Source organism: Brienomyrus brachyistius, chromosome 11 (genome assembly GCF_023856365.1).
Source record: "Brienomyrus brachyistius isolate T26 chromosome 11, BBRACH_0.4, whole genome shotgun sequence".
Lineage (NCBI taxonomy): Eukaryota > Metazoa > Chordata > Actinopteri > Osteoglossiformes > Mormyridae > Brienomyrus > Brienomyrus brachyistius.
In genome coordinates this window covers 26649652-26793830 of record NC_064543.1, presented here as the reverse complement: position 1 = coordinate 26793830, position 144179 = coordinate 26649652, and the positions used below count along the sequence as shown (strand labels likewise).

General features: G+C 43.0%; 2 protein-coding genes, 1 long non-coding RNA gene and 1 pseudogene across 5 annotated transcripts; 2 read left to right on the top strand and 2 right to left on the bottom strand.

Moving 5' to 3' along the window:
• Positions 1–44185: 44185 nt before the first annotated feature.
• On the top strand, positions 44186–46642 carry LOC125751688 (uncharacterized). Its single transcript, XM_049030844.1, has 2 exons — positions 44186–46010; positions 46216–46642. The coding sequence occupies exon 1, from the start codon at positions 44485–44487 to the stop codon at positions 45766–45768; it is 1284 nt and encodes a 427-aa protein (XP_048886801.1). The 5' UTR covers positions 44186–44484; the 3' UTR covers positions 45769–46010; positions 46216–46642.
• A 19283-nt stretch (positions 46643–65925) lies between these two features.
• Positions 65926–78926, bottom strand: LOC125751693 (uncharacterized). The gene is made up of 4 exons (XR_007400729.1): positions 78813–78926; positions 72353–72995; positions 70950–71003; positions 65926–66965 (listed from the first exon to the last, which is right to left on the bottom strand). It is a non-coding gene; the product is annotated as an uncharacterized LOC125751693 (long non-coding RNA).
• A 12511-nt stretch (positions 78927–91437) lies between these two features.
• On the bottom strand, positions 91438–98036 carry LOC125751692 (calcitonin-1-like). 3 transcript variants are annotated; one of them, XM_049030853.1, is made up of 5 exons: positions 95581–95655; positions 94956–95047; positions 94144–94278; positions 92304–92490; positions 91438–91942 (listed from the first exon to the last, which is right to left on the bottom strand). In XM_049030853.1, exons 2-4 carry the CDS (start codon positions 95039–95041, stop codon positions 92352–92354), a joined length of 360 nt encoding a protein of 119 aa, XP_048886810.1. In that variant the 5' UTR covers positions 95042–95047; positions 95581–95655; the 3' UTR covers positions 91438–91942; positions 92304–92351. The 3 variants fall into 3 exon arrangements, with proteins under 3 accessions (XP_048886810.1, XP_048886809.1, XP_048886808.1); XM_049030852.1 differs by lacking the exons at positions 91438–91942; positions 92304–92490; positions 95581–95655 and adding exons at positions 92539–93396; positions 97982–98036; XM_049030851.1 differs by lacking the exons at positions 91438–91942; positions 92304–92490 and adding an exon at positions 92539–93396.
• A 3367-nt stretch (positions 98037–101403) lies between these two features.
• LOC125751686 (vitamin D 25-hydroxylase-like) lies at positions 101404–113953 on the top strand (annotated as a pseudogene).
• Positions 113954–144179: the final 30226 nt, after the last annotated feature.

The window sequence follows — 144179 nt, the reverse complement described above, 5'->3', positions numbered from 1 at the left end:
CTCAGAATCCCCTTGCATTGTGTCAAGCTGTGTCAAAATACACAGAGGGTGTCATAACAGCCTGGAAAAGGACAGACAGGAAATCCAATGAGGTAGAGCCCTGACTCCAAAGTCATCTACTGGGGATCCGTAATTATGAATGCTGTCTCATATATGATATACAGGCGTTAATGCAGGACCTCATGCCTTGAGGTGGGGAAGGTGTAGAATATCACTCCCCAGCCTGCCACTGCCAATTAGCACAGCAAGATGGCCTGGCTTATCACTTAATGGGGAAAGTACTTACGACAGCAGATTTAACACGTGCTGAATACGCCTGGCTGCTAATGCAATGTGTTCATCTGTGAAAATATTTAACTTGTATTACGATGCTGCATTTGCCGCAAAAGCAGATGTGTGTAGCTGTGTCCACAGTGGGCTGCCTACATGTTAGAGTATCAGTAACGGCTGAAAAGCTCACGCGTCAGTCAGAAAGCTGCGCTCCTAACTTTCCCAGCTCTGGATTAAACACACCACTGAGAGAAGGAAAATTAATTAAGGACTTACTCAAGACACTGAGCAGCCAAGAATAACAACTGATACTTATACATATATATAACCATATATATACAGGCACTCACAGGGCACTTTTATAATGCTGGGTAGGTCCATCCATCCATCCATCCATCCATTTTCCAAACCGCTTATCCTACTGGGTCGTGGGGGGTCCGGAGCCTATCCCAGAAGCAATGGGCACGAGGAAGGGAACAACCCAGGATGGGGGGCCAGCCCATCGCAGGGCACACTCACACACCATTCACACACACATGCACAACTACGGGCAAATTAGCAACTGCAATTAGTCTCAGCATGTTTTTGTACTGTGGGAGTACCCGGACGCACCCCACGACAACATGGGGACAACATGCAAACACGTGACTCAGGCGGAGAATCCAACCCGGAGGTGTGAGGCAACGGTGCTAACCACTGCACCACCATACCGCCCCCGCTGGGTAGGTCCATCCTATATATATATATATATATTATATATATGTTAATTACAATATATATAACTTATAAATAAATTATTAATTTTTATTTACAGACATCAATATAGTATGTGTGTGAATGGTGTGTGAGTGTGCCCTGCGATGGGCTGGCCCCCCATCCTGGGTTGTTCCCTGCCTTGTGCCCATTGCTTCCGGGATAGGCTCCGAACCCCCCACGACCCAGTAGGATAAGCGGTTTGTAAAATGGATGGATGGATCAATATAGTAATTGATAACACTAGTCGTATTTCTTTTCATTAGATCTTATTGGATGTCGACCATTTAATAATCCATACGGCTGCTTGGATTGAGTTCATGGGGCATCGATGTCTTCAGACAAGACATTCTAAAAACGATGAATTAACTTCTTTTTTATGTGTTAAAATGAACATTGCCACTTTGTGACATCTGTTGTTTATGGCGATTGTGAATATGTGAAGAATTGTAAAGAATATTCATTCCATACAAATGTCAAAAAAATTTACACTTGAGTGCAAATATTTCTACAGTTTACATTATTCACTTTTGCAACTCATTGTTTAATCCTCTTAATTTTGTTTAATGAAGGATCACTTTTGATATTCTGTAGATGATGTATGTAGTATTCAAAGTTGTAAAACAAATTTCTCCCTTCATCCATTTTATAGCCTCATGTAGAAATCATGCAGTTTAATGCTTCTTTGTCAGTCGTTGAGAGTTTAAAGCTTTCAGTAACTGTAGAGCTCATCTTAAAAATTACTTAAAGGTCATGAATATTCATTTGCATACATTATGCATGTCATTCTTTAAATACCACATAAAATACCTTTCTTGTGGCTTAAATCTTTTTTTTATAGTTGTAATCTAAATTGTGCATATGCTTTTAAGTGGCAAGCATTAAATAATAATTACCATAAAACAAACTAGTGGAAATGCACAATTTTCAAATTGAGTTGCAGGAATCCTTGTGTAACATCTGTCAGGTGGACTCAGTTTGGTTTGTGGTGAGACAGGGGTCAGGAGGCTTATCTAAACCAGAGGAGTCTCACTAAAACATTAGTGTCCCTAGATACGTAATGATAATATTAATGAGGGGAGCCATGTTTAAAGTAGCTTTTAAACAAATTATCTAAATTATCATTAGAGGAGTATTGGATCTGTGTAATGGAAAAGTCATGGTTGTTTTGAAGAAGTATAAAAGTGTTTTATTCTTTCTTAAACTGGCAAGGACTGATCGCAGCACGATATGAGACATGGTTGAAAACAATATTCAGAAATGTATTTATGGGAACAAGCTACTAATCAGACAGGATAGAACGTGCCTCCTGCAGAAGGGAAATGAGCACAATGACAAACGTAGAGGGTAACGCAGCATAGCCAGGAGTGCGGCAGCAGCCGTGCTTCCTGATGAAGCCCAACTCCTCAGTTCACCCAGAAGTGCTCAGAGCCTTCCCAGCTGTCTCATAACCCAAGCTACCATCACCGATGAGGAAGCGAAAGGGACTCGAAGTGCCGCGGTGATTTTCAGACATGTAAATCTGCAGGAAACGTCTTTGATGTGAGCGATCTGCGCTGGCTAATTATACAAGCCAGCTAGAAACAATAGATTGTAGAGACAGCCTGCATATTTACCCTCCCCGTGTTTACATCACAAGAGGCATCCTAGAGCTATTCTCTCACGCAGGCTCCCAATTCTCAACTGCACCCAACAGAGGCACTTGCAGTGATCACAACAAACAATATATGCCCTCACATCACTGAATAACAAAAAAAACTTTATCTGAAGTAATCAGCCACTAAATCCCATGTGTTTGGGAGGGGATAACTTTTTGGTGTTTACTGCTAAACATTTTTTATTCAGTTTCATTGAACTGGAGATAATTGGAGATGAGTATATCAACATATATAATAATAATAATATGACATGAATTCCCTTTGCTAGGGTGAAGTGAACACTGTTATGAGCAGAGATAAGCTGCATCTTCTGAAATCATTCTGAACACACATGACTTTTATCACAGCACAACAATACAATATTGTAATAGGATCAAGAGCTAAATTAGCTGATTTTTGTTCAACTTTCTGAACCTGCAACCTGGAAGAGGACATTTATTTCAGCATCATCAAGCATCTTAATCACCATGGCTCTGTTTACACTTGATTTTAAAATGCGTCTTGGGCAGTCGGATCACAAGTGGACAGCCAAGACACATCACCGTTTACACCTGTGTCTCTCATGCGTCTCCAAGGATCTTTCATGCATCTCTAAGGTGTCCAGCTGACCACTTGTGTTCAGATTTAGTTACGGCCTACATCACTTCCACATCACTTGACAAGAAGGTCAAATGGCCCTGTGCACAGTTATTGCAATGTCCAACACATATTGGTGCATTAATGTTTATACTACGAAAGATATGTGGTCGAATGCATCCCAGATGACGTTGACAAGTGGTTGCGATCGGATCACAATGCATCTTTACATTTGTATTTAGCGCTGTTCATTTGTGATCCAATTGCCCAAGATGCATTTTACAACCAATTGTAAACAGTGCCTGTTTTACCCACAGCAGGCTTTGTGAATTCAGAAGTTCCCAGCACCTTCAAGACCTCTGAGTGCAGCACATGCTAGCTCATTTGATTAGTGTTAGTAAAAATAAACACTGTCAGTCTCTTGGGATGTTCTTGAAGTTGAAATGTAAGTTTTTAAACTGTGTTAGCCACATGACTGGAGTAGTTTAAGGTCTTTCCTTAGCCTGCCACATAGAGGGTCTTAATTTATGTTAACCACATATAGTTCCCCTGGCCCCATTAATTTCCCATTAAGTTCTGCTATTGCCTATTTCTGTTTTTTCAACCACAGTCCTTTCCAGGACCATAATCCCCTATATCTGAGGGAGTAATTATCATATTTCATTATTAATATTATCAAATAGAAGTGATTCTTTTTTTTTCATTCCTCTTAAAACTATAAATCCCAGCTCTAATGTTGTTCAGTCAGCAATCCATATACAGTATAACAGCATATACATTTTAGCATATGACCCATTTGCTGAAGATTATTAGATTAATTGTAAGTGAAAGAGAAGTGAGCATGATGGGAGAGACCCCCTTTTCAGTGACTGTGTGTGGCACTGGCTGTGAGATAGTGGGCAGGGTTAGGGTCATGTGCAATTGCCATGTTTGTGAATAATATTGGTGATTGCTGTTTACAATAATGTTGATGATTTAATTTTAACTATTCAATTATGTAGTTATTTCTGGGTTATTCCCTGCCTTGCACCTGTAGCTTCTGGGATAGGCTCTGGACCCCCCCAACACTGCATTGGACAAGAGGGTATATAAAATGGATAGATGAATGGATTCAATTATGTTTATTGAGTATGGGAAGACGATATTAATTATATCCTTAAGTCTAAGTATATTCATCCATTCATCATTTCTTAAGAACAATTATGGTTAACTGTGTTGGAATGAGGGATGTATCCAAATATAACTGCTTAGTTTAATTTTAAGAGTTTACAGCTTTAGAAAGTTCTGGGAGAGCACAGTAAGGGCTGTGTTCTCTTAAGAGAGCTTCCCTGTGTGTTCAAGTCCAGCGAATTTCCCGCTCATTGTTGCCTGTTGCTCTGACCTACTCAGCCAGCTCATGACAGGGATAAAATGCACGGATGCCTGACTTCACAGGCCTCCTTCTCTGCTCCCAGCTGCCACATCCTGCCCCTGGACCTGTTTCCCTTCTGCTCTGTGTGGAGTAACCCAAGGTGCACTACACCTGCACCTGTCTCCCCCCATATGTTCTTCAGATCGCCCACATTTACCACAACATGCCAAATACAATATGTGGGTTATCTTACAACTTTGTCATCAGTTCTTTTGTATGTATAAGACTAATACCTATAATTAATGTCAAATCTAACCTGTGACCTATGAACATGCTCTGTCATATCTTTCTGTCCTGGATAGATTTGCCGTCTGTGGCCCTTTCAAATCTTGCCTCCTATTCATCCCCTGTACCTAACTGGTTGAATTCTCTCCTGCCCCTTCACCACCTAAGCTACTATGTGGTGAGCGTACTGGTGCAGAATGGCTGCCGTTGCATCATCCGGGTGGGGGCTACACGGGAGTGCTATTTGAAGTGGTTCCCCGTTGGTTCCATAAAGTATTTTTGGAGTCTTGAAAAGCACCATATAAATGTAACATTCATTCATTCATTGGTCCATTCATCTACTTTTTATGCATCTGACAGCCATGTAGTCTGTAGGGTCTGGAATATCTGTCCTGAAGTGTAAATGTAAGTAATTCCTTGAATTTTCGTCTTTGCTCACTGATCCCAAATAGTCAAATTCCTCAAGCACATTTTGTCTTCTTCCTTTATCCTAGGATGTTACCAGCCATTTATCATTTACAAGTGCAGAGATAAACCTGCTTTATGGTGAAACTTGGTGTAAAAAAAGCAGTTATGGAGCAGAGGGCGTATTAGTTTGGCTTGGTACTGCATTATTATTGATAACAGGCAAATAGTGTTTTGAGTGCTGAGCTCAGCCAGATCTGTGGGAGAGATGAGTGACAGGGACTCAAACAGAATGTTTAGCAGGAGGACCTTTAATGTTCGCCTCATTATCACCATGGCGATGCCACTGTGACGGCAGTGCCCATGCCAGGGCCTCACCAAGAGCTGACTGCAGGAAATCTCACTGCCCAGCAAGCTGCCCGTCCAGAACTGGTGGGAGGGGGCGTACCCTGTGGCCAAGGCCCAATCCCCAAAGCAACCCCCCTCCGTGTCCCCCCACCCACCCAAATCACTGATCTCTCCAGCATATTCACATGATCATTATATCAAGGGGACAGCGGCACCAAGAGCCGCGGTGCGGTGTGGGGTCCAGAGCCCGGTGGACAGAATGTGGTGGGGGGGACAGGGAATTCTGCTCTTTTGTCGACCTTCCGGTTTCCTGTAATAATAAAAGAAGGGGGAGGGATTTGGAGGGTCCGGGGGGGAGGGCGTGGGGAGGAGGAAGAGTCTGTTGTTATGTGCCTTGGCAGAGTCGCCTTCCTGGGTGCTGTGAAATCTCCAGCCTGACTCACCAGCACAATGTCAGCAATAACTCTCAGTGACATCCACATGAAAGAGACAGGAAAATTACTTCTCAAGAATGTCCCTATGCAGCCTGTCCTTCTATAGCCTTTATGATCTGAGTGTGTTGGGCCCTTTTTCAGTGCATCAGAATTTCTGCTCAAGACCACATTAATTCTATGTGCAACCAAATCTACAAAATGTGCTTTGAAAAGGCTGGTGGTTTGACATATTCTGCCTATTTAGAGTTGAGGAGCACTGTGGATTCACAGTGCAGACTGCGGTGTTACAGTGGTCTTGTTTTAATAATAACCATCAACCATGAACATGTCCTTGGGAAGCGCTACCTATAAGATTACCAGAAGGTAACATTGACAGCACATAATAATAATAAAAATAATAATAATAATAATAATAATAATAATAATAATGGATTACCTCCTACCACGTGGTCTTTGCGTGCCTCAGTGACCCTGGGGGCCATGTTGTCAGGGGCGATTGCCTTTGGTAGGGTCTCCGAAGGCAAAAAAGTCCCTGGTGAGGGACCAGACAAACAGCAATCCAAAAAACTCCTGACTAAATAATATTATAGCAAGGTCTCGTTAGCCTCGCCCGGACTAGGGTCACCGGGGCCCCACCCTGGAGCTAGGCCTGGGTGAATGGCCCGCTGGACAGTGCCTGGTGCCGGAGCTTTGGCCCGTGGGGCCCGGCCAGGCCCAGTCCGAAAGAGTCACACGGGACCACCGGCAAGGGGAATGTTAGGGGTTCGGTGCTATGTGGATCGGGTGGCAGCCAAGGGAGGCCCTGACGGACCCATTCTCTAAATTGAAGTGTTCTGTGATGGACTGGCATCTATCCGTAATGTATCCCTGCTTTGTGCCTGGGATTGACTCCATGGCACAAACTAGAACACTTGGAGACAGGAATTCTGTGTAGTGTTTTTAATGACATATCCCATCCATGCATAATTTCCTGGGTGGTTTTTCAAATTTGGCCCCAAAGCCGCTTTTTATGAATACTTTATTGGTTTCAATAGCACATGAGGGAAGTCTGCCAAAATGTATATGACATAGTAAAAAATATACGAGATCAGTGATGACTAAACAGTGTTGGGCAGGGTTTCGCTAATATTCTAACCGCTAATTAGCAAAACTAACTTTTTAATTGCTGTATTAGCGTTTCCGCTAACTTTGTAAACCACTAGCGGACCAATTAAATTTCACTAACCTTAGATCCACTAACTATAAATCTGCAGATAACGTGAACAAAGTTTAACAGTAATACATTTTTGTAAACCCTAAAACATACATATTTCTTCCTGTAGTGAGCATGTCTGCAGTGGTCTATCTGGCACGCCGTTGACTGACTGAAGACAACAACAGGTGAGCAGTGTAGTGCATTTCTGCAGTTCAGTTGACTTACAGTGTTACAGTCTTAAAGGCTGATTTATACTTCTGTTTTAAGTTGATGCCGTAGGTATGGCGAAAAATGTAGCTATGTGTAGCGGCAGCACAGACTACAAAAATTGTGATTACTCTGTCTAGATTTGCATCGGTGCATTGCATGAAGGTTTTATGTGATTAGCCCAGTTTAAAAAGTGTTAAAATATGTCTCGATACAGTTTGGGATGGACTTCGGATGCATTGATTCTAACATCTTTGCATCAGTAAAATCCGATATTAATACAGCAGATTATTACTGTATAATATTGCTTACTGGGCTGCAGTACTAGAGGCACAAATACGTGAAGTAAAAACACTTTTTAGTTTGCTATCTGCTGAGAACCAAATAAAATCAAAACTATCTGTACCATACTAAGCATAGCATCATATTATTTTGTAATTTTTTATTGCATTGAATCACATTGTGTTGAATGAAATTGTGCCGAAATAGTACACAAGTATAAATGCAATGGCATAGGCCATTTGCCTAGGCTATGGTGTCAGCCTGGGGTGTCAGACTCCAGTCCTGGGGGGCCGGAGCCCTGCACATTTTTGGGTTTCCCCTCATTTAACACACCTGATTTAACTCCTTGTGCTAATTACCACACAACTCTTAAGCTGAATCATTTTTGTGGGTACAAAGATGGAGCTAAACTACACAGGGCTGCGGCCCCCCAGGACTGGAGTTTGACACCCCTGGTTTAAGCTCTGCCTAGGCTCGATGCAGAGGTATAAAATAACATTAACAGTGTTAGAGGCAGTGTGTTTTATTGTAAACATATTTTTGTCAGTTTACCGATTCTACAAATTTACTTTTTACTAATGTTTAGTTAATAAACATTGTGTTGATTGTTGACTGTAAAGTTCTGTTTAATTTCTTTTTTTAATTTCATTATCTTTGTAAACCTTGATCATCATTTGATCTTGACACGCTGCACCTTTTAGCTCTATGTCTAAGCTAAAATTTCAGCTATTTATGTAAGTTTTTACGGGTTTGAGAGTCAAAAACCAAACTGAAGGTAATTCATATAATAAAAAGTAGCAGTTAGCGGTTATCATTAGCTTTCACAATTTTTTTTTTGCGGTTTATTAGTTATCGAAGCTAACTTTTCAGTTAGCTGTGCGTAACACTGTAGCTAAACAACATACATCATCCGAAGAAGGTCAGCCTAACATGTCTGTTCCATTTCAACAGCAGCCTGGTGTCACAGTGCATGTAGCATGGTGGGGGTACGCAGGCGAGGCATGCGACAACAAAGGCATGCGGGGTGGATCCCCAGTGGCACTTCACAAACAGAACCGGTCCAAAACAAAGGCGCTGATGCTATTGGGATTGAAATTAGTCGACGTGAAAAGGTGTTTTGTGCAAGATCGACATACCTCCACTAAATAGAGAATCAGAGCGACTGGGGGAGACATGAGTATCGCCTCCATGTGGATAATTTAGTCCTTTCATTCACATCCTCCTTTGACAGAACAGCAGGAATCACATCCCAGGCGGCGGGGTGGGTGGGCTATCTAAAAAATGTTATTGCACTCAAATTTTTTTTTTTTTTGCAATTGCAAGCTATCATTCTGCAGTTATCGTTACAGCTGCCACCTCTCATTAATGCGCGTCGCAGATTGCGGTACAGCGCAGAGGCTGCGCGTCATTCATTTATGCAGCCCTTCACACGGGAGCTGCGCAGGTGCACAGCCAGGCTCTTGAATGTGACTGCAGATTCAGAGAATGAGATTTAAACTCTGTGTTGTGGGTCACAGGCAGGTACAGAGGAATGACGAGCTCATTCATCCTACAATGATGTCAGGAGGCCTCAAAACTTCCAATGAATTTGGGCAAAGGGTTTAAGTTTTTTTAATTGGGCAAAAGTCTTTATAGTCAAAGAAAATGTGCAAGGATATTTATATCTGGGTGATATCTAACATTTGAATATATGAAAATTAACAGCAACACAATAATACACATGACAAGAATTTATTCTATTCTCCAAAAAGTCACAGGTATTGATTAGCCAAACCAGGTGGAGTAGTGGTCAAAAAATGCATGGTTGTATTCTATGGTTGCTGTAAACACTGAGGTGACTTTAGGAGAAGTTCTGAAATGACTGAGACACTTTGACAGACTGCCGTGTCCCATGTGCACATGCAGCTCAACAAGCAGACCTAATTAGTGAATATCCCTGCCCCCTACCCATGTAAGCCTACCGGCCTGAGCACTCTGTGTCAGCTATTCCTTGTGACATAGAGAGTGCTTTCTCTCCCTTTATCTTCTGCTGCTCTCCAGCTCCTGACCTCCTTCGCCCAAGCAACCCTGGCACTTCCCATGTGTCTTTACTTTCTCTTCTCTGTGTGTTCATAGGACTGACCCCCCCCCCCTTGACATCTCTGCCTTCATGACACTGGCCAAGAGCCCCTTCCCAAATCCCTACCTGCTACATTTGGGTCCCCAACTTTCTATCCTTACACAGACTTAATATCATCAGTTTTATGGCAACATGAACATCATTTAGACACTTTCTCTTTGACTGGCTAAGAATTTCGCACAGGTGATACAAGATGTAGAGTAATATATTGACTACTAACGGTTTTGTAGCTATTCATAACCACCTGTTTTGTTCCGATGCTGGTTGTAATGGCACTACATTGCACACATGAATGAAGTGTATCTCTGCCACTGTAGGCAAGACATACAGCGTCATGCATGTGTACAGAATATAATTTAATGATCTGTTCTTGAAATCTCAACCGTGTACTGGCTGGGAGACATGCAAGGTTTTCACTGTATAAACCATAAACAGAAAGATGAGATTCCGTAAATGAATTGCAGATATACCTCACATTCAGCCAATCTGCAAGGAAACAGATACGTACAAACACATTCAGCCACATGGGCGATTGTCTTGAATGACTTCAGGTATGAATGTAAATAACAGGAGGCAAGGTGTCAAAACCTTTTTCTTTCTGCAAACACAAAGCCTCGTGACTCGGCTCTGGGTTGCTGCTGGAGCCGTTAAGCCAGGGGACCCATCAGACAGCAGGATTCAGCTGCAACTTGAACGACTTCATTCCTACACTTATAACAAAATCCCTTTTCTGGGAATGTTAAATAAGCGCCGCAAACAGGATGAAAGGGATGTTTTCAGCTGACATCGTGCTGCTAATGATTTTAATGAGAGCAGCATCTTGATTCATTTTTTTCCCCGCAAAACAAAATCAATGAGCACCATTAATCAGAGAGCATTTAGACGGCGCCATTTCTTTTTGTTTTTTTTTTTTAATTATTTTATTTTTGTTAACAGAGGGGCACCAGATGAGGGATGCTGTGCCACATTTAAACAAAGTTACCTGACATTTAGATGTAAGGGGGTAAAAGGGAAGGGAAACGGTAACAAACACGGCCATCGTTTTTGACGGCTCTTTGTCACGCAGGCGAGAAGAAAGGCGATCACTGTGCCGGGGCACTTTGAAGCCCTGGAAATTTGTAATGAAAAATTTAAGCTACAAGAGAGAAAAAAGACGAGCCATTCATTTGGCTCTGCATACATTAGCGCGTATAATTCAAAGGTTTTGCTATGTGTTTTCATAATTCTTACTCTAATAAATATCTTAGAGAATTGCTTTGATATTCTAAGATTGTCTCTGCGGCTTGCATTTATTAAGAGGAATAGGGACATAATCAGCAGCCTCCGGGCTCTAATGAGAAGGTCACTGCACTCTAATTATGCCAGTCAGTTCTGTCTCAGTCCTGCATGAGGCCTGTAGGAACAGGCAGGCTACAGACAATGGTATCCAACACGGGCCTCTACCTGCATGCATGTGCAGGACTTGGGTGGAACATATCTCCATTTTACTGTGTTATTATCATCATCATCATCATCATCATCATCATCAGTGTTGTTGTTTAATGAATTATATTTAATATCTTAGATCACATAGTTATTGAAAACAATAATAATTTTTAACTTAAGCAGCTTTAATAATCAGCAATTTAATTTCAGAATGATCTGCTTAGTGCTGCTCTAAACATTTTTTGAGCTCTAAAGAATTTTGTCTGGAAGAAAGTAGTAGATACACTATACAGTGTTGACAAAAGTATTGGGACACCTACCTTTACAAACACATGAACTTTAATGACATCCCATTCTTAATACATAGGCTTTAATATGGAGTTGGCCCACCCTTTGCAGCTATAACAGCTTCAACTCTTCTGCGAAGGCTGCCCACAAGGTTTAGGAGTGTGTTTATGGGAATTTTTAACCATTCTTCCAGGAGAGCATTTGTGAGGCCAGGCACAGATGTTGGATGAGAAGGCCTGGCTCACAGTCTCCACTCTAATTCATCCCTAAGGTGTTCTGTCAGGTTGAGAGCAGGAAATTGTCCAAAATGGCTTTGAATGCTGCAGCATTAAGAGTTCCTTTCACTGGAACTAAGGGGCCAAGCCCAACCCCTGAAAAACAGCCCCACACCATAATCCCCCCTCCACCAAATTTTACGTTTAGCTCAATGCAGTCAAGCAAGTACCGTTATCCTGGCAACTGCCAAACTCAGACTCATCTATTGGATTGCCAGACAGAGAAGCGTGATTTGTCACTCCAGAGAACACGTCTCCACTGCTCTACAGTCCAGTAGTGGCGTGCTTTACACCACTGCATCCGGTGCTTTGCATTGCACTTGGTGATGTAAGGCTTGGATGCAGCTGCTCAGCCATGGAAACCCTTCCCATGAAGTTCTCTACACACTGTTCTTGAACTAATCTGAAGGCCACACGAAGTTTGGAGGCATGTAGCTATTGATCCTGCAGACAGTTGGCGACTTCTGCACACTGTGCAGCTCAGCATGCGTTGTCCCCGCTCTGTGATTTTACATGGCCTATCACTTTGTGGCTGAGTTGCTGTTGCTCCCAATTGCTTCCATTTTGTTATAATACCACTAACAGTTGACTGTGGAAGATTTAGTAGCAAGGAAATTTCACAAATGGATTTATTGCACAGGTGGCATCATATCCACACTTGAATTCACTGAGCTCCTGAAAGCAACCCATTCTTTCATAAATGTTTGTAGAAGCAATCTGCATGCCTAGGTGCTTGATTTTATACACCTGTGGCTATGGAAGTGATTGGAACACCTGAAATCGATGATTTGGAGGGGTGTCCCAATACTTTTGGCAATATAGTGTATTTAGGGCAAAACGTTTATACATACATTTTATATATATACACACATACACTGTCATGACAAGGCGAGCTCGGACTGGAGAAGTATGAGCCGGAGACGTCGGGTCGGGGAAATAGGGATTTAATGGGTGAATGGAGGGGCATACAGGGTAAAGCAAGAAACGACTTTGCCATCAGACGTCAAACTCACACAATAGACTGCAATAGACTATATTGGGGAAGCAATAAAAAAGGCCAATAGGATGTTGGGTTACATCTCTAGGTGTGTGGAGTTTAAGACAAGGGAGGTGGTGCTACAATTATATAATTCCTTGGTAAGACCTCACCTAGAATATTGTGTGCAAGTTTTATTCACCATACCTTAAGAAGGACATTGCTGCCTTAAAAAGGGTGCAACGTAGGGCTATGAGAATGATTCCTGGTCTTAGAGGAATGTCTTATGAGGAGAGATTAGCTGAGCTGAATCTGTTTAGCCTCGAGAAAAGGAGACTAAGGGGGGACATGATCCAGGTATATAAGATTCTAACAGGTCTGGATGCTGTTCAGCCAAATGGCTATTTTAATATTAGTTTAAATACTAGAACTCGTGGCCATAAGAGGGAATTAGCAGGAGAACATTTTAAACTTAATTTGAGAAAGCACTTCTTTACACAGCATGTAGTTAGAGTATGAAATAGTCTTGCTGCTAGTATAGCACTGGCTAAAACCCTGGGTTCCTTTAAATCAGAGCTAGATAAGATTTTAAGAACTCTGAGCTGTTAGTTAAGTTCTCCCCAAACGAGCTTGATGGGCCAAATGGCCTCCTCCCATTTGTAAATTTCTTATGTTCTTATGTTCAATGATAGGCCAGAAATAACACAAAACAGCTGGTAAATGTGGGGATTCCACAAGAGGTTAACGAAGGGGCGTGGCGCACAGGAGGGTCGGACGAACAGGGCATGACATACACACACACACAGACAACAATGCTTCATTTCTCCTGAAAAGTGAAAGAATTAAAAGTAATTGTCTAATGTACACCTGCATGCCTTTAGTATATAATAGAGTTAACCAATAAAATTGTGAAAAGAAATAATTTGTTGCTTATAAAGATTTGCTAAAATAGTATGGACAGATTTGTTGGTTCCCCTAAAGAGACTATCCTTGCATTATAGTCATGTTTCAACCTAAGTGTTTAACCTTAATTAGTATCACAGGTGCCTTCAAGCTTTACATCAGTCATTAAACCTATTTAAAGGGGAAGAACATGCTACTGTGTTGTTTGGAATCATTGTGTGCACCACGCTGAACATGGAATGGAAAGAGCTGTCTGAGGAGCTCGAGAAGAAGATTATAGATATTACAGGTAAAGGCTATATGACCATCTCCAAGCAGCTTCATGTTCCTCTGACCACAGTTGCCAATATTATTATGACGTTCACTTCTTATCCACTTACGGGTATATCGTTATTCCTTCAACTGGGGTTCGTTATGGCGTCGTTGTTTATTATACATGAGGAAGAAGATGTATTTACTCCCTGTCTTAATGTAAAATAGAAATACAAGCTCCCGGTTCGGTACTACAAATTCACTACTGCTCCCCGCTCCCGTGCCAACTCCACTCAACACTCCTCCTGTCCCATCTCACCCTCGCGCTCCATCCGCAAACCCAGAGAAGTAGACCCTCTTCCTCATCATCACATCATAGTCAAATTGAATTCTTACATATATTCTCCTTCCCAAAAAGAAATGTCCTCATTAAAAATAAATAAAATCAAAGGAGAATACTAACATTGCCAAAAATGCAGTCACACAAGGGGGAACAAGAGCGACAAAGTGGCAACACAGTACAGCAATTTCGGTGCCGGCAGTCCTAAGAACAACAGCCCAATAGGATTCAGCCAGAACAAGGGCTGTGGTGTCGTTCTCCTGTGGCAAACCAAGGGTAAAGAACATCCACCCCATTGAGCAGAACCCCAACATAATTCCAAAGCAGTCATAGATAAAACAGTTCGAAGTGTTGAGTTCCATCAACAAAGCTGGAAATCATGAAGATGGCTCGGCAGGCGGGTCTTCTGGCGAGGAAGAGTCAACGAGGACTGCAACGCAGGCATCAGATCCCTGGCCTCCAATGACACTTCTGTCGCAAGGTGCGAAAAACTCAGGTACAGGGTCCAAACCTGGGGCAAGTGGCGGCCCTGTGGGGTGTACTGGCGGCTTCAGGCAGAGAGGTGGCGGCACAGGTGACAGGCCAGGGCCACTTGTATCTAGTGTAGTAATGGGGGGAGAGTTTTGGGTTGTAGTACCATCTGTTAGTGGATGGGTTGTAGGCAATTGAGGTGACTGGGGGGTAGGGCACAAGCCACAAAGGGCAATGTAGGCCTGAATCAACAAGCTGACTGGGTGGCGTAAATGTAGTGAGGGGGTCAGCAGATGGAACAGAGTTGGGGTCGGTGTGATAATGTTTGAGATGGTTGCAATGTAAAACTTTTGGTTTGCTGTTCGGCTGGGAGTGATTACGGATTTGTAAATTAACACGGGGGAGTCCATCCCTGACTGGTATGGCGCATAACATCACATAGGGCCCAACCCAGCGGGGCACAAGCTTATTGCAATAATGAGCCGGATCATGAACCAACATCAGATCGCCCAACTTGTATGGGGTGTACCTCTGGTGTCGGTGATAGTGCTGCTGTTGAGAGGCCTGAGCCTTATCCCTAAATGCCGAAGCTGCACGATAAGCCTGGTCTAAGCGGCGATGAAGAGAGGACATATATGTTGCAGGGGTGCCGGGATCTGTAACGGTACTTCCATAGTTTGTCCTTCAGCACATGGTTTTGGAGCTCCACCGGCCCATCACACTGCTCGTGATAAGGGGATGTCTGAAGGTTAGTGGTAAACATTAAGCTACAGAGGTGCTTCATAAGGTCTGATTTGAACTGACAATCCTGGTCTGAATGTAAAGCTTCTAGAACCCCATGCTGAGGGAGGTAGTGGTCGAATATGCAATGAGCCATGGAGACTGCTATTTGATCTTTCAGGGCATACAGGCTGACAAACTTCGTGTAGAGATCAAGCATGACTAACATGTAATGGTACCCTTTAGAGGATACTGGTAGCTCTGTTATAACGGCGGTGACAATCTGAAACGGGTGGGTTGGAGAAATGGAGACGAGGGGGGCCTGCAAGCGAGGGACTGGGGAATGCCAGGACTGATGGCAGACAACAGGCCTAGCTGAGCGATAAAAATGCCTACATTAAATTCCATCACACAGAGAAAGACGTGGAAACTGCGACCACAGCTTCCACAATGTTGGCAAAGCAGCCCACAGACACCACGGGGGGGTCTTATGCCCTTTTTCAACCAAGCAACCGCAAGCACCAGGTCAGGTTCATGTCGTTGTTACGGGGAGGTCGTCCCCGGCCAGAGGAGTGATGTTGTAGACTGTCCTCATCGGCAAAGTCACATCAATGGTCCTCCCATGACGGCTGGTGTCTGTTAGGATAGGCACGCTCAAACAAAGACAATGGTTAGAAACACACAAAAGGCTGGCAATGCCTTGTTGGAGATCAGCAACCTGCTGTGAGAGTCTGTCCACAGCGCTATGCCTCTGGCTCATGTAAAATTGACTCAGATCTCGAAGCTCTGTTCTGAGATCAGCAAGAACACCAGGCAAGTCCGAAGCCGGGACAGTCACAGAACCAACATGTAGCTGTAGGTCCGCTGGAAGTACAGGGGCCAGTGAGGTTATATTAAGAACCATATGCGCACGTTCACACTGCGTGGTCACTTTAAATGCACCATCTAACGTTAAGGCACCATTTTTAACTGCAGTGCTGGTTCCAAACCGAAAACAGAACGGAGGAAAACCTCACAGCTCTGGGCCTTGTGGCCATATTAAGGAAAAGCTTCCCCTACCAAGTTAGTTAAATGAGCAACGCAGACCTCCAACGGTTCCTGTGGTTTACGGGGCCTTGCGTTAATATTCGTCAGGAAAGGCACGCGTCCAAAAACTCAGCTAAACTGGTTTTTGCTAGCTTATAGATGTCCTTGACATCAGGCAGCAAACTGTGCCAGTATGAAAAGGCAGAGCCACTGAACTTAGCACTGAGCAGCTTGGGCCCTATCGAAATTGGTAAAAGAAACTTCAAGCACTACCTCAAATCGGCGAATCCAGGCACTGAAGGGCTCTGTCCCATCTCCCGTGAAAGGAGAAAGAAGGTTGATTCAAAACGATACTTGTGAGCGGTAGTCTTTGCCGACTTGTTTCTGAAGCAACTGGGGATGGTGCAGCGCTGTGGGAACCGCCGCCTCATTATCCGTCCTCTTGCATCTCATTAAGGCGACCGGAGAGAAAACACATACCTGAGCAGCATGTAGTTTTTCTTTGCGAACTCGTGGGAATAGACAGGTACAGGCGGATCCACAAAATGGCGAAAATAAAATAAAACTTAAAGGTATACCTTTATACCTTCGACTGGGGTTCGTTATGGCTTCGATGTATATTTTAAATAAGAGCCCAGAGAAGTAGACCATCTTCCCCATCATCACAACATAGGCAAATTGAACTCCTACATTATTAAAAAGTATTTTCATGGGACTGTAGTCAACCTCCCAGGATGTGGACACAAGAGGAGATTCAACCCCAGGTTGATCAGGATAGCGGGGATGGTAGAAAAAGAGCCAAGGAAACATCCAAAATCATTCAAGCTGAGGTCCAAGGTCAAGGTACATCACTGTCTGATCACACCATCCATCTCATTATGAACAATAATGGGCTCCACTGTTTACATAAAAACATTAAAAAGCCAGAATGGAATTTGCCAAAATGCATGTTGACAAGCCCCAAAGTTTCTGGGAGAAAATGACAGAATGTCCTTTGATCTGATGAGACAAAACTGGAGCTTTTTGACCAGGCACATCAGCTCTCTGATTACAGAAGGAAAATGAAGCTTTAAAAGAAAAGAACACAAACCTACTGTGAAACACGGAGGGGGCTCCGGTTTGTCTTGGGGCTGCTTTGCTGCATCTGGTACCTTTAATCTGTGCAGGACACAATGAAGTCTCAAGACTACCAAGGCGTCCTGGAGTTAAACATACTGTCCAGCATTAGAAAGCTCAGCCTCAGTCGCAGGTCATGGGTCCTCAAACAGGATAATGAACCAAATTCACAGCTAAAAGTACATAGGAATGACTGAGAAAAAAACATTGGGCTATTCTTAAATGGCTCTCCATGAACCCAGATCTTAATCGTATTGAACATCTATGGAATGATCTGAAAATTGTAGCATGGAGACGCCAGCCTTCAAACCGGAGACAGCTTGAGCAGTTTGCTCAGGCAGAGTGGGCCAAACTACCTGCTGGCAAAAGCAGACGCCTCATTGTGAAGTACAGAGATCGCTTATTGGCAGTGATTGCTGCAAAAAGTGGCACCACAAAATATCAAATTAAGGGTACCATCTTTTTTGCCCATACCATTTTCATTTGTTTAATTATATAAAATATTTAACTAAATCAATCAAAAGCAAAGTCTGGAATAACCAATAAGGGATAGCATTAAACTTTTGTCAGTTTCAAGTTATTTCAGAGATAGTTATGTGCTGAAAGTTTGTCAGTGAAAGTGGTAGAAAATCATGGGCAGAGATTCAAGCAAAGCTGTGCAGTTCAGTGACCTGGAAGCGTGGAGGAGAGCGAGAGTCTCCAGCTTTGCATAATTGTGGAGTAGCTCCGTAGTCATGTGATGCCCGGTTGTCCCATACTTTGGTCCTGAGGTTTATACAGGTGACCACAGAACCGCATCCTGCAGGTAGCTGACGGCCACTTGTCCACCTGTGGGAGTCTGAAGGTAAAGATCTCTAAAGACAAATCTTTTTGATTAACATTCATAATTTAGGATTGCTACAACTGATCAGCTTTCTATGCAAGCAAGAGGAACAAAGTGAGGTTACGGGGAGCATTGTGGGTGCCAGGACTGCATTCTGGGGGATCAGCATTCATTTTAGTGAAGGTCATGTATTCCATATGTTACCCAGCTAAAACAAGCCTCTGTTCCTTAATTTTATCTGGAATCCAAAGTCAGTTTTAATGATCGCATGGCAGATGCAGAATTTGTCACGGCTGTTCGCATGGGGGGGAGCAACAACTCGACGAATCCCCTGATTGCTGGGGATTGTTTTCAGAATGGCAGTCCAAATTAGTCTGCTTTATCTAACGGCGACGATGTCTCCGAAGCGCTAATCCTTCACAGGTCGTTGGACACCAGCCGTGCTTAGCAGCCATCTCATAGTAAGCTTAGCCTGTCCCTCTCCAGCCGGGCCTACAGATGTTGTGGGGGGTGTGGAGGGGGGTGTCACATGGCATTTTTATTTCAAAATAATTAAAATGGGAGAAAAGCGTTACCAGCCTTTTTGTGACGATGGGAAACCAATGATCATTAATTTACAAGGAGGAAACAGGATTAATAAAACAGCATATTGTTTTATTATTGATTGCATTCTCATTTATATAGTGCTATCTTCTGAAATGGGGCTATAAATGAAAGGAAAATATTTGTGTTCAGCTTTGATTGCCAGAAAGATGGAGCCGGCTATTACCCACTAGAAAAGGTGCAATGATTTGTAGATGGCTTGTCCTGGCCTTGAAATTGTCCATTTAGAAGCATTCTTAGATGTATTCGACATTACAGGCCCTTTTGTATATTTGAGTCAGGTTGTGACTAATAACTGGGTGGCAAAATTAATTTTCAGTTGTCGTTCCAATCGTTATTAGGGAAATTCTCTTGTATCCTTGAGAAACGTATTTCACCAGCCTCAATGCATGCTCGCTATAGATACTGGTGGATTTGCAACAATCTGGGTCAGTTTGGATGGCATCAAGTGATTGAATTTTGCATCAGCAATATAAAATACCAGAGATGTCAGCTAGCATTTGTTCAAGAATCCCTGGTATACAAGAAATTTTTTTTTTAAAAAAGTGGAGTCCATGTACGTGAGTAAAATTCACTTTTCAATTTAAGATCTGAAAATACAAAACCAAAAAATGTGTTTTATTAATATTACCGTATATAAAATATGTGGACCAATGTTTTTATCAAGGCTTGTTTTTAATAAATATTTTAGAAAATCATTCACATTTCCCTTGATAGTATGTCTGACGTGTTTCACTATATTATTCATGTATATCGAGCTCCAAAGCTGAAACAATTAAGCGTTTACATTAATAAAGTACACTTACAAATATTTCGAAAAAGGTTTGTCTGAATTACATGTAATATAGTTAGGTCTGCAATTATAAATGCATGCCTTCAAACCAAAATCCTTCATACTATCGATTTATCAAGGTAATAATTGTTAAAATCATGCCAGTTAGCAAACATGTCACTATACAAACATGTAACTATACAAATGGGGAGGGGGTGGCAGCTTCATGACGGTGACGCCACAATGTAAACAAACATTTATTTCTTAAAAACTAAAGCAACGGAGACAATAGCATCAATGTAATAATCCGGCACAAACGCCACACAAACGACTGAGACCGGGTTGGTTAAAATCTGAAATATATAACATGTGGGGGCAACTTCATGCAGGTCTGATACCTATCAGTTGGTACGCGTGGCAGCCAGACCACGTGAATCCTTAATTTAGGCTTAGAGTGTGTAAAGTATTATTTAAAAGCACATTTAAAATTACTGCTTAAAGTACCTTTGTAATGGATAAACAGTGTTTATCTTTAATTGGATGCCCTGTGGTGGTTCAAGCTTCTTGATCCAGCAACCTAGCTCTAAAAACTTGAAGGAAAAATAATACCTTTTAATTAAACCCTTAAAAGGACTAACACAGGTACCAAACAACCACCAAATCACACATGACAGGGAAATGCTGGAAGGTCAAGTACACACGGTAGGTCATTTATACAATGGCTAAAGACACGCGAGGATCATACAGGGTTCACATATGACACAACCGAGGGCACACATGACAATCAGGAACAAAACACGTAAGAAAAATACACCGGGGCTATTTACAGTTTTCCCAGCATGCTGCTGAGCTGTTACTGGGCTCCGTTATGCGGTGCCATCTCGCCGGCGGTACAATACTTTATATGAGAAAAATGCTAAATCAAATGAAACGTTTTATGGTGAAAGGCTAAGACAAACTTTGAAGTATGACTAAAACGTCATCTTGGTTCAGATTGTTCCCATTCATAAATAATTTACAGCTTTCAATTGCAGCTCTAACAGAAACTCACACGTGCCTCTGCAGTCAGGGGAAACCCGAAACTCTTATTCCGTAGCGATCAGATGGGAGGCGTGGTCTTTGCGATATAGCTGGCCAATAACAAATGGCACTCCTGTAATCCAATTAGAGTTCATTGTTTTTTTTTTTAATTGCTAAATACAGTGGTGTGCAGGAACTGAGTAATTGTAGTACTGTACATGAGTATTATTTTGGTAACGTATTAATAATATTGGCAACTTTTACTTTTTACTCAACTACAGTTATAAAAAAATTATACTTTCCACTGAAATATATTTCTATTGACAATGAGCATTACTTATTACATTTTGTACTGGCAACCTAATTTTTCTGCAGAGGCAAAGTAAAATCACAACTAACAGGGAATACATATGGCTTTCGGACTGGTCCTTTGTCGCTTTCGTTAGCACGATAACTTAAAAAGTATGGTTGAAAATCTCGAACTGTTCAAATATGGAGACAAGTCGCACCAAAACTGAAGCAGTGAGCCATAACAGTACATAACAGTGGTAACATAAAGAAGGGCAGCCTCAGGACCCAACCGTACAGAGGTCTGTAGAGGACATGCATAAACTTTTTTTTCCTTTTCGTTATCTGGAGATCACGACTTATTTTACTAGTGATCTCGGCATAACCAAAGTCGTTTTCTTGAGATCACGACTTATTTTTTCAAGCCGACATCTTTCAAACATCACCCGGTAACCATGGAGACGTCCCGGATTCTCCAGTTGGTTGGTCATGAAACTGACTACTCGTTCAGGCTTACTATAATTTCTCCGACGGTATAGCAGCAAATTTCTGATCCTCCTTCTCAAATGACGAACACTAATATTACAATTTTCTAGCACCGACAGATTTATTTATTTCCTCGTATACATGATTCGGTGCATAAATATACCTCGATATTTCCCACAGTTTCATCATCATCATTCATCATCATCATCATCATTTTGAAGTCTTGAAGTCTAATTTGGTTTTACAAACAAGTGCATCATAGTCACTTTTGATATTGTTGCAATATACTTTTACTTTACTGTGCAATATACACTTTTACCTTTTCTGTAACTTTTGGACAAAGGTACTTTAGATTTCTGTACAGAGATTTTCTATCTTATTTTATTTATAAAACAAATAATTTATTTATTAGAATACTTAACAGTGCCGTAATTTGTTTTACACTTCATTCCTATTTTTATACTTATATTGTATATTGTTGTCTTCGTGTTTATATGTGATTGTGCAGTCGCAACGTGAGCAATTTTTTCACAATTTTTCTTCCGATTTAGCTTTCTGTCCGTATTACCACGGATCTTTTTTCCCAGAAACAGAGATAAATGTCACCTCTCTGACAACTAATCTTTCTGTAAAAGCATTGGTGCAGAATCTCAAAAATGTAAATATTTTGTTACGCCTACGTCAGTGAACTCTGATTGGTTCGTGCTTAGTTTGTCGCTCTTTCCCGATTAGCTCTCTTTGTTTCGATGTCTCTTTTTCTGAATAGTTATTCTTCATGGAAAGAAGAATGCTTTTCCTTTGTTTTCACGGAAGTTAGCCACATGTGAACATGGAGGATGTACAGGACTACCTGGTATATTTTAATTTGCTTAATTGTGTGCGGCTAAATCGTGTTTTGGGTAAATTGTTTGCTGTTTACAACTATTGTGGAGCTCAAAACTAGACGATACCCAAGCCAAGCTTATGTGCAGCTCTAGCTTGTGATAAAGACATCCAGCCATCGAACATCTGAACTTTATTAACAAAGTCAAAATTAATTATTCAAAATATATACTTTGCCAATTCTAGAATTATAAAAAATATTTGGTTGGACAAAAAACATGCATATGACACGTTGTGCTCAAACTACAACAAATAAATAAAATATAAAGTGCACTACTGGTAAAAATATATTATGAAAAGCTTTGGCTAAATGTGCAAATGAAAAATGACAGAAATACATTCATTAACGACCACTCTTATTGCTATGTCATTTGCCTTTTGCTCGGAGCAGTGCTACTAATTGTATAAAGAGAGGGCGGCATGGTGGTGCAGTGGTTAGCACTGTTACTTCATACCTCTGGGATCCGGGTTCGAGTCTCCGCAGTGGATGGTGTGTGAGTGTCCATCCATGGATGGATGGATTTCATAAGGAGCAATCCAAGGCCTAATTGGGCTGTCCAGGGAATATATTATCGTCATTTCAACAGCATCTAGCTTTTCTCCTGGAAAGTGATACAGATTTCACCAAACTGTCTAACTCTTACCACTATTTTACTTAAGCCTACTACTTCAAGACATTTACTGAGGTGGTATTTTATTGGGTGATTTTTAACTTTTACCAGAGTAATTTTCCTATTATAATACATCTGTCCTTTCACTGAAGTATGGTTTTCAGGTACTCTAACCACCACTGCTAAAATTACCTTCCATTGAATACAGTAGTGTTGCCAAATTATCCATAGGCGTAAATTGTTTGTGCCCTGCAATGAGTTAGCCCATTGCTTCCAGGATAGGCTCTGTATACCACGTGACCCTACATAGGACACGTGGGTATGGAAAACAAATGGCTGCATGAAAACAGTAGCATTCCATACGGGGCTGTGTACGGATTCTACTCATCCTCTTTGACCCTGCACTGTAGTACTACAGGTGAACTACTCTGCCCCCTATAGTGCCATTCAGCATAAAATATCAGCTCCCTCCCCACTGGCAAAGAGAAGGGAGCGGGTGCCTGGAACATTTAACGTGTTTGAATGGAGCCGGTGACATTATTTACGCAAGAATGACTCCCGATTAAAGGGCGAGTTTTAATGGAAACTAATTAGCCAACCTCTTTAGCCCGTCCCTAACGATCAAGCAAGCTGTCACCGACGTATTTGTAACGCGACACAATGATCAGTGTGCACTTGATACTATATTTTACTCCTAAACATATGCGTATTGCGGGCGCACCACGTGTGCGCGTATTGCCCCGAGCACACGCGTCATATTAAAAAGCACCCCGGGCGCCTGCTATTTAATCACCGCCGGGACAAGCGATCTGCTCCGCCGGTAAAACGAGCGCCGCTGTCGTCGAGCAGCGAAAAACACACCCGTGATTCAGGCACGAGGACTTTCCCGGAGTGATAACACTTAAAAGCTTCGCCTTATTCACCGTGCCAGGTGTGCAGTAACAGAGAGGCAACGTGATCATCAAACAGCTGTGACTCCAGACACGAAAATTCTGTTTAACAGGAAACCCTGTTATATCGCGATGTGACGTCTCGTTATCTCATTATCCAAAATACTCACCAATGCACAGATGTGTATTTTTTTCCCCAATCACAATCACAACTTCTTAAATATTGCAGGCATTTAAGATGTTTTGTAGACTGAATGTGGTTTCTGGTCCCTGTTCAAACTTATGGCTGCATCAAGTGTAATTCTTATAATTCATTAAAACATTATGATTTTTATTTGATTTCTTTAACTGCATGCTGTCAAAAAACATTTAGGTGTGTGAAATGCCTCCTATGCCCCATGGGCAAAGCAGCGGCTTTAACTCCTCTCTGTCTTCCAACTGCAGACTCCACAGGGGATTGAAACGGCACACCTTTGCCAACAGGGCCACCCACTAAGTCACCAGTGTTTGCTGTTTATTCCTAAAGCCCTTTAATATCGAAAGTCATCATAGACTGCCCATTTAGACTGTCCTACTTAGTTTCTGCTGACCTTGGTCAGTCATACATTACATTTATGGTGTATGTTTACTGATATGCCCACTGGCTCTGGCTGGCATGCATGGCTCTGCTAGCGAACATGGCTGAGCCTGTGTTTATGAATCGCCCAGCCTGCCAGCTGGACTCTTATCCGGCCCTGACTCTGCTGGCTCCTGCTGCTGTGGAGACTGAGGAGTTGGTGTGTTACAGCACACACCCCCCCCCCCCCCCAACTGTCAGCATGAATATCAAAGAGGGTCATAAAGAACATGACTGTAACAAAGAATTGGCCAGTGACGGCCTGCCGCCTCCCCCGTCGCCCCCCGCCCCCCCCCCCCCCACTACTCGCACCAGGACCCTCGTGCTGCATGGTTGCACTTTGATGCAAAGTGACAGCCCCCCCGCTTACTCTTAAGTGGCGAGAGGTAATTTGACACAGTGATACATGAAGCACGACTGGCTGGGCCGCTTTCGGGGGTCCTGGTCAGAGGCTGAGGATGCTGCCCCCCATAGTCCTGTGAAGCCATCAGGGCTCCACTGCTGTGGGTGACACATACAACAAGCTCCAACACTGATGCTACACCTTTGGGTAAGGAATTAAAGTTTCCTGTGTAAGGACACAGTGGCTGTCTGCTTTCCATGCTGTACATAGTTCACACCTATATCACTTATATATATATATATATATATATATATATATATATATATATATATATATATATACACACACACACACACACACACATGCACACACACACACACACTGTATGTATGGGGGGAGGGGGGGCTGTGTGTTTGCCCTGCGATGGACTGGCATTCCATCCAGTTCTCCTGCCCTGTGCCCTGTGCTGTCTGCTTCCCTAGACCCTCTACCTGAAAAACAGATGGCAGATGAATTGATTTAATTTCATAATTACAAAACAGAAAGAAGAAAAAAGTACCGCGTCAGTTTCAGAGAACAATTCGTTTGCGAATGGCAGAGTCTCACGCGCATCATAAGGGTGAAGTGACTGCCAGATGTCTGTAAGCGGCTCGAGCAAAGACAATTTGGTCGGAGGTCTGGGCGCAGCCGGGGGCGTCAGACAGGCTAACACGCGCGCGGGTCATACCGGTAAAGACCGAGCACCATTTTTCTGTTCCCTAAATCCACAGTGGAGCTTAGTTCGTGGTTCCAGTAAATAGAATATACTTGTTTCAAGCGAAAGAAGATGAAAAATGGCAATGACTCCAATTTTAAGAATTTGTTCATGTCCTACTACCTTTTAGAAATGTCTTAGAACATAATGTTTTAGCAGTATATTGGGAAAATGCACATTAATCCATCCATCCATTTTCTAAACCGTTTATCCGACTGGGTCGCTGGGGGTCCGGAGCCTATCCCGGAAGCAATGGGCACGAGGCAGGGAACAACCCAGGATGGGGGGCTTGCCCATCGCAGGGCACACTCACACACGCACTCCAATTAGCCTCAGCATGTCTTTGGACTGCGGGGGGAAACCGGAGTACCTGGACATGGGGAGAACATGCAAACTCCGTACATATGTGACCCAGGCGGAGACTCGAACCCGTGTCCCAGAGGTGTGAGGTAACAGTGCTAACCACTGCACCACCATGCCGCCCCAAATGCACATTATTTTTTGCTATATATAAAAATAAAAAAAAACTAATAAGTTGTTATCAATGTCACGGATTAATCTCCTGATAAATGTGCACCGGCAACGCAGTGTGTGCATGCTGCAGCGAAGAGAAATGATAGTATGGAGAAGCACCTGTACAGTAAAAGCTGAAACATGTGATGCCAGCGGAAGGCGGATCGCCAGTGCCCCAGATGCCGATATAACACAGATGTCACAGCCGCGCTCCAAAACCACAATCACAACATATGGTAATTGCTACAAAACGATTTCTCTGGCCCGCTTCGATATAAAAACACACACACACACACACGGAGGAGCGAAGTCAGCTACTGACGCTTCCCAGAATATGAGTCTGCCAGCTTTGACTATGGGAAATGTCAGTTACATGACCAGGTAAAGCCATTAACGGCGCTGATAGCCGCGGCAATCTGTACGGCGGTGAATTATTTCACAGATGTTGCTCTCGGAGATGCTGGTTTCCACACAAAGTGGCTTGTTTGCGATTCTCCGGCAGCATGACCTGAACAAGGGTGTGCGATGCACAGGGAATTTTAATATGCAGCAGATATAATGCCTCTATCTAAAACGGTTTTCGCAGCAGCTGTCAAAAGGATGCTTGTTGAGGTGGAAGTAAAAGGTATTTATTGTTGTAAACATATAACGATTTATTCAAGCACTAACATTTAGTTAGACTATTATGTGAAGTAAGTGTTTAGTCTAAAAAGAAAACGAATTATATTCTACTATTCATTTGTAGGCATTCTACTGCATTATTTCAGTCCATCGTGACACACGTACGTGTAGATTTCGGGCTGAGCTGATTATTTATTTTATTTAAAAGTTAATTGCTTTTTATTAATTTTTGATCTAATAACGTGCTGTTACCGAGTAGCCAACGGAATCCTTGACAATTAAAAATTTTAGTCTCACAGAGTAATTCGAATTTAATGTGAATTCATGTGGAAAAATTCAACTTAAAGCCGAAGTGTGCATTTTTTTAAGATTTGGGTGACGTTGGCTCAAACCAGACAAAAGTCGGGAACTCCGATTTTTAAGGAACATATTAAATTAGCCAGAAAAAAGTCAATATATGGTAAGATTGAATGCTGAAGAATTGCGTCCTCATTGGTATCCATTTATTGGTGGTGTTCTGCGTATATTTCTGCCAGGGTTTTATTTACTCTGTGTGCAGAGTCCGTTTTACAGTTTGTGCAAGATCGTGCGTAATTCTTAGGCCTGTTTATTCAGTAATCCGTTTTCATATTTTACTTTTATTACTTACGACACTTTTCATGTTGTTTGAAAAGCGGAAACAAGTTTAGCTTCACGATATCAATAAAATTGAGAAAAAAATATTTGAGGAAAGATGCCTGGTCTCGCTGATCTCAGCTGATTTTCTGGCGCCACCATCTGTTCATTACGGAGAAGCAATCTGGGACTTCTGTCGGGTGTTATTCAAATTACGGCAAACAAACCTCATCTAATGTTTGTCTGCCTTCAAGAATAAGAAATTCTCTGTAATATCAATTATCTCTTGTATCGCACATATTTCAATGTCTAAATAATATTTCATATTGACCACAAGCATATCCAGTGGCCCAATAACTATCTCTCAACATATCTCTCAAATTGTCAACGGCAGATTCATGAAAGGTACGGCAGAACAAATTTTATTTTTTAAACTCAACAAAGTCAGTACTGTGATTACAATTGTAATTTACAGTGAACAAAATATAACATTAGTTTAAGTTCCCGTGATCCCATCTCTTGAATAAAATTATTAGTGGTTTTACTTGTGTAGAGTAATTGCGTTAGAGGTGTTATTGATTTGAAGGGCATGAAAACGATTTGTAAATGTTAGCTGTCATTGATTCTGTAGCGATTCCTTCAGATAATTTCCCTACTTGAACATTGTCCAGTAAAGAAAATGGTAAATAACAAAAAGGTTAAAAATGGTAACCGACAGCAGAGGAATCTGTGGCAGTCTGTTGAAAGCATGAAACAAATTAGTATTATGGTCTGGCTCAGAAATGTCCCTTTCTCAAATACATATAAATAAAAAATTTTGTATAACCCTGTCTTTTTACCACCATGTTACCATCCTAACACATAGACACACACACACACAGGTTCGTTATTATATCTGTGTGGGCAATCTTAATTAATTTCTAGGGAGACAACATGACAACCTTAACCCTACCCAGGCCTAACCCCTAACCCTAACCCTTAAACATAAGTACCCAAACGAAATAGGAGACTTTGGCCATTTTTAGTTTTTTGATTGCATTCATAGATCTTTGGGGGACCTGAAATGGTCCCCAAAATGACAGGCTTTTATTACATTGTGGGGAATATTTGGTCCCCACAGTGTAACATAAACATAACCCACACAAACACACACACACACACACACACACACACACACACACACACACATTGTGTTGATTTTTCTCCTTGCTCATGTAGTCTATTCACAGAGGGTCTCTTTCTCACCTTTGCACACAACCTTTGTAAATTGTCATTAGGCCCAGTCCAGGATGTTTGTGACACACCAGAATCCATTGGAGAGTGTCCCCTACCTCATGCTCCAAGCTTCTGGGAATAGGGTCCAGGCTCACTGAGATACTCTGCTGGATGACTAACTGTGGAAAATGGATTCATCGGCTCACTTTCCCGAGGTTACCGTTGCTGCAGTTGTGACCAAAAACAACACTTAACCCAACTGCCATTATATTTGCCAGTGACTAATGCCCCGTTTACATCTGGTGTTAACATTAGTCCTGGGTGATTTGTTCACACAGCACAGCACTAAATACAGGTGTGAAGGCACCCAAAACGGATTGAAAACGAATCGAGATCCAATTGTTCAACCCACATCCTGAGGTGGTGTGGGACACATATGGCCAACAGTCTTATAGCAGTGTGAACGCGAATGGGTCCCGGTGTTCTAACGAATTGAGCTACCTATCGAGACATGCTATCAAGCCTTTCTGCACAATTGCAGTTCCACCGTCTTGGGATTAGGTTTAAGTTTTAAGGTTAGGGTTAGGGTTTTTTTTTTGAGGTTAGATTTAGAGATATCGATTAGCACTACGGTAGCCTACCTCAACAAAGTAGCTCAACTCGACAGAACATCGGGTCACACTGAAGGATCGGCTACTCACTGACGTCCTGGTATGGGCACAAGTAGACTCATGAGCGGTATTTGACGTATGATTTATGTTAGAACATATGTCAGTGCAGACAGGACCACTGTGTAGTAAATTGTATTGTGAACAATAGCTATTGTTTCCCCTATAACAACAAAAAGTAGGTTGGAATCTACTGTGAAGTTGAATGAATATCCGACCCATTCGCATGGTCAAAGTGCGCATCATTAATGTTCCACACAAATTTGGGACAAATAAATTATGTAAGTGATTTATAATTTTGTTTTGTAATTTGCATAGATTTTTTCTGTTTAATGCGCACTTCGATGAAGCTTATTCATATCAAAGCTGCTCCATGCTTTTGGTGAAATGTTTCGGTAAAAATACACAAATGCAACATTAAAGGGTGTAGGTACGATTTTGTGTTCAATAGCCTAGATAATGGCTATGTTAACAGAAACATATAAAAATAGTGTAATTGTGTATAAAGTTTTATATTGGGCTTTCCGGGGACTTGAACTCTCCCAGTCAGAAATTCAGTCCAACTTCGTTCCTGACTACTTCAGTTCTTTTGCCTAATTTGCTCAAAGTCAAACATAAAGTTCAACATATCAGACAAAACCACGAACTCCAATTTTCACAAATTGTGAGTTTCATTGGTTATGATTGAAAACCGAAATATTATCATATGGCAACCAACAATGCATTACAGACTGATCCCTTTGCCCTTGAATAAAAAAGTATTAAGCCAAGTACTGAAAGACAATTTAACACATACATTTGTATTGTGTTGACAGGGTATAAAAAATCTATGCTTACAATGTGAAAAGTTTATTGTGAAATATAGTTTGAATTATTTAAGAAATCACACTTACATTATGAGAAATAATATTTTATAATAATGATTGTCAAAGCACAAAGTTTTTACGAAATATAGAGATGATAGATAGAAAATAAACATTATTAAGAAATATAATACATTTTATGGAATTATTTACAAATAAACATTGATTATTGAAATGTTAATTTATTCATTTATATATATATTGATATATTTATTTCATTTTGAGTATTATGGCGTTCATTACATACGTTCTAGGTGGTTTGGTTATCCTGGAATGTGCCAGTAGCTTTTGATTTAATCTTCTTTCAGTGTTCGGAAGACTCTGAATATGGTACTGATTTACGTGCTTATTTAAATTTGCGGAAAGTGAGATCGGATTACGAGCGGTGAGTCGAGACGCATGCGACGACGCGTGTTAATACTAGGTGTGAACAAGGCCCAAGATGCCATAATTTAAACTACTGTGCTTCCAAGGTTTCTGTTGCTATGCCATGACTCAAATCCAGGTGTAGACATGATCATGCCTGCATTGATGTTCAAGAGAAGATTTTTCATGCATTAAGTTGTCTATAAAGTGTGTGTGATACCCCAAAGAAAATAGTACACATTTAAATTAGCTAAAATGTATAACAATCTTACCTGAACAACCTGATCACAAAGACACTGTTAGAGACCCTTAAACATTACCCTGCAATATTTGCTTCCTATAAATGACTCATCTGGTCGAAGAAAGCATGCGCATGACCATCTGGCCTAGGTTAGAACTGTGCTAGGTGCAGGGTGTTGCGCTGGATTGTAGAGAACAGAGAATGGGGAGCATGTGGGGAGGAGGGGAGCTTCAGAAGGAAATCCCACTTGAAATCTTGTGCTTCATATGGGGCATCATCTTCTAACAACTGCAGAGGCCTCTTTAATACACAGACAAGCGGAACATGTCCGACCCCAATTTTAAATGTCATGTTCTTTAATCTCATTTAAATTTAAGGTCTAAATAGCAATGGACAGACATCCCATCCAGGCTATTCCCCTGCTGTGCATTCCGGCTGTTACGGTGATGGGGCATGGGGCAGGCAGGGAAAAGGTGCATCATGAGACAAAAGGGGTTTATTAAACAAAACAGAACACAAAGGTAAACCACAAAATAAAAAGGATCACGAGGAGTCAGAACTAATCTAGAGGGAAAAAAACTAATTAAAAGAAAACCAATAAGCTAACATGCAAAGGGAAATGGAAAACTCCAGGACCAACAGCACAACAGATAGTAAGAAAGCACAGAACTAAGAAACCTACAAGACTTAAAACTGAGGTGTGTAGAGACACTACACAAGACAGCAAGCACAAGGAAGACAAACCTAGAACAAGAAAATTCAAAAAGGAAAACAGAAAACTAGGGAGCGAAACAATAAATACAAAATAATAATGCACAAAGGCAGGATGACCAGTAGTGCCTGCTGGCCAAAGGGGAAACAACACAGGAGGAGGGATCAGAGGACACAGACTCTAACAGTACCCCTCCCCAAACACATGACACCGGGCACATGAAGGTACTGCCAGGGCCACAAAGACACACAGGCGAAATCACGAGGGCAGACTACAGATACATGACTAATGGGAACTAAAAATCTAGGCACACGAAACCAGGACATTGGACATGTGGGGGAATAAAGATGGACAAGGTAAACAAAAGAAGCTGAGAGAGGACCACCAGGTGAGGAAACAAGGTAAGGAACAGGCCTAGGGGACAAGAGGCAAACAGATTTGCGGCTGGATGCTAGGACTGAGGAAAAAAACCAGGGACAAGGACCAAGAAGAAGTAGAGGAACTGGAAGGTAAGGGAACAAAAGTTGCTCAATGGGGAAACAGGGACAGGGCTCAAAAATTGAGGAACAGATAGGGTAGACCAGTTGGGAAAGGAATGTTAGGGCTGGGGAACAGGGCTAGGGGTAGACAACTTAGAACCAGGAGACAAGGACTGCTTGGCTGAACCAGGGGCGAAAGGTGGGGACCAAGAAGGAGAAGGTAAACTGGAAAGAAAGGGCAAAAAAATGGAACTTGTTGGGGTAGCAGTCTAGGAAACAGAGGGGGAAGGAACCTTAGGGAGGCAGGACCAGTCTGGGATTGACAGGACATAAGGGTATTAGCAGACAAGTCACGGGACACAGAAGTGTAAGAAGAGTGGACTTCATTGGACCTAGAAAAACACTTGCCTGGGCTAAGCAGCTGCACAACTGAAGGAGGAGGATCTGGTGGGCAACTGGGGATGGGTGCTAGAAGGCAACAAGAGGACTGCAGGACGGTTGTTGGACGGTGACAAGGGGATTGCAGGACGGGTGCTTGAAGTGTGACTGGAGGGGTACGAGGGACCTGCGGGCTGAGGACACAGGAGCCCAGAAAGGGCCTGCAAGACAGAGAGGCATTGAAAGCACTGGACAGTTAGCCCATCTGGTGTGTCCCCATCTCCCCCTTTGGGAGACAGAAAACCGACCTGGCCCTCTGCTGGGTCTCCACCTGCACCATAGAAGGTACCCTTGGTTGGAGACAGGAGCCCGGAATGTGAGATCCTGTGGGTGCTGTAGGCCAGACTCAAGAAGCTCGGACATCGCGGCAGCGACATCACCTGGGCAGGACTCGGACATCATCACGGCGACTTCCTCTGAGCAGGGCTCAGACATCGTGGCAGTGACTACCCCTGGGCAGGGCTTGGACATCATTCTTCAACCTTCTTGTTTAGTCAGATGTAATTGTTGACGATTTGCCATGATCCTGGATCTGTCGGTTTTTCGAAACTCTTGCTGGATGTGTTGTCATAGCAGCACATCCAAATCCTCAAACCTGCTCAGAGCAGGTTTGTTCTACGTAAACAAGGATTAGCTCACACACTTAAACATAAAAATCCGTTCAGCCATGGCCTCGCCATTCATGGATGAGCGACCAATTGCAATCAGTGCACAAATAATAAGGGAATTTCAAATTCAAAGAGATTTTGCGCAGTCGGCAAGATCCTTTATTGTTGCTGGATGATATTCTTCTCAAAAGATACCGCTACAGCTGAGATGGAATATAATATCTTAAAGACTTATTAGCTCTGTATAGTAGATGTCCAATTAGGCAAAGTCGGGCTCTCACAGCCGCACAGACAATGTGTATTGTCTTGAGATATTTTTTAAGCGGCACTTTGTAGTATACTGTAGGTGATACAGAAAATATATCAAAGAGTACAGTTTGCCAGGCAATTTGTAATTGTTTTTCCCGGACACCAGCGAGTGCAGGAAATTAGAGGCGTTTCATGCCATTGAAGGTAATGTATATGCAATAAAATTACAGTTCTATAAAAAAATTCTAAATTCACACTAATATTCTCATAACCCAGAATTTCCAAAGGTTTTGTCTGCCACCTTCTTATTAGCTTCAAGAGGAATCTTTTATAAATATTAAAGATTTCCTACATTTCATATACATAAAATACATACTGTCATGACCTGCTCTTATGATCCTTCCGTGTGCCATACCCCCTCATTAACCTCCCATTTAATCTTGATTGTTCCCAGCTGTTTTGTGTTATTTCTGAGTAGTCCTGTGTATTTAGTCTGCGTTCAAGTCTGTTTCCCAAGTCTGGTCATTCACGTTGTTTTATCGTGTAGTGCTCTGCCTGTAATAAAACCCCATTTTCTGGACTTCCGTGTGCCCAATCCTGCTTCCCCACTCACTACTCGCTCGTCCCTGTGCACACAACAGAATGACCTGACTCCACAAGAAGGTACCCTTACCTCGACCTGGTTAATGAGGTCCTGTTCTGGCTGGCCCAACCCAAAGTCCAGGAAGATCCCGCAGCCTGGGCGATGGCCTGCCAAAGCCAGGACATCTTGGAAGAGATGTCCCTGGAACATGACGCACATCGTCTGGAGGATGTGCGCGTCAATCTTCGGCAGCTGAGGGAGAGGTTGGCTGAGAGGAGGACCAGGCTGATCCTGCCTGAGAACCGCCGCTGGACCTCCCCGGAAGCTTCCAGCCTCCACTGACAGCCACAACCTGGAGAAAAAAGAAGCGGAAAGGGAGGAAACAGGAAGATGCTCTGACAATCTTCTTGGGAGCATCCTCCTTCTCCACTTCTACCCCCACCAGTTATCGAAAGGAGTCCTCCAGTGGTTCCGCCTCACTTCCCTGCAGTCGGCTGACACAGTGAGGTTAGCTGTGCACTCCTTCCCGGGACTGGCCTGGCCATTACAGGGATCAGTGCCATATTGGATCCCATTCCCAGGGTTGCCAGGATCCCTGAAAAGGTAATGCCAGCCCTTATGGGGCCTCTGTCTCCTGCTACGTCGGAGGCCCGAACTGCGTCGCCTCCTGCTTTAACTACCCTGCCTGTTGTACTTATTCCTGACATGCCTGTTCTGCCCGTGCCTGACCTGCCTGTTCTGACCATGCCTGACCTGCCCATTCCTGTGCTGCCGGGCCCGCCAGTCCCAATAGCCGGTGCACCGCCTCCGCCTGCTGCTCCACCTGAGGTCCCGGCGCCACCTCCGCCTCCTCCTCCCAAGGTACCGGCACGGCCTCCTGCTCCTCTGCCCGAGGTCCCTGCACCACCTCCGCCTCCTGCTCCACCTGTGCTCGATTTCCCGGCTCCGACCACCTCTGCTCTACCCATCCAAGATCCGGCCACTGTACCCCCTGCTCCAGTCCCCTCAGTACCCGGCCCAGCACCCGCGACACCAGTCCCAGTCCCCGAGGAGGTCCCAGACTGTCTGACTACTGCTCCTTCCCCCTTCAGCTCCCTCCTCGCCTCCCTTGGTGCCCCCTCTGACTTCCTCCTCACTTCCTCCACCCCTCCCTCTGCCTGCCTCCTCGCTCCCTTCGAGGTCCCCTCCTGCTCTGGCCTCGCAGTTGCCTGCTGCCCCTGAGGCTGCCGCCTTTTGCCCACTGGGGTTCCCTCGGGCTCCCTGTTGTCCCCCGTCCTTTACTTTTTGGCCTCCTGTGTCTGCTCCTCATCCCTCTGTGTCTTCCTCATTCACTCCTGGCCCTTTCCTTTCCGCCTATTGGTGTTTCCCCAATGTCTCCTTCTCTGGTTTGTCTGTTCACATTTCCCGTTCTGTGTCTGGTTCTATCCTGGTTGTTGCCCTTGTGCCTGTTTTGTATGTCCGTCCTGTTCCCAGTCCCTCATTAATGTTCTTGCTTTTGTCTTCCAGGTCCTGTGTCCCTGGTCCCATCTTGTCCATCGCCTCCCCTGAGGAGGGGTCCGGAATGCTGTCATGACCTCATACAATCCTTTCATGTGTCACGCCCCCTCATTAACCTCCCGTGAAACCCTGATTGTTCCCAGCTGTTTTGTGTTGTTTTTGAGTAGTCCTGTGTATTTAGTCTGCATTCAAGTCTGTTTCCCCAGTCCGGTCATTGTCGCTGTTTTATCGTGTAGTGCTCTGTCTGCAATAAAACCCCGTTTTCTGGACTTCCGTGTGCCCGATCCTGCTTCCCCACTCACTGCTCGCTCGTCCCTGCGCACGGTCACAACACGTACATATACATTATATATGAAATATCGTCTTTACCAGTTTGAAGTATATTTTCAGTATATGATTGTGCTTGTATTTGATCTGTAATTATGACAATAAGATAATAATGAAACATTGGAAACATAATACTACATTCAAGTGATAAATACAATAACTAAAAACTACTTATGTTGTGGTTTTTCCTTCCCCGCTCGTGTAGATCCAAATTCAATCTTTATTGCAACAATGAAGTTACAATCAAGGTGCCAAACACTTACAAGTGTGTCCAATACTGTTTTACACCAATTTTTACACAAGTTCTTATCATTTAACAATATCTCGTCATTTGAGCATTATCATTCCTTCAACTATTCACAATCATTGTTTTTTCCCTTAATCCACACCCTTAATTTGACGTTTTGTGGAAGCTAATGAAAGACTTGCCGATCAAGTTTTCTGGACTCGATATATATAAGGGCTTTTCAAGCAGCGCGAATGGATCCAGCTACACTAATCTACTACAAGGCTGCGTTTGAAAAACTGACTTATTTCACTGGCATTAACTCATCCAAGATGAGGCATCTGATCTCGGATGATTTAAGCGACATACGGAAAATACCCCCCAGGACCAGAACTAGGAGAAACCAACAGCATAACACACAGTAACAAAGCACAGAACTAAAAAACCTACAAGATCAAAAACTGAGAAAATGAGGAGACATTATACAAGACAGCAAAGTGCAACCAAAGTTCAAGGAAGACGAACCTAGAACAAGAAAACTCAAAAAGGAAAACAGAAAGCACTAAGGAACAAAACAATAAATATAAAATAACATAAGAGGGGCCTCAATCAGCCTCGAGCCCATGACCTCAGGCTACACAGATTCAATCCCCTAAGCTATGTGGCAGTTAGGGAAACAAGAAAACACAAGAGTGAAGGACAGAGATGGGGAAAGGCCAGATGACCAGTAGTGCCTGCGGGCCAAAGGTGAAATTATGAATATCATTATTCTGATTTTTTTATATAGTAGGGTTTATGGCAGTCCGTTCATAACATATGTGGCAGTCTAGGAAACAAGGAAACACATAAGGGTGAAGGACAAAGATGTGCAAAGGCAGGATGACCAGTAGTGCCTGCTGTCCAAAGGTAACATTATGAATATCATTATTCTTAATTTTTTATATAATAGGGTTTATGGCAGTCCATTCATAAGTACATGTTATCCATAAGTTGGACATTCTTAACTCGGGAACTGCCTGTAATTCTGAAATGCAGTGTGGAAATATTTGCATTATTTCCTTCTTCCTATTTCCTTATCCAAGACAAAACACAGATTTATTTTGAATGCAATAAGTAAAAATCATTAATAGGTGATTCCAATGTCAGAAAAAAACAGACCTATTCAGGAGTTACAGGAAAACAAGGGAATAGGTAAACTTATTCTCCGTTGCCTCTGTAGACAAATTGCTGTTTGAAAGGCAGTAATTACATAGATAACTGCTGTATTGTTCATCTGCAGCTGGAACAATGACTAAAGACAGTCAAAAACATAAGAGCACCAGGTGAAGCTGTGGGCCATGAGGGGAGGGGTATGGAAAGAGGCAATGACATGCAGGATCCGCTATGCTAGGCTAAGCCCTCGGGGAGAGGTGCAGTGGCCAATATTAAACAATTGCAAGCATGCAGGAAGATGCGCAGGGAAAGGGCAGGGAGGAGGTTTTCACCTCCTGCTGCTCAGGCTGCATTGTGAGGGAGGGGAGCCAGCAGCACTTCCTCTTTAGATGCACATCTGCCATGGCAAAAAAGCTGCAGAAATGGAAGAGAAAGCTGTCTCCTTAAGCAAGGATTCCTTATCATAAGCAGATGGTGTATATACTCAGGGTTGGAGGATCTAACAGGGGGAGATGCAGAATAAATTACACATTTTCCGGAACGCCATGTAAGTAAACATTTGCAGCCACACACATGAATGGAAGGCTTTTTCTCTGCTCCAGAACGTTCTTGGCTCACAGTAGTGCGTGTATCAGACTGCGCTGACAAAGGCGGCATTGAGCTCCCTCAGACGGCAGCCTCTCCTGGGAGTATAGTGGGGGACATGAGGACCCAGTGTTCATCTCTAGATTTTTGGACTCATGCTGAAACATGATTCGAGTATGTGGTTTGGAATAACATAATGTACATGAACACCTGCCCTGGTGATAATAAATATGTTACTCATTCTTGAGAATAGGGAAGGGGGGCGGCATGGTGGTGCAGTGGTCAGCACTGTTGCCTCACACCTCAGGGACCCGGGTTCAAGTTTCCGCCTGGGTCTCATGTGTACAGAGTTTGCATGTTCTCCCCATGTCGTCGTGGGGTTTCCGCCGGGTACTCCGGTTTCCCCCCACAGTCCAAAGACATGCTGAGGCTAATTGGACTTGCTAAATTGCCCGTAGGTGTGCATGTGTGAGTGACTGGTGTGTGAGTGTGCCCTGCGATGGCCTGTTCCCCTGTCCTCGGTTGTTCCCTGCCTTGCCAATAGCTTCCGGTATAGGCTCCAGACCCCCTGCGACCCAGTAGGATAAGCGGTTTGGAAATTGGATGGATAGATGGAGAATATGAAAAAAGATCTCATTTTGGGCTGATTTTAATTTTTACTCTTCAATCATGCTGGGAAAAAATATTTTAAAAGATCAAAGTCTTGGCTATTAAACTTTGTAATGGCCCAACATCCCAGTGATTTTCATTTTATTTTAAACAGCATTTTTTGCTGCTGAAGGGCTGACTTTTGTGAACTCCATCAGTTACAAAAAATCATAATATTATGATAAAAAATAAACCTCTCCTGGAGCCGACACCTTATCGTGGTGGAGCACCACGGTTTGCGTGTTCCAATTGTAACCCACTTAAAGTGAGCAGGACCAAGGTTGTCGTGGTTCTCCAGTCCCATAGATGGCACTGTCTTTAATTCGGTTGAGCTCTTTTATCACGATCGCCCGGGTTAACCGAGTTGTCTCTCGGATCGCGGGAAAAAAGAAAAGGAGAGGGAGAGAAGCGGCTGCAGGTGAAAAAGCTTATTTATGCATCAGGTGAGAGAAGAGAAAGAAAGAAAGAAAAAAAGGGTTTATGTTTAAAAGTAAATTTTAATTATTGTCATTGATAAGTGCACCAGAAGCGCTCGTGTTGCATTATCTAGTTGGGTTAACTTTCGAGCGATTCTCCGATTGGATTTCTTTTCTTTTCTTTGTTATATTCTGCGACATGTGATGGCGAGCCACCGATTCTACGTATTAGAGCTGTGAAGTGCCCAGCTACGTTCGAAACCAGTCAGCCTACCTCCCAGTCGGCGGATGCAGTTTTCTCCTGGGCGCAGATAAGATAGATGAGATCTCCAGTCTAATACATTTCTTTGTTTTTTTTGTAAACTACTTGGTTAGTATTATTATATATGTATACCAGAGAATTTAAAGTGAACTGAACTGCATATGTTCTGACGGACTATTGTAGGGAGGGAGGAATTGTTTATTCTTATTTCATTCTTATTTCATTGTTCCGAACGTGATTCTCATTCTCGTGGAATATTGTTAATAAAAAATTGTTACTGTTTTTCCCTGTCGACTAGTGGTTGTGACCAATTCACTCCGAGAGTTGAACCTAGACATAATTACTGACCCAGATATTAAAAGCCCACATTTCGGCAACGTTAAAGTGTGGGGGTGATATTAACCTTGGTTACATAGAACACTTTGTGGCGAGCCAGCCAGGAGTGTTTTGGGCACAATCAAGCTAGTCATTCCCATTTCAATGTGTTGTAATAGATATTGATACGTAAGTGAATTTATTTTATTGTTTTAATTGATATATTTTTCTTTTTTTTGCAAAATAATTTATCTATACTGGGTAAATTGATTCCTGTTTCAGACATGGATATTCAACGGGTGTATGGTATTAGTACAGAGCAGTCAATTGCTTTGGTTGGCACCTCCCAAACTGATAAAGAAGATGACATCGCTGCAACTTTACAAAGCTCAGGCAACAGTAGTAGTGCTGATGACGGTGTCGATTCTGATCATAGTGTGACACCCCTGATTCAAAGATCTAAAAAGACACTTGGCTATAGAGAGCCCCTCCCACCCCGGAAGGCTTTTCCACCAGCGAAGACGGGATTAAAACCTGTAGCGAAGGAGAGTGTTGCTCCCATCAGAGCTGAAACGTTAGACGAGGAGGTGATAAACCCGCCAGAAGTGAGGCGTATTATTGTCGAACATGTAATAAAAACTGATGTCCCTACTCAAAATCAATCCAAATGGCTACGCCCCTTCTCTGGTAGATCACCTAAGCCGCCGGGCGAGGTTGATTTTGAAACATGGCTGCTCCATATAGAGTTGATGTTCCAAGACCCCGTCCCTATAGAAGTACAGCGGAGGAAAATACTAGAGAGTTTACTTCCCCCAGCCTCAGATGTTGTGAGGCAGTTAGGCTCCTCTGCTCACCCCAGGGACTACATGAGGCTATTGGAGTCTGCTTATGGTCTCGTGGAGGATGGTGAAGAGATATTTGCCAAATTCCTGAACACAAACCAGGACCCAGGTGAGAAAGGATCTAGTTTTCTGCAGAGGTTGCAAGTATTACTCAATACTGCAGTGAAAAGGAATGGAGTAAGACCATCAGAAGTCAACCGTCACCTGATAAAGCAGTTCAAGCGTGGCTGTTGGGACCATGATCTTGTCCTTCGGCTAGAGCTGAAAACGGACGAGTCTCTTGACTTTGCTGAACTTTTGATGCAGCTGAGGACAGAGGAAGACAAAAGAGCTACTAAACTGGATCGTATGTGCCACCATTTGGGGGTTTCCAAAGCAAAGTCCTCAGTGAATACGCAATCTGTAGCTGATTTCTCGTGCCTCTCTGACCGCAATGCAGGTATACTACAAGCATACATCTCTGAGACCGAGAGCTTAAGGAAACAGGTTGCAGAGCTGAAAATTCAGCTCAATGCCAAGGTATCCAAGAGAGAGAGGAGGCGTGAAGCAATAGCCCCTGAAGCCAGCAAGGATACATGCACACCCAGAGCTGAAGCACAGACTCACCAAGTGACTCCCCAGGCTACACCTAGAGCTCAGCCCAAGGCCTGGTTCTGTTTTAGGTGTGGAGAAGATGGCCATATTGCCAGAACATGCGAAAACTCCATCAATAAGGTTGCTGTTGATCGTAAATATAAGGAACTGAAAGCCAAGCAAGGTGAGTGGAAGGCAAGGCAGGACTCCCCTTTAAACTGGACCAGGCTCCGGTAGAGGGACATACTGGGGCCTATGAGGGGAAGAATAGTCCCAGAGGTGAGTGGAAGAACCGGAAATTCAACTGTCATTCCATCAGGCCTTATAAAGATGAATTCATGAGTGGGTTAGTTGGATCTAAATCATCGGTTAATATTACTGTTGGAGGAGTCCAATGTGAGTGTCTCATTGACACGGGCTCACAAGTGACCACAATTTCCAAGTCATTTCATGACACCCATTTAGCCTCTTATCCAGTTGGCCCCTTGGGTAACCTCCTTGAAATAGAGGGAGCAGCAGGACAGAGAGTGCCCTATCTGGGCTATATTGAAATTGACATTCTTTTTCCCGAAGATTTTACAGGAAAGCCGGAGGTAGTCAGCACGCTGGCTCTCATCGTTCCTGATTCCAGAGCCACCATTCAGTTCCCTGTTCTGATTGGCACTAATGCACTGGATGTTTTGTATGAAGGTTTCGATGAAGGGACAAGTGAGTCGGTCCTTGAGAACTGCACATATGCTGTGTTGATCCAGCACCTGCGTAGCCTGTATAAGAACAAAAGTCGGGGAAATGGCAAGGTGGGTAAGGTCAAACTTCAATGCAAAAGAAGCATAGTTATCCCAGCAGGTCAGAAAATGGTGTTGGATGGATATACGAGGAATGTCAATAGTCTTCCCGGTGTTCCCTTATTGGTTGATCTCTCCACTCATTCATGCTTACCAAATGGGTTGACCTTTTACAGTTATATCATGTCAAGCCCCAGATGGACCTCATTTAAAGTACCCATTTTACTCAAGAATGAAACGACACGTGATGTGACAGTGCCAGCACAGGGTACCTTAGCAGAACTCATAGTTCCGTTCTCTGTTTGTCCACTTACCCCCTTGATGAGTGGAGATCAAGCTGAAAATCGGGCAGCACAGTCCACTAGCGCAACTACATGTTACACAGTACACTCAGCGGCTCTAGGAGACGCCATCACTTTTGATTTCAGTGAATCCCCCCTCTCACCGGAGTGGAAGCAGAGAGTTACAAGAAGGTTGAACTCAATTCCTGAAGTCTTTGCAAAGGATGACCTTGACTATGGCCATACGACTGCAGTCAAGCACAAGATCCGCCTTTCAGATCCAACTCCCTTTAAGCAGAGGGCAAGACCTATCCACCCATCTGATTATGAAGCTGTGCGGCTCCACTTGAAAGAGCTGTATGATGCTAACATCATAAGGGAATCTGAAAGCCCATTTGCTTCACCAGTTGTAGTAGTGAAAAAGAAAAATGGCAAGATTCGACTTTGCATTGATTACAGGAAATTGAACGCTCAGACAATCAGGGATGCCTACGCCTTACCAAACATTGAGGAAACCTTTACAGCTCTGACAGGATCGAGGTGGTTTTCTGTCATGGACTTGAAATCGGGGTTTTATCAGGTAGAGATGGAAGAGGAGGACAAACCCAAAACAGCCTTTGTCACTCCCATGGGATTTTGGGAATTTAATAGGATGCCGCAAGGGGTAACTAATGCTCCAAGCACATTTCAGAGGGTTATGGAAAAATGTATGGGCTCCTCAAATTTCAAGGAAGTTTTAGTTTTCCTAGATGACCTCATTGTGTTCTCTGCTACCCTTGAGGAACATGAGGAGAGGCTCATGCGAGTCCTGAACCGACTAAAAGAGTTTGGTCTCAAGTTGTCACCTGAAAAATGTCATTTCTTTATGAAGTCAGTAAGATACTTGGGACATGTTGTCTCGGAAAATGGTGTAGAAACTGACCCTGACAAGATTTCTGCGCTCACCACTTGGCCCAGGCCCAACAACATCAAGGAGCTGAAGTCCTTCCTTGGGTTTGCAGGGTATTATCGAAGATTTATCAGGGACTTCTCTAAAATTGTGAGGCCTCTTAATGATCTAACTGCTGGTTATATTCCTGCAAGAAGAAAATGCAAAACTAAGTCTTTCCTTAACACTGACCTTAAGTCACCATTTGCTGAGAGGTGGACAGCTGAGTGCGAGCAGGCATTCAGAATTCTCATTGAGAAGCTCACAACTGCTCCAATCCTCGGTTTTTCCAATCCTAAGCTGCCATATATTTTACATACAGATGCCAGTCTTAGTGGCCTTGGGGCGGCTCTGTATCAGCAACAAGATGGGAAGATGAGGGTCATTGCTTATGCCAGTAGGGGGTTATCAAATTGTGAGAGGAGGTACCCTACTCACAAGCTGGAGTTTCTTGCCCTTAAGTGGGCAATTACTGACAAATTATCTGACTATCTTTATGGGGCTGAGTTTGTTGTCATTACTGATAACAACCCCTTGACCTACGTGTTAACATCTGCCAAACTTGATGCTGCAGGCCATCGGTGGCTAGCAGCCCTGTCCAATTTCAATTTCAGCATCCAGTATAGGGCTGGTAAAAGAAATCAAGATGCAGATGGCTTATCTAGGCGCCCGCATGACTTGGATGAGACAGACTACAGTGTTAAAGCTGAAGATGATAGGGTGCTCCAGTTCTTGTCAAAGTTCCTACAGGAGGAGAGTGGGGCCACTTTTCCAAAAGAAGCGATCAATGCTGTTTGCCAGAGACACGAGGTAGACAAGGCTTTCAGTACAGAGGACAAGAATAATCACTCATCCGTTATTGTCGAATCCCTTGCTATGGATGTAAGTGCCATCCCAGCTGAGTTTACCCATGCTGATTTACTTTCAGGGTCCAGTACCCTTCCCAGAATTTCACAGCAGGAGTGGGCTGTTGAACAGAGAGCTGATCCAGCAATCAGCAGGGTCATTGACATTATCACTACAGGAAAACGTCTGTCCTACCGTACTAGACAGAATGAAGAAAGGGAAGTCCAACTCATGCTTCGAGTCCAGGATCAACTTGTAATTGAAAATGCTGTTCTTTACAGGAGGAGGATGAATAGGGGTGAAACAATTTTCCAGCTAGTTCTCCCCAGGAAGTATCGTGAGAGAGCTTTGGAAGGTCTCCATGATCTAGTAGGACACATGGGGTTTGAGAGGACTATAGATCTTGTCCGTGCGCGTTTCTATTGGCCAAAGATGTCCAAGGATGTGGATGAGAAGTTGAGGACTTGTGAAAGATGTGTACGACGTAAGGCTAAGGCTGAGAGAACTGCTCGTCTTGTAAATATTAGGACCAGCAGACCACTTGAGCTGGTCTGCATGGACTACCTGACTTTGGAACCTGATAGTCATGGCACAAAGAACATCCTGGTCATAACCGACCATTTTACTAAATATGCTATCGCAGTTCCCACCTCAGACCAGAAGGCCAAGACGGTAGCTAAGACATTATGGAACAGCTTCTTTATTCACTATGGCATACCCGAACGACTACATAGTGACCAAGGACGAGATTTTGAGTCGGCTGTAATCAAAGACCTGTGTCAGTTGTTGGGAATTAAGAAAACGAGGACTACTCCTTACCACCCACGTGGCAATCCTGTGGAGAGGTTTAACCGAACACTCTTGGAAATGCTTGGGACTCTTGAGGAGGAGAATAAAGTCAGGTGGCGGGACTACGTACAACCTTTGGTTCACGCTTATAATTGCACCAAAAATGATACTACAGGCTTTTCTCCTTATCAATTAATGTTTGGGAGACAGCCAAGCCTTCCTATCGATGTGGCTTTCGGACTCAACCCAGAAAGACAGAGTAGGGTTACTCACACTGATTTTGTGAAGAGGCTCAAGGAAAGTCTACGTGAGAGCTACAAGCTTGCAGTAGAGCATAGTGATAGAACCGCTCAGAAAAACAAGGAGAGGTATGACCTGAAGGTAAGAGAGACTATCCTGGATGAGGGAGACCGTGTCCTTGTCAAAAATGTTGGGGTACGGGGTAAACACAAGATAGCTGATCGTTGGAGTCGAACTGTGTACAGAATAGTTAAACGTATCAATGATTCTCCTGTCTATGTCATCACTCCTGTTAATGCTGATGGCCCTATTAGGACATTGCATCGTGACCTGCTCTTGCCTTGTGGCTTCTTAACTTCATCCACTGAAGCTGAAGTAGCTCAGCCAAAGCAGAAGAGAGAGATGGTGAAACCTGCTCAGAGTTCAACACCTGAGGGGAATGAAGAGCTAGAACATCCACGTGAGAGTGAGGAAGATGATTACTACTGTCCAGGGGACGTGCGGAAGGAGATGACGTTCCCGACAGTTACTGTTGTACATGAAATCCCTCAAACGTACTCCACATCCTCTTCACGTGGACAGTGGACCACACTGAGCCATGGGGACTCCAGATTGAGCCCGGAAGCTGAGGTGTTCCAACCCTCAAGGGACTGGCAATTGGAATGTCGTGAGGGCAAAGTTCCTAACTCCTCTGGAGGGAAGCCAGAAGGAGGTGGCATTCCATCGGTTAATCAAGAGGATTCACCCGCCAGGATGAGCTCTGGAGTAGAGGATAATGCTGTGACTCAAGTCATACCTGAAGGCGAGATCACAAAAGTTTATGTGCATGGAGACGGAAATGAGCTGGTGGGAGAAGGACTTAATGACCTACTTAAAGGACATGAGCCTGAAGATACCAGAGGGAGCTTTACTGAAGAGCAGGGAGCAACGACAGTGAGGAGATCAACCAGATGTAGGGTAGAACCCGATCGACTTACTTACCAATCACTAGGAAATCCCTTGACCTTAGTCATGCACTCCATATTGAATGGTCTTGACCAGGCCTTTGCAAAGGTTTTAGACCTACCACAGACATTTCAGTTTTCGCCGCCTTTAGAGGTTGGTCGAGTGACTACTGTGTAAGTGGATAATGAGTACAGGCCGGGACGCATGCACATTTAGAGGGGGTGGATGTAACCCACTTAAAGTGAGCAGGACCAAGGTTGTCGTGGTTCTCCAGTCCCATAGATGGCACTGTCTTTAATTCGGTTGAGCTCTTTTATCACGATCGCCCGGGTTAACCGAGTTGTCTCTCGGATCGCGGGAAAAAAGAAAAGGAGAGGGAGAGAAGCGGCTGCAGGTGAAAAAGCTTATTTATGCATCAGGTGAGAGAAGAGAAAGAAAGAAAGAAAAAAAGGGTTTATGTTTAAAAGTAAATTTTAATTATTGTCATTGATAAGTGCACCAGAAGCGCTCGTGTTGCATTATCTAGTTGGGTTAACTTTCGAGCGATTCTCCGATTGGATTTCTTTTCTTTTCTTTGTTATATTCTGCGACATGTGATGGCGAGCCACCGATTCTACGTATTAGAGCTGTGAAGTGCCCAGCTACGTTCGAAACCAGTCAGCCTACCTCCCAGTCGGCGGATGCAGTTTTCTCCTGGGCGCAGATAAGATAGATGAGATCTCCAGTCTAATACATTTCTTTGTTTTTTTTGTAAACTACTTGGTTAGTATTATTATATATGTATACCAGAGAATTTAAAGTGAACTGAACTGCATATGTTCTGACGGACTATTGTAGGGAGGGAGGAATTGTTTATTCTTATTTCATTCTTATTTCATTGTTCCGAACGTGATTCTCATTCTCGTGGAATATTGTTAATAAAAAATTGTTACTGTTTTTCCCTGTCGACTAGTGGTTGTGACCAATTCACTCCGAGAGTTGAACCTAGACATAATTACTGACCCAGATATTAAAAGCCCACATTTCGGCAACGTTAAAGTGTGGGGGTGATATTAACCTTGGTTACACAATGATCCCAGGAGCTAAGTTGCCCGGGGCTTTATGCCTCTGGTAGGGTCACCCAAGGCAAACAGGTCCTGGGTGAGGAACCAGACAAAGTGCAGCTCACCAGACCCCTTATGATGAGTATAAACATAAATACACGTTTTCCCCTCACCCGGACGTGGGTCACCGAGACCCCCCCCAAGGAGCCAGGCCTAGGGGTCGGGCTCAATGACGGGCGCCTGGTGGCCAGGGCTGCACCCATGGGGCCTGGTCGGGCACAGCCCAAAGAAGACACATAGTTCCCCTCTCCAATGGGCTTACCACCTGTAGGACGGGCCAAAGGGGTCGGGTGCAGTGCGAGTTGGGCAGTGGCCGAAGGTTGGGGACCTTGGCGGTCCGATCCTCAGCTACAGAAGCTAGCTCAAGGGATATGGAATGTCACCTCTCTGGAGGAGAAGGAGCCTGAGCTGGTGCGTGAGGTTATGAGGTTCCGACTAGATATACAACCCCAAATCAGAAAAAGTTGGGACAGTACAGCATTTACCACTTTGTACAGTTCCCCTGTCTTTTAACAACACTTAAAAGACGTTTAGGCATTGAAGAAATCAAGTGACTAAGTGTTGCAGGTGTTAGTTTGTCCCATTCTTCCTGCAAACAATGTTTTAGGTGCGCAACAGTACGGGGTCTTCTTTGACGCAATTTTCGTATTCAAAATGCGCCAAACATTCTCTATTGGAGACAAATCAGGGCTGCAGGCCGGCCAGTAAAGCATCCGCACCCTCTTCTTACGCAGCCATGCCTTTGTTATGCGCGTAGCATGTGGTTTGGCATTGTCTTGCTGAAATAAGCATGGGCGTCCCTGGAAAAGACGTCGTCTTGAAGGCAGCATTTGTTCCTCCAAAACTGAGATATACTTCTCAGCATTGATGGTGCCATCGCAGAAGTGCAAGTTACCTTTGCCGAAGGCACTGACACAACCCCATACCATGACAGACCCTGGCTTTTGGACTTGTATCTGGTAACAGTCTGGATGGTCCTTTTCCTCTTTGGTCCGCAGCACACGGCGTCCATTTCTTCCAAAAAAGATGTGAAAAACCGATTCGTCTGACCACAATACACGTTTCCACTGCACAATGGACCATCCCAGATGCCTTCGAACCCAGAGAAGTCGACGGCGATTCTGGATGCTATTTATGTAGGGCTTCCTTTTGGCACAGTACAGTTTTAGCTGGCATTTCCTAATGTAGATACGTACTGTAGTGCTTGAGAGTGACTTCCTGAAGTAGTCCTGAGCCCACGCAGTTATATCATTTATTGATGTCTGAGGGCTCGGAGATCACGGCCATTCAGTTTAGGCTTGCGCCCTTGGCCTTTGCGCACGGTGATTTCTCCAGATTCCCTGATTCTTTTCACTATGTTATGCACTGTAGAGGGAGGAATGCCCAAATCTCTTCCTATCTTTCTTTGAGAAATGTTTTTCTTCATCATTTCAAAGATTTTTGCCCGCACTTGATGGCAAACTAGCGATCCTCTGCCCATCTTTGCTCCTGAAGGAGTAGGCCTTTCCTCGATGCTGCTATTGTACCGAATCATGATTGCAATCACCTGTTAACATCACCAGTTTCAAATCACATCATTATTTAGTTATTATGCCTCATTACTACCCCTGAATTGCCCCCGTCCCAACTTTTTTTGGAATGTGTTGCAAGCCTGAATGGCAAGAATGGATGTTTATTTACAAATCAGATGATGTTGACCAAAAAATACATGAATTATCTTGTGTTCATACTGTCTGCAATGAAATAAAAGTTAAGAGACATTTGTGAATTACTGCTTTATTTTTTTATTCACATTTTCCACCCTGTCCCAACTTTTTCTGATTTGGGGTTGTAGTTGGGTTCACCTTGACGCACGGCTTGGGCTCTGAAACTTGGTCTCCTTGAAGGGGGTTGGACCCTCTTCCACTCTGGAGTTGCTCATAGGGAGAGGCGCCGAGCAGGGGTGGGCATACTTAATGTCCCCTGGCTGGGCGCCCGTACATTGGGGTTTACCGCGGTGGACAAGAGGGTAGCCTCCCTTCGCCTTCGGGTGGGGGGACGGGTCCTGCCTGTTGTTTGCACTTATGCGGAAAATGAAAGTTCAGAATACCCACCCTTTTTGGAGTCCTTGGAAGGCGTGTTGGAGAGTGCTCCTCTCGAGGGCTCTCTTGCTCTACTGGGGGACTTCAATGCTCACGTGGGCAATGACAGTGAGACCTGGAGGGGCGTGATTGGGAGGAACGGCCCCCCCAGTCTGAACCCGAATGGTGTTTTGTTATTGGATGGTCTGTGCTCGTCATGGATTGTCCATAATGAACACCATGTTCAAGCATAAAGGTGTCCATATGTGCACTTGGCACCAGGACACGCTAGACCGCAGTTCAATGATTGACTTTGTGGTTGTGTCATCGGACTTGCGGCTGCATGTCTTGGACACTCGGGTGAGGAAAGGAGCGGAGCTGTCAACCGATCACCACCTGGTGGTGGGTTGGCTCCCCTGGTGGGGGAGGAAGCCGGTCAGACCTGGCAGACCCAAGTGTATAGTGCGGGTCTGCTGGGAACGTCTGGCAGAATCCCCTGTCAGAAGGAGCTTCAACTCCTACCTCCGGCTGAACTTCATCCATGTCCCAAGGGAGGCGGGGGACATTGAGTCTGAATGGGCCATGTTCCACGCCTCCATCGTGGAGGCAACTGACCGGAGCTGTTGCCGTAAAGTGGTCGGTGCTGTCAAGCTGAAGAAGGAGTCCTATCAGGCCTGTGGGACTCCAGAGGCAGCTGATGAGTACCGGCCGGCTAAGCAGAACGCTGCTTTGGCGGTCGCTGAGGTAAAAACTCGGGTATGGGAGGACTTTGCAAAGGCCATGGAGAACAACTTCCAGATGGCTTCGAGGAGATTCTGGTCCACCATCCAGTGGCTCAGGGCGGGATAGCAGTGCAGCATCAACACTGTTTATGGTGGGGATGGTGCACTGCTGACCTCAGCTCAGGATGTTGTGGGTCGGTGGAAAGAATACTTCGAAGACCTCCTCAGTCCCACCGACACGCCTTCCGATGTGGAAGCAGGGTGTGGGGACCTAAGTGAGTCCACACCCATCTCTGGGACGAAGGTCGCTGAGATGGTTAAAAAGCTCCTCGGTGGCCAGGCCCCAGGGGTGGATGAGATCCGCCTGGAATTCCTCAAGGCTCTGGATGTTGCAGGGCTGTTTTGGTTGACATGCATCTGCAGTATCGCGTGGACATCAGGGGCAGTGCCTCTGGATTGGCAAACCGGGGTGGTGGTTCCCCTCTTCAAGAATGGGGACAGGAGGGTGTGTTCAAACTATAGAGAGTATGGGTGTCCCTCGGGGAGTCCTGTGGGGAGTGCTCCGGGAGTATGGGGTGTCATCTTAAAATGGCTGTTTGGTCGCTGTACAACCGGTGTCAGAGCTTGGTCCTCATTGTCGGCAGTAAGTGGGACTCGTTTCTGGTGAGGGTTGGACTCCGCCAGGGCTGCCCTTTGTCACTGATTCTGGGATGAAAATGTGGCTGGGATGAAAATCAGCACCTCCAAATCCGAGACCATAGTCCTCAGCGGCATCAGCAGTGATGCGGACGCTGTATCGGTCTGTCATGTCAAAAGGCAAAGCTCTCAATTTACCAGTCGATCTATTTTCCCACCCTCACCTATGGTCATGAGCCATAGTGGGTAGTGACCGAAAGAATGAGATTGCGAGTACAAGTGGCCGAACTGAGTTTCCTCCGCAGGGTGGCTGGGCTCTCCCTTAGAGATAGGGTGAGAAGCTCAGTCATTCGAGAGAGACTCAGAGTAGAGCCGCTGTTCCTCCGCATTGAGAGGAGCCAAATGAGGTGGCTCAGGCATCTACTTAGGATGCCTCCTGGACGCCTCCCTGGTGAGGTGTTCCAGGCATGTGCCACTGGGAGGAGGCTCCAGGGAAGACCCAGGAGGGACTATGTCTCTCGGCTGGCTTGGGAACGCCTCAGGATTCCTACGGAGGAGCTGGATGAAGTGGCCGGGGAGAGGAAAGTCTGGGTTCCCCTGCTGAGACTGCTGCCCCTGTGACCCGACCTCGGATAAGTGGAACATAATGGATGGATGGATGGATGATAAAAAACACATTTGTAACACAAATAACACATAGTAGGTGTACAATGAAAAAGTTTTTAACATATAAACATTTTGTAAATCACTTTTAATGAATATAACAGAAAAAAATTCATCTGACGGAGTCATCAGCCAACTGAAGGAGTTGATACAAAACAAACTAAAATTATAAAACACAAACCTTTAACTTGGAAGGATACAGAATGTAATTTTGAACATGAATCTCCATTTTGTGGTTGTTTCAGATGTCACACATTGAAACCTTTAAAATATCTGTTGGAGTTGATGTCTAGTTTCCATGGCCTTAGTTAATAAACCCTCTGCTTTATCTTCATTAAGAATTCACATCAGATCCATCAGTGGATCTCTTAATATCTCTCATTCTTTCTTCAGTGTAGTATAACCACCTTCCATTTGCTTATCCTGGTCAGGATCAATGGGATAGTTTAGCCACTTATCAAATTATGGATTAATATAAAAGATAACGCATTTTTAGCATTCTTGTTTTGAAGAGCCATTTGGACGCTGCTGGCTGTATCTGCAATCAAATGGGTAAACACAGTTGTCATGATCATATACCATAGTCCGGGGCTGGTCAAAGCCCATAAATGCCCAAACTGTGGAAGTAAAGAAGAAATGATTGGTCATTGTTTAAATCCATCCATCCATCCATCCATTTTCCAAGCTGCTTATCCTACTGGGTTGTGGGGGGTCCAGAGCCTATCCCAGAAGCAATGGGCATGAGGCAGGGAACAACCCAGGATGGGGGGCCAGCCTATCGCAGGGCACACTCACACACCATTCACTCACACATGCACTCCTATGGGCAATTCAGCAAGTCCAATTAGCCTCAGCATGTTTTTGGACTGTGGGGGGAAACTGGAGTACCTGGAGGAAACCCTACGACAACATGGGGAGAACATGCAAACTCCACACACATGTAACCCGAGAGACTCGAACCTGGGTCCCAGAGGTGTGAGGCAACAGTGCTAACCACTGCACCATCATGCCGCCCCCCATTGTTTAAATATGTTATTAATTTATGGCACATTATTTCATTCATCAAGTTAAGTTTATCATAATTTTGATGCCTCACAGGACAGTATAAGCAAAGATTTAATCTAAATTGATTTTTTCTACTGAATATACAGAATATAAGATTTTTTTGAGGATGATGATATTGCTACATGATTGTATGTGTGATTAATTGCGATTGAAAAAATTAATTGACAGCTCAGGGCTCATCGACAGACAAAGTGAAAACTGGCTCGCTAAGTTAGTGTCCCCTCAGAAGTTGGCACCCCACATTCCGTAGCTGTTCTGTTCCAGAACCACAGAGGGAGCGAGTACTTCTATGGGCGCGAATAAGCAAATTTTGCTTTCCCTTGGCCAGTTGCACTGCTGACAAGTGAAATAGGCTGGCTTTTGGTGCCCCTCGGGAGTTTTAGCCCTAGGCAGACTAGACATGTGCTAATTGTAACTGGATCCTTTGATTAGATGGAGAGTTGGCAAGGCTGAGCAGACAGATATCAGATCAGGCTTTTTTACCTGTATGTTTCAGTGACACCCAGCAGAAAGGTCATTTGGGGGCGGTAGTGGGCAGAGTGTTGATTGCCTAGCAGACCATTTATCATAGTATTTAATGTATGTATCATAGAATTCCTCTAATGGGATATAGTAGATATTACAAGTGTACACACCCCTGTTAAAATGGCCGGTTTTTGTGATGTAAAAAATGATACCATGATAAATCATTTCAAAACTTTTCCCACCTTTCATGTCACCTATAACCTGTACAATTCAATTTAAAAACAAAAAAAAATCGGTTAAGGATGAAAACTCTAAAAAAAAAAAAAAAAACGTACAATAAGATGGTTGCATAAATGTTTTGATTTCATTACAGCATGCGGTCTTTTTAGATACACAACTGCCATCAATTAGAGCAACTCTAAATAAATAAGTTCAGCTGTCCTAGTAGGATTTACTGTTGCATTCTACAGCAAAAGCCATGGTTCACATAGAGCTTACAAAGCATCAAAGGGATCTCTTTGTTGAAATATATCCGTCATTAGAAGGGTACAAAAATTCTACGACATTATATAAACCTACTTTAGGACATAATCTGTTTTTCCTGTACTATTTGGAAATTGTTACAGTGGGGGATTTATATTTTGTAATGCTGTGTTTGGGACTGATTGTGTAAGGACCGAATATAAGGAAACACGGGAGGGATGTAGATTAAGTATGTACGCGCAAGTTTAATAAACTGGGAGTTTAAGTACAACCGAGTTGTGTGGAAACTGTCGGAGTCACATCGGAGAATTTTCTGATAAAATTCAGATTAGATAGAATTCAGATAGAATTTTCAGATTTTCAATAAAAATAAAATGAAACAGAAATTTCCTCTGAAGAAACAGCAAGTGTCACAAAACTAATTCAATAATTAATTCACACCTATCAGAACAAAGTGAACAGAATATGCAGCAAGAGACTGTTTCTGAAATAATAAAAGTATTATATTAAAAAATATTACTATGTATTTTAAATACTTTTTAAATAATACGTTTAACAGTAGCAATCATGCAGCCTAAGATTTAACCTTGCTATTAAAATTAAGCAAAACATCTTCATATACATGCAATATCAATTAATGATTAAAATATTTAAACACTGTTAGGACTTCTCGAAAGAGGCACAGAAGCAAAATTGAGCCCAATTAAATTAGCTACGCGAGCGCTCATTTGCCACAGCTCGAGGCAGAGTTTATAGGCTATATAAATGCTAATATTTTAAAGTTAAATTAAAGTTGAAAATGCTTGTAATAACAGTTAATTAACTCTTGTTCTGTTTTCCCTTTATCAAACTTTCGCCGACTGAAATGTGACTGGATCGTCTTCAGTATTTCGGACCACGAAGATGGAAATTCAAAGCTCTGAGACTTGCCTTTGATGCGAGTTGTTCTCTCTAGATTAGACATTTTTTAGATTCTTTTTTTAAATTAATTTTTATTATCCCTCCGTGAAATTCAAGGCGATTCCTCATATAACCATATCATTACAACTAAAATATTCGATCTAGACCATACAGCCGAAAATGAATGACTTTGTACCTCCCCAAGGCTGGAGCTTTCCGCAGCAATTCGTCGTTTACAGGAAAGTCCTTATGAAAATGGAATGCAGATTTCAGATTCTTTATTTGTCACCTACATAGTGCAATATTAAAAAGCTGTTGGTGATGGTCTCGGGTAGTTAAAATGGAACTCACCCGGAGGACGGGGTCTTTGGCTCGCGGGAAGTGGATTGAAGACAAGGGACTCGCTTAACCACTTCGGTAGTATTTTTAATAAATGCTTTTTATGGAGGTTACGACCAGGCTACCCTGCCGCTCACTTCGCTACAGATGCAGCCACCTCAAAATTCCCTGCCGGCTGCCTGCCAAAAGTCAGCCAAAGGGAGTAACCCCCTCCTTCGGGGGGTGTGCCTAAATTCTCGTCTAAACCCTCCCGTTTATTCACTTGCAGGGTGTTACCATGAGATGGCGCTTTCTTTATAAAACACATTTTAGTTGTAGTCACAAGTTTACATACACAAGTACAACAGGTATCAACCAGAATTTTTTGGTAGCCATTAGCAAGCTTCTGGCATAATTCTAGCTGAATGTTTGACCACTCTTCTTTGCAGAATTTCTAGTTCATTTAAACTAGCTGGGTTCCTGGCACCGACCCGGCTTTTAAGCATAACCCACAAATTTTCAATAGGGTTGAGATCGGAGGTACTTCACAAAGCAGGATTTCTTGCTTTTATTGCTAGCCGAATAAGTTGATGCAGTTAAGGTAAACTGAAGACACAGCCGAACACCAGAGACAAACAGGGCTTGGTACTTGGCTAGCGATCATGCCGGTACATACTAATCCAGTGCATCCAGTACATACAAAAACCCCTAGGAAGTGCAAAGCATGTGCTTTCTATCTCTGACGTCAACCAGACAGGAAATGTTTTGAAGCTTGGCATCCTGATCGGGAGTGACAATTTACATAAAAACATAAGAATATAAGAAATTTACAAATGAGAGGAGGCCATTCGGTCCATCAAGCTCGTTAGAGAAGAACTTGACTAATAGCTCAGCAGCTAATAGCAAACTAATTTGTTATTCTAATATTTATTTATAGATTTGTATTATTCCTGTAATATAATGTGATTGCACATTTTATACATCAACGTTTAATCTGTTGCATGTTATAAACTGTAAAAAGGCTAGTATTGTTTCTTTTCTTACAGTTTTTTTCAATCGCTAAGACAGGGTAGTATCTAGGGTAGCATCTCTTCACACGCCTGATTCATCCTTATACACGTCAGATATATCTGGAGAAATATCTTGGCATACAGCATTCATTGTTTGATCTTGTGTCAATTGACATAATTTGTTTATATTATGTGGTTTTTGCAATCTATTTCAGAAAAGGTCTTGATAGCGATTTAGCAAAATGACATATTTCAGTGTTTACTGTTTTATTAGCAGTTTTAGGGTAAGTATGTACTTATGTGAAAAATGGCCTCTGAAAATGTAATGTGAGTGAGACAGGAATCCATGGCTTTTGAAGCGTTTAGTCATTGATTGCATTTTGTATGAAAGCAAATCGAAATGCTTAACAGTTTAACCTGTCACGGACCAGCCAAGGCCCCATCATAGAAACAGGGGAAAATTCAAGTGGCTACATCTGTACATTCTCTCCCCAAAAACCTCTGTGTAACAACAGCAAACTCAATTATGTTCCCCTCGTTACTTGCGAGGGTTTTCCCTATTAATTAACCTATACAAATAAAAATGAATCATTGATTTCTGTGCTTATATTACTCTCTTACCCAATAAGAAATGTCATCATTTCTAAGAAGTAAACAAGGCTCAACCCCAGTCTAATTTACATAAGAACAAATATAAACAGAAACATGAACCGTAATCCATAATATTTTAATTAACTGTAACCTCCATTGGTCATCATAACAAAATTGCCACTGAGGAGAACATTAAGGGGGGAGTCCAAAGCGTGCACTGAAAAGCATGTCCAATGTGAATTAGCTCTGGAATGCGGTCAACTGAATTAAACGTGAGTCAAAGTCCTGCAAGTAATGCAGCATGTACCATCTGCCTTGGGGCAATGCCCACAAAGAGGAGGGGCTGCTGCCTCCTGAAGCAACTGAGGAGCTGTCCAGTGCAGGAGATAAGGGTGGTGCTGGATCTGCCATTCTTCCAATTCCATCTTCTAGCCTGACTGGTGGAGCAGTCTGTGGTGATGCTGTAGGCTGGTCATTTTGGGACCCTGAGGAAGCGTGAGGTAGCACTTCATGTGGCAGGAGACCAGAAAGGGTGCTCAGTGTGGGAGGCTTGTCTTTTGCTGGAACTGTCCAAGGAGAGACAGGGGTTGATATGGGCGAAGCTTTATTGGGGCCGCATCACTAGTGTGGATGCTATGCGTGATTAAATCAGTATTTTTTTTTTGTGAATTTAGTTATTAATTGTCATTGTTCATACACTACAGCACAACAACGAAATGTGTTCTCTTAACCCTCTGGGGTCGACAGCATCATCAGCGATGATGCGTATCTTTCTCATGTATTTCAATTCATAACTCGCTGAAATCGTATTGCAGAAACATGAAAAAACACTGACTAAATCCGTAATGTCTTCTTTTCAAAAGAAACTACACCATTTAGTCATCTTCATGTAGCAATGTCTTTCGTGATCAGATATCTGGGATCAAAACAAACTTCCACCATTGCTTACTATGTACTTTTATAATGTTTCTGCAAGTGTTCCAAACTGCATTTTACATTGAAGACATTTAATGTCAAATTACAAACTTCACATAAATCTGACATATTTATAAAAGTATATTAAAATAAAGATGAGTGTAATGCCAAAACAAACATAATTTATTTGCCATGAATTAAGTTTATGATATTGATCACTGCCCCAGTCAGTGAAAGTGTCTTCCCTACCCTTAGAGGGTTAACCCATACGTGACATATCAGGGGGCAGCTAATTCAGTGCCCAGGGAGCAGTACCTTGCTCAGGGTACCTCAGTGGTGCCTTGCTGGTCAGAGATTCAAACCTGCAATATTTCAATTACAAAGTGCACATCCCTGACCATTAAAGTGCACATCCCTGACCACTGCCCATACTCCCCCTCATGACCATAGTAATCAACAGGATGCGAGAGAGAGTTTGAATAGAAAGTACGCCCAAACAATGCCAGTTCTGAAGCTGAGAAAGTGCCAATCTAGAAGATAAAATCCAAAATTTAGACTGACAAACGCGGACAAGAATAACTACATGAACTACATGAAAAACATGTGATAAGGTAATGTCATCCACAAGCACTGCTGCGGTGATAGAGCCTAGCATGTCCACGAAGTGTCCTGTACCTAAGAAGGCCAGGACAAAGGATTTATTAATTGGCTGTGATTATATACTAGAGATGGATTTGCGGCAGTCATCAGTGATGAGGGAGATGCCTGAACCCGTGTCGATGAAGGTCTGTAGCTCCATGCCACCAATTGATACTTCTATGAAAGGTGTTGGGGAGTCACTTGAGTCTAGCTGTATGGGGCCTGAGTGGACCACAGGAGTATGGGAAACCTGCGATATCAGCTCCTACTGTAATAGTTTCCCCGATTGTCAGCTGAAAAGTGGACATGCCGAGAAGGAGATGAGTGTTGGGAACGTGAAGGCAGTCTGGGGGAATGTGGAGCAGGTTCCTGCTGCCGGTGTCTTCACTGCCTAGGCTCAGGAGACGGGAAGCGAGCTGGACGAAGCCTCTCGTCATATGCTTTGTGAGAGTGGTGGTACTCATGGTGAGATTGACGGTCCAAGGAGGGTGAACGATGTGGTGATGATTTAGTGCAAGGTCCTGATGGGAACTGGTAGTAATGATGGTGCTGTTGGTCATGCCAAGAAGGGATTTGAGAGGTGGTGTGATGCCTGTGGGAGCAGTAGTCATTATGTAAGGGGTGGTTGACTCTGGAACGGGAATGTCATCCAGGTGAATGAGCTGAGTGGTGAGGATGTGGGGATTAGTCACCACGGACAGGTTGACGTCCTCGGGCAAGTGCGCACCACTTGGAACACCTGGGTGGAGAGCATTCAACCGAGGACGGGCAAAGACTGCTGGAACATGTGGTGTGATCAGTAACATTGCACTTGGTGTGGGGCAGGTGTAAAAGCTCCATCTCGTCTCGTTGAAGGGTGGAGAACTGTTGTGTTAGCTGGTTCAGTGTACTGTCGGTCTGCTGCAAATGTGACCATAATAAGTCATGCACATCAGTACGGAGTTCAGCAATAGCTGCTGCCAGAGTGGCTATCAGGCTGTGGCAGGATCAGCTGAGTGCTTTTGGGGTGATGTAACAGGCATGACAGCAGGAGGTGCCGCTATGCTAAAGGCTAACTGAGCTCGTTCACATTACATAGCGACTTTTAATGCGGTTTCCAGAGTCAGTGCTCCATGTTCTTAAATTTTCAATTGGAGAGATGGATTCATACCAGTAATAAAATGTCAAAATATGTTGTGCTTCAGGGCCATACTGCTTCTGCCACTAAACTGGTAAGGTCAGCTGCATAGATTTTCTACGGTTCTTGGGGCTTATGTGGTCGAGCAGTTAAATGAGTTTGAAACAAAGCTAAGAAGTGAACGCGGCCAAAAACCGCGATGAAACTGGTTTTAGTTTGGGAATAATCATCTTTCACAGCAGCTGGAAAACTCTGCCAATAGGAGAATGCTGGGCCACTAAGTTTAGCTGGAAGTAATTTAACTTTATCCATATGAGGAGAGGACACATCAATTGCCATTTGAAACCGCTGTATCCATGAACTGGTTCTGTGCCATCGCCAGTGAAAGGAGGAGGACAAGAGAAAAATCGGCATGATCAGCTCGATCCCACAAGTCGTGACAGTTGTGTAATGAACAATAGTTGTAAGGCAAGTGTGTGACAGTAGATATAGTTTATATTAAGAGTTCGGTTTGTATTATTGAGATAATGTTAAAAGCTGTGGTGGCATGTCCTGGTTAAGGTGTCTTATCGCCTGAGGATAGAAGCTCCTTCTAAGTCTCTCTGTTTCGCCCATAATACTCCTAAGACGTCTGCCTGATTTCAGCAGGCAAAACAAATAGTTACTGGGGTGTGACGTGTCCCTGATGATTCCTGATGTGCTGTAGATATCCTGTCGAGACAGAGCTGATCTGGTGCAGTGTTCTGTGTTTTTCATACACGTAACTGAAGCTGTAGTGATGCTGAATGCTAGATATGTATCCCTGTAGAGCAGAAATCCTCAGTGTCTTTGTTTCCAGGAGTACTCTTCAGTAAAATCAGGTGCGCAAAAGCCCTTCCCCCCACCCCAACCTCACACTCCTCATCAAACTGCACATGTGAAGCAATCAGTTCCAATAAGTTACCCATAAGTTGCTCAGCATTTCCATATGTTTGCTGAGAAACACATTAATTATGCAATGATGTATTTTCTGAATGGTGGGGTTGGTGATGAGAGAATTTTACCCAACATCTATATTAACTTTGTGCACAAACTTGTCGAAACCGAATGGGCGTGGCTAGATGAATGTGGGTGTGGCCGTCTCATTGTGACTTATTTTCAGTTGCACTGTGTCCTGTTGGGAGAAATATTATAGACTGAAAGCAATGTCAGTGAAACACTGGATGGTTATTTTAACTTTAACATTTTGAGGCACCAGGTAAATGAGCTTTGAAATACTAATGAAATTGCACCTAGTGTTTATCACCAGGGAAAAATAACTGTTTGCTATGATTCTGACTGGGAAACCTACAGACAAGGTTGCTGTGTGCCATTATCATCAACATCAAGCTGAATTTGTGCAAGTTCTCAAGGTCCATGGATCATTATGAGTGCTTCCCAATATAAATCATTAATACAGGACTGAATCTCCTTCACTGTAGACATCTGTGCCAGCATATCTATGCATGGAAATAAGTCTAAAAAGGCCATGTGAAAGTTACTGTGATTTACACAATAACATAAATGCTGCTTTAAAAGACTGTTTGATGATATCGAGCCCAATAATTCTGTAACTCAAGCATAAATATTTCCAGACAGCAAAAGCGTGGACAAGAATTTTGCTTCAGATTACAATGTTCAATTGAAGCAAATAAAACTGGATTCATATACAAAATGCAAGACAGGCAAATAGTTTAGTTGGAATGAAAGCCCATCACCATCCAAAGACCACCAACTGAACATGACGTCTATAACTTGTAAGTGAATAATACATTACATGTGGGAATTACTTATGTTTTTGCCAGACTGAAAAATCGAATGATCTAAGAGACTTAGGCAGTTTCACTGATGCTGTTTGCCTGCACTGACCATCGCATAATAATAGTTATATAAAAATAATTTAAAATAGTACATTAAATTCAAGCAATGGTAGGTTTTGAACTTGGATATCTATTTCCAGCATATATACGTTACTCAATTACATTTTGATATTGTCATAGTACTGCTACCTTTAGTGCTACATTGACTTGTGTTCTTACAGACACTCTAATAGTATGTAAGACATTTAGTAGGTGTCATCTGCGTTGGGTTGTGTCTTCTCATCCCTTATGTGGTGTGGTTCAGTTTACCATGTAGCCTCAAACATATAGATACTGTGGAAGCCATTAGCCGGTTCTGTTCACAAGGATGGTTTTCAAAAAGAAAACCGAGTCATTGGGCCTCATTAAAAGTTGATGCGGCTTGTGGCGAGTGGACGGCGGGCAACCTCAAAGGCATGGCTATGTCCAGTGAGTGTTATGCTAGGCTGACCCCATCGAGTGCCCCCAGTTCGGAGGAGCATGTGCCTTTTACACGCTGGTGCTGTCCCCCAATTTCTTCTGACGTCACAGGTGGAACGTTTCCCATAAATTAAGGTTTGTGCGACTGTCGGGTGAAATAGAAGGTTGTATTTGATGTTCCAGCCTTGTTACTGAAAGTGGTGCAATAAGAAAATGTAACTGGGAAGTCAGTCTTACACATCTGTGTTGTAACATCCATGTAGGTGATAGCAAATGGGTGGAGAGGGGCTGTATTTCATTTAAATGTATTTTAATGTGTATTTAGTTCATTTAAATATTTTATAATTTGTATTTTTCTGGATGGAAAAAAAATTTAATTTGTATCAAAATACTTTGAGAGATTGTATTTTATGTATTTAAAATATAAAAAAATAATTAATAAAACATGTAATTTTCTGTCATTTTAAGAACCTTCCTCACCAGGCTTGCAAACTTTTAAAAATAGCCAATATAAAGTCTTTGGATAAATGCAATTTTATCATGTGACATCCTGTTTGGCCCAGCTCGTTCATTGTGAACTTCATTTTCCCATGACCAGTAATCCAAGGAAAGAATCTACTTTGGTGCTAAATGTAAATTACCTTACCTTGACATTGCGTATTATATACATGATCCCATTTGAGTATATATCTTAAATACAGTTTTTTTTTTTAGTGGGTGCATGTTTGGCACCCAACCATAAGACTAAGTGGGAAATTCATGCATTATGATGATATTTTAAGAATGATGGTGTGTCTTCTTGCACGTGCACATGAATACACCGGTATAAAACACAGTGTAACAGTTCTAAAACAGAGACTGAATCCGCCATACAAATGTTCACGATCTTGTATCATGGTTCCAGAAGATGGAACTGCGATATCCCCCCAACCTACTGCTGCAGCTGCAGCCTGTTGAACTCTCATTACCTTACTAATGTTACAAGTCATTTCACAATTAACACTATAACACCTGTAAATCACAAAATGAAGCTAATGTCATCAGCTGCTCGTACCGCCCTCATGTGGACCACGCCCTCTCATTTACCCCGTGTGCATCCCGCCTGTTACCAGCTGTTTCCTGTTCTACCTTCATCCAGTCCTGTCATTGACGTCTATACTGTGTCTTTGTGCCGTTCTTGTAATAAAAGCCCTGCCTTTTGGATTTCCTCGTTCCCCACTCGCTCGCCCTGTGTGCAGTCATAACATTTAGGGCAAGCTGCACATTTTATAAATATTACACATTTGTATTTTCGAATTACATATTCGAACTGAATACATTTTCTAACAGCAGTATTTTGTATTTTATTTTTGTTGCATTTGATAAACAAATATTTATAATTTGTAACATTCTTTTTGATGTATTTCTGCCCATTTCTGGAAATGGGGTTAAGGACCTTAAACATGAGCCCAATGGTAGCATCACCTTGCCAGCCCCAGGAGGTCTAACATACTGAGCCAGACGCCACCCCAGTGAACAAAATAAAAAAAAATAAAAGATCAGCTATATAATCCTGTGAAACTTCTGTTCAGCTATGTTTTGCTGATACGTCCCTTGAAGGACTTAAGAATATAGCCAATTTTAGTCTTTTTTCATAAACTTAACAGAGGCAGGAACCTACTGAAACACAGAGGTATAAAACTGCACTGTACATTCTGTGGTGTTCACCATCAATAGTTACAGCCATGAGTAAACTGCAAGCAAAAACACCCTTGTTGTGATCGCTGTAGCACGGGTGATCGCTCGGGCAAGCGATCAGGCAAAGAGCAGGCAGAATATGGGGCAAACTAGGGGTTTATTCGAAGGACAGGATGAAACAGCTAGCACGGACATCTACTAACATCAATGACAAACAATGAACTAAGGCAAAACAGGGACTGAAATAGACAAGACAACAGGGTACAGCTGGGTACAATCAGGGAAGCACACGTGGATAATCAGGGGGGCGTGGCACACACGAGGATCGTACGAGCTGGCCGTGACAACCCTCATCCCTAAAGGAAGGACAGAAGACAAGTGGACTATTTACTATTTGTTCACAATACGGGTCTTTGTGTACATGACGTATTCAAGGTCCACCTGTCGGAATATATAAAGTCCATGTTACAGTACAATGGATAGATGGATGTGTTCAGTAACTGAAAGCTGATAAGCACAGACATGCTTCTCAAAGCACCTGCATGTGCATTGTATACAGACACAGGCTCTTCCCTTCAATAACCATAGACAAATCAGAAAGAAAATAAATATCAACACTGCATTTGATCTTTGTGTTGAGTAAATAATACTTGCCACTACCTGTTCTTGTAATAGTCATAAATTATTGAAATACTTTGTGTAAGTACACACTGCAAATACACTCACAGGGAGAATTATTACAAACTAGCTGTACTACTTCCCTTTAAACTGTTTAAGGAAACAGTGCTTTTTGATCTTGACCCTGGAAACTGCTGTGGACATGGCTGCCCTTTGTTCCAGGTGCTAGCCGAGCCCTTAACTATCCATCCATCCATTTTCCAAACCGCTTATCCATCAGAGTTATGGGGAGTCTAGAGCCTATCCCAGAAGCTACAGGCACAAGGCAGGGAACAACCAGCCCATCACAGGGCACACTCACACACCATTTAGCCTCAGCATGTCTTTGGACCATGGAGGGAAACTGGAGCACCTGGAGAAAACATGCAAACGCCGCACACATGTGACCCAGGCGGAGACTCGAACCTGGGTCCCAGAGGTATGAGGGAACAGTGCTAACCACTGCACCACCATGCCGCCCCAGGCAATTAAGTTTAATTAAACGTTGATCGACTTCTGATCTTAGGAACTACTAAGTCGTTAAAAATTAAAACTTGCTAAAAGAATTGCATCACACTCACACTGAACTATAGATCAATATGGTTTTAGTGACGTCTTCATTCAAATAGACAGCATGTGAAAGTAGCCATAGTACAAAAATTAATTTTTTGAATTTTCAACACATGTAGAAAATTGCCACCCAAGGGCAGCAGATATCACGTACCTCAGAGTGGGCGGCTCGAAGGCCCCTGATCGACATCCAGATGCCACGCTGCACGAATCCCTCAAAGACCTCATGTGAGATGGCTTTGTAGACCACATACCACCACCTCTGAGCCATACCTGTACATGATTAAAAGAAGAGCCGAGGGACGCAGAGCAATGATGCATATGATAATACAAAATAAAAATTTCCTCATTCTGCTTTTTGATGAAGTGGCTACTGTGGTTCTCACCTTTCCAGTGATGCTATTGGATAGACTGAATGAAGATATTGTCACCTACAGACTTAAAGGACACTTGTGAGGAATAAATTATATTTCATTTGAATAGTTGCTATTTTTCTCTAATTACAAATTTTCTCATCTCAATTTGGCACATTTCATGCAAAATAATTAACATAACATGTTTTAAGTGAGTTACAGCCTTTGCAGCTTAACTATACTGTTCTGCTGTATGTATAAAGTGTTCTAAGAAAACCCTGCGATGAGTTGGCGCCCCGTCCTGGGTTATTCTTTGCCTTGTGCCTGCAGCTTCTTGGAAAATCCCTGGACACCCATGACCCAGCAAACTACAGGCGGGAGTTGAAAATGAATGGATGGATGGATGGATGGATGGATAGATGGATGGATGGATATTTTGAGAAATGCTCAAGTTATGAGTATGTTTAGTATGTTTCATAATAGGTGTCAAAGAAGGCAAGTAAAATTATAATGTTTTTCACTTGGGATAAATTCAAGAAAATTTAAAATGTGAAGAGGCACATGGAATTGGTCAACAGACCCCTGTTAATGTGCCCTGCAGACCCACGTTAATGTGCCCTGCAGACCAACGCTAATGTGCCCTGCAGACCAACGTTAATGTGCCCTGCAGACCCACGTTAATGTGCCCTGCAGGTGCGAGGCTTCCCAGGTCAGGTCTCTGCTCTGAGCTTCAGCCCCTTCCTCCATGAGCAGTAATACCGATGGCTCTTTGCCAGGTTCTTCGTGACATAGACTCCCCTTGCTCACATATACCATTGTATTCACACTGTTCTGCGAGACCCCAGGTGCCCATCCCCCCTGCCGTACCTCCATTCCCAATACTCATTAATGTGGAATTTTGTTTTCTCCATGTGTGGTCAACACTAATTGCCTTTCTCCTTTGTCATGAGGGTGCCAGTGATCCCTGAGACAAAGTGGGATCCGGGACCGTATGGGAGTCTGGTCCCTGCTGAGGATTCTTCTTTGAAGGGAGCTTTGCTTTTCACCAGGTCTATGGGCTTCCTCGCAGGTTGTCTGGGGTTCTGCTTCAAAGGTCCTGCACTAAATACCTGCAGTGACCTACCAAAGCAAAGAAGAGAAGGGTGAGTTCTGTTCACTTTTAATAATCTGATACATACAGTATTGGGGTTGGAAATGTTATCCAGCTACAACTTACTGCAGGAGTCATTTTGATCAGCATTGCATATCATAGGAAAGTGGAGCCTGTCAAATATATCAGTGATTGACCATGTAAAATATGTCCTTTACTTTGGATCCTGTGCTCTTCGGGAAAGGCTAAAAACAGGCCAGAGAAAGGACTGTGAGTTGTTCTTCAATTTCCTTTCTTGCACGATTCTGCAGTATGTTCTAGGTTATATCCTTTAATCCTTTTCTTGGATTATCTATACTCTACATACCTTTCTTCCCAGGATCAATAAAGATTATCTAATCTAATGTAATGTAATCTATTTTCCCAAAGAATGAAGCTCTACGTAGCTGTAACCCTAATGGAATGTCATGCCGTTGAAGTATTCTGTTAATTAAGGATCACCCACAAAGCAACCTCAGCCACATTACACTGGCTTAACAGCGGGAATTACACACACAGAACTCATGCATTCACCCTCTTTGTAGTTGACTCATCAGTCTGTTAGAACAACTTTCAGTCCTGTTTATTGAGAAGTGTACACAGTTCTCATGCATAGAAAAATACAGCTTCAGACAGGTTGATTGATACTGAATATGCAACTGTGTTTTTATTATAAAGAATTGTGCATTTGTCTGGAAAAGCTTGGAGAAATATCAAATACATAAATAAGTGGCACTATGTCACCATCTTGAGGTATGTGATAGGATGACAGTTAGACATGTCCTCTCTACACATAACAGCACAGAAATGAGTCCAATGCCACAGATCAGTCGGACCTCTATACAGGGTTTCCTCTGCAAGGTTGTTATACATCCCTGTAGCAATGATGTTATAACTGCTGAGACACATGTGAAACCCCCCCCCCCCCCCCCCCACCCCACTGTGACCCCTATCGTAACCCTTTGCTTCCCATAACGCACAACATTATGTGACACTTTTGTGACAACATCCCACAAGCTCACTTCAGAGAAGGCTGCTCAGTGGACAGATCGGCTAGGAGTTAAAAAATTCTACATTATGTTTTTTGGTCATGTCAGCATATGTAGGTACCCACCCATAATATGGCAACCAGCTCAGAAGAGCCACATATCAAGTTAGCCGTACTCATTCTCAATTTTATTTGTAGATAATGAAACAAATGAACAGGATACATTACATATTTATGATAGCACAGTATCAAGTATTAAAGAATGTATCATACGGTTTGTCAAATGATAAACTGAAAGTGACTGAAGAGGAAAAAACTGAAAACAAAGCGCAAAGTTATAAAACCTACATTACAGACTTGGCAAATTCTGTTGAATCCATTATCTCCCACATACTATAAAGAATATCTTCTTCTTCATTCTGCTCACTAGATCTATATTTTAATTATTCTACAAAAAAAATCTTCTGACACACAACATGGATATTTAATTCCAAGCACAGTAGTTTCAAAGTTGAACTTGAAATCGGGCAAGACTTTGAAAACTGTTCGTATCACAAACAGAAAAAAAGTCTCATTAAAAATAAAGAGAAAAGAGTTTTGTTTTCGCTTAGGAGGAAAGAGTCCAGCTGGGGTTTGAATCAATCGACCCTGAATATTTGCATACAGCAGATATAATCACCATTATGAAAGTAATATGAATATGCGATATCATATTGAACATTTTCAGGAGTCTGGATGACAGCTTCATGTTCCCCTTCTACACACCAGGCAGGAATTTCTGTCTGTGTTTTAGATGCAAACTGAATTTGAAGTTTTTTTGGAACTATGATTTCTGAGAGCTCATCACAGGTTTTACCTCCTTAATAAATGTTTTATTTATGATTCAGCATCACAAATACGCCTGTCAGAACACACTTTAGCATTAGAGTGTGTATGAAATTTGAAGTTCTTTAAATATGGATGCAGACATCTTTTGGACACTTTTCCAGTACATGCTCATCCCTGTCTCTGGTAGCCTAGGGGACAAGAAAAGGGACAATCAGGACAGGATTCTAGTCAATAACAGTGAACACACTATAAGCAATTTAGAGGTGTAAATTTGCCTAATTCCATGTTTTTGGATTGGAAGGGGAAATCCATTCAACACTGGGGGAAAATGCAAACTCCACACACAGAGTGCAAAACTTTTTCATTTGTGCTAACCATGTAGACAATATGGCTATTCTCACTCCAGTCCATATTTTTACTCTGGTTCACCAGCCGCAAATCAGGTGTCAACGCCGAGAAATGGAACTAAAACGGGCTGAGATCCACTGGACTAGGAGTGAAAGTTCTCACTGCGGTGAATGAGAGGAGGCAGGTGTCATGCTGAACGCCAAAACACCTACCCAGCTTGATTTCCCAAAGACCACATACTACCCCATCTCAGCTGAGAGGGGGACATATGAATTTTCTGGGCACATTCATATAGAACAGCCTATCTCCACTAAGTAACATTTGCTCACGTTCAGGAAAACTCAGGTTTGCAAATCTGGGCATAGCTCAGAGAAATCACTGCTTTGGCGTGGCGCCAGCATCTATAATCGTTCCGAGATACATTTAAGTGGGGCAGGCGAGGCGGTGTAATGTAATGAAAGCTGCTTAATAGCGGCAGGAAAACTGCTGTGCTGAGCGTTTTTATAATTAGACGCTCAAAGACAGTAACCCTGGAGGGTGGCCAGATATGATCTTAATTCTGATTGAACATCATTTCATCACGTCAAAAGTGTGTTGAGTGCATTTGGCAAGACGCTTGCGATTATTCTGGACAGGGAAGCGGTTGTGACTTGGTTTCGACATGAGAGGCAGAATGCTAACAATGTTCCCAAATCCGATCAAAATGACCACAAGGTGGCAATATTGTACAGGTAAAGTTTCACATGTTTTCCAAAAGCGCTTGTTCAGGTATTTCAAACAGGCAATCTTTTCGTCCCCTACTAAGGACTGCAATCACTGTGTTTAAGCACATATAACACGATACACAAGCGCATTAATAATGTACATGACAACAATACACACAGCTTATCAACTTAATAGCATTCTGTGGCTGGAAAACCAGTTCTGCGATGGTACTGCTTTGTGTTGTATTGACCCTGAGATCAACTTCGGAGGTGTTGCCATTAGCACAGAGACTCTATTCATTTCTTTGAACCCTGACATCATTCTGAAAAAGAGGTGTGAAAAAATCTGAATAAACATACGGATACGCGCCTAACTATAATTGCTTTTTACCGTTAATTTTTTCTCTCCATACCTATTTTCTCACCAGCCTTGTAATGAGGCCATTTGGGTTCCAGGAATAACGTCACTTATGATGCAGTTTCGTTGAGACGTCAAAGTCATCATCACAACGATTCTCACAGTGCGTGAGGAGCCGCTATATTTGTATCAGCAAGCAAAGTTAAGGCACATAAAGAAAAGGGAGAATCTGTCCCATATTCTGCCTGGGCCACCAGATGGGCCAGTGACAGGCGTATTGCTCAAGGAATATCTTGTAGAATTTCCACAGCTAAATTTTATTTCCCAGATTATTGATGGGAATACAGAGCTCCGGAGGGGCCATGGACAGTTTTTTAGATTTAATCCTAAATCATGCTTAGTCATGCTCAAATCCCTAAAATGTGTGCACAATTTACCTGTTTTCTGCTCTCAATCGGCTATTAAGGGCATAAATTAATTAAGTTGTGCACAGGTATTGCTTACTTGTGTCCCTGCCAAAAGAAAACAAAACCAGAAGTTGAATAATTGAATAATGGTCAAGCCATCTGAATATATTTTTTTGTTTAAGTTTATGAATGCTAGTCATGCTGGAACAGAAAAGGACCTTCCCTTTGGGGGGGGAGCAATTCTGACTAAAACTGGACTTTTAAAGTACATGTAAACATCCATCCATCCATTTTCCAAACCTCTTATCCTACTGGGTCTCGGGGGGTCCGGAGCCTATCCCGGAATCAATGGGCACGAGGCAGGGAACAACCCAGGATGGGGGGTGTGCACACTCACACACCATTCACTCTCACATGCACACCTACGGGCAATTTAGCAACTCCAATTAGCCTCGGCCTGTTTTTGGACTGTGGGGGGAAACCGGAGTACCCGGAGGAAAGCCCACGACAACATGGGGAGAACATGCAAACTCCACACACATGTGACCCAGGCGGAGACTCGAATCCGGGTCCCAGAGGTCTGAGGCAACAGTGCTAACCACTGCACCACCATGCCGTCCCTACATGTAAACATGTTAGACTGAAATCATATTAAATCAAATTTCTTGAAGTTGGACTAAGACACACAGTACTTCAAGAAGGTACCAAAATTACAGTACTTGAAGGTGTTGGTTTTCTACTGGCGTAAAAACTGGTACCAGTGTCGAATGACATCACAATGTGAGGTGGGGTATGTTGTACTAAATTTGAAAAATGGTTGTAGTATATTAGAGGACTGGAAGATGTGCGATATTAATGCCAACATTGTATGTTATGCACATCCAGTTCTTCCATTGCTAGTAAGTTAGATTAATATCAGGCTTTTTCTTACCTTCAGTTTGGTATGGATATTACAGCGTAGGGAGTTTAAGTATCCCAATCTTGTTCTTCCAACCAGACCGCAATTAAAGCTTGAGTTACTTCATTTCTCCATGCACCCATTATTATTAATTTTATATTTTTTTTACATCTGTGACTTAATAGGTCAACCAGAAAAAGCCCAATACTAACAAGCTGAAAGGAGCCATATCGCTATCTATTGTAGCGGAGTTGGACATATAACAATCAATTAATCGATTCCACTCCCATTCCTGTATAGTAGGACAAGGACAGTAGTCCGACTGAATGGTGTAGTCAGGCTAAAATCGTAGCTCAACTTAGCTGTGTGTAAACGTCCTGAGTGTTGGGTGTAAAGGCAGAAATTCAGAACTATGGTCATGGGTGTAGAGGCAGAGATTTGGCATTATAAAGATGGGTGTACAGGCTAAGATTCAGCATTTTGGTAAAGGCTGCAGAGGCAGAGATTTGGCATCATACAGATGGTTGTAGAGGTTAAGATTCAGCATTTTAGCAAAGGGTGCAGAGGCAGAGCTTTGGCATCATACAGATGGGTGTAGAGGTTAAGATTCAGCATTTTAGTAAAGGGTGCAGAGGCAGAGATTTGGCATTGCAGTGACGGGTGTAGACACAGGTAGTCCAACATACAGAGGGGCAACATGTATACTGATAAGTATTCAGCAGTGAACCAGCCATTAGAAATCATACAGTCGAACTTTTAAACCCTAAGCTAATAGTGCCCTTCCCTCCCCCCACCTGTGTGCCACATGTATCTGGATGTATCCGGACAGCTGATGACTATCATGCACTGATGGGTGTAGTGGCTGAAACAGCTGTGGCCTGTTGTGACACACAAGTCTGATTGTGCCTGCAGTAAGTAAGATGCACATGCTGCACTCTTGCAATATCTATACTTAATACCATCGTTCTCTTGCAGTAGTCTTTTAATAAAACGATGTTGTCTCCCCTCTGTGTTGACAAGTCATCAATAACACCGAAATTACTTCCATTTCCACATTGATCTCCTGAGTTTGTTTACACAGAGTGTGTGTGACCAATGCAAACCTCTTCGAAAATATTTCCATGTCTCAGCTTAACGGAAGCCTTGTTGCTGAGGGTCAAGTAGAGGAGTTGATTAATTATCCTGCACATTCTACAAGAATGGTGTATTAAAAAAGTTGGGAAGGTTATGCTGGGAGACACCACTGAGATGAGATGATCTGGTGATGGAATTCTGCTCGCCATGGAAAGTAGAATTACCCACAACACAAGGTAACTACTGCCATTACCTTAATAAGCTCCATTATTCAGCTGCCAGAGCTCACACATACATATTATGGGCCATAGACATGGAATAGCTAATGGTTTGACTGCTGAGTGTTTTCCAGTTAATTCCGCAATGCCCACTTAATAGCTCACCTCAGGAACCTGAGCCCCAAGCTCAGCTTGCCGGCCTTCGCACAGCAACTTTGTCTGAAAAAGCGAATGGATACTAAGTCAAGCAATGCCAGCATTGTGTATTTTCTCGTCAATTCAGTTTGATATTTAAAAAAATCTGATGGACTGAAATACATGCCTTTGACACATATCACCTTAACATTTCACAGAGTTACATAGGACCCAGTTATTATGCTACGGTTTCCAATAATTCTTGTCCACATCATTGTCACAAGAATAAATCTCACCTAGGTCATATTCATGGTTAACTAAATATCACACTGTACATATTAGGTTTGTCAGAACAAGCACAAACTAATGGTAATTTCAGCAGCATTCAAAGTTCAGTAGTGATAGTATTCAATACTCTCATTCTAGGGCAACCAGCCTATTACTCTGAAAATGAGCAATGCAGGCACAGTGTATCGACTCCAATTAAATACACCACATTATCCAAGAGCCATTTTATTAGTCATTATGCTAGCCAGAGGTGAATAGTTCACGTTCAGAAAGTTAAAATCCAGACCAAAACTCTGTTTCAGTTGCCTGGTTGGTTGAAATAAAATTTTGGTCTTTAATTTTACTTTCTGAACCGGAATTTCCACCTCTGCTACTATCTGAGAGGCAAAGGTTAGCCTGCTGTCTTTAACAAGAGTATGTAATCTAACTAATGGAGGACTCATTTTGACCATTGTTTCAATTTGGACAGTTTATTAACTTTAATGTCTTATAGGCCTACTCAGTAAAGACTGAATTCATCCACATAACACCAAAATGCTTAATTTCTGAAACAAATACTAAACCATTTACCTGTAAGTGCCATGTAATCTCTCCATACAAAAATGGTATACTGCCACAAGTATGTTGTGTAAGAGAGGTCCCAATTTGAATATACACATATATCACAAACCTTCAATATTTTCCCCACTAAATGAAATCTAGAGCCTGATTGCTTTGCATAGCTAAGTAAAAATCTTTACATCATGAACATTACTGCCAGCTATGTCGGTGAGAACCTCTATAGCGGTATATCCTACTCAACAGTTGATCCTGGAACGCCACAGAACTCAATGTGCACACAATGAAATTCACAGAACTCAAACGGGGATTTGCATTGTCAACATAGTGGAGAGTTGGAAGTGACCGTCTGCTGCAGTAACTCATGGCTACAAAATCAACCAAATATCTCATCTCCCCACAATTCTACATGGACTGCCCCACACCCACTAAGCCACCATCCTCCCAGAAAAGCATTGTAATTAACATATCAATAGATCAGTGGCAGGAGATGAATGGGAGAGAGCACCTTGAGACCCAATTAAGTCCCGTGTTAGTGGGTGGTACACATGATACTTGATACGCTTATCTCAGTTGGAGTCTCTTACCATGTTATCTTTGCACTCAGCTTTCAAGTGACCCCAAATGGCTGCAAAGGCATGGATTACAAGAAGAATACAGCATTCGAACTGAAATGGACAAACACTATGTTTGTTAAACACCTGCCTACATTAGCAATCAAAATCACCTTAGTATCTGATATCCTTGCAGGGGATAAAGCTGTCCAAAGTAAATGCTAGCGGAAGGACATGGCTGGATTCTGTATCCTTTTTACCCATGAAAACTTTGAAATGAGGAGTGCTGTGCACATAAATGAGACTAGAAAAGTCATCTGTTGATCAATGCATAAAATTCATAGATTTCCTCCTCCCTGGACAAGGAATGCTGCATTTCTAATGGGACAGGTCAGGATTGATCAGGAGCTGGATGTGTCTGGGTTTAATGACGGCCCAGGAAGTGCCTTATCGAGTACGCGGCAAAGGCGGTGCTGCGTTAATGGCCAACGGTGACATCATGCTTGAACAGGACCTTCTGATCTACATGGTCCCCAAACTCTCCAAAGGTCCTGACAGCAAAACAGGAAAGGATACTGGGTCCCAGGGATGGAGTGACTTGCTCTGCCTCGATGGCGAATGTGCAGCTTGCGATTGGTGGTATCAGACTGCTGAAGGCCCGTCCAGCTTGTTTGGACTGTTGGAAAAAAGGATAAGGGACAATTTCCTGTAATATGTGGCATACTAGAATGCAAAAGACAAAGGCAGTATTATCTGCTACTTGCCATCTAAGAAAAAAATATTTAAAAACTTAAAGACTTAAGACCTAGTATTAAGTATCATACAGAGTGATTAAGCTAAACGCTAAGAGGATATTTAGCCTTCTGTGCTTAGCAGGCTACCAGAGCAATAGATCTGTCCCACGCAGTCCAATCACATAAGCTGATTAACATAACTTAAAAAAAAAACGTAAAGTCCCCATCCTTGGTAATTAAATTTTTGGGAAATCAAAAGGAAATGGCAAAACATTAGACACAGTGAGGCTTACATTTTACTGGCAATGCGGTTGACTTGCTTTCAGTCTTGTGAGCCAAATTGCCCTCTGTATTCATTAGCACAGAGTTTGCGACAGCGACACCCGGATGATGAAATGGGCCATTAGGAAGCATTCCCAATTAGGCCTGGCGGACAGTTGACTCAGAACATATTAATTGTTTAACTGCCAGCATTGATCTGTTTGTCAGTCTAATTGCTGTAACAATATACATGAGGAATATAGTGCCCCCTCCCCCCCCCGGGGAATGCCAAAAGGACCAGGCGAACAATCTGATTGGTTAAACTCAAAAATCAAACAAGCACATCTAAAATATAAACCAGCCTCCACATGCATCTGACCGAATGCCTAGATGCTCTGTTTTATTTGATGAAGATTTTGCTTCCTGGCTTCATGGGCGACAAACATACCACAGCTGAGATTTCAGTATGCCACATATACCCAGCTCAGGCAGTTTAACTAATCACAGCCTTTCCCTAAGTGGCCTGGTTGACTCAACGAGACCGTAGGGATAAATGTTTGCTTTCCCCCACCAAAAAACGGTGTAACATTTTGGCTGGGGGTTCTGTTGGCTGTGGTTTTAAACATGCCAGCTAAATGATACATTACAGTTGCACTGAGTGGGTCTGATTGCCTTTAATGGAAAGCACCCTCTGAAAAATTAGCTTTTGCTCTAAAAATGAATACTCTGTACAATGTTCCTACTGATGTACTGGTTTGAGTCTACTGTAAATCCAAGGTTACTTTTCCTACTGTTAACATTATTTGCCGAATTATTTAAATCCAAGTAAAGAAACATATCCATCCGTGTATCTTCTGACCACAGGGAAAAAGAAAAAGACAACATTTGCCACCGAGCTTCTTGATATTCTTACAAATATAGCAAAAGGGCACAAGGATTTACATGTAACACTCATACTGCAATTTCCCAACCAATAGTGTCATTATGACATACAACATAATACATAATGTATAAGCTGTATTTAAAAAAAGCATGAGGCTTGCAATTGTCTAACAACTATTTTTATTTGCTCATCAAAAATAACATATAGCATAGAATTGAATGACTGCAGCAGAAATAACATCTTTATTTTAAATACAAAATTGCTGGAGGCCAGAATGTGACTAGTTAAGTCACAATTTGGAGTAATTGTAATAACTGACTGCTTACATAAGCCTCAAGAGTTGATATGGTTAGGAATGAGAATAAGCAGCAGACAGCTATTCCACATTAGGCATGAGAGAGACAGATAGGTTTCTCATCTCTATGTCTGATATAATTATGGCACCTCCCTCACATCTTCCTTTTATAAGCAGAGTGGCAAATCAATGCAGGAACAGAAGCGTTTTTTTGATTTGTCAGCCATAATCGCATGTTGGTTTCAGTGTCATGCTGATGCATACTCTAATCAGATGTCCTTGTTTTCTTAGCACTAATATTTTATTTTTTTATCGTCCCTGTAAATCTGAGCAGGCCCCTGCACCCACCCTGCCATCCTGCTAACAGTTTTAAAATCCTTTCCTATATCTGGGTAAGCTTCATTAACCATAGAGGAAAAATGTAATTGCTTGGGAAGATTCTGCTGTGATAAAAATGTAGAAGCCCTGATATACTGTTACACCCAAGCAAGCCAATCCAGTCGATCCCCGATAGAGTGATGTGCACTGGGAAGTCTTGTGTCATAGGCATGATCTTTCAGCGAGCCAATCCAGTCGATCCCCGATGGAGTGATGTGCACTGGGAAGTCTTGTGTCACAGGCATGATCTTTCAGCGAGCCAATCCAGTCGATCCCCGATAGAGTGATCTGCACTGGGAAGTCTTGTGTCACAGGCATGACCTTTCAGCTACAGCATCTTCAGAATAGTCAGAATAAAGAATTATTAAGGAATTGAACACTTTTCTTCTATTTCATACCTTATTAATACTAGAACAAAAATTGCAGAGGAATTATTGGTGAACTGTAACTCATTACATTAAATGTAATTACTTGTGGGTTTGCGGGTCAATCAGAACAGGTCAATAACATTGACTTCAGAAATATGCATTTATTGAAGTTTAAAAAAATTTCTCTTCTTAACAGTGGATTTCCTTGAACTCTAAATATAATTCATTGCAAAATGAAATGTGAAATAATAATAATTTAATCCCAGTTATTTTGTTTTTATAGTCATTGGAAGCCAGAATTGAAATTGAAATTCAAATTCGATTAATATGATGTAGTACAAGGGCCCCACCTATTCATATGCAAACCATTTATCTTGGTCAGGGTGGCCAGGAGCCTATCCCAGGGCACATGGGGCACCAGGCCGGGGTTCACCCTGGCCAGGATGCCAGTCCACCACAGAGCACATACACAAAAAATATTTGGGCAATTTAGACATACCAGTTAATTATTAATAGCTGCCCTAACTGCATTTCTTTGGATTGCGAGAAGAAACGTGTTCAGCATGAAGAGAACATGCACCACCCCCTTATAAGGGTAGTAAATAAAATGTATTATATTGAAGAACCTGGGAATTTTTGCAAGTATTAACAATGCCAGTACAGTGGTATTATTTTTCAGTAAACCAAAACCTGAAAATTGACAACACCATCATTCCAATATGGACCTAAAGTAATCCTCAGAGAAAAATTTATTTATTAACTGTGTTATCGGAAATATTTCACTAAACAGGTCAGAGGTCAATATGAATAACAATAGTTAAGAAAGTGAAAAATTGGTCTGTTTGCTGTTAACCACACATTCTATATGTACTGTAGTAATTCCCTGTAAAATACCACTGGGTATAAAAAACAATTGCCTCTCACAGTAATATTATATTACGTATTCCCCATTTGCTTGCAGAGATCTATTGAAAATATTGTCAAGGTCAAAAGTAGCAACCCACTCACCAACTATAGACAATAACGAGAAACAATCAATATCACCCACATCAAGCTCTAGCTCACAACCTTCAAAAGTTTCTTGGAAACAGGAAACTCAGAAATAAGTATCAGACCCCATAATTATGAGCTGTGATCAGCGGACCAATAGAAAAATGTAAAAGAGAATCTAGTAACATGTTACTTAAGGCAATGTTTTTAGTAATTTAGAAACAAATCCATAATGCATTATAAGGCATTCATAAAGCATTATAAATATGTCTATAAATATTTATAAAAAGGCATAACACATTATGACTGCCATATGAAGTTCTCATCTATAATGCACCATAGATATCTTTATAATGCAGTATGAACATCCTTAATGCTTATGCCGGCCATTAATAATTAATGCACTATAAAAGAATCTATAGTGCATTATAGATGAGCACTTCATGATGAGCAGCAGCCTCCACATGCTCACAAGACTGAAAGCAACTCGACCGGATTCCCAGTAAAATGGAAGCCTCACTGTGCCGAATGTTTTGCAATTTCCTTTTGATTTCCTAAAAAAGCAACACATATGGCATAACAAGGCAGAACAAGCACAGGGGAAGCAACCAATACAACACCTGACACAAGACGGGAAACACGGACAGACAAACCAGAAAGGGAGACATAGGGGAAACACCAACAGGCAGAACGAAAGGGCCAGGTGCGAACAAAGGAGACACAGAGGGACTAGGAGCAGAGAGAGGAGGGCCAGACAGAAAAGGCCGGGGTACAAGGGGGAGCCCGAGGGAGCAGGGGCGGGTGACGGGCAGCAGCCGGAGGGGTCACAGGTGACCAGGAGGTCGGAGCAGGAGGGGACCCCGAAGGGGCCGAGGAGACAGGCGGAGGAATCAAGGAGGGAGCCAGAGTTGGCACCAGGGGAGGCGATGAGGAAGCCGGAGGAGACCCTGGCGAAGGCAAGGAGGGAGGAGAAGCCACAGCAGGTGACGGCGCAACCACAGCAGGCAAAGGCACCGTTCACCGACGCGCTGGGGTGGGGGGACCTGCAGGCGACCGACGAGGCGTTGGAGGCGGGACCGAGGATGGGTGAAGAGGCGTTAGAAGGGGACCCGCAGGCAACCACAGAACCGGAGCGACAGGATCCGCAGGCACCCCTAGAGCCCTAGGCAAGGGGAGCGAAGGTGAGCCAGGGGGCAGGGTGGGCGGGACCCTGGCCCTGCCCCTGTGTCCTTTCCCCTTTCGGGACACTGAAAGGCGGGGTTCTGGTTGGGGTCAACCTCGCCGGGGCGAGGGCAGAGGATTCATTAACGCAAACTAAATACACAAGACTGAAGGCAGGAAATGCAGAACGGCTGGTGAACATAGGGATTCCACACGGGGATAATGAGGGGGCATGGCACACACGAGGATCGTACAAGCAGGTCATGACAGCGATATCATAAAAAATAATACGCAATATTATAATTAAAAAATATTGGGATAGACAGTAATATCGATTTGTGCTGGTGTGTCTATGTCACTCTGCCATTACACTGCCAAAACACTAGCTGACTGAGCGTGGTGGGGTTACATTTTGCTGAAACATTTTTACTCTGTCATAGGAAGCAAAACTTAGCAAGTTTTACAATTTAATGACTGTTCATTTTCAAGATTATCTAGTACATTTTTACAAATTAGTTTAAGATTTACTAGCTGCTGCCTCCTCTGCATGAGCTCTGCATGCTCTCAGTCAATCATGTTCATCCTTGAATCCAAATATTTTCATCACTCATAGCCAGGTTTGTGAGAAATGTACTTATTTTGAACTACTTTTTTTGCTTTACAGATGTAGCAATATTTATCACAAATAAATCACATTATGATATCAGAAATTTTCCAATGCCATGTTCTTTAACAGCATGAATGACAGTAATCCTAGCAAAAACAGCAGGCTATCAATGAGTTAAATACAACACTAAAATCCCCCCAGGTGGAAACAACCAACACAAATGTTTATGTATGAGGAATTGTGATGCTACTAAGTAGATCAATCACAGTTGTTGCAGTCTGCATCACCGCAACGTGTAGTTATCGTTCTGGGGAGGTGCGCGTCAGGCTGCGACATAGGGTACATGGCTCTATGCAGGAGGATAATTCAGGCCTCATACATGAAAGTTGCATGCACACTAAATGACACTCAGAATGTAGTAATGCAACTTTTTACAGAAAATTCTGGACATATCAAACAGAACACAATGAGGAAGGTATATGTATATTTACAGAAACTCGGGAAGCTTGTGTGCAACATTTTGGACGTATCGGGAAAAGGCAACACTGACTGTAATGAAGGGAACTACACTATCAGTCAAATGACCACATGTTTGCCAGCAATTCATACCATCTGCCCACGTTTATTCATTAAAAACATTTCAAGTATAATATCAAGTCACCTGTCATGGCCTGCCCTGCCTGATCCTCCTGTCTCTGCCACATTGGCGGGACCAAGCACCTGCAGTCAATCACCTGCTCTTCGCTCCGCTTGCCATTATCTCTAATGTGCCTTACCGAGTGTCTTTTGGTCTTTTGTTCTCCCCGATTGCCTTACCTGCTCAGTTCTACCCTGCTGTCATGCCTGTCATGCCTGCCCCGTCGATCTGCATCCTCCTGTCGAACTGCCTGCGTGCTCCGTCCTGCCCTGCTACCCCATCCACGTCGTCCCGTCTCTCCTCGTAGAACTGACTCTCCCAGACACCGACCTCTTGCCTGCCCCTCGATTATGATTCTGGATTTCCCCTTTTGCTGTGTGTATTACCGGTTTATTCATTAAACTGTTTCGCAACCGTATTACGAGGTCTGCCTCTTCTGTCTTTGCTGTACGTCACAGTCTCCTCCCCGGCGTGGCTCTAACAAGCCTTGCTTGGTGCTTCTTAGTCTCACCTCTCGTCCTGCCCTCATGTTGATCATGCCAAGCTGCCTCCTGTTTGCTCCCTCGCTGGTTTAGTATTTTATTAGCGCCTCCCAGTTAGGGCTGAACGATTTGGGGAAAATATCTAATTGCGATTTTTCTGACAGACATTGTGTTTACGCTTTGATTTGCGATATATTTTTTTATGTCAAGATTTAGTTCAATATTCAGTGTGTAGTAAATTTAAAACATATGACACAGCACTACCACATGAGATACTGCACCATAAAAATGTTAACTGGTCTATATTCTAATACAAGGATGAGAATTTAAAGACATGGGGGGTATTTTATGTACGCGTGGATCACTCAGCCGGATGTAATTGTTGACGATCTGGCATGATTTTTTCAAAACTCTCGCTGTATGTGTTTTCATAGCAGCACATCCAAATCCCAAAACCTGCTTAGAGCAGGTTTGTTCTGTATAAACAAAGATTAGATCACAGACTTAATCAGTGTCCGTGCATGGAAATCCATTCAGTCTTGGTCTCACCATTCATGGATGAGCGACCAATTGATATCGGTGCGCTAATTATAAGAAGAGAATTTCATACAGATTTTTGCGCGATCGGCAAGATCCTTTATACCAATATTTACCAGTTTGAAATATATTCTTGTACTTCTCTTTATTAACCTGTTCCCATGTTCTTATTGTGCTTATGTTTGATCTGGAATTATGACATATAATAAAATCCCGTTATAGTATACTCGCATATAATCGGATTTTGCTTATAACAGATAAACGCTTTTAGCTATAGTTTTGTTCGGCTATAACAGACATGCAGGCTCCGTCTACAAGGCGCGTGGTGTGCCGGTGATACCCAGCGCAGATACGTACTCGGAATTATTAATAGTCACGCATCTGGTCAGGTAAAGTTGGATTACTACATGTACAATATGATAATCTATATACCACAAATGTGTCTGCTGGGGCGTGGCATGAGTAAATGGTGTCCTGCAGTCAGTAAGTACAATGAATACTACTTCCGCGTTTAATTTGTCGGCCACTTTTTGCCAGCCGCCTTTTCTGGTTTGGGCTGCTTTTGCCGTGTCTCCCCTTGTGCGTATTAGTTGAAGTTTCCTCTTTTTAATTAACAACTGTATATGGTTATTTTCTATACAAATCAATTTAGGTGAAACAAAAAATATTTACGTGTTCAGGGTTGCAAAGTCTTTCAGACTGTCACGCAAGAAATCTTACGGCAACTCTGTATTTCATTCTGAACTTAATATTAGCTGCATCAAAAATGTTAGGGCAGCTTGCAAACCCTACAGACTATTTACAAGGTAATAAAACTTTTACATACATGTAAATGTGTGCAGAACAGAGAACAGAAAATCTCACTCCATGCAGCTGACTCAATAATCGGAAGCTCTCAATGATTATGAAGCTATTCGTTATTTTTAGCTGCTAATTTGCCGGTGTTTTTGGCCTATTTGTTTCCCCCATCTTTTTTAGTACTGTGTATATACATAATCGCAGAATGATACATCGTAATCATGATTGCTGAATGATACTGCGTAATAATCATATCACACTTATTGGCACTGCTGTGCGTCTGTTGACACAACATACTAGACACATTCTGTTGTTAGACAGAATATATTTGGCAATACTCTATTTCAGGTAACTTCATCTTCTTTTTGGTTTTATAAATATCGTAATATTACTTGATGTAATTATTTGATGTCATAATCAAGCAGCCCTTTATCTATGTAATGAATTCCACCATATTTACCCGGAACTAAGCCAACTTAAGGACAATGTTTACGAACGTTCATTCAAACTATGGTTTTGGGAAACACTTGCATCATTTAACGATGCATCGTAGTACGTAAGTTGCTAACATAGTGGGACACACAACCCAGGTCGACTTTCTCCCTACAAACTGACGCAATACCGATGGCTGTGTTCAATAAGTCATTAAAGGCCTGGATTTTAGTTTTTATCCAAGACACAATCCCCGTCACCCAGACTCCTTGCTCAGTCAAGAGTCAAGAACTCCAATTAGAGCTTCCATTGACTCCGCAAAGATCACAGTATCATCGGCAAAGTCAAGATCAGTAAATCTATCTTCACCAACAGAGGTCCCACAGCCCCTGGACCCCACAGCCCTGTCCAACAGATGAACAGAGTAGGAGCAATAATTCACCACCGGCAAACCCCAGAATGAACTGGGAAGAATGCAGAGGTTCTGCTTCCACACAGTGCACTGCACTCACAGTGCCAGTGTACAGGTCATCCAGGAACTTCAAGGGGATCCAGCAAAGTCTCAGGATTTCCTACAGGACAGCTTGATCAACTAAGTAAACAATTTACGAAAATTGCCAAAGGCTACAAAGAACCTCTGCCGTACTTGAGTTTGTGCTCAATGAGGACCCTCAGTGCCAGGATGTCCTCAATGGTAGACTTCTTAGATGTAAAACCATACTGCTCCAGTCACTGGTAGGTGAGCAAGTGATCACAAATCCTGTTAAGGATGACCCTAGCAAGAACCTAACCCACGCACTGAGAGCAGTTCCCCCCTGATACCACAGATCCCTGCAGCCTTCCCTACTCCTAGCTGATTCACCATTCATCTAATCTCAGTGAGACTGGGTGGTTCACAGCTGATTGAAGGATCAGCCTCAAGAACTGTGGACTCAGAGATGTCTAACATCCTAGCCGAAGGATCAGCTTTAAACAGCTGCTCAAAGTAGCCAACCCAGTGGGTCACAACAGCAGTATCATCTGTAAAGACTGTTCCATCACCTGCCCTGGCTGCAAGTCTCCAAAGAACAGATTCAGATGTATTCAGATGTTTGTCAGATGTACTACCAAATAAAATTGTTTGACATGCCTCTGTTTTAGAAACTATTAAGTCTACACTTCGCATGTTGAGAAATTTTTTTTGTTCCTCCTATTTGTGGCTCCATTGTCTCTGAAATGATGTTACAGACATAGTACATGCTCATTATTGAGCCCCTTGGGTGTCACGGTAGTTGTAATAATTTGTGCTCTCGAGTTATTATTTGTACCATGGGTTTTGTGACGCCTGGCGGGAATGGAGAAGGCAGACCCCAAGATGTGGGAACAAATGGGTTTATTAAGGAAGCCAGGTACAAACAAATTCAGCGGGGAGATTCAGTCAGGTGGTTGGGTCATGGGCAAGGATTGAGTTCCAGGGATATCAGTCTTACACCAAAGGATGGGATGAGGAGACGAAAGGCAGGGAGGACCAGGGGCAGTGGGGCAGCAGGGCAGCGGGGCAGCAGGCCAGCAGAGCAGCGGGGCAGCAGGCCAGCGGGGCAGCAGGCCAGCGGGCAGGATACAGCAGGCAGGATGAACAGGGTGAACAGGAGACGAAGAAAGTGCTCGGTAAGGCTGATTAAGATAATGACAGCAATACTTCGCAAGGCATGTTTGTAACAGTCGAGCGTCAGGAACGGGCTGATCGGCCGGAGATCAGCTGCCGGTGTTCGGGCCAGCCGGCATGGGCATAACAGGTTTACTAACTTGTGTTTTCGAGTAATTCGTTTGTGCTCTCTGATTGGGGATTAATTTGCGCATAGAAATTACTAACTCAACAGCACAAATTAGTTACTCGAGAGAATGAATTACTGACTAGACAACATGAATTACTAACTTGAGAGCACTAATTATTAACTCGACCATGAATTATTAACTCGAGAGCACGAACTACTATGAGATAATATTTTTCTACTATGTAACTTAGAAGGCTCTGCAGATCATTTATATATACAGGTGGTTATTTTGCATTGCCAATGTAGGGTAATTTATGAGTGGGGATGGGGCGGTCTCTAGGGTTGCCACCTTTGATCTGTGAAACACGGGACACTCAGAATTTTTTGGGGGGTTGGGGAATAAACCATATTTGCAAATATAGTATGATAATATTTTTAAGACTCCCTGGGGGGTATTCCATGAAAGAGGCTAAAAAAAAACAGACTTTCCCGAAAAAGTCAGATCCAAACTTCAGACTCAAATGTCGTTCCACTAACGCAGTTCCGCTTTAATTAATCAAGGCTCATACAAGACAGACTTGCATAGTCTCACTTAGAGCGCACACTTAGTGCGAGATATTTAAGAAGCCCAAATGAATGGATGAACGATAGATTGATCAAATGAGTCAGAATGCATGTAAAACGAGAGTGCCGTTTTTTTTCCCCCACCGCAGAACAAACGCTGCTGATGGAGCTGTATGAAAAGTACAAAGATGTAATTGTTAAAAAAGGCAATACTGTGGCCATAAACAATGCCAGGGAGTTGGCTTGGCAAAGAATTGCAGACAGATTAAATGCGTAAGTTATGTAAATGTTACAAGTGCCTAGTATAGTGGCATGGTGGTACAGTGGTTTATGCTGTCGCCATACACCTCAAAAGTTCCTGGTTCGACTGAACTACGAAGCGGGGGCTACTGGCTTATCGGGGTAACTTGTCGGATGGGTGAAATGTAAGTGAATGAATATAAAGTCCATTTAAACTAGTACAGGACACTGGACCGTATGAGATTTGTTCTCTCGCCTAAGTTACCATGGTAGCTCAGCTGGGATTCATTTAAGGCACTTTGATGGAACGGAACTCCCACTTAAATGAGCTAGACTTATAGAAATAAGTCAGACTTTCCTTTAATCCTGCTTCGTGGAATGTCCCGATGGTCATAGGCACGAGCCCGCAAGGTGACAGTTACAACATACAGAATATTTTGTTTATTTATTTAAACATTTACAAACATAGTTCCCGTAACGTCAGCAAAAGTGGGACTGGCAATCGCGTCCAAACCTTCTGCATACCTGGAAAATTCAGTCCATAACCGATATTGTCTGATATCCCCAGTGCCAGCAGTGAAACAGATAGCCAGCTTATTAGCAGAATAACTTTGCATTGTAAATTAAAACCATGCCGCAGGTCTAATAAATAAAATACTGTGGTGAAGAGATTTCGAGGCAGCCAGCAAAGTTCACTTATTAGCAGACCTATTGTATGGTCCTTAAAAGGACGATGGTAAAACACCGACTGAGAATAAAGACTAAACTCACAAACATAGACGGGGAGCCTTTAAGGACACAAAAGTGGATATAGGCTTTAGAGACAGAGCACAATGAGTCACACTCTGAAACCTTTTTTTCGGTTTAGCAGCTCATAAAAACATAAAATCCAAAATTGATCAAAATAAATCCAACAAAACGAAACATAGGCCTATGTGAACCTTTACTTTACTCTCACTTCCACCGACGTTCATTTTTGAAACCGGTGGAAATGGGGGCAGGTTCTCAAAATGCACACAATGAGAATCAGCCCAGCACTGAATCCGTATGGGTGGAGATGAGACATTAATGTTATGGATGTTACGGAGACGTTATGGTTTTTACATACACCTGTGAAGCGGAATGATACAGCTGATGGGAAACGCCCTTATAGAACGCCTTGTGTCCAATCAGATTTCTTGGTCGGAACTAACTGTTGTATAAAATAAATTTAAAACAACCTTTTAACTTAATGAATTTGCACAACTAAATACTGACATTTCTCACCTCTTTTCAGTGTGTATTTCTCATTCATTTTGTTGACTGCAGAAGTCCCTATTGTTTCCTCAATAAATGATTTAAACTCCAAGCATGATAGTTTCAACTTTTTAAATTTAAATTATTTTTTCAATTTAGATTTTTGTGTTTGCTTAATACAAAACTCTGCTGCTACTTTGTTTTTGCATAATTTTCCTGTTTTTCATATTTGAAATTTTGACTGGGCATAAAACATGAGTGTTGGGGAACTGGTAGAGGGGTATTCCACAAGCAGTCTTTTTCATTAGCTAGATATCTTATGCCAAATACAAGGATTGTCCAGTACGAAGGTCACTTACCTGGACAGTTTTCACATTTGGCTGAAGTTATCCAGCTAACTAGGAGATTCCGCTTTGTGCAGTATCCTCCAAGTCCCTTTAGCTGTGCCTCATCCATTCCGAAATATTTTCTCTTTTTCTCCCACTCTGAGTTGAATGCTGTAAATCGCTTTTTCTTTTACCCCCGTAGCTCATCCAACGTGTAGGGCCTCTTCCTCGCCGATTTCACAAAAACAACAAAATATTTAGAAAAAAAAAACAATTCTACATCTAGCAAGCTATTTAAATCACAGTGGGGTCATGGATGGGGATGTGCACGGCAGACCAACAGCCCGTGCAGTTGCCTGGTTATATGGTAAGCTTTCGTATTTTTGCTAATAATCAAATAAAAGTATAGACATGGCCAATTGACAGTTTTATCCGTTATTAACCTTTTACATATATAAACATAACCAGGAAGAAAAAAGAATAGCAGTAGAATGAAACCAAGTGAGGTTTATTTGAAGCTACAAAATTCTAAATTAGATGTACATTTTCACAAGAAACCAGGACAATTCATGTCCCGGGAAAGAATATTAATTTTCCCGGACAGTTGCTTAAAAAAGAGAACAATCCCAGCCCTAGTGGTCTCTTAAGCATGCCTACATACAAATGCCTGTACAATGAGTGGGATTTGTAACTATGCACGAAGTGTGTCTCAGTTTAAGCAACATTTTATAAATCTGATTCTTACTTTTCATATGAATATTGTTTTCCTATGGACATTTCCTATTTCTTAACAATGTACAAACTTTTTTATAAGTTTAATATATCCATAATTTTTGTACATACACATTATTTCATGCATGAGCTTTTTTTCACTGTGAAACTTACGTAAAGTTTGATAAATGAGACTCCCAGTGTTGATATCTGACTGACTCACCGGCGAAAATCTCCTCTGTCTGGGAAGTAGGCTTAGGGTTTACTCAAAGCAATATAACAGAAAAATTTACCACGTAGTTTTCAGTTCAGTCTGGTAGCCTATGTTTCTGACACAGATAGAAAAACATTGCCATTATTTTAAATTTTTTCATATGGTATGCAAAGGTATGTTAATGTCAGTTATAATGGTGGTATGCAACATAAATCTCTGAACTATTGCCTTAGACAGGCTGCAGTATTTTTTCTAATCATAAGGCCTAAATCTGGGCTGCTGATCGATCATTTCCACAGAGCCTAAAATCAATAATCAGTCTCCAACCACTGTTGGCAAATTTTAACCCTGGAGGTTTAGTGGATTATTTCTGCAAAACAAGAACTCTTGCTTAAGAAGAAACCAAAACTATATACAAGACAGGCCAACTGGATGAGTGCTTAGCGCCTTACTACAACATTGTAGTAAATTCTGGAATATCAAATTTGACATAATTTCTAACATGAATTATTTTAAGTAACAACATCAAGGGTGAAATTTTGATGGCCAATGCTAGATGTGAACTCCAGTCATTTCTCCATGCATTTTAAACTTCCAGATAAAATAATAACCACAAATGGGAAGATTTCAGCAAAATAACCAGGCACGCCGGAGATAGAGAGCTATTTGTAGGAATAACAGCGGCGGCTTGTTTCTGCAAGCTGAACTGTGGAGATGAGATCCCGCTCACCTCTGCCTCCAAGCGGAATTACCGTACTGAGTGTAAACACTTGATGTGCGCAGGTCGCCGAGTCTCTGCGTAAGCCTGCGGCTGCTGCTGTCGTTTTTCCGGACAGCATGCCCACCCCCCTTCTCAGGGAACATGGAGCGTGTCTCAGCAGCTTCAGGCCCGCATTACAAACCTAGTAGTGAATAACATCCTTCCTTGGCTGTGAGGAATTTGGCCCCTGCCCCCACAAATACAAATAAACCTATTTAACATTTCGCATTCTTTTTGCAAGTAATTACTATGAACCTTTAACATTATAATGTCAGTGTCTTAGCAGGCTCAGTCTCAATGGATATTACTGGAAGATCAGCGATTCGAGCCCCAGCCCTCGAGCAAGACACTTACCTTCTGGATCCGGGATGCCACAGGTTGGCTGACCTTGTGCTCTAACCCACCCCTCAACTAAAAAACACAATAAAGAAGGAAAGAAAATGCTATGTGGTAATACTAGTGATATCATTTGCTCTATTGCGAGATAGATTTGTATGATCCAATGATACTCTGATGCTGCATATCAGGGACGAAATATGAGAGAGTACTGGCAAACATAAGACAGAGTACTGCTACACAGAGAGATTACCTGCAGACATACAGGCCAGGACATACTTCTCCACGCATGGACTGTAGTTTGTGAATTTACATGACTGCAGTATAAGTGCACAGACAGAGTTTTGGCAAATGGACAGAGTACTAATACGCAGAGTACTGGTCTGCAGACAGATTACGGGCAGAGAGCTAAAGTAGTGGTACACAGGCAGAATATTGGCAGATGGACTGAGTACTGCTACACAGATAGGGATAGTATTGCAAGGACAGAGTACTGATACGCAGTACTGGCAGGCAGACGGACAGACAGACAGAGTACTGGTACACAGACAGCTTACTGGTACACATACAGACAAGATATCTTCCACACTTCCACACATGGCTCCTCTCCCCAACATGTTATTCCAATAATATTCTTACTCTGCCTCATTAACAAGAAGATAAACGCATCTGCATAGGCCCATACAACACTCTTCGATTTCTAGATGAAAAAACCAAACATTTTTTTACCACCCTGGCTGTCATTTTTATCACATCAATAAAGTCGCAAGCAGCTTGTACCTAATTCTGTCTTCTGCTGATGGTTATTATAATAAACATTACAGCTTCAAAAGGACCTTTAAAGTGATTGTGGAGTTTCAGCTGAGAACCATAAAAATGCATCTTTACCTACTTCTGAGCAGGCAATAAAGGGCTAATATATGTGTATGAAAGGCTTCATGTCTCACTGCACCCAGCCTCCATCAGTGTATCACTTGCAGTTAAAGACACTGTTGCACTAATACAGGCAGCAAGCACTGAAACTGGAAGAAAATTAGTCACAGCATTACTGTGAGTTATCAGGGCAGGAAAGTGCACCTACAAAAAATGTGATGATACTGGAAATAACGCAGATTATTGAACATTATGCACAATGGTTTTATTACATTTTAAGCACTCATGAGACATACAGAAGCAGAGAGCTCATTCATTATATAGATAGGTATAACCTTGTTCTTCCCACACATAAACCAACACAGATAAAAACATAGCTGGGATCTGGGAGGAAGCAAACATGTGCTGTCTTGGGGGGGGGGTGAGAACTGGGTTGAGAAAAACTGCCAAAGAGCAAGTAGGGTGGCAGTGAGCAGCTTAGCGGGATAAGCCTTTGTGCCCCTGATCAGAAGGTTGCCACTTCAAGCCAAGGCCCTTTGTCACGTGTCCTTTGGCTGTTGACCAAGGTCATTAACCCCCAGCTCCAGTGATGCTGCACACTGGCTGATCCTACACTGGCATCCCCAAGCTTACTATCCTCCACCTGTGTGTTTTACAGAGAGCAGGATGGATTGGTATAAATAGAATTTACCCACAGGGATTAATAAAGTATCTCCATTCTTTTCTGGTCTAACATGACAGACAAAAGGTGTAGCCTACGCCAATCAAATTAAGAATGACTCCATCAAAAAGCAATAGAAACGGAGATCTGAGGATGGTCAATGGGAGCTCACGTTAATAGACATGCACAACTCGACAATACAGTGCTCTTACCTGCAAACATGACTCTTAAATATCCATTTGCATTACTATGTAAAATATGCACGGTCATGACGTCTGTGTTCTATTCATGACACAACTTATGCTCTATTTGCGTCGATGGGAGTCTGCACAACCACAAACTGTCTTATCTCTTATTATCGATCAACCCTACAGGATACTATTCTTGCTTTATTAGATGTGCATCTTCTAACTTGATTATCAATAAACCTTTTTTAAAGCCACAGAATAATCTGTTCTTCTACCATTCATTGGCCTGCTGCCAATCAGTGACCCCTGCCTGTTAAAGGGTTTTGCCGTTTCTAAGTGCTGTAAACTTTATTTGGCATTCCTTGCTGATGGATCCCATTTAGATTATTTAATTTGTAAACCTGTGAGGCATATGGGTTGTGACTTGCTCTAATCCATTTAGCTAATGACATCTGGTTGCAGAGGAATTACGGGATTTCTGTTTACTGTATTTTGTCCAATTACCACATACAGTAACTAGCCTTTCTAGCCCGATGTGAAGTCGCAGCTGCATGGTGTCATTTCACACAAAGTTCTGAGAGTTTTACGGTTTATTTCTTTCAGTGAAACAATTTTGTTAATGTCTCTCGTGTCGTGTTTGGAGAAAATTCTGATCTTCTGTCCCATGCCTGAATTGTAGTAATATTGCTTATATATAAGAAGTTCCTCTTTACCTGCATGGCGTTTGCATACCTGAAGGGAGCCAGTTGGGTCCTTCACCATTCATCTAATTTGGGAATGAATACCTCCGTTGAACCTTTACAATGTTAACTACATAAAACAGCACATCGTTGATGGCTATCAGGTAATTTAGTCTCAACTTTAACTATCAAATCAGGACCATAATACCCTGTTTCAGCATAAGGACCAGTTCAAGCGCCTTGATTGATTAAAATGGAGATAACAAATAACCAAATATGGAATTGAAATGGAACAGAATATTAATTCCCAGCCTTTAATCAGGTGACGTTATTACGGAAGGCAATTCTGGCTCATCAAGAGTCAGCGAAAAGACAGTGTTACTAAGGCACAGGCAGGGAAACAGTTTGATTGCCAGGATGGGATGCTACAGATTAATGTTAAAATGAAGCATTTGCACTAGGAGCAGATACAATTAAAACCCAGTGGGCTAAGCCCATCCATCAGTCATCCATTGGCCTCATCTAAGTGCCAACTAAAAATGGTGAAAATGGAACGGCATTTCTTAGGACCTGCATCAAAAATGTTAATCTCTGCTTGTAGTGTTTTTTCCTGGTTTAAGCATAGGCAAAAAAACCAAGAATTCTTAAATACAGCCCATTTCTTAAGACATCCACACTTCTCGCCTCCCTGAAGCAGCAAAGGTAGTGAAAGTTAACTAGCTGGATTATTTCTAGCTAATCACTTTTTGAAGAAAATAGCATTATCATAGTCTAAACTTCCTCTAAAAGTCCTCTGTAATTCGGTTATGGTTATAATGACCTAATTCGTTAACTTGTTCCCCCATCATTTTATGAAGCTTTTTTGCGTTCTTATAGATAAGCTAATAATATTTTTAAGGCAAATATAAACTGTGGCTTTTTACAGTTAATATTTATGAAATATCAGTGGAGATGGTATGCAGGGGTGCCGCTACAGACATTGCAGCCCATGAAAGTATATAATTCTTCGGCCACTAGCACAGACCAATCCAATTACGATTGAGATGTTTTAGGGCCCCTGTCCCAAAGGGCCCTTGGACTATTGGGATCAGAAGTTGGTTGATATTTTAACGTATGTTGATGTTTTGATTTTTCAAAAGTGTCAATGTTTATTATAATTATTATCAGCGATTGTCAGCCTGTCCATACACGGACAAACATGTTTGTGACGTATGTTTTTATTGAGAGAAAAAAACCAACTCTGGAGCACGGGCTACATTTCTAAATACCATGTTAATGGTAAAAATGAATATTTTTTTTTCATTGTGTGGAGCCCTGATTATTCTAACTTTAGGTTTTTATAGGGATTGTGCACCTATGCAACTCAGCATGCAGCCATCTGTCAGATGCAGAACTGCATGAATGCCTTGAATGTAAATAGACGGAGTACGTATCCCAGAATGTGTGCAGCAACTTTGTGAAGATAAGCTCCAGTGACACCAGCAGCCCCCACATGAAGATGAAATGTACTGACGTGGCAGTATTCAGTTTGGTGCAAACATAAAACTTTTAAAAAATTGCTATATGTGGAAATCTGCCAGGGCACATTTTGTCAATATTTTATGTTCCTTTTTAAATTTTTGTTTTAATCTGTGGAAGGAAATAAGTGTTTTTGCTTCCATTTCAATTATAGGCAGCCAAGGATTAAAAAACAAAGTTTTCGGGTATGCTTACCATCCATTAGGTCTAACAATGAATAGCACAAGGGGATTATCTTCTAAATGCCTGTCTGCCAGTTTTTAGTGTTGAATAGTAGCAATACTGACCACCAGCTGGACAGGTGATCCCTCCTGCTTGTCTAAAATGTTTTTCAGGAAGCAATTTCTGTATTTAAACCAGTGTGTGGGCAAAAAAGTGTCACCTGGGTGGTCCTGCCAATGCAAATATAATCTTCTGAAGAATAAAACAGGAACCCCAACCCAAATGTATCTAAAATACTTTTTAATCTTGCTGAAATTCACAATCATTACAATATGAATTAATTTTTTTTCATCTTTTTTTTTTCAAACATATTGTACAATCATGTCATGTAAAGTGTTTTACATCAAGGCACAAGACACAGCCAATATCAGAGAGGCCTTGGGGGGCCGAGCTTTGATGATGTCCCTCGGGGCTCTGCAGCACGTTGCTAAGACAAGGGGGGGGGGGGTCACATGGTAGAGATGTGCTCTATATCATAGGAGAACCGAAAAACCCGTGCTGTTTGCGTTTATTTTAAATAGATTTGCATGTAAAATTAAAGAGAATTCTCGGTTTAACTACGAATGTACATAAATGAAGTGCTCTACTTTTTTCTATGCCTCATTTGCCAAAAGCAAAAATGGAAATAAGTAACACTGAGAGGATGTGGGCTGTTGATCCTGGAGTACCAGTGCCATTCTTCTACTGTTTTAGGGCTGCTGGAGATGAGAGGGGTGAGGAATGGGGTTCGTTTCTCAAAAATAAAACGTGATGTCATCTTGTTCAGAATGTCAACCTCTGCAAAAAAAATGAAACCCAGGAAAGTAAGCATGGGGTCTTTCGACCAGACCAGTAAAGGAGAGAGATCAGTGTTATGCCTCATTTTTCAAACGACATCATTCTCAATATTTATTCACAAACTCTATAAGCACAGGCATGCAATCTTCTCTAGTCACTTAAAATGAGAGTGACTGAAATATTTCACTTGCAAACGGTAAGAATATCAGAGCATTTCATTTGCAGGCAGGGAGGATGTAGGGAGTGTTTTGGTTTCAGGAGAGGGGGTGCATGGGCATTTTTGGATGCAGGTAGGCCGTGCACATTGGTGTCTTGATTGCAGGTATATGAGACAGGCAGTGTGAGCAGCGGGATTATTCACCGTATCCCTGATAATGACACGTCACATTCCTATTAGGCTGCGGCTTCTTCACCGGCCAAACGCCTTGGAGCCCACGTTGGTGGGGACGAAGTTGCTGTTCCCTATGCCCCCAGAGCGGCTGAGGAAGTCAGCCAGGCGGTGAGTGACACACGTTGCTGTGTTACAGGCTCGCTTCTGCGCCGTGATGCTGATTCGCGGAGAGGGAGGCATAGAAAGTCACGGATGCTCATAGATTCAAGCCACCACTTTCAATGCCTCGTACATTACTGCAAAAAGCTGAGAGAAAACATTACTTGCATTTTATACAATGGGTTTGAAAGTATTACAGCTGCAAGCCGCCATTCTTCATTTTAAAATTGCACAACTTACCTGAATTAGGGTGATGCCTGTGGTAACTAAGTGATATCGTAACTAATTGAACTACAACAAGTTGCAGCAGTTCAGCTTTAGCTACAAAACTTTTGGGCCAGTAACAACAAAGATCGTACAACAAATTAAAAGTTACGCATTCATATGCAAATTAACAGATAATCAAATAAAGGAGGCTAACAGTTTCCTGGTAGAAAAATAAATTTATTAAATAAGAAACATAATCAAGCATGAAAGAAGCATTTATTATTGTTATTGTGGAGTAACTGCTATTACTTTGTTGATATTGAGTTTTCATTCAGCTCACTAAAAAGTAATAAATATTTTTTTTTCTGCTGAAGAAGTGCAACAATTCTTATGTTGATTGTCTTAATTATTTTGTAATTCTCTGCCGGAAAAGAGGAATCAAAAGGGAACTGAAAGGAGGATGGTTTGGGGAGTTTCGATTGCGATTTCTCTGAAGGCAATCAAGCAGGTGAGATCCGCATGCACCGAGGCAGGACATGGGGAGGGAATGGGGGGTGAGACGACTGCTCAGATCCTCTCGAGCGGCTCCCCATAGCTAGTATAGCGGTCGCTCTCAGGGACGCTGCGCTTCTTGCCCGGTGTGCCCGCTCCCACGTTGGTGCGGGGGTATGTCTGCAACTTGTGCAGCTCCTGCGACAGCTTGCCCAGCACACACGTGCTCAGATTGGAACAGCGCTTGGACATGGGTCTGCCCAGGCTGTTGGGAGAGACAACATGCAAGAGACAGACACACAGTGACAACGGCATGCAGGGAGCAGGCTGCCTGCGACTCCGGGTTAATAGCATCGTGCCCATTTCTCTCATGCATTTTAACAAAATAAGATGGCTTATCTTGCAATCAGGAAAAGTAATGTGCAAGTTCCCCCCCTTCCCAAAACTGTAAACAACAATCATAACCTGAGTTACTATGCTGCCATGCTCTAATGACCAATCCAATCCTCAGCTACAACGCAACACAGCCACAGAACTGCCGCTCTCATGCAATCCGGTCCGCATTGTTTTCTCTCAGCATTCCCGTTTGGACTCGTTCAGCAGGCAAACAGGCTCATGAGCACCAGCTCAAAAATAAAGGGAGGCATACATGAGTCCATGCAAGAGGGGCTCACGACAGAGAATTTATCACTATGAATTTCAGTTCCTTCCTTGACCAGATGGCTGGATGGTCTTTTCTCTGTGCACATACCTCTATGCCTTAACCAAACATTTGCAGGATTGACTTGTATTGGAAGCTGGTTTGATACCACCTCATAAGGTAAAAATTGAGGGTTAAATGGTACACTTCATCACATGAAAATACAAACATAATGTAATTATGACTCTATAATAAATAAACCAAGATAACGTTTCATCCCCTCAAATACTGGTCTGAACGTAACCCTTCAAATAAGCCTTCTTAACCACCCTGCAGGCAAATACAACATAAGCGATGTAAAGAGATCTGTACCTATTGCCTTCGTTCTCCTGTTGCTCCAGCTCCTCGGCCGTCATCTGCACGAATTCTTTGACAATAGCGTTTAGTAATCTCCGCGCTTCATGGTCCGTGAGCGTGACTCGGTCTGTCATTGACTCTAAAGCTGATCTGTGAGCACAAGCGCAGGATTGCCTCTGCATTAAATATGGCTCAGCCAGGTGCTTTTCTGCTAGCGCTAAAAGGCTGCGGACCTAAGGGACCCAGGCCAATTTCAGAAACAATCTGCTAAAAGTGTCGTGTTTAAAATGCTGACAGCTAGCCAAGGTAAAATTGATGACAAAATCAATAAAGTAGTAAGAACTGGGGGCTTGCATGGGCTTCTCTTATATACCTTTAACTACACAGAAACATATTACTCACATTGTTTAATTCTCTTAATGTCACTGCAATTTTCTTTAGACTTAAAAATGTGCACTCTATAAATTGGATTAAATGGGGGAATGGCATTGTATAGCCATTCTCTAATAGCTTGTAAAAACATTCAGAGTTAATTAAAATGCATTTGTAATGGCCTCTTTGGGAGATTGATAATATCCTGCCTAGTTTTTGGTCTTCCTGGGTTTCTGGTGCCAATAGACCCAGCTCTAAAATACATTCTTAAAGGGGCTGAATATATCAACCACTCTCTCTTGTTGAGATGCTAACATAAAGAAATGCAGCCATAACAACCACTTTGTCTTTTCAAGAATACACAGACGCTTTATGACTGTTAACAGAAATGTTTTTTGTACTTTGTTTCCCTTCGACGAAAAATAATTACTGACAATAGGCACGTATTGCCTCACCTCACTGGAGCAGCCTGTAAGCTGTACATCTGACAAACGACCAGAGCATAAGCTACAAGGAGAGCAGAGATCTTCAGCATAACCATGGTCCCCTACAACAAAGATGCATACCAATGAACAACTTCAGCCAGCAAAGCGCTAATGCTTTGAAAACATGGACAGTGAAAACAAAATAAGCATGGAAAATTAAGCACAATTAGCCAGAAAGTAGGACTGCAGCTTCTGATTCATTGCCATAGATGGCACACAAACACAAAACTTCTACAATTTTTACATTTTTCCAGAGCAGTAAATTTCACCCCTTGTCCTTTGCCAGTTTCAAGCATCTACACAAGAAAAAAAGACTTTTGTAGGATCATCGAGATCAGTGCACTTGCTATTGGGTGCTGAAACCGAATGCATTAGCTTATTGAATTACTGCAGACTTTATACGCATCTAATAACAATATATCCCAGCTATAATTATTAGTAGCCACTAGGGATACTACTAACTCAGTTTTCCAAAGCAATCCCAGGTAGAAGATTTGCATGAAATATATTACTCATATAAATATACCTTCTACAGATTTAGGCATACAGCATGCACTGCCCAGGCAACCCAACAATGTTAAAAAGATTTACTTACTTTGCGTCTCAGATCTTCCTGCAAACAAAATTCTGAAAGTTGGGCTTATTTGAACTTCTTTGAGACCAACTCTTGTATCTGTTGTATACTGGTACAATGCACAACCCTATATATCTACCACAAGGGTTTCTGTGTTGACTGTGTAGGTGTTTAATTGTCTCCATTCAGCCAACCACGGGACTTGGCTGCGTTTGCCAACCAATCAGTGACCTTCCCTTAGTTCTGGCACACTAATAAGGTACATGACACTATAATTACGTCATACTGAAGTCACTAAGTGCTCCATTCACAAAATCCACTAGCAAATTGAATCATCTGATATCTAAATTTACATTCAGGTCATTAATTTAACTGCAGAAAATCAAATGAATGGTCACGGAAATCATCTGCACCTATAAATATTTTACAGGCTTCCAAACACGTAACATCGCCTTCCCCGATATTTTTCAAATGCCAAATCAATAAACTTAATATACAGATTTAGCAGGTAGAGCCATCTTCTGTCAAACAGTGAACAGTGCACACAGCATTTTTTCTGTTTATCTGCTGCAGCGATAAACATAAATTTATTGTATATAAATTATGATTATTGTGCTACGATTCACACAAGTAAACCGCGAATCTCATTAAATATAAATAAATACTTACGGAACTACCTTCCCCAATATTTGATTTGGATTCATTGTTCCCCCAAAAAAGAGACCATGTCATTTAAATCATAAAGTCCTGTCCGGCCAACATCAATCTCTCTTTGTTTCTTGAATTAGGTTAACTGGGGGTTTGGTCATAATACATGCAGTGTTGTCTAATATTCAATGTCCAAGGAGACCTAAAAAGTACAGTTTTTAATTCAGAATCAATTCAATTTAAAAGGGGGAACAATATGTGTGGTTTTAAAGGATATGAACTTTGTTTCTGAAGCTATAAATACAGAAATTGCATTATTTTAAGTATATAGTACAGTAAGGTACTATAAGTCCAAAATCTTATAATCGTTTTCTTCCATATTACATTAACAAAAATATGTGGGCTATATGCGACTTCAACATCAACAAATTAATGGTAAAATAATATTGTTTTCATTTGCTATTACTCTACGTTGTTTCGATTTAAAATGATGTTTTCCTCAATAGTCCCTATTAACAGCTCCGTTAGGGTTTTTTTTTAGTTTTTTTCCCGAACCAATTATGGCGGTGTTCACCGCGTGGCATCAACTAAAGCTCCTTACTTTTCATTATTGTACGGAACTGCATAAAGTACTTGCAAAGCGAAAGGCTCCCTTTGCGTCACGAAGGAACCCCATTAGCTGGGATGAGCCTTTTAATGCTATTGAAGAGAGCGCCCCGCAAATGACAGAATCAGTAAATCACAGCAATTGGACAGAGCTCAGTTCCCAGCCCTGGCAAAGCTGCGGAGGTGTAGAGCAGGCAGCTCCAACACTGCTAACGTGCGCCGGGCAAATTTTCCCTCCCAAAGCTAAAACGTTTTAGTTGCTGCAGTAACCTTTTAAGCTTATTCTTGTTTCACCGCTGCTTGGTTCGCCAACCAATGGGTGAATTACTGCATGTGACAAGTTAAAGATTTCCATCGGTGTTTGAGATGAAATTGTACATCGATATAAATTTATTTAAAAAACAAACGTAAGCAATATTTACGATATTTAAAAAAGCATGTAAACCCATTATATTCTGTTATAAATTCTTACTAGCAAGAAAGAGGTTAAAAGTTACGTTAAACCGTGTGGATTGTTTAATCTAGTCCTAGTTCCCGAAAGTACATTTCGTCCTTTTATCATCCATCCATCCATCCATCCATCCATCCACCCGTTCCAACCGCTTATCCTGTGCAATGTTGCAAGGTTTCAAATAAAATAAATATTAAAGAATCAATCGACTAATACGAAATTGGCGTGATCGGTTACCTTTGTTACTAGTGCATTTATGGAACAATAATCGGTCGTAGTTTATTTTACGTAAAAATTGTCACAATATGCAACAAGCACGTGATCTTAACTAAGATTTGCTATCTGAAAAGCGTTTTATATCATTTTATTCTCCTTTTTAAATTAAAATAGATCCAATAGGCTACCTGCATAATTTCCCAATTGAGTATGTTGTCAAGTGAGCTATTTCACCTGCACAAGTAGATAACCAAGGAAGGAATAACATCAACTCAAACTACAATTATTTATGTATAATGTAGTTATTTGGTTACCAGCTTCCATGACGACCGAAGGGATCTATTTGACTGCGTACAAAATAGCAGTTAGAGAGCAAACAATGACTGTCAGGCAAAATCACCAGACAATAACTCCACTCTAATAGTTTAATCAAAGTACACTATTGTGGAAAGGAAGCCTACTAAATCACAAATCAATTAATTTGTATACAGATGCTCTTACATTGTGTATTCTCCATTAGTCCGTCAAAGGGAGTGTTTGCGCACCTGGGGGATCTATGCACTGAGCGCCTAGGGAGCGTCTCAAAAGAGGCCACTGCCTGGGAGACGGGAAATGGATGTCACCTATATCCACAGGCAAAATGTAGCATCACCTTTAGTGAAAGCAGGGAATGTTCATGTTGTGCAAAAAATCATCAAGGAAATGATATTTAATTTTCCCAGTGTTGCACATTGCTCAGTCCTCTTTTGAAGGAGAGAACTTTGTCAGCCCATCTTCAACCTGTGTTCTTTGTGACATAGTTTGTCATGGTTTATTGTTTCTCAGTTAGGAAAACATACCTCCATATTGTTGCATTTATTCATTTAATTACTTTAGCATCTGAGCGTGCCAAAAAAAGAAGACATTCACTATAATGAAGTTTTTTGGCACACTATTAGAATACACAAAAAAAAATGTCCAAACTGCCTATCGTTTTGGGTCATGGGGTCCGGAGCCTATCCTGGAAGCAATGGCCATGAGTCAGGGAACAACCAGCCCATCGCAGGGCACATTCACACACCATTCACTCACACATGCACTCCTACGGGCAATTTAGTAACTCCAGTTAGCCTCAGCATGTCTTTGGACTGTGGGGGGAAACCGGAGTACCCGGTGGAAACCTCACGACGACATGGGGAGAACATGCAAACTCCGTACACATGTAATCCAGGTGGAGACTTGAACCCGGGTCCCAGAGGTGTGAGGTAACAGTGCTAACCACTGCACCACCATGCCACCCCCACACTAAAAATGTATAATTTACATTTGTTTAAGATTTTCTAATGAAATCGCGCGGCCAGGTTTACCCTCTGGATTATCCAGGGTTAGCATGACTGCAGAAAGTCATGATGGGAGAGAACACATGGTGGGAACCACATGGAAATGTTCTCTTCAGATTGAAATATCAACCACTACACAATTACTCTAAAGTTAACTCCTGGAAGGAAAGCACACTGCCATAAACTACATTTAAGATGGTCTGCTTTAGATTTTTTTAAATCCATTTTCCGTATTTTTAGCCATTTATACTACTGGAGAATTAATTGGAGTTGTTCAGGTTAAGTACCTGGCATACTCACAGATGATAATTCATAGCTAATAACATAATGATCTTATAGCTAATAACATATAGCCAACATCCATCCATCCATCCTTCATACCTGCTAATCCATACAGAGGGACAGGGCAGAGGATCTCCCTGATGGGATGCCAATCCATCACAAGACACATCATCACACATATCAATTTAGAGACATCCATGCAACTAACCGGAGTACCCAGAGTTATCCTACTGAATATGATCCATATAGGGCAGAAATATTAAATTGTAGAGCATTATGTCAATGCTATTAACATTAAAATAGTTCTAGTTCTTCCTGTTCCATATGTTCTTTATAACTGGCAAAATTGACTGGCCCATTTATAAATGTTCCTTTGTCTTTCAATACCTCATAGTTCTCAAATTCTGATGAAATTAAAGAACACAAAGGTTTCAAGCAAAAACTTGCATCACAAGGAGAACATTTAAACCTTAACCTCATTGGAGGAACAGAGGCAGGACAGCCCCAGGGAGACTAATTGAATCATCCAACAAAGCAAAATGCCAGCTGGCATTATGAGGAGAAGAAGGTGTCCAGATAGCTTAGCATTTTGCACTAATGAGGATCGGGCTGTGCGAGAATCACTGAAGAGGAATGGCAAGAATTCATCGTCAACCAAAGGGTATGACTGAGAGCTCATAGTTAATGAGGGGCTTCTGTAAGCTTGTTCCATTATCAATAGACACATTCCCACACAAGTAAAATACAATAGGTCACAGGAAGAGGTGACCAGTTAACAAAGAAAGTTACCATCATCACGGAGATAAAGCAGATGTACCAATGACATGGAGAGGTTCACACCCCCCATAAAAACAATATTTGACTTTAGGGTTGATTATAAATTCATCAGTATTACAATTCACATGGAATAGTCAACAAAAAGATTTTAAAAGCTGCTGTTTCCCCACAAGGAGCTCCTGCTCCCTTAATCGAGCAGTATTGGGGGAATTAGTCTATCTTTAGGGAAGTTCTTTAAAAATATCTTGTATTATTTTAGCCAGATTGATTTTTGTGTCTGGTTGATTCCATGGTGTAGCTGCAGCGGTGACTGTACGCATAGAAAGTAAGGAACATCACACATCACAGAACAGCCCTGGCATGACGGTACCTATCTCCTGTGCTCCATGCAGATGTAGTGAAGCAGCCCTCTTTTGTTGATGAGCAGAGCCCAAGGGCTGTAACTGTGTAGTTGTGTAACTGTGAGTCACAAGGCTCTTCTTTTGAGGCACTAAGGCATCATATAACACTGAAAACCATGAAGTAAAAAGCAACATCCAGAGAAAAGAGGATGCGATGCGTAACTCATGCCAGGCAGAAGCTGGAGTCAGACATAAAACATGAAGACAACAAACAGAGATTAAAAACCTACAATATGCACTGAATGTGACCTTCACCAGACTTATAACCTATGCTGGACTGTTTTGTGCTGGGGTACAATCAATTGTTGTGCATGTGAACTGTTTTGAACATAAACAAATAGTATATACCCATTGTTTCTGGGATAGGCTCCGGACCCCCCCGCCGCGACCCAGTAGGATAAGCGGTTTGGAAAATGGATGGATGGATGGACAAATAGTATATACAGTAATAGTTAAGCAAAGAAATACAGGAAAGGCATGATTAGCATTGTGTTGTGATTGGGTGAAACACCACAACCCAGTTCCATATAAGCAAAATATGGAGACAGACAGACAGACAGACAGACAGACAGACAGACAGACAGACAGATAGATAGATAGATAGATAGATAGATAGATAGATAGATAGATAGATAGATAGATAGATAGATAGATAAGTCCAAGTTACCCTTCCTTATATGTCGTTTTGGACAAAAGCGTCTGCTGAATAAAAGTCTGTAAGTGTAGGTATATATAGATTAGATTTATTTTATGACTTACCCTTATGGACTTTTATACTTCCCGCATGTTTTAATTGCAGAAAGCATTGCCTCTGAACAATCGGTATTACTCACTTCAGTCGTCATTATATAATTGCGTTCTGGCACGTACTGAAGTGACTAAATCCTTGTTTCATTTTGATCATTTGAAAGCTAAAATATATTGAAGTCTTTCTCATTCTACTCAGCATGTAATGCCAACGTCACTTTCCCCCTGGATTCGCTCAGTAAGCAGAAGCCAGAAGTTTATTTTGAAATAATATTATTAATGGACACCCCCATCCCCACACACCCTCACGCACGCACTCGCTTGATCACTCACCCAAAACAGATTCAACCAGTCTTAGCTTGTCAGAGGCGGGGATTTGGGAACTTCTCAAAGATAATACATTCACTTGACAAGTGAAGTCCGGCAGTTTAATAAATAAACAATCGATAAAAAGAGAAGATGGTGTCCATCAGAATATCGTCATTTTTTCTTAACGTGTCATCGACGCTTCTAGCTTTTGGTTGTTTGCTGATCACACTTTTTTCGTTTTTGCTGATTGTTCAGCTCGTAAATCAAAAGAAACCCCGAGGTTTCCCTCCTGGACCCACACCTTTGCTGTAGTCGGTAACATTTTGTCTTTCACTTCGGAACCACACGTCTATATGAAGAAACAGAGTGACATCTACGGAAAGGTATAAATGTTTCTGTGCTATGTATGTTCTATTTCTATCTGAAGGAAGACGCTTTTCTATCCTCCATCCCTCGATCACCGCTTTCTTAAATGTGTAAAAGAAGATGTGCGTTGGCAATGCTATACATATAATATGCTACTATAACAATTAATATTCCAAAGTATGTCATTAATACTGGGGGAGCAATTTAAATTGGACGCAATTTAATGTGATAAAACGGACAAATTACCCAAAGAAATTGAGAACATCCAACTTTAACTTACACTGGACTCGATTCTCTAAAACAATTTTATTTATAAGAAAGATCACCTGCCGTTGGATGCGTGTAATTAATATTAAATATAGTAAGTGTCATGACCCGGCTCGTCGGCTCCTCGTGTGTGCCACGCCCCCTGATTACCCGCGTGTGCGTCCCTGATTGTCTCCAGCCTTGTCTGATTACTTTGCTTAGTCTTGTCCTGTTTTAAGTCCTGGTCTTGCCTGTTACCCTTGTCCGTCATTGTGGATGTTTGCTAGTCCCTGTCCGATGTTCCCTAGTCCCCGTTACTCCAATAAAACCCCGTTATTCCCCGTACCTGGTTTCCCTTGCCTGTTTCCCGCACGATCGCCGTCTCCAGTATTTCCGGATCGTCCCTTGCCTGTTTCCCGCACGATCGCCGTCTCCAGTATTTCCGGATCGTGACAGAATGACGGACCCAAAGAAGAAGCAGAGAGGAAGGAAGAGGCTCCCTCAAGAGCCGATCTCTCTCGGCGCCTGTTCGCTCTCCAGGCTTTGGCTTCCGGCGGAGGACGAGAGGGAGGTACCTGCCCTACCTCCAGCCCGGGGGCCGACCACACGCGTCCCCGATCCTGCGTGGAAGTACTGGCTCTCAAGTGAGGACGAGGACGAGGAGCCCTTCCACTACCCGGAGCCAGAAGCCTTTTTTCCACCGTCCGTTTTTACGGACATCGCGCCGCCTCCCGCAACCGCCAGGCGCCTGCGAGGGAGACGGAGGAGAACGGCGATCGCCCGTACGGAGGACCTCCCTCCGTCATTGCCGGCGGACCCCGCTCCCGTGCGGCCGCCATTGCCGGCGGACACCGCTCCCGTGCGGCCTCCATTGCCGGCGGACACCGCTCCCGTGCGGCCTCCATTGCCGGCGGACACCGCTCCCGTGCGGCCGCCATTGCCGGCGGACCCCGTTCCCGTGCGGCCGCCGCCGCCTGCGCAGCCGTCTTCGCTGCCGCCTCCACCCATGATCCTCGCTGACAGGTACTTCACCCTCCAGGGACTGTATTGGAGGGTGATGGGAGAACCGGCCCCACAGGGCCCTCCGGAGGGGGAAAAGCTCGCAGTGCAACTGGGGCAGGATTTCGCCTCTTTCACTCCAGAATCCCCGTATTCGGATCTGGAGAGGATGGCTGAAGACCTCCGGAGGCTGATCAAGCTCCGGAGAGCTCCGGAAGCGCCCCCTCTGCAGCCACCTGCAGCTCCAGGGCAGGCGCCCCCACTGCAGCAGCCTGCAGCTCCAGGGCAGGCGCCCCCACTGCCTCCAGTTCCTGACCGCGCTCCAGTTCCTGACCGCGCTCCAGTTCCTGACCGCGCTCCAGTTCCTGACCGCGCTCCAGTTCCTGACCGTGCTCCAGTTCCTGCAGAGGCACCCCCTCTGCAGCCGCCTGCTGCAGCTCCCGGGCAGGCGCCCCCACTGCAGCCACCTGCTGCAGCTCCAGGGCAGGTGCCCCCACTGCAGCCACCTGCAGCTCCAGGGCAGGCGCCCCCTCTGCAGCCGCCTGCTGCAGCTCCCGGGCCGGCGCCTCCACTGCAGCCACCTCCAGTTCCTGACCGCGCTCCAGTTCCTGACCGCGCTCCAGTTCCTGACCGCGCTCCAGTTCCTGCAGAGGCACCCCCTCTGCAGCCGCCTGCTGCAGCTCCCGGGCAGGCGCCCCCACTGCAGCCACCTGCTGCAGCTCCAGGGCAGGTGCCCCCACTGCAGCCACCTGCAGCTCCAGGGCAGGCGCCCCCTCTGCAGCCGCCTGCTGCAGCTCCCGGGCCGGCGCCCCCACTGCAGCCACCTCCAGTTCCTGACCGCGCTCCAGTTCCTGACCGCGCTCCAGTTCCTGACCGCGCTCCAGTTCCTGACCGCGCTCCAGTTCCTGACCGCGCTCCAGTTCCCGGGCAGGCGCCCCCCCCGCGGCCTGACCGTGTTCCTGTCCCGGCGCCCCGGCGACCTGACCGTGTTCCTGTCCCGGCGCCCCGGCGGCATGCAGCAGCTCCAGAGGCGCCCCCTCCGCCTGCAGCAGCTCCAGAGGCGCCCCCTCCGCCTGCAGCAGCTCCAGAGGCGCCCCCTCCGCCTGCAGCAGCTCCAGAGGCGCCCCCTCCGCCTGCAGCAGCTCCAGAGGCGCCCCCTCCGCCTGCAGCAGCTCCAGAGGCGCCCCCTCCGCCTGCAGCAGCTCCAGAGGCGCCCCCTCCGCCTGCAGCAGCTCCAGAGGCGCCCCCTCCGCCTGCAGCAGCTCCAGAGGCGCCCCCTCCGCCTGCAGCAGCTCCAGAGGCGCCCCCTCCGCCTGCAGCAGCTCCAGAGGCGCCCCCTCCGCCTGCAGCAGCTCCAGAGGCGCCCCCTCCGCCTGCAGCAGCTCCAGAGGCGCCCCCTCCGCCTGCAGCAGCTCCAGAGGCGCCCCCTCCGCCTGCAGCAGCTCCAGTCCCTGTCCTAGTCCCCGAGGTGGTCCTGGACAACTCCATCTTGGCTCCTCCCTCTTCGGAGGTGGAGGAGCTGGAATGGGACCCCTCGGGGACAGAACTCGTAACCCCTTGTCCCTCGCCCCGGCGAGATCGACCCCGAACTAGGGTCGGCTTGTCTGTGTCCCGCAGGGGAAGGGGACACAGACGCAGGGCTGGGGTCCCGCCCGCCCTGCCCCCTGGCTCGCCCTCCCTCGCCTGCGCTGGGGTCCGGTTGGCGCCTGCGGGTCCTGGCCCTCCGCGTCGGCTGTCGCCTGCAGGTCCCTCTCCGGTGCCTCGTCGCCCTGCCTCGCTCCCCTCTCTGGGTCCTGGTCGGTCGCCTGGGGGTTCCCCGACGGCGGCTCCTCGGTCGCCTGCGGGGCCCTTACCTCCGGCCCTTTCCCGGACGTCGCCGCCTGCTGCGGCTCCCCCCTCCTCCGGGCCTTCGCCCTGGCCCCTTCCTACTCCCTCGTCCCCTTCCCCGGTGCTCCCTCCTGCTCCCTCCCTGGCCCCTCCGCGGGTCCCTCGCCCTGTCTCCTCGGCCCCTCCGGGGTCCCCTCCGGCTCCGGCCTCCCGGCCGCCTGCGGCCCCTCCGGCTGCCTCCCGTCGCCCGCTGGGGCTCCCTCGGGCTCCCCTTGGTACCCCCTCCTTCTCGCCCTATGCCTCTGCCTTCGTACCTCATGTCTTTGCCCCGTCTGCTTTTGTTCCTCGCCCGTCTGTTCCGCCCTTTCCTGCTCCTCGTTTCCCGATGTTCCCTCCTTGCACTCCCGCTCCTAGTGTCCCGCCTGTCCCTCCTATCTCTCCCTTCCTGGTCTGTCTCTCCGCTTTCCCGGTCCTGTGTCGAGTCGTGTCTTACGTTCTGTCTCTCGCTATGTTTTGTGCCTCTGTCCTGTTTCCGGTCTCTCGTTAGTTTTGTTCTTTTCTCGGTCCCGGTTCCTGTGTCCCGTTCGTCGCCTCCTCCCTGGCGCGCCCGGTGAAGCGCGCCTTTGGGGGGGGGTTCTGTCATGACCCGGCTCGTCGGCTCCTCGTGTGTGCCACGCCCCCTGATTACCCGCGTGTGCGTCCCTGATTGTCTCCAGCCTTGTCTGATTACTTTGCTTAGTCTTGTCCTGTTTTAAGTCCTGGTCTTGCCTGTTACCCTTGTCCGTCATTGTGGATGTTTGCTAGTCCCTGTCCGATGTTCCCTAGTCCCCGTTACTCCAATAAAACCCCGTTATTCCCCGTACCTGGTTTCCCTTGCCTGTTTCCCGCACGATCGCCGTCTCCAGTATTTCCGGATCGTGACAGTAAGTTAATAATAATAATTATTATAAAAAAAAATCAAAACTGTAATTGTTCGTTAATCGCGTGTATTGCTTTATGTTTTGCCTTATTTCATATCTTCAGTCTTGATTTAGGCGGAATATCAGTCGTAGTAGTGAACGGCTACAATGCCATCATGTCTTTTGCACCAAAGCGACGTGTTCGCGGAGCTGCCATCTCTGCCGTTGTTCGGGACAATGACGAACATGGGAGGTACTGGATGCTTCCGCTTTTCCAGTAATTTAGTGGTACCATTTCGGATGAACAAACAGCCGTATCAAATTAAGTAACAACAATGTAATTCAAAGTAAACATTCAATGAATGCAGCTGTTTAAAAGTTACGCTCAAGAATTGATTTTGACAACTTATGAATGACATTTAGATTTAAACATACAATGTAGGTTCTGGCTCTTCCGATTTTGTTTTGCTGCGATTGAAAACAGGTAGGGCAATTACAGCGTTGTGGATGTGACATCTGGACTCATAGACTCAAACAAATCAAGAGCATAGACAAGCTTATTAGGCTATCGATGAGTAAATCTGCATATCTTATTCATGTAACCTCTTGGGCTGAATATAGACGTATCCTATATTCATTTACATATTAAAAATGTTAAATATAAAGGGATGTAACATTTTAAGTTATAGATGTAACGTTTATTTTATGAAACAACTGAAATACCAATTAAGAAAAAACTGAACAATGAAACGAGAATTCCCCCTATTAGGGCCGTCAGGGGAGTCCGGGTCAGTTCTCCTCATTCCCTAGGTCTAGGGGAATCCAAAAATGCCCTATAACCTTTAAATAATCTGCTGCTATAATATTTCAATAATACATATTTGTGAAAACTTTATATAATTCGGAATTCACATAAATAGTTATTTTTTATCTTCCTAATTTTCCTTGACATAATGATCGAAAAATTTTACTTTCCCTCCCTACAATGAAATAGTTTGGTCTGCTCTTTCGGTGCTGATCAAACAAGCTCTGGGTCTTTCCCAATGCAATGCCTTACAATGCAGAAAAAGTAGCAGCAATGAGCAGCAGCAACCAGCACCCCCCCCCCCCCCCCAAAAAAAAAAAAAAAAAGATTCATAATTCATTGCAGCTCCACACAACATAGCCTAATCAATAACTTTCAGAAAGCACAGTCATCAGTCATCACAAGCCTATAAAGTACAGTAAAATTTTCAGTGTGTGAAAAAGTATAGATTGGTAAGAAACGTGTAAAACATTCCTATTAAATTTATACATATTCTGTTATCTCATTATAACTGAGGAATAATTTAGTATTAAAATAGTAATTTTTATAACTTATATAGTGGTATATGACAATTAAAATAGCTTTTTGTTAAAACCTAGCAAGAACCATGTGACTTCTTCAGTTCTGCTTCACACAGGGTTATTTTCATAGTGGTATGTTGTTTTCAATAATATCTTATCATTTTTTATCAGTTTTTCATGTTATTAAGTGTGCCCAGGTTTGAATACTAGCTAGTGCAAGCAAACGTGAGTGCACCTGTTTTCACATCTAAACCCATCAGCACCCTCACACGGTGAACACTTGACTCTACTAGGAAATGAACAGCATAAAGAAAAATACCGCGGGGATTTCTATGGCACCTCGGCATGATGAATCATTTGTTGACATTTTTATTACTGCTTGAAAATATCTTGGTCACAGGGGATGAGTGAATATGTTGTCCTGGTAGAGATTACCCCTTTTTTGCGATGATGTGTATGATCAATGGTCTGTCCATTTCACCCATACACCGAGGAGACATTTGGTAAAACTACCCTACGAAATGACATGGTGGAAGTTTAGCAAAGTTATTTAATATTTAAAAATGTGAAATAATTCACATCTTGTAGGGTCCATAACATCACATATGTACTGCTGTGTTCAAAATAATAGCAGCCCGACATCATTAACCTGATCAACCACTATTTTTGGTAGAAATTATATTTTTGCATGACAAATATTTTACTAGTAGGTGTAGTCGAGTTATGTAAAAGCAATAGACCCAACAGTCAGGACATGCATGCTGCTGATCCTGTGTAATTGATTCAGTAATTGAATGGGGCATGTTCACAATAATAGCACTGTGGAATTTAATTAGTGAGCTCATTCATTCTGTGAAAAAGCAGTCAATTATGGCCCTTATTTAAGGAAGGAAGGCAGCAAATGTACATGTTGGTTATAGCGCATGTCTCTCTGAAAATCTGAGTAAAATGGATCGTTCTGGACATTGTTCAGAAGAACAGTGTACTTTGATTAAAAGGTTGATTGCAGAGGGGAAAACATAGATTAGAAAGAAGTTCAGAAAATGATAGGCTGCTCAGCAGTTGCGGAACAACTGCACACAAGGCCCTGGGGCAAAACATCTATCGGGCCCCCCCTCCGCCCCCACATTTTGACATCAGTGATGCAGTGAAGATAGTATATTTCTTGACGCCAACCCTCCCCATTAATCGGCCAGAAGCCCCAGCAAAGTCCCATCATTGAGAAAAAGACATGCTGAAGAGGTTACAATTTGCCAAAGAACACATTGACTGGAATATAGAGAAATGGCACAACATTTTGTGGACTGATTTGGGTCTAGGGGCCACAGACGTCCCCCAAACACTGAATTCAAGTCACAGTACACTGTGGAGACAGTGAAGCATGGTGGCGCAAGCATCATGATATGGGGATGTATCTCGCACTACGGTGTCAGGCCTATTTATCGCATACAAGAGATCATGGATCAGTTTGAATACCTCAAACTACTTGAAGAGGACATGTGCCTTATGCCAAAGAGGAAATGCTCTTGAAATGGAAGTTTCAACCAGACAACAAGCCCAAACACACCGGTAAACGAGTAGCATCTTGGTTCCAGACCAACAAGTTTGACGTTATGGAGTGGAGTGGAATGCAGAAGAATTGTGGAATGTAGTCCAATCATCGTGGGCTGGAATACCTGTCCACAGGTGCCAGCCCTGCACATCCGGTGCCACGGATGTGCAGCATTTCTCAGAAACAGTGGTTCCACAGCTAAATATTATTACAGCGATTCAAAGAAAAGCAAAATCTTTTACATGTTCCTGTGTCTTACCCAGCATTTTTCAGTTTATAAAGGGAATGTTTGTAAAGAAGAATACTGCTTTTTTGAACAGCCTAATATTCCATTTTCTTCACTTTCTGTAAAGGAACAACACAAATTTGATACATTTTTCTTTGTTTTGATTTGGAATAGAATGTGCAGTGTTCTCAATGCATTTTTTTTGCGACAAAAAAAGCTATTATAAGGATTTTTAGCTATATTCAATTTTCTGAACACACTGCTATTATTCTGAACACAGCTGTACAGTTATTAAAAGTAATAAAATGACACAATTTGTCACAACTAACAATTATATGTTTGCTTTGTACAGAAAGCTTGGACATTGTTGAATACTATTAATTTGTGAAACGCTGCTCTTAACACAAAGTGAGCGTATGTATTGCTCTTTCATTCCCGTGCCATTCTGGAAGATTCCAAATGATAACATTTTGTAAAAAGTCCCTGTATGCCTTTCTTGAAACAAAACAATAGGGCTAGTTAAAAATTATTAGAGTTAACTGTAAGGTTACTGTAAATCTGGGTTGCCCCGGACGCAATTTTTAGTTTTACAGGGTGGTTAGGGAAAACTCATTAATATTCATAAGAGAAGTGCTACCTGATTGGTCAGTGAAAGTTATTAAACCTTATTAATATTCTGATTCCCGATTTGTCCACTTTTTCATTTCACCAAATTTGGTAACCCTAATTATGGACACACCACTTACATAGTGCAGCGCCGGCGAGATTGCCCCACTTAGTGGGGCTTTTTGCATTTCCCAGCATGCTTGTGAGGAGTGTAAATAACCCCTGTGTGTATTTGCTGTTATAAATACTTGAGCTGTGTCTCCAGTGTATGTAAGTGTGTTTACCTGTGTGTGACCCAATCTGTGCCAATTACGCATGTGTTTCTATGCCCTTTGTAATCAGTTACCCTGTGTACCTTACAGTCCAGCTTCAGACCTCCCTGTATTTCCAAGCAATGTTGTCTGAGTTATCGTTGTTGTTTGTATGCGGTACTTTTAAAGCCTGTTATTAAAGAACATTTTTTATTTAAACCTGTCGTGTCTCCCTCCTTTGTGCCGCCACTATTCCTGGGTCTGCTAGTTGCTACAATATCAAACAAAAATGGTTCAGTTTTCTGTAAAATTCAGTTAGAGCAGTTACATTGTCACGATCACGGCAGAAGCGAGCGGCGATCGTGCGGGTAAGCGGGTAAGGAACAGGCAAACAGGTCCAAATCGGGGGAAAACGGGGGTTTAATTGGGAAAAACGGAGCGAGTAAAGCGGGACGGGACACAGGCATTGACAACATCAATGACGGACAGGGCAAACAGGTAAGACCAGGACTTAAATAAGACATGACTAATCAAAATAAGCAGACACAGATGGAGACGATCAGGGAAGAACACGTGGGTAATCAGAGGGCGTGGCACACACGAGGAGCGGACGAGCCGGGCATGACATACATACAGTCAAATACAGCTTTTAAATATTTCCATCCCTGTGCTCATAACTTTACTTTTCCATGGCAAGGCTGACCCTTGCATGGAATTACCTAAGAAAATTGTATGCCTCCCCACCCTAAAACTTGTACCTTTAAGGTTTTCAGCCTGATCGTTCTGCTCTTTATCTTGTGCTTATCTTGTGTTTATCTTGTGCCTTCTTAACCGGCTGGAGATGGATCGAGCATCGCAAACTCACCATCAACTGCTTTCACAGCTTCAGCAGTGGCTGTAAGTCATTTGAGATCTCGGAGAAGTGTTTATTCTTTACGTATGCCATCGACAAGCAGAAGGGGAAGCCCTTAAGCCCCAAACAGCTGTTGACAAGCACTGTGTCCAACATCATGATCTCATACTTTTTGGGGAGCGCTTTACCTACAACGACCATAAGTTCTTGCAGATGATCAAGATCTTCAGTGAGAGTGTAGAGCTGGCAGCAAGTAGTTGGGCCTTCCTCTACAATGCTTTTCCCTGGCTCGAGCTCCTTCCCTTTGGCAAGCACAGGAAGCTCTTCCATAATGCAGCCCAGTTGTATGACTTCCTTCTCAGGATTACTTCTCTCAGGGCAGAACAAACCATTCCCCCCATCACTATACTGATGCCTATTCTGATGAGATGAACCAAGCTGCTGATGACCCCGGGGCCTCATACTCCCAAGAGAACCTTATCTTTTCTGTGAGTGAGCTCATCATTGCTGGCACAGAGACCACCACAAATGCTCTTCGCTGGGCCATGCTCTGCATGGCACTCTACCCCAGCATCCAAGGTTAGCACCAAGGAAGAAGAATCAATCAGTACATTTCCTCATATCATCTGGCATGTCTTACAGTAGAATTGCTGGCATGCCAGATGTTCAATCAGACTGAGTTTTAGAAAAGTAAAAGAAAAATAGAAAAAAACATTAAATATATGGTACCAATACTTAATATTGGTATTAATATTCATTATTTAAAAAATAATTTAACAACATTATAATGGCAAGTAAAAGAATTGAGTTAATGTATTGCATTATGAAGGTATCTATAGTGCATTAAAGATGAAAGCTTCATAAAGCATTCATAATGCATAATAAACATGGGTATAATCTGTTGTGTATTTTTATAAACATTTATAGCCATATTTGCTTTATGAATGCAATTTATGAATGACTTATTTTGAATGTGTTCGTAGATTCTTATGGACATGGCATTCATGTTACCAGAAACATTTTGCACAAAAGTGATATGAGAGGAACTCAGATTGGATCGGGCCTGACTGGAGGGTCTGCCCTTGACAGAAAGAGTGCAGAGGGATATTTACATGGTGGTGGGGAGCAGCAGGCCACCATGCCTGGAAGACAAGCCTCAGGTGCCATATGTCGAGGCAGTGCTGCACAAGGTCCCTGGGCATCTGCCTTGGCACGTCAGAGGACGCACTGGTCAGGGGATACTCCATCCCCTGTGGCACCGCTGTCATAACCAACCTCTACTTGGTTCACTTTGAGGAGGCCTCAAAGGACATACAGGAACCCGGAGGCTTTCTTTCCAGAGAGGTTCCTGGACAGCAAGGCAACTTTGTCCAGAGGGAGGCCTTCCTGCCTTTCTCAATTGGCAAGCTGACCTCATACAGAATTACTTCTTACCAGAAAGGAAGTCATATAAAACTGCAAATGCTGCCATTCAGTCACCTTTTATTACATAATACTAATGTAACCCCTCAGGGTTAATCAGTCCATTAGCAAGGAGGTCGAATTAATTTATTGTATTTTCAGTTAGGGAGATATACCCTAAAACAGTCGCCTTCATCCTTTTTTACAGTTAGAGCTGCTTTTACAAAAGAAATACTGGTGAGCTACCAAATTGCAACAATATATCTTGTGGTTGTAAGCTGTGTCATAATCAACTACAAACGTCACTGAGATAAACCTGTTGATCATGACTGACTGGTTGGTGACCACTGCCCTAAAGGCGGTTTAAGGCCCGAATTAATTTTATAACATCATCTGTCCCTTAATGACTATATGAGCTTTTACTAAACAGATTGCACAAAGCATACATTTTTATATGCACTTATTTCAGTGTCAGCTATTATGTCCGATCTAGATCAATAGCACTGAGATGTCCTCATTTTTGTGATTTGTATACAGGTAGAAGACGCTGTCTTGGTGAGCGGCTGGCCAGGGTGGAGATGTTCCTCTTCTTCACCATGATTCTGCAGAGATTTCACCTTCATTTTCCCCAGGGTTCTCTTCCCAGCCTCTCTCCCATGCTTGGGATGACTTTACAGCCTCAGCCGTATGACATCTGTGCATTCAGGAGGCACCAATAAAGAAAGGATGACTGCATTATGAAACACCACTTTCACAAGACTTGATTAAGAACTCCTTAGCCAACATATCTGACAATATACTGCAGATGATTAAACAAGAGACAATCATCCGATAGGTCTGTACAACCCTGAACTGTTGGTGAAGAAAATATATAGTGCAAAGGTCAGACATGCAGTTGCATTTGTTAAGAAGAAAGTTTTAATCATCAGGGAAATGTACAGTATTTTTGCATTTTTAATAGCCTAAAAGGGCCAGCTCAGTGGGTACACCCTAAGGTTGGAGGGTTGAATCATCACGTCACTCTGTATGTCTGGAGTTTGCATGTTGAATTCGTGTTGTGCAGGTGTCCTCCGACAGTCCAAAGCATATCTTTAAGCCATTTGATGTCCCTACATTGAATGTACTGTGTCAATAATTGTGTGTATATGCACTGTCATCCCAGCCAGGGTGTACCTCAATTTAGTTTTGTCAAAGTTCAATAGTGGTTTGCTCATCCATCCACTTTCCAGTGCATATCTGGGTCCAGGTTGCAGGGGCAGCAGTCTGAGCAGATACAGCCAGACCTCCCTTTCCCCAGCCATCTCGTCCAGCTCCTCCAGGGGGATACCCAGGAGCTCCCAGGGCAGCCAAGAGTTGTATTCTCTCCAGTATATCTCGGGCCAGTTGGACATGCCTGGAGACCCTCCCCAGGGAGGGGTCCAGGAGCCATCATAAAGAGATGCCCAAACCACCTCAGCTGGCTCCTTTTGATATGGAGGAGCAGCGGCTCTACTTTGAGCACCTCCCAGATATCCAAGCTCCTCACCCTATCTCTAAGGCTGAGCCCAAACACCCCGCGAAAGAAGCTCATTTCCATCACTTGTATGACAACATTTCTTACTCATTTTGACAATCTATGCCTTTTCGCTATTTCTTTTAAAAGCTCCATCGATATTTTGCTGAAATATTGGCAAATTCACTCTTAATTTTCTCACAGAAACCTACACAAACCTACTAAAGTAGAAACCAAAATAAAGCTTGAATAAAGGTTTTTATGGAGATTCATAGCAAATTCATAGCAGCTGCAGACAGACCCCACAAAGGCTCAGGATGTCCTATAACACAACTCAATCAACTGGAACGGGCAGACGAGGAATCAGGATCAAAGGATTTATTTGGAATTACTACAAATGCAGGACACAGGAACATGTAACATCAAAACATCAATGACAGACCTGGGGTTACAGACTCTGATGTGACTTAAATACATTGGAGGAATCAAACTGACAGGAAACAGCAGGTCACAATCGGGGCTGCACACGTGGTTAATAAGGGGGTGTGGCATACAGGAGGATTGTACAGGCAGGTCATGACAATTTTACTCCTATTTCCCAATATATTAGACAAAATAAGAGAAAATAAGACATATTAGACGTTACAAATATCACATTAGTGTTATTGTACATTAAATTACGAAGAGCAAAGATGCTTCCGATGCATTTCGATGAATCATTTTCGCTGAATATACAAAAAAATCATGATAGAGTGAAGCCTCGAAAGTCGAAACTCGAAGTGGTGAGGGTCGACTGTACTTCACCCACTATTACATATAAAAAGTCAATATATACATCTTTAATCTAGAATAGGGGTGGGCAATATTATCCACAAAGGGCCAGTGTATTCGGGTTTTCACTGCAACTAATAATTGCAATAATAATTAGTAATTAGATAAAAAATTAGAGGACTGATTGGCTGACGAGTCCTCATACTTGGGATTGAAAAGCTGACCTCAAGATCATCCCAAAAACCTGCAAACACACCAGCCCTTTGCAAATAAGACAGCCCACCCCGGATCAAGAAAGTAAATCTATAATAGAGTTTATGTTTTATGTTTATGTGTTTGTATATAATTCCATTGAGTTATTTTAACTGAAAGGAATTGTCATTCCAATTCAAATTCCTATTCAACACCCTGCTGAGTGTGACCAATTCAGATTCCAATTCACAAATGGAATAGGGCACAATTCATAAATGCTAAGCAGCCCTGGTACATATAAACCTGCTATGTATTTAGCCACATCCTTTAAAGTGGGAAGATGAATCATCCCTTGCTACCAGCAGTAGTGAGTAGGGTTCTACTAATCTGCTAACTGCCAATCAGCAAAGCAAACTTTTTCATTAGCAAATTAGCATTTCCGTTAACTTTGAAAACTCTTACTGGATCAATTAGCTTCCACTAAAATTAGTTCTGTTAATTGTAAATCTGCGTTCGCAGGTAAAGCTTAATGGTCTAAAATATTTCTAAATCCTAAAATCACACATATTTGTTCTGGTCTGTTGGTGAGCATTTGTGCAGCAGTCTATCTGGCATGCTGTGGTCTGACTAGATATAAACTTGTCATATGTAAGGTAGTTTGGGCTAAATTTAAGTGGAAAGAAGTCCATTTAAACTGGGGTACCCTGAACTAAATGTAGCGCTGGGTCCTGTATCACAAACCTGGATTTCTTGCTTAGTCACATAACTTGTCGGATTTCAGGTACCCTAGTTTAAATTAGATGGCACTGGGCTGGTGGAGGATAAACTGGAAAGAAAAACACACTAGAATTCTGCCCTCAGTCGCACTGTGCAGCTTCTGACAGCTCTGTATCTATGCTACCTGTAGGTTTCTGCAGACCATTGGTGATGCATATGACCTCCGTAAGGCCACTGTGTGTAAATCTGTGCATGCAGTAACCAGATGGCTCTTATCATGCATGAAACTAAATACATTTTTACAGCAAGAGGGGATGCCTTGCAATTGGTTTTCATGTCACTGCAGTCATACCTGGCATTGTAAGTGCAGTGGATGGAACTATCAACCCTATTCATACTTCCAGCCTCTTGATCCCTATCTGCACCTGTTGAAAGTTTTTGAAACTAGGCCTAAATGTCCAGGTGATATGCAACACTGTGGCTAGGAGGACACATAATGCTGTTATCTGGTCCAGCCTCAGAGTGTATCAGATGGCCTTCTGAATATTTTCAGCACGTTTTAACAATACCATGATAATTATTATTACTGTGATAGTTTTGGTCATTATAATCACAATATGAAATTTTCATATGGTTTTACCTCTAGTGTTATAGCCATAGCTGGTAATTGCATTTCATGTATAATTTGTATGCAATGTCTAAGAAACTGATATTTATTTATTTTTGTATACTTAGGGGTGAATATTTAATTCTTAGATATTGTTATAGTAATTCAGTTAACATTTACGTTTAAGTTAAGACCCCTATATTGATCATTTTGGTATGACCCTTTTTTGTACGTAAAAGGGGCCCAAGTCATATGCGGTATTGATTTGTTTAAGAAAAAAGAAGCAAGTGAGATGGAAAGAAGGAATTTGCGTGTGGAGCAAAACAGTTTCTTGACCGTGTTAATATAACCTGTGAGTCCTTTTTTTGGTTTAAGAAGATATTGTAAACTGGACTTCATTTACATTTATAGATAAAGAAATTTTGTTGCATTTTACGGCTTTGCATGCATCCATTTTTTTGCTCAAACGCTTTTCAGAATGGCGCAGGTACTGGATCTGTCGCTATAACATCTAGTTCCAACCAAATTTCAAAATAAGTAAATTGGTAGGTTGTTAGACGAAGCCATCAATCAGTATCACTTACAAATAAATCTTCAGGAGTCATGACTGTTGTTCTGTCCACTCTATTTTCAACTTTGGGCTTCCTGTCAGGGCTCAGAAAATACAAGTCTCTGGCCAGACCTTCCTCTTCTTCCTTTGGTTTTCGCAGGTTGGAAAACAATATTTTGTGTACTACCACCACCTTCTGAAAAGGGTTGCAGATCTGGATAGCCTCTACCCAAACTGTATGCTTGTTGTTCAGTTAAGAGAAGCTGTCAATCAATGGACAAGGAGGTCCATGTGGGTGTATTCAAGTTGAATGTGATCAATCATACAGTTGTGTTCAAAATTATTCAACCCCCACTGAAATTGAGTGTTTTGGCCAGTTTGACATTGATTTTGATCATTTTAGTCATCTATTTTTCAATGAAATCAAAGAGGCACTTGTAAGTCAGACAAATATAACATAACATTTATAATGAAATAACCACAAATGTCTTTTCTGTGCTCACATCATTATCAGTTTTATTCAACCCCCAAGTGACATTCATTCTTAGTACTTAGTACAACATCCTTTTCCAGTTATAACAGTTTTTAAACGTGAAGCATAGCTTGACACAAGTGTCTTGCAGCGATCTACGGGTATCTTATCCCATTCTTCATGGGCAAAAGCCTCCAGTTCAGTCACATTCTTAGGCTTGTGCGCTGCAACTGCTTTCTTTAAGTCCCACCAGAGGTTCTCAATCGGATTTAAGTCTGGTGACTGCGATGGCCACTCCAAAATGTTCCAGCCTTCATTCTGCAACCATGCTCTAGTGGACTTGGAGGTATGCTTGGGATCATTGTCCTGTTGAAAGGTCCAACGTCTCCCAAGCCTCAGATTTGTGACGGACTACATCACATTTTCTTCCAATATCTCCTGGTACTGAAGGGAATTCATGGTACCTTGCACACGCTGAAGTTTCCCTGTACCTGCAGAAGCAAAACAGCCCCAAAGCATGATTGACCCCCTGCCATGCGTCACAGTAGGCAAGGTGTTCTTTTCTTCATAGGCCTTGTTCTTCCTCCTCCAAACATCCATGGGCCCAAACAGTTCTAATTTTGTGTCATCAGTCCACAGAACACTATCCCAAAACTTTTGTGGTTTGTCCACATGACTTTTGGCATACTGCAGTCGACTCTTCTTATTCTTTGGAGACAGTAAAGGGGTGCGCCTGGGAGTTCTGGCATGGAGGCCTTCATTACGCAGTGTGCGCCTTATTGTCTGAGCTGAAACTTCAGTACCCGCATCTGACAAATCTTTTTTCAGTTCCTCAGCAGTCACACGGGGACTTTTCTCCACTTTGCGCTTCAGGTAGCGCACAGCAGTCGAAGTCAGCATCTTCTTTCTGCCACGACCAGGTAGCGTTTCAACAGTGCCCTTTGCCTTGAATTTGCGAATGATGCTTCCTATGGTGTCTCTTGGAATGTTTAACATCTTTGCAATCTTCTTATAGCCATTGCCCTTCCTGTGAAGAGAAATCACCTCTTCTATTGTCTTCCTGGACCATTCTCTTGACTTCACCATGTTTGTAAACACACCAGTAAATGTCTAGAAAGAGCTGAGTATCACAGTCATTTTAAATCTGCCTAATTGGTGCTTATTATGCTTGATTGCTGCTCGTTGACATCCACAGGTGTTTTCAATACCTGATCGAAAACACTTGAATGAACCTCTGTTCTTGAGAGTGGTAGTCTTTAAGGGGTTGAATAATTGTGTCAATGAAGAAATCACAAAAAAACATTTAATACTGTTTTACAAAAACAATTGATGTCATTTTAGTTGCATTTGGTTCTTTAAAAAGTCCTTGTAAGATTTCATTCTGAACACAATTACAAATGTACACTGAATTCCTTAAAACCCTTTACAGCATTGGGGCTTGAATAATTTTGAACACAACTGTAGAACAGGGCTAATATGATAACATTTTTCAGTGTTTGTAAGAACTCTGGGTGCTGAATTTTGTACCAGCTAAAGTTTATGTAAGGATCCAGATGGGCAGCCAGAAAGGAGGGCATTACAGTAATCCAGTCTGGAAGTTATAAAGGCATGTATTAGTTTTTCCACATCATGAAAGGAGAGTTCTAGATTGAAACATAAATCTGTATCAACCAGAACATCAAGATCTCTGACCACTGGGTTGGGTAGGAAGACCACTGAGGTTGAGGTTGTCAAACTTATTTCGAGCAGCTTTGGGACCAATTAACAGTAGTATGTTTTTTTCTGTGTTTAATATAAGGAAATTATTTGTGATCCATCACTGGATGTTTAGTAGACAGTCTTCTAACCAAGAGAGTCGTTGTGCATCAACTGGCTTAACAGATATATATATATATAACTGTGTATCATCAGTATAACAATGAAATTACACCCAAAATTCGAGTGTAGTGATATGGAGAGTCTGTAACCATAACTGTGCAGAAGCATACAAAAAGAACGATTATGCTCTCTAACAAATAACTAAGAGAGAAAAAATACTATCAAGTCCAGAAACATGATAACTAAGCCATATCAGCACAACTAAGACCTTAATGTGACATTTACGATATCCAAGCTAGCAAACTAACTGCAACTTACTCCCTAAACTCTGGCAAAATCTGCAGGATGATGGAAGCGAAGGTGGGAGAACAGGCCGGTGGTATTACCCCCCTTCGCACTTACTGTTGGTCAGCACTTCCTGCAGACTGGGGTCACTAACAATCCATCTTTTTTTCCAAAATTGGAAAAAAACACCCACATTGTCCAGATAACTCACTTCGGGTGCAGGTAGAGTTTCTTGTTCTTCTGCGTGGCAGAAAGCCATATACACATGGTGTGGTTGTAACTAATAGCCAACTGGTTACTGCATCTTCCTCTGTGTTTTTTGCTTTATGGAGGGTGGCAACCTGCATTTAGGAGCAATATTAGCACCTACTAAGATGGAGTGACAGGATGTTCAGACTGTGCCTCTGCTTCCATATGTAGACTTTTTCTTCATTATAATCTAATTGGACTTTTTTAAATATATTCAGTTTCTGTTGTTTAAGCTCTTTCTGTAATTTATCCAAACCTTCTTTCAGTTCTTTTTCAAAAGGAAGCATTTAATCTTGAAATTTTATAAATATCTCTTCTCCAAGTGTACTTCTCTATTTCTCTCTGAATCTCACATTAGCTTCTTCAATGAAAAGCAGCATTAGGTCTAAAGAGCACTTATTCAAGATGGCTTCCCAATTATTTTTGAACTCCACATCTCCCAAACCAAAGGAAGAACAAACATAAGCTGAAGACAAGATTAGCTGAACATGGATATTTTATAAGTACTGGTCACCCTCAACTAGTGTTGTAGTCAAGACCGCCTAAACAAAGACCAAGACATTGCCGAGACAAGAGGGTATCAGGACCAAGACACTGCCGAGACTTGGGGGTACCGATACTAAGACCAAGACCAAGACCAAAAACAGACTAGGGCTAGAATCAACATCACATTACTCAGATCAACTGTTGAGGAAAAAGGCATTACTGTAAAGTGTCATTAGTCATTAAATCAAATTAATGTTATCATTCCAATTATATTGTCCATATGTCTCTCATTTAAAATTTCCCAAATTAAAAGCTACTCAGCATCCTGATTTGAATGTGGAACTTTTCTCCAACCCTTAAACTGAGAGTGACTCAGCCAACGTGGTGTATAGATACAGCGGTATTAATTTTATTTCAAGTAAAAAGAAAGTGAATATGTTTTGTATGTGCGTTTTTGTCACATTGAAAAGGTTTAATACATATTTTTCAATTTCAGATAAAATGCTTTTATTTTTCTTCTGTATGGACTCGTACTTATAGTTGAGATGTGAAGAGATTTCTTTGTATGGTCAAACTGATGTAATGTATTGCTTATGGCTTTTAAAAATGTATTTTATGAAAAAAAATCTGAAATGCAATTACTTGATTCTGCATGGTGTAAAGAGTTTTTTGAAAAGTGACCAGGTGTCTGTACAAACCTGTTTAGCTATAAAGGGAACAACCCACAGGCTGCCATATTGATCTGCCATGACGAAGGCCATTCTGACTGAAATGTGCAGGCGTTTTAATGTCATGACCTGCATGTCCAGCCCTCAAATGTGCCACGCCCCCTGATCAACCACGTGTGCTCCCCCGATTGTGCCTTGCCGTTTTCCATCAGACTGATGTGTTCTGTGTATTTAGTCCGTTTTCCCCAGATCTGTCATCAATGTTAGTCGGTCATTGTTCCCTGTCTTCCTGGTTCCCCACAATAACCTCGTTTTCCTGAAGCTCTGTCTGCCTGCTCCTGCTTGCCTGGACGTGATCATCACAGAATGACAGATCTCCCTCAAGATGCACCACAACAGACCGAGGACCAGTGCCTTGGTCTGCTGCAGGAGTTGCTGTACTGGCTTAATCAGTCCAAGGTTCGGGAGGATCCCGTGGCGTTGAGCTTAGCCAGCTGGAGTGGGACCCTCCTGAGTGAAGCACCCCCACCCGGAAACGCGTACCCCATTCCTGAGGTACACGAAAACCTTCGGCAGCTGGTGCAGCACATTACGGAGAGGAGGCTCCAAATAGTTGCGCTGCACAGGGCAGAGGTTACCGACCCACCGTCTCCGCTGACAGCCACACGCCAGAAGATGAAAAAAAAAGGAGAACTGACCAGCGGAAGCCCCGACGATCATCCTGGGGGCTTGCTCTCTCTTCCCCGCTTCTGTCCCTGCCAGTGATCGGGGGGAATCCCTGATCACCCCAGACATCACCACTGCCACTAAGTTGCCTTCGCAGGCAGCTTCGCCCTTCCGGGGAACTCGCCTGCTTCTAAAAGGGACCAGGGCAGTGTAGGACGCTATCCCGTGGGTTCCCCTGAGAAATAAAAAGATGTTTGCCTGAAGATCAGTGTGTCTTCGCATTCTCTCTCTCACGCTCTTAAAGGGGCAATGCCTACTTGTGAGGCACCAACCCTGGATCCTGTACCTGACGTGCCTGTCCTGCCTGTCCCGCCTGCGCCTGACATGCCTGTCCCACCGGTGCCTGATGTGCCTGTCCCGCCGGCGTCTGACGTGCCTGTCCCGCCGGCGTCTGACGTGCCTGTCCTTCCTGATCTGCCAGTCCTTGTTTTACCTGATCTGCAAGTCCTGCCTGTTGTACCTGATCTGCCTGTCTTGCCGGCACCGCCTGTCCTGCCTGATCCCGACCTGCTTGTCCCGGCAGTTCCAGCGTCACCCCCTGCTGGTCCGGAGTCGGCAGTTCCTGCGGCGCCCCCTGCACTGCCCAAGCTCCCTGCTGCGGCTCTCTGCTGTTGTACTGCCCGCTGCTCTGCCCGAGGCCCCATGCCCTGCTCAACCCATCCCTGCTCCGCCTACGCCTGAGGTCCAGACGCCACCTCCGCCTATTGCTGCACCCGAGATCCTTGCACCACCTGTTCCTGAGGGGCCTGCTGCTCCGCCCATCCCTGAGGCTCCTGTTATGGCGCCGCCTCCTACGCCCGAGGTTCCAAACGAGGTCCCGGCACCAAACCCTCTTGCAGCTGATCACAGGACCCCAGTTCCTGTCCCTGAGGAGGTCCCGGACTGCTTGACTGTCGCTCCTCCTTCCTGGACGGAGGGAGAAGAGGAGCTCGACTGGGACCCCTTGGGGATTTCCCTGATGGACCCCACGAAGGGGAAGACTCCACCCCAGCGCGGTGGACTATGGTCTGGTCCCCGCCTTTCAGTGTCCCGTAAGGGGAGGGGACACAGACTTAGGGATCGGGTACCTACCTGCCCTGCCCCCTGGCTCGCCCTGGCTTGCCTTGGCTGGGGCTCGGGGGGCGCCTACGGGTCCATTGGCTCCTGCTCGGCAGTCGCCTGCAGGTCCCCCTCCGACGCCTCATCTGCCATCCTCAGTCCTGCCTCCGACACCTCGTCGGTAGCCTGTTGGTTCCCCTGCTTCGGCTCCTCGGTCGGTATTTCTTCTTTGCTTGATCTTGTACCCGACACTACTGATAATTGTTATAAACCCGTTGTTTCATCTGGTGTTGTATCCCTAGGTGAATCTACTGAGTATCCAGTTAAAATTTTGAGAGACACTGGAGCAGCCCAATCGTTTATTCTTGAGGGAGTGTTGCCGCTTTCAGCTGATACTTTTACTGGTTCTTATGTGTTCTGTCAAGGATTGGAAATGGGCTATGTTAAAGTACCCTAGCATTATGTTAATCTAAAATCATCCTTAGTAACAGGCAGCTTTAAGGTGGGGGTATATCAAGCATTATCCATAGATGGGGTTACTTTCATTTTAGTTAATGATCTGGTGGGTGGAAAAGTTTTACCTATCTTGGAAATTTCTCATGATTCTGTTTTGGATCAGAGTAGGTTGGATATTTTCCCTGTTTGTGCTCTTACTCGTCCTCAGACTAAGAAATTGGAAGATGTTGTATTTCCTTTTAACACTTCTTCTGATGTTGTGCCCCCTTTTGATACACAGAAGATCTGTCTGAAGTCCGGTGAGACCAAAAACATGCCTGCGGGACAGGGTGGGGAAGATGTCTGCCCATTAGCTGTTCTGTTACTAATAAAAATGTGAAAATGGCATTGTTTGGACATGTTAGATGTTTGTTGGCCCTTGTCAAGGCAGGTAAACCCGTTAAGCAGTTCACCTCAGACCTAGACCTGGGGTTGTAACAGCAGCTGATTCAAAATGTCCATACGTAGGCAGGGGGGTGTGACAGAACCCCTCCCCTGCCGGCCGCCTCCTGGAGGTTGAGGGGTCCAACGCGGGAGGCCTCTGGGGTGGCACTGGGCGATCAAGACCGGGTCCAGGACATCCGAGGTGGAAACCCAGGTCCGTTCCTCGGGGCTGTAGCCTTCCTAGTCCATCAGGTACTGCAGGGTACCTCCACGACGGTGAGAATCCAGGAGAACCCGTACCACGAAGGCTTTGCCATCATCCAGGGGAATAGGAGGAGGTGGTCCAATAAGGTCTGAGGGAGGATGTGCCGGGCTATAATGAACCGGCTTCAAGAGAGAAACATGAAAAGTGGGTGTAACACAGTAGATTTGAGGTAACTGCAGACGATAAGTCACTTGTCCTAACTGGCAGAGAATTCGAAAAGGACCGATGTACTTGGGACCAATGAACGGCTGTGCAGCAGGATAACATATAGGTCCTGTGATTCTATGTCGTTATCATGGAGAGATGTTGCAAGGGATTGTGATAGTGTATATTGCACTTCTCCATCTCTGACAAACCAACATCCTTGCTATGCTGCAACTATGTTTCAAGGAGAGAGGATAAGTCCTCAAGCGTAGCTGGTGGTGTCTTCTGCTTTTTGGCAGGAGTCCTTATGGCTGGAGTGCCCACTTATGTGCTGATAAAGCACTTTCATTTGTAGCTGCATAAGTGTAATCAATTTTGTATCCTACTTTAGCATGGATCTTGTTCAGATTGCTGGGCAGAATTCAGTTTGCTGGCTCATCTGAAAACAGTCTTTGTTCCATGAATCTGAACAGTACCCTCTAGTAATTATTATTAACTTCTTGAGATATAATGTCACAATTCATTAATGAATTAACATGAATTCATTATGTAATTAAGAGCTAGTTTCTGGTTAATTAATATATAAGTGTAACCCCATTTTACGTCCTCTGATGTAATGGGCTGACCTAGGTTCTCTGGCTGTCACCTTTCTGAGCCTCCTTATTAATTCTATTTACAGAGACCCTTCGACAGACATTGTTTAAATAGAAACACAACAAAACGTTATTTTACAGAATAATACAGTAAATGAACTTGGCCACTCTTCCCTGGCACTGAATAATCAAGGGGAAAATAAAAGAAAAAGAGATCTCCCTTTATGTGGCGGTCAACAAAGTATGCATCAACCTATTGAACCTATTGATCATCCTCAAACAATAATTGTGCCACAACTCAGCAGGGGCGGAGCTAGAGGTGTGGTGGGTGGGGCCACCGCCCCTGGGCTCGTGGCCTCCCCTGGATCGTAGAGGTCCCTCCCCCCAGCAAAAAGAGGACCCTCCCATATACTAAATACACATAAAGTTCTACTAAAATAATTCTTCTGAAGCTTTTGACAGCTGGAACATCACATTTAAACATCAATTGTGACTTGTGATTTTATATATCTGTAATTTTTTTATACATTCTTATTATGGTGTGTGTATTGTGTAATTTTTCATTTTTAGAAAAAAAATCCGTAAAATCCCTACATCAAACTTAAAATATAATACATAGTATTGTTTTGAAGTCAAACTAAGCTGTTCCTTTTGTATTTAATGGTTTTCCGTTTGAGGAATTTTCAAAAAACTGCAGTGCAGGATGGGTAAGATATAAAGGCAACCTATCGTCCTCATGCGTCTAACAACATACATCAAGACTAGGAAGGTGCATGTCTGGTTACGTTTATTGGTCCAGAAAGTAATTCAATTTCGCCATGTAGGCTACGTTCTTAAAAACTGCTTGGATATAGACCGATTATATGCCGTGGGCTTTTTATTTTGTGTGTTTGCAATTTCGCCAGGTACGTTACCTTCTTTAAACTGCATATTGTTAGACTACATATTTCGGGATGTTTTATTGTAGCCTTTGTAAATATGTATATAGTTTAGCCTTACCCACCGACTTAAGGGAGCAAGCCAGCTCAATCCCAAGCCCGGATTAATGGGGAGGGTTGGCGTCAAGAAATAAAGAGACTGTATCTTCACAGTCTCCGGGAGCCTATCCCGGAAGCAATGGGCATGAGGCAGGGAACAACCCAGGATGGGGGGCCAGCCCATCGCAGGGCACACTCACACACCATTCACTCACACATACACGCCTACGGGCAATTTAGCAACTCCAATTAGCCTCAGCATGTTTTTGGATTGTGGGGGGAAACCAGAGTACCCGGAGGAAACCCCACGACGACATGGGGAGAACATGCAAACTCCACACACATGTAACCCAGGCGGAGACTCGAACCCGGGTCCCAGAGGTGTGAGGCAACAGTGCTAACCACTGCACCACCATAAAGATTGTTCTGTAGGAAATCTTTTGGACTCAATTGCAGATCCTGGCAGCACTGGTGATTATAATGATGAATGCTGTGATATTCAAATTGAGAATCCCAGTCAGTCCATTAATGAAGAAATCGGGGTTTACCCAGAAAAAGTAGATGAAGGACAATTTATCAGAAATTTTGCCTTGTTTTATCTCAAACTTCAAGCTAAATTGCTCCTTCCATCCTCTACAATTCCAACAATAATTGAACACTCTCAGGAAATACATGATATGAATCAGTCCCACCTAATACACAAACTTCCAGAAAAGTTGAGTTCACTTGGACATTCTGAAGCTGATGTAAATCTCCACAGGGGCTGCAATACCAACACACTCAAAACTGATCATAAGAGAAAAGCTTTTTTGTAAATGACTTTCAATTACATTGAGCCAGTCTCTGTTTGTCTTGGTCAGAATGAGTCAGGTAAGGAATGTTCTGCATAGTATGTTCCAGTGAATAAGACAATTGAGACTCTCTTGTCCTTAGAGTAAGCAAGGGAACAAAAACAGAAAATTTGAAAATCTAGAGTTAAACTTGACTGTGTTCTTCAGGATTTGAGGGATGGTACAAATGTTGAAAATAACTTGCTGTTCAAGCACATGGACTCTTCATTAGGCATAATCCTTTATCAGGATGCCTTCGAAGTTGTAAATCCCCTTGGACCTGGGAGATACACAGCCAAAACCTTGTGCTTTATCTAACCCTTGCTAATATTTTGCCACACAACAGATCCAGTATTGATCAGATGCAGCTTGTGCTCCTTTGTAGAGAGCAAGACTATAAGTATTTTGGACAGGATCTGGTGAAAAGTTTAATGGATCTTGAATTGAATGGAGTATATTTGCTGGATGGCCAGGTCTGTAAAAGAACCCTGTGCGCAATCGCAAGCCTAAGCATCACTATTTAAATCATTATCCAGAACTAATAGTTCACTTTGGGCCACTCATCCGTCTGCGGACATTAAGATTTGAAAGTACTGTAAGCATTCTTACTTCAAGCAATGTGCAAGAAGGTTGCATAACTTTAAAAACCTCTATGGACCCCTTGCTGAAAGACACCAGCTCTTGCAGTCTTTTCTAAGTGCTGGGAACTTATTCAGACCATCTGTTGTTGTTCAGAAGGGAACTGAATTTATTGTGGGAGACTAAAATGATAAGATAAGACAGTCAGTTGCTCATCTCAACTTTTATCCCCTAAATACTTTCACTAGTCATGATGTGACGTTACAAGGGACAACATATAAGAGCAACATGCTTGTTGTGGTAGGTTGTAATGATGATGGTCTATCATTCATATGAATTCAGCAGTGTACTTCATCACCGAAATATATCAGGCTGTTCGTCTACCTTACATTAACGCTTATCACACTACACCAGTGCAGGATGCCAACTGCAGTGTCAGTCATGGAGAGCTGCTTGATTATTACCCACTGCATGAATACTTTGTTTATGGCATGTCTTTGATAACTCTTCACCATTCAGTCTCTACATTTTAAAAGCATGTCCTCCATCCAAGATGAAATAAAGGTTATCATCCTCAAGGCTTTGCCCAGCCTTTCTGAGGACACTCAGCAACAGATTATCACTACTCTTGAAAGCTCAGGTGTGGAATCAATTTATGACCTCAAGTATGTATAGCAGGATGCCATCAGCAACCTGTTGCCTGTTATACAGCAAATGAAACTTCTTGATTGATTCAAATGGGTAATTATAATTAATCTAGTGTTGCTAGTTCTATTTAGTGTAGTTCAATATAAATTGATTTGTCTTCCAAATTCTCATGCATATGGGACACATTTAAACATGTAATATTTTTAATTTCATAATAATATGTGTTGCAGAAACTACTACAGTTACACTTGATCTCCAATTCTCACCACTTGACACAATGCATACAGTTGCCTGTGGTCCAGTCCAATCCTGTTCCTCACCATCTGCACTGTCAAGCTCTTCACCTGCATCATCACCTGGCATTTCAAGCAGGGCCATCCATCCAATCAACAGATCAAGTACATGGCCAGAAACATTTGAAGCCCCATGGGAAAAAATGCCTAAGGAGGTAAAGTCAGCCATTGCCAACAACAAGATTCCAGCTCCTGATAAGAGACGTCAAATGGTACGAATCCCTGTAGATGAAATAAGGAAGTATGAAGCTAACCCCAAACGCAATGAATGTCTCATCATGTACAGGAACATATTTAGGCAGTACCCCAGTAGTTTCGCCGATATGACACCGGATGGTAAAAAGATTGGTGGTGGTTATACTTCACTAGTTTCTCAAGTAAAAACACGCATTGAGAACATAACTCGAGCAGGAACATTGAAACGACACAGATCAACAAGAGTGTCTGAACAACAGCAGAGACCAACTGATTCTTATGGATGCACACAGTTTCAGCCAGCACCTCCAACAGAAGAAACCAATGAGACACTGGAGCAGAAACAACAACAGCTGGAAAACATCTATAGGCAGGAAGGTATTCATGGTGGTGAGAGAGCAGAAGTGATACACTTCATGAAAACAACATTCGGTCTTCAGAGAAACCAAATCAATCAAACTCCAACACTTTCCATCGCAGAAGAAAACAGTGGCCTTATCTTTTTACCCAAAGGGGTATCTACTGTTACTTTGAGTTACTAACTGGAGTTAATGTGTTGCATGCCTTGGAGCAATGCATTCAAGAATGTGGACAAGGAACAGAGACATATTTAAGGACAAAAGCAAAGAACATGGTTGCCCTCTCCCAGAATGAAGATGTGGAGTTGTCTCTTCGCCTCATCCAATTGCTGATGACCTACTTCGATGAGAAAAGAGAGGGACTGCTAATCCTTGCTGATGTAAGTTATGTTAACATTATGTTTCGTGTGTGCTATGACAGTATAGACAATTTCATTTTCATTGGAATGTAGATGTCTGCCACTCTGGCGATGATGAGTATACCATGACCCTCCAAGTCAGCCCACGACTGATATTGTTGGGTAAGTATCACACTCAAAATGTTACTTACATCCCTCAGGTTATTACCCCTCTCTAAGTCATTCTCTCTGAGCTTTTGTCTAATTTTTTTCTTTATCAGTTGTGTTCTCTATGTGTTCTCACATGGATGTATTTATTTGATGAATTTACCATCCCAGGATGTAGAAAGTAAGGCTTTGCATTAGTATAACTTATGAGTTTTTAAAATTAAAATGGAAAAAATGTTGCTCAAACCTTAAATTGCAAAACCCTACAAATGCTCAGATAGGCCCTACAGTTTTGGGGCTTTAACTAATTATTTTCTTCATCAATTGCAGGTGACAAAGTGACCATTTGACGATGGATGATCAGCATTGAAAACTATGTCATCTGTGAAGGCGTCCAGTCAAGCTTCACCACAGGACTTGCTGCAGTTTTTGTTGTCTACTATGTGCTTAACTTGCAATACCAGAGCTTCAAGGACTCTGGAGTTTGTTCAAAGGTAAATTTTCTGTTAGTCTACATTGTTTGTATTAGATATTTTGACTCTCTTGCCAGCTCTGTTTGCCAATGTTAAATTCTAAATTAAAATGTCACAGAATTCTTTTCAAATGAAAATACCTTGAATTAAAAATGCATACAATACGTAATAAGACATTAAAACCTTTAAAGCATGTTTTAGGTGTTTATATATAGACGTGTGTTTGTCATTTCACATTTCTGTGTACCTAAGATACTTTTGGATTTCCTTTTAATATTTTTCCTTACCTTATAACAGTTTTGCATTCCCATGCAATACCTGCTCAGTCCAATAGTTACTGTTAGGAAGGCGACAGATCAAAACCCGTGTACCTAAATTACAGTAGATCCTGCCCAGTTTGATAGAATGTAATTTTAAGGATGATTTTACTGTGTTTTTTTTTTTAATATACACTTTTTTGGGATCAACCCTGAGAATGGAGCAAAGGCCTATCAGGGGAAGGTTTTCCAAGAACAAGGTAACAAAATTTTCAGTCTTTTTTCCAGTACAGATACAGAATCATAAGAAGGCTAAATTCAGCTTTACTGCCACTAACACTTTCCACTTAAGAATTAAGAATCCAAAGGGTTATCTACTGTTACTAACTGGCAACTGACAACATATGGTGTACTAGATACAGTTCTTGTTGAACTGCTCTTTTGTTACTCTAAAGTTGTTTTCAGTTGAATTAATGCATTAAATGCATTGGCTTTAATATATTATATATTGCCATCTCATTTGTCATAGTTGACATGCAGATAAGGAACTTTTTATAACTGTTTACAGATAAGGATTTGTTTATAGTGAATGCATTTTACAAAACATTGTGTTTATGTTCATCCTGATAAAGGCCTAATTTTGTAAGGATATGTCTCGTCCAATATGGACTTTCTGGGGTTTCCTATCAAAATGTTATTTTTTTGGATCATTATCTTCTTGCATTATCGTAAAACTCATTGTACAGTACAAACATTTTACAGTAATAAATCTTTTATGAAGATTACAGTAGAAACTCTAATATAAGAGTAAACAGCCAACAGTATAATTTTGTAAACCTTCACAGTATTGTAATATTTTACAGTAATAAACTGTTGTAGGTACATTGTAAAATAACAGCATAATGCTGGCAAATCTAGCTGCCAGTAGCTTACTGTAATTTAACACAAAGACCACTGTAATATTTTTACAGTAATAAACTGTTGTTTTTAATACAGCAGGTACACTGTAAAATAACAGTATAATGCAGGCAAATCTAGCTGCCAGTAGCTTACTGTAATTTAACAAGTACAAAGCACACCAGGTAGCCCTAAAAACCCCTTCATCCAACACCGCCAGACAGTTATGGCACAAAGCTCGACAGGATGTGCAGAGGACCATACAAAATGAGTGGTGAACAGCAAAGGCACAGGAAATCCAGTCTTTTGCAGATAGAAATGACTTGCATAACTTCTACAATGCAGTGAAATCTATCTATGGTCCAACTACCCACAGCATCACTCCCCTGAAAACAGCAGATGGTCACAAGATCCTGAAAGACGAGAATAATATCCTTGAAAGGTGGGCTGAATACTTTAGCACCCTACTAAACCAGGATGCCGATGTAGACTGCACCATTCTGAGCGAACTGCCTCAAAACCCACAATTCGACGACCTCAATCATCCCCCAACATTCTGGGAGCTGCTAACAGCTGTCCCCTCCTTGAAGAATAACAAGTCCCCCGGCACTGAATTAATCCCTGCAGAATTGCCAAAGTAAGGGGCTTACCTCTGTAGACGAGCACTCCACCAATACATCGTCATGGCCTGGGCAGACAAGAACATCCCACAGTAGTGGAGAGATGCCAGTATCGTCACCATCTATAAGAACAGGGGTGATAAGGTCACCTATGGAAATTACAGGGGCATATCACTCCTTGCTGTGGCCGGCAAGGTTCAGGCTAAGATGATGCTCCAGAGGCTGATCAACAACATCACAGAGTCAATGCTACCTGAGTCACAGTGTGGGTTTAGAAAGAACAGGAACACAGTGGCGATGGTCTTTACAGCTCAGCAGCTTCAGGAATAGTGTAGGGAACAACAAAGAGACATATTTATGGCCTTTGTCGACCACTCCAAAGCCTTCACACTGTGCAGGGAGATCTTTCATGGGGCATCCTCCCCCGGATTGGATGCCCCAACAAATTTCTCAACATACTGCGACAATTTCATGATGGAATGACCTATAGAGTGACAATAGGAGGACAAGAGTCTGCCCCTTTTCCTGTGCGAACAGGGGTTCAGCAGGGGTGTGTACTAGCACCTGTACTCTTTAACATCTTTCTTATAGCGTCACCATGCTTTTCCACAAGGAGACTGAGAACAACAGTGGGGTAACAGTAGCAAACAGGCTGGATGGAAACCTCTACAATATGAGAAGGCTACAAGCAACCACCAAGCTCCACAGCGTGAAGATCCTTGAGCTACAGTATGCAGATGACTGTGGTCTAGTGTCTCACACCTCCCAGGACCTCCAGACTGTTCTTGATGCAGCAGTGAAGGCATACAGTATAGCAGGTTGGGGCTGACCATCAACAACGCCAAAGATAGTCTGACAATGGAGCACCAACATTTCATCCACATTACCTGTCTTTACTTTCTCTGGCAAACAACTGTCTGTAGTTCCATCTTTCAGATACCTGGGGAGTATTCTCTCTGATGACAATAGCATTGACAATGAGGTCCAGAACGGAATCCATCAAGCATCAGCTGCCTTTGGGAGACTGAGGCGCCGGGTCTTTCAGAACAAGAATTTACATCTCCATACTAAAATCTGCATCTACCAAACTGTCTGCATTACCACCCTCCTCTACAGTTGTGAAGCCTGGGTCACTTACAGCCGACACATTAAGGCCATGGAACATTTCCACATATGCTGTCTTCAGTGTATCATGGGGATCACCTGGAGGGACCAAGTACCTCATACAGAGATACTTAGCAAGACAGGTTGTGTGAGTATCATCCAACACAAACTGCGATGGCTGGGGCATGTTATAAGGATGCCCTCTAATCATTTGCCTCGCAAAGTGCTGTATGGACAATTAGACCATGGTCAGCACTCTGCTGGAGGTCAAAAGAAGTACTACAAAGACCAGTTGAAAACTGAATGAAAGGGATGAAAGTGCTCTGACCAGGAGACCGATGATCTCAGAGCAGATTTTCACTGCGTTGTGCAGGCGGGTCCTCTGCTGTAGGCTGGTGGGATGTTACAGAGGACACTCTCAATGAGGAGTAGTAGAAGGTTCTGAGTATGACCTTGTTGACCCCAAAGCTGTTGAGCTTCCTTAGGAGATATTGCCGCTTCTGACATCTCCTTAGAATGTCCTTGGTGTTGGAGGCAAACTTTAGGGTGCAGTGGAAGATAGTGCCCAGATATTTGTACTCCTCCACCACCACTGTCTGCCCGTGGATTATGTTGACAGATCCTGTCGCCAGCTCCCACTGTTTACGGGAGAAGGTTACCACCATGTCCTTGGTCTTCTCCATGCTTAGCTCTAGGGAGGCATTGTCACACCACTGCACAAACTCACTGAGCTGTGCTGATGTGAGGAGCCAGAGAGTAGAGACAGGAGAACTGTGTCATCTGCGTACTTCACTAGATGACAGTCTGGGTGGGAGGACCTGCAGTCATTGGTGTACATGATGAACAGATGAGGTGACAGGACGCAGACTTGGGCGGAGTCAGTGAAGGTGATGGAGAGGTCAGAGAAGATGTTGTTGACCAGCACTCTTTGTGTCCTGTTGGTCAGAAAGTTGATGATCCACAGAGTGAACTGGTCATCCAGGTGGAAGCAGGTGGAGAGTTTCTCTGCCAGGATGTGTGGTTGCAAAGTGTTGAATGCAGATGATAAATCTAGCTGAAGTGTTGGGGAGTTCCAGATGCTTGTGTACCTTGTCCAATATGAACATTTTCGCATCATCAACCACCTTGCCTGCCCGGTATGTGAACTGGAGAAGTTCCATGAGTGGGTTGGTTACCTTGATGATATGATTCTTAATGACCCTCTCCATGGACTTCATTGCTAGTGAGGTGAGAGCCACAGGCCTGAGATCATTCAGGGCCTTAACTGAGGACTTTTCAGAATGGGGACCACAGTGGGGGTCTGTGCTGCTGTCCACTGAGCTCTGAAACAGGCACTGAAACACGCCCCCCAACTGCTGAGTGCTGTGCTCACCTTGGTCCTTTTAGGGGCTCTCACCACCTCCTCCGTGTCAAAGTAAAGTTCTGTTCCTGCCATGTCTTTTAGACGGGCGGTGTTGTCAGTCTCGAACCTAGAAAATAAGGAGTTGAGGTTGTTGGGGAAGGCTGCTGGGCTGTAACCTGCCACCTGGATCGACCTGTGGATGGTGGAGACGGTATTCACAGCGTCCATGTTCTTGATACCCTGCCAAGCTGAGCAGAGGCCTCCTTGTGTGAATTTCTCCTCCACCTTGTTTTTGTACCTCAGCTTGGCATTCGTTATACTTAACCTCCCTGTTTACCTCCTTCTTCTCAGACTTTAGTAATCCAGGGCTTATTGTTTGAGAAGATGGTAATCTTCTTGGTGGGGACGATACTGTCCACACAGAAGGTGATGTATGAGGACACTGTGTCCACCTGCTCATTGATGTTACTGGAGGTGGAAAGGAGGTTGTCCCAGTCTGTGGTTTCAAAACATCCTTGCAGAGCTGCAGTACTGTCACTGGTCCACTGCTGGATGTTTTTGACAACCTTCTCTGTCCTCTTTATGACTGGGGTTTAGGCTGGTGCTAGCAGGATGACGTGGTGATCAGCAGAGCTGAGAGGGGGGAGGGCGATGGATCTGTACACACCAGAAACTGATCCATAGCACTTATCCAGTGTCTTCCCCTGACGGCTGGTGCAGGTGACATACTGTACTGCTGATATCCTTTAAGGCACTTGTCAGGGGAGCAGTGGTTAAAGTCTCCCAGGATGAATTTGGGAGAGTCAGGGGAGATGAGTTTCAGATTGTGCAGGGTTATTTTTTGATGTGTTCTGTGGCTGCTGTTGTATTTGCTCTGGGATGAATGTAGACCAGGATGAAAAAGAGCTGAGGGAACTCTCTGGGAAGGTAAAAAGGGCCGACGGACACTGCCAGAAGTTCAGTGTCTTTATTGCACAGCTCCTCCCGGATGACGATCGTTGAGCACCAGCGTTTGTTTACATAAAGGCAGACACCAGCAGGTGTCTCAGGGGGGAACCGAACCATCAATGTGCAACATAACATATCATTCTTATTTAGCCATGCACGTATTTTATTTTATGCTTAGAGATTAAGTGCCATTTCATGCTTTTAAAAGCAGCTGCATTTAATCTGGACATATGGTGTTGCTTTGTATGACTACGTATAGACCTTTTGTGTGTTTCATTGACACGTGTCCGCACACTTTATTTTTCTAAGCTGCATATTTCGGGGTATTTGCGCCGTAATTTGCACCAAATTGTAATTTGAGTTTCGTTTGGAAAAGTGTACATGAGTTTAACTACTTTGGGTGAATATTCATTTATTTATTTATTTATTACAATATCTGATTACATATAAAGACGTTTTTGTTTCATATCTGGCTCTTAAGTCTAAATTTAAACACTGTCTTTGCTCCAGCAGTCGAACCTACTGGCCCAAACCTCCAAGACGTTAATGATGGATCTGGGGAAACGGACTGGAACGTGGACTGAAATACACAAGGCAAGCCGAAATGACAAGAAACGGACTGGTGGTGTTGAACCTGGGTCAGGGGTAATCAGGGAAATCCCAGAGGGGTCCCATTTGAGCTCCTCCTCTCTTTCGATCAAGGAAGGAGGAGCAACAGCTAGGCAGTCTGGAACCTTGGGCAGAGCAGGAGGTACAGGCGGAGCCAGGAGCTCGGGGGAAGCAGGAGGCGCGGGTGGAGCCAGGACCTCGGGCGTAGCAGGAGGTGGAGTAGGAGGCGGAGCTGGGACATCAAGTGGAGGTGGAGCAGGAGGCGCAGCCGCAATAGGAGCCTCGGGCGGAGCAGGAGGCGCAGCCACAACAGGAGCCTCGGGCGGAGCAGGAGGCACAGCCGGGGCCTCGACCTCGCTGGACAGTGCGTAAGCCTCCGGGACCGGAGCTTCGCTGGCTAGTCCCAGGACGTTAAGAGACCCAGGAACAGTAGGCGGGCCAGGAACTACTGGCGGGTTGGGAACAGGCAGCACAGGAACAGGCTGGTCAGGCAGCACAGGAACAGGCTGGTCAGACAGCACAGGAACAGGCTGGTCAGGCAGCACAGGAACAGGCTGGTCAGGCAGCACAGGAACAGGCTGGGCAGTTCATGAACAGGTAAAACAGGGTGTTCAAAACCAGGCACCGTGGGGGGCGGTGTATCGACCGTTGGTGCAGGAGCCACAGTGGACAGAACATCAGATTGCACCCCTTTATAAACTGCAGCCTGGTTCTTCTCTGTTTCTCAGTAATGAAGGGCTCCTTCCTTGCTTTATGTGTATGTTTAAGTGTGTTTGTGTGTGTGGGGACACTAACCCCTTTTGTGCCTAGGCCAGCGAGTACCTCTCGTACCAGGGTAGGCCTTGTCTTAGGCCACCTGGAATTTAAGCTCTGTCATGCACATGTGTGATCCCACAGTGATCTTGTTGAGTCCGCAATAATCTGTACAGGGTTGCAAGCCTCCGTCCTTCTTAGCCACAAAAAAGAACCCAAAAGCAAAAGGCAAAGTGGAGGGGCGGATAATACCCTGTTTCAGGGACACCTGGACAAGTTTTCATGGCCTCCTCCTCTATGAGGTCAATGGCACAATAAGACAGACGATGAGGCAAGAGAATGTAGGCTTGTGTTTTACTAAAGATATCTTGGAAATCACGGTACGGTTCGGGAATACCTGTAAGATATAGGTAGGGGACTCTCGATGGAGGAAACTCGACAGGGTAGGGAAAGACAATCCAGAAAACATTCAGACAACCATGCATGGATCTCTCCAGTCTTGGGGTTGTGTCATCTCAACCAAGGGGATCCTAGGATGATCTTATTTCGCAGTGAGGGTACAACGATTAATTGAATCTGCTCTGCATGGAGAACCCTTATCTTTAGAGTCAGTGGCACCATGTGGTGAGTAACTAGCCCTGAGGAGAGAGGTCTTCCATCCACACCTAGCACCATTAATGGCTAAGGCATCTTCTCCAAGGGGAGAAGGGGAGGTGTTGCTAAGCAAATGCGGCATCTACAAAACTCCCTGCTGCTCCAGAATGCAACAAACCCATTCCTTTCACCCACTCTGTTTCCCAGCTAAAAACAACAGACACCGTTAACTACGCTCTGGTAAGGTCCAGCGGGATTGATGTTCTTACCTGGATCTCTTCTGGTCGACTCCATGTGGGACGCTTCGGCACGCGTGCATAAAATGCCCCTCTTCACTGCAATAAATGCACAGCCCCTGGCTGCGGCGACTCTTGCACTCTTCCAGGGTGAGGGGCATGCATCCTAAAACCATTGCGTCCAGTTCTGTGGAGCGTGTTGGCGGAGCTAGAGCTAATCCTTCCACTCGTACCGTTGTTCAGCGCTGTTCACAGAGGGTGGTATCTAGGGTGATGGAAAGCTTCATGTATTCTCCAAAGGTCCGGGTGGCACCCCGACACGCATGTTTAGCCCGCAATTCAGGGCAGAGAGTGCGGCGATAAATTGTTAGCAAATAATCAGTGGTCCAATTCGGCTGAGAGTGTTTGGAATCACAGGGAGAAGTCAGCCGCCGAGCAATTTCCCTGATGCAGATCAAGAAGCAGGTTGCCAACTTGACATGAAGGGTTAAACAAAGCTCACCGCCCATCCAGCAGGCCAACAGAGGCAGCAGTGAGCTTTAACCCTCTGGAGTTGACGGCATCGTCAGTGATGCTGCATATCTTTCTTGTGTATTTCAGTTAATAACTCGCTGAAATCTTATTGTAGAAACATGAAAAAATACTGACTAAATCCGTAATCTGTCTTCTTTTCAAAACATCCATTGTCAGTAGTATTAAATTTTAGGTTAAATCGGCAAAAAACGAAACCATGTCACCTTTCTTTGTTTTACCTGCATCGGGGTCGTATAATGCCGCCCTCACCTGAAGATCAGTATTTGCATTCTAAATAACTGCATTAGCGCATATTCAAATCGCATTCACATGGTAATTTGATGAACAATGCAATGGTTAAACGTGATCCAGATACATCCCCATCAGCGCCATAAAAGGGGGGGGATGTGACCAGGTGTGAATAGCTCATGCATACATGATAGTCGCTACATATTCAGTGAAAGGAGACCAGAAATAGTGACATGAGTTCGGTTTTTCTTGCTTATTTATCAAACCAAATGTTGCAACTACATCATTTAGTCATCTTCATGCAGCCAAGACTTTGGTGATCAGATATCTGGGATCAAAACAAACTTCCACCATTGCTTGCTATGTACTTTTATAATGTTTATGCAAGTGTTCCAAATGGCATTTTGCAATAAAGACATTTCATGTCAAATTACAAACTTCACATAAATCTCACATATTTATAAAAGTACATTAAAATAAAGATGAGTGTAATGGCAAAAGAAATATATAAGAAATAATTCATTTGCAATGAATTAAGTTTATGATATTGAATGAAATGTGTGACCATGCCCCAGTCAGTGAAAGTGTGTTCCCTACCCCTAGACCCCAGAGGGTTAACAAGGTTCACACCTGAACATACGCTGTCATGGAAAGGGCCATAGGAATGTGGAAGCACCGTTTTTGGTGTCTGAGCAAGTCTGCTGGTGGTCTGAAATACCACAGCACAGCACTTTGCAGGGTGTATGTTACAGCGTTTTGTGTACAACATGGGCCTGACAGCAAATATCCATTTGCCTGGAGATGAGACATAAAAGGAAGCTGACCATCTTCAGGATGATGGACTGCATCCTGCTGGCATAGAAGTGTGACAAGTGAGACAGTTAACAGAAAATGCTTGTCCCCTAATGCCCCTTATTTGCACCTGTACCTCAGGGGTAGGGAACCTGATCCATGGAGAGCCGCTGTGGGTGCGGGTTTTTGGGATGGCCTCTCAATCAGCCAATAACAGTGGATTCCAAGGACTGGAGTTGAGAATCGCTGCTTTATTATTGGCTGACTGAGAGGCCATCCTAAAAACCCGCACCGGCTCTCCATGGATCAGGTTCCCTACCCCTGCTGTACTTTTTTCCTCAACTGGATCACTCACAATTTAGGTCTCCCCTGATGATGGAGCAGTTTCATACTTTGGTTCTGAAGTGGGTGTATTTGCCAGGAAGAGTGGGAGGTGGTCATCTTTTGAGTTCAGCTTAGTGCTCAGGCTTTCGTGCGCATAGCCAGGATACAGGCCCAGGCACAGCATAAACTCTCCATTAAACACTTTGAGCTTGAAGCAGAATAAGAATTGTGACTGAAGCAGCCAGACACTGAAGGGGCAAATGTGAATTTGAATGCACATATGATCCAAAACCTGACCCAGTAGTCTATAGCAGTAGCATCATCTATGCCAGTGCCTGTGATGGATATCGCTTGGCATGTTGCTCGTATACCTACATTTAAATAAACTGAGATGGATTTGTATGTTTCTGCGTTTGTTTCTTCCCCCGTAGCTGTCTACAGAGTAGGGCAGCTTCTGAGCAGTAGGTGCAGCAGCAGTCAGAAGAGCCTCTGGGGCAGACGCCACGGGGAGCTGATGCGACCCTGGAACAGGCAGGAGGAAGATGGGCATCTTAGGAGCAAGCTTGCTGGACTGGGAGGCTGGCGACTCTGGCACGACGAACACCACGGGGTCGAGCACGGTGGAGTATACCCCTTTAAGGGCCACGGGGAAGCAAGCTCGACCTGCGTTAGGCTGAGGGGAATTCCCCAAAGGATCCGCTCCTCCGTGAGCCTTCCCCTTCTTCCTTTGGTGAGCCGGCGCAGCAGCGCCGACAGGGAATTCAGGCTGTTTGGACAGAGGGAGATGCATAGTGCTGTCCAGGTATACTCACCTGATCATCGTCGCAGCCACTCCTGTCCTCAACTGCTGCAGGTTGGTTCGCACCGGCGCTGTGAGGTGCGAGTCATCGGGCGGGGAGATCTGTTCGAAGAGCTCCCGTGGCCAAATAGCGAGGGAGCGAGCCGCGGAGTCTTTTTTCACTTCTGGCTGTGTGATCCAGTAGACCGTCTCATCGATCAGTTGGAGGTATTCGTCCTCCGTGAGGGGAGCCATTTGTTTGGGCAGTCCAGTCATTCTGTCGTGCAGTATGCGGGATGCGGAGCGGAGCGGAGACAGAGGAGCGGCAGTCAGGAAATCAGGGAACACGGGGTTTAATCAATGGGTAGATATACATAGGCAAACACGCACTAACTTTTTTCAAAACATTTATGATCATATTTTATTGCTGTGAACGAGTAAGGGTGAACTTCAAAATTACAGGGTACATTAATTAGCACATAAGAACATAAGAAATTTACAAACGAGAGGATGCCATTCGGCCCATCAATAGCTTATCTAATAGCTCAGACTTGTTAAAATCTTATCTAGCTCTGATTTAAAGGATCCTAGGGTTTTAGCTTGTGCTACACTAGCAGGAAGACTATTCCATACTCTAAGTGTTTTCTCAAATTCAGTTTAAAATGTTCTCCTGCTAATTTCCACCTATGGTCACGATTATTTAAACTAATGAAGTAGCCACTTGGCTGAACAGAATCCAGACCTGTTAGAATCTTATATACCTGGATCATGTCACCCCTTAGTCTCCTTTGCTCGAGGCTAAACAGATTCAGCTCAGCTAACCTCTCCTCATAAGGCATTCCTCTAAGACCAGTAGCCCTACGTTGCACCCTTTTTAAGGCAGCAATGTCCTTCTTAAGGTAAGGTGAATCAAACTTGCACACAATATTCTAAGTGGGACATGTGCCCCACCAGTGCTACACTATATTCAGTCATTGTTTCATTAATTTAGCTTTATGTACTTCCTGGTATTAAGCTGTGTTATGGATAAAACCTGATTTATTTACCATTTATTGATTATTAAATCAGGACCTGTGCACCATCCAGTTTAGGCTGATTAAACAGAAATTTGTATTACAGACATCCAAGATTCAGAGTGTGGCTGCTATTCTTATTTAGCTTGAAACACATTGTTCTTGTTTTAAGAAAAAATTGAAATGCCATGACCGCTTCAAATAACCTTTGTTGTTGAAGCCGAACTCTTGATAGAGAATAAATTCAGTATTTTTAAAAAACATTTTTGACAATTAATTTTACCGTATTATAATTGGAACCCAGAATTGAAAAGAACTGGATTCCATGAGCAGAACTGGAATCAGATTTAGAATCGATAAAATCCAAAGGAGACCCTATTGGTGAGTGTGTATGAGGGAGGTAGAGGGTGATTAAAGTGGAGAGCTAATGCGAGGCTATCATCATAAGAACAGCTTGGGGACGATTCTGCAGAGCCATTTACCTGTGTCTGATCAAAATGTGCTCTTGGTCTCACTTGTCCCTTTGGTGAATCAAACTTTGGTGTTTATGTTTTACCACAAAAGAACCATTTAGTGATTTTTCTCTTAAAGCACTATCTCACTCAGTGACTGTTTCCATTAAAATAAATCATCACATTCTTATTTCTGTAAATTGTATGCTTATTACCAAAGCATTTCTCAGTAACGTTTAAGATGAGTAAAATATGAATGTGTTGCACTGCATGTAGACTTAAGTGATACGCCTACATTTTGTGCTGATGCTACAAAAATTTTCAGTACAGCCCACTAGTGCTACTAATAGAAAGAGTTACTCTGGAGCCCTGTTAATGGTTAATTAATGCATTAAGTAAGACTGTACTACATTATTTGTGCCCCCTCAACTAAAGTGTTACCAGTAAGTCAAATGCAGAATATGGTCTCTTTGGTAAGTATCAAATACTTAAACTGTCACAAGCCGCACTTTACGTTTGAGCCAACACAGGATGTTGCAGAACTGAAGTTGTTTTCAGAACTTTAATTGAGCCAGTGATTTTATCTTAGATGCAATAAGTCTAAGGCCTTTTTTGCAATGTGCTTTGAAATAATTTGTTCAACAAAGGTAATTTTCTCTTTGTGGGCAAAGTACATCATTACATTTAATACATGGTATTGCCTCCTTTGGTAGAAACATTTAGATGTAATATGAAACATTGCACTAATTCTAAAATGACTGTATATTAATTAATTTTTATCTATCTGTCTGTCTATCAATCAATCAGTACATCATATACTATATGGCCAAAGGTATTGGGACACCTTTACACACACATGAACTTTAATGATCCCATTCTTAATACATGGGCTGTAACATGGAGTTGGCCCACCCTTTGCAGCTATAACAGCTTCAGCTCTTCTGGGAAGGCTGTCCACAAGGTTTAGGAGTGTGTTTATGGGAATTTTTGACCATTCTTCCAGGAGAGCATTTGTGAGGTCAGGCACTGATGTTGGATGAGAAGGCCTGGCTCGCAGTCTCCATTCTAATTCATCCCAAAGGTGTTCTGTCAGGTTGAGGTCAGGACTCTGTACAGGCCAGTCAAGTTCTTCCACACCAGACCCGCTCATCCATGTCCTTATGGACCTTGCTTTTTGCACAGTCATGTTGGAACAGGAAGGGGCCATCCCCAGACTGTTCCTACAAAGTTAGGAGAATGAAATTATCCAAAATGGTTTCCAATGCTGCAGCATTAAGAGTTTCTTTCACTGGAACTAAGGGGTCAAGCCTGACCTCTGAAAAACAACCCCACACCATAATCCCCCCTCCACCAAACTTTCCACTTTCCACTGTGCAGTCAGGCAAGTACCGTTCTCCTGGCAACTGCCAAACCCAGACTCATCCATCAGATTGCCAGACAGAGAAGTGTGATTCATCACTCCAGAGAACGTCGACACTGCTCTAGTGTCCAGTGGTAGTCTGCTTTACACCACTGCATCCAACTGCAACTGGAAAGGAAACCCATTCCATGAAATTCTCTACACACTTTTCTTGAGCTAATCTGAAGGCTACACGAAGTTTGGAGGTCTGTAGCTACTGACTCTGCAGACAGTTGGTGACTTCAGCATACTGTGTGCCTTAGCATGCATTGTCCCCGCTCTATGATTTTACATGACCTACCATTTTGTGGCTGAGTTGCTTTTGTTCCGAATTGCTTCCTCTTTGTTATAATACTACTACTAACAGTTGACCGCAGAATATTCAGTAGTGAGGAAATTTCACGAATGGACTTATTGCACAGTGGCATCCTATCACGGTATCATGTTTGAATTCAGATTTTGAAAGCGACACATTCTTTCACACGTTTGTAGAAGCAGTCTGCATGCCTAGGTGCTTGATTTTATACACGTGTGGCTATGGAAGTAATTCGAACACCTCAATTGAATGATTTGGAGGAGTTATGGTTACTTTATATATGGGCCATTATAGTCTGTCTGTCTGTCTCTATCATATAAATAAAATGAAAATTGAGTATCAAACAAAATACTTGCATATGATGGACTGCAGAGATTTGTCTACATGATACAAAGTCTGACCTGAGATGCACAGACACAGAGACTGATCCCAGGTATATTCTACAGATCGCAGGCAGGTGTCAATGTTGCTGGTTTGGGCAGCTGCAACAAACTGACATACAAAGAAAGAGGCAGTGGAGGACATTCAGGTTTGTTCTGTTTCCCTATAACTAATAAAAACCTTAGGGCATGTTTGCAATTGATGCTTGAACCGTGATGGCTTATGCATCACGGCGACCATGCACATGGGATCCTGCATTCACGTCACGTGTCGTTTGTGCAGCTATACATGGAATTAAGGCTACACGTATGCAAGATGTAGTTTGTGTGCATTACATTTGGTATTAAAATAGCATCTGATTTTAGAATTATATTTAAAACTGAATATTTACAAAGGCAAGAGAAAAAAATATTCAGAACACTATTGTTGCCTATTGTTGCCAGTGCCTCTGTTTACAGCGTCTTCAAAATGTAATGGCCGTTTAGGTTTCTTCTGCTTCCAATTCAATCTGAGCTACGAATGAAGTGTCACGTGTACAACTTGCAATTGCCTTCTCCACAGACAATTAACAATTGCAACATTACAATACAAAAATGCCTAGTAGGGCTGGGCGATGTGTGATATCAAATATGTACAGCAGTTCTCACATGGGGACCGAGATTGTCACCTAGCATTAATCAGGCTTTTGCATACCTTCATACTGTTCGGATAATAAGGCAGTATAAAGTGTTTTCATAAACAATTATTTTTCAATACATCCATCTATTTTCCAAACCGCTTGTCCTACTGGGTCGCAGGGGGTCCAGAGCCTATCCCGGAAGCAATGGGCATGAGGCAGGGAACAACCCAGGAGGGGGGGCCAGCCCACCACAGATTTTTCAATACAGTTCCAATATTTTAAAAACTTGGCTGAGAACTAGGGGTTTACATTTCTCCAAACATTTATATAGAAAACAAAACTTAGCAAGCGTTGCAATTTTAATGACTGATCCTTATCAAGATTATCTAGTATATATTTCAATTATATATTTAGTATATATAACAATCAGTTTCAAGTTTACTGCTGCTACTTTGGCATGAGCTCTGCATTTTCTTCCTTACTCATTTTTTGCTTTATAAATATTGTGATTTTTTTTTAGATAAATACTGCATCATGACATTTGATTTTTTTCCCCCAATATTATGCAACTGTAATACTAAGTGGGTCATTCTGACACAATTCAACTCATTCGACCATCTCAGAATTGACCTATCGTGTGGCATTTTGTTTGCTCAGTGCCAATATGAAAAACCCCAAATTTCTCTGGCTCATACAGTTTAGGACTTACCCTGACTTGAAATTCCATGACATTTTTCCTTTGTTTGCAAAAATTCTTGCTCGACCATTTCAGATGCCTGTAACTTTGCAACAGTAATACTGAGGAACCTGAAAATTGTGGATATACAAGTCTTTGGCCTAATTCCAAATTAATTTAGCTTATAGCATGTACCCAAAATATTTTTTCAAATCTGCCAAGAGGCCCAGAATCTCAAAAGGTAGTAAAACATTGTCACTTTCATTTTAGCATTTGAAAGTTCTAGGTTCCCTTTACAACATATAAAAAAACATCCATCACTGTAATCACTAAATCCCAACTGGAGTCACGGGGGGGGGGGGGGGGGACTGGAGCCTAACCCGGGAACGACAGGTACAGGCAAGAACCAACACTGGTCAGTCACCAACACACCGCAGGGCACATACACTCACACAGTCATACACACAATTACAGGGTCAACTAAGAGTTGCCAATCAACCTACCGCACACACTCTTGGACTGTGGGAGGAAACCGGAGCCTACGGCAGAAACCCACATGAACGCGGGGAGAGCATGCGAACTCCACACACAAAGGTCCTACATGCGAACCGGGGACGTTTTTGCTGTG

Coding starts and splice junctions, on each gene's coding strand:
- LOC125751688 (XM_049030844.1), top strand. CDS start 44,485: ATGCTTGGGACTCTTGAGGAGGAGAATAAAGTCAGGTGGCGGGACTAC.
- LOC125751692 (XM_049030852.1), bottom strand. CDS start 95,041: ATGGTTATGCTGAAGATCTCTGCTCTCCTTGTAGCTTATGCTCTGGTC. Junction 94,279..94,955: donor TTACAGGCTGCTCCAGTGAG/GTGAGGCAATAC, acceptor TTGTGCTCACAG/ATCAGCTTTAGAGTCAATGA. Junction 93,397..94,143: donor CAGGAGAACGAAGGCAATAG/GTACAGATCTCT, acceptor CTCTCCCAACAG/CCTGGGCAGACCCATGTCCA.